This window comes from Podarcis erhardii, assembly GCF_964252035.2.
Source record: "Podarcis erhardii genome assembly, chromosome: 17".
NCBI classification, from domain to species: domain Eukaryota; kingdom Metazoa; phylum Chordata; class Lepidosauria; order Squamata; family Lacertidae; genus Podarcis; species Podarcis erhardii.
The window spans coordinates 16,584,046-16,728,224 of record NC_138515.1 but is presented as its reverse complement, the minus strand read 5'-3'; the positions used below and the strand labels follow the sequence as shown (position 1 = coordinate 16,728,224).

At 41.2% G+C, this 144,179-nt stretch overlaps 5 protein-coding genes across 7 annotated transcripts in view; 2 read left to right on the top strand and 3 right to left on the bottom strand.

The window, feature by feature from the left end:
- GLDC (glycine decarboxylase) overlaps nucleotides 1-2,483 on the top strand; it is a 35,814-nt gene extending 33,331 nt beyond the window's left edge. Inside the window, exons 24-25 of the mRNA XM_081844879.1 lie at nucleotides 665-745; nucleotides 1,597-2,483. Coding sequence (XP_081701005.1) covers nucleotides 665-745; nucleotides 1,597-1,740 — 225 coding nt within the window. The 3' untranslated portion in view covers nucleotides 1,741-2,483. The remainder of the gene's footprint in view (nucleotides 1-664; nucleotides 746-1,596) is intronic.
- Nucleotides 2,484-2,872: 389 nt separating this feature from the next.
- Nucleotides 2,873-52,017, bottom strand: UHRF2 (ubiquitin like with PHD and ring finger domains 2). The gene is made up of 16 exons (XM_081845006.1): nucleotides 51,395-52,017; nucleotides 40,962-41,204; nucleotides 35,861-36,123; nucleotides 24,281-24,499; nucleotides 21,708-21,817; nucleotides 20,134-20,320; nucleotides 19,583-19,706; nucleotides 18,610-18,717; nucleotides 17,923-18,027; nucleotides 10,567-10,673; nucleotides 9,099-9,261; nucleotides 8,474-8,611; nucleotides 7,760-7,883; nucleotides 6,243-6,421; nucleotides 5,863-5,961; nucleotides 2,873-3,929 (listed from the first exon to the last, which is right to left on the bottom strand). Exons 1-16 carry the CDS (start codon nucleotides 51,545-51,547, stop codon nucleotides 3,783-3,785), a joined length of 2,469 nt encoding a protein of 822 aa, XP_081701132.1. The 5' UTR covers nucleotides 51,548-52,017; the 3' UTR covers nucleotides 2,873-3,782.
- An 11,388-nt stretch (nucleotides 52,018-63,405) lies between these two features.
- Nucleotides 63,406-75,395, bottom strand: LOC309332439 (uncharacterized protein). The gene is made up of 9 exons (XM_081845643.1): nucleotides 75,026-75,395; nucleotides 74,884-74,934; nucleotides 74,731-74,769; nucleotides 73,213-73,330; nucleotides 71,467-71,511; nucleotides 70,181-70,281; nucleotides 68,516-68,578; nucleotides 66,943-67,116; nucleotides 63,406-63,980 (listed from the first exon to the last, which is right to left on the bottom strand). The coding sequence occupies exons 1-9, from the start codon at nucleotides 75,062-75,064 to the stop codon at nucleotides 63,957-63,959; spliced, it is 654 nt and encodes a 217-aa protein (XP_081701769.1). The 5' UTR covers nucleotides 75,065-75,395; the 3' UTR covers nucleotides 63,406-63,956.
- Nucleotides 75,396-88,382: 12,987 nt separating this feature from the next.
- BRD10 (bromodomain containing 10) lies at nucleotides 88,383-124,457 on the top strand. Of its 2 annotated transcripts, XM_081844722.1 has the most exons (8): nucleotides 88,383-89,511; nucleotides 101,283-101,483; nucleotides 108,228-109,609; nucleotides 111,766-111,842; nucleotides 114,206-114,295; nucleotides 117,900-118,015; nucleotides 118,586-118,764; nucleotides 119,964-124,457. In XM_081844722.1, the coding sequence occupies exons 1-8, from the start codon at nucleotides 88,907-88,909 to the stop codon at nucleotides 123,611-123,613; spliced, it is 6,300 nt and encodes a 2,099-aa protein (XP_081700848.1). In that variant the 5' UTR covers nucleotides 88,383-88,906; the 3' UTR covers nucleotides 123,614-124,457. The 2 variants fall into 2 exon arrangements, with proteins under 2 accessions (XP_081700848.1, XP_081700849.1); XM_081844723.1 differs by lacking the exon at nucleotides 101,283-101,483.
- A 6,992-nt stretch (nucleotides 124,458-131,449) lies between these two features.
- MLANA (melan-A) lies at nucleotides 131,450-143,113 on the bottom strand. 2 transcript variants are annotated; one of them, XM_081845730.1, is made up of 5 exons: nucleotides 143,090-143,113; nucleotides 138,698-138,792; nucleotides 134,145-134,241; nucleotides 133,102-133,206; nucleotides 131,450-132,438 (listed from the first exon to the last, which is right to left on the bottom strand). In XM_081845730.1, exons 2-5 carry the CDS (start codon nucleotides 138,769-138,771, stop codon nucleotides 132,370-132,372), a joined length of 345 nt encoding a protein of 114 aa, XP_081701856.1. In that variant the 5' UTR covers nucleotides 138,772-138,792; nucleotides 143,090-143,113; the 3' UTR covers nucleotides 131,450-132,369. The 2 variants fall into 2 exon arrangements, with proteins under 2 accessions (XP_081701856.1, XP_081701855.1); XM_081845729.1 differs by lacking the exon at nucleotides 143,090-143,113 and adding an exon at nucleotides 140,800-140,958.
- Between the last annotated feature and the right edge of the window lie 1,066 nt (nucleotides 143,114-144,179).

Below are 144,179 nucleotides of genomic sequence, written 5' to 3'. Positions count from 1 at the left end.
TCTCCACCCCCATCGTTCTACCCAGACACTGAGGTCCAGCACCGAGGGCCTTCTGGCAGTTCCCTCACTGCAAGAAGCCAAGCTACAGGGAACCAGGCAGAGGGCCTTCTCGGTAGTGGCACCCGCCCTGTGGAACGCCCTCCCACCAGATGTCAAAGAGAACAACAACTACCAGTCTTTTAGAAGACATCTGAAGGCAGCCCTGTTTAGGGAAGCTTTTAATGTTTGATGTATCACAGTATTTTAATATTCTTTTGGAAGCCGCCCAGAGTGGCTGGGAAAGCCCAGCCAGATGGGCGGGGTATAAATAATAAATATTATTATTATTATTATTATTATTATTATTATTATTATTATTATTCTAGCTGTTGTGTCTCATGGTATAGGCCCTGTACTCCTCCTACTGCAATATATTATAGGCATGTGGCTCCACTTGATTTTTAACAGCATCTGCTAGAAAACCTGATTCACTGTTCCCCATTCAGAGAACTAGTCTTGGTCACATCTTACTGAAACCAATAGGACTCATTTGTTGGTTTTTGTTGGTTATTGATTTCAGTGGAACTTAGCAGATCTTTCTCTTAGCTGAGTCTATTACTACTGTTTGAGTATTTATATTATTACTGAATTGAATTATATTATTATTTTGTATACTTTAACTTAGATGTCACCGCATACCTTGACCTGCATTGCTGCTCCTAACTGGGACCGTCCTTACTCCAGAGAAGTAGCTGTTTTTCCATTGGTAAGTAATGAGTTAACATGGGAAGCTTTCCTCATTTTCATTTGAGCAGCCAGTTTTATTAGACAGCATTACTACTGGAAAACATTAGGAACCTTGCAAGCCAACCTTAAAAAGAAAGGTACATCAGATTTGCCAAAAAGAGATGGCATAAAGGCTAGGATTAAGCTGCCTCTTCCTTCCTGTTATAGCCTTTGTAATTATCTGCCATCTCAGCTAATTTGAAAGAGGTCCTGTAAGTTAGATACAAAGGTACCTTGGAGCCAGAAAACGTTATCCTCTAACTGGAATTTGGTGGGGATAACATAAGTAGGTTAAAACAGAAATGTAAAGACCTTGAACTATTGGTTATTTATGGCTAATGTTATGATGGAACCCCGAACTTATGTGGCAGTTAGTGGATAACTACCTCACATTTTATAATGCTTAAATTATTCTGAGGGATCTTTCCATTGGTCTCAGAAAGAAATCATTCCTTACAGCAAGCAGCAGAACCCCGATCCCAAACACATTAGTTATGTTGAATTCACAAAGTGTATCCTTTGTCACTTCTGCCATTTTGAAACTTGGGGGCATCAAAGCAGTTTGAGATACTCCATGGGGCTAAAATTAACAACTGACTCAAACTCCTTTCATGAGCTGAAACGTGGAACTAATTTCACCCAACTTCTAAAACTTCAGGCTTTGAAGGATAAACCAGCCAGTGCACCACAACTCCTATAGTACCTAATGAAGCTGGCTATTGTCTCTTGTACAGGCTGCAGTATGCCCATTACTCTTTAATGTACCACAGAATATTGTCTAATTGTCGGCAATTTAAAAATTACCTACTGGATATTTTTCTCCCACTTTAGCCATTTGTAAGACCTGAAAATAAATTCTGGCCCACAATTGCTCGAATCGACGACATCTATGGAGATCAACATCTGGTTTGTACCTGCCCACCCATGGAAGTCTACGAGTCTCCTTTTGCTGAACAGAAGAGAGCATCATCTTAGGGTCAGTCTCCCCTCGCCTTACCCTGTTCCTTTTTAGGTGACCAGGCTCGACCTCCCTTGCTATGCTTCAGGAAGGATGGGCTCTTCTGCCCAGTGAACCATTTTTTTATACGGTGTATATTTTTGTAATCTCCATACTGTTGATTAAATTTCTGTGCAGCTATGTAAATATACTTTAGGTGGAAACAAACTGACTTGATGCAGTGCCTCAGTTTCCACAGCAGTTCAAGCTGAAGTGGCCTTGATTTAACACTCTTTCATCAATTCAGGACCAAGGCTGCTTTCCTGTGTTGAGGAGCGCTAAACATAGAACGGTATGTGTAAAAATAGAACCCTTTTTGTTGTTGTTAAACTGGGCCCTGATAATACTTCTGTGATAGAGAGCAATCCCAGTTTATTTTGAATAACGCCTATACTGTGGGATTCTTTTTTGGGCTCAGGCTGTTTGGTGGCTAAAATTATAGTCATTCACTTTGTATGAACTGAAAGACAGAGACCACAATATGCTGAAACAAAGGAAAGTAAGCTCCTCTGTACCTCACTTTGTATTAGATTGTGGCTATATACTTTTGTAGTTTGTATTAATTAAATTTATATATTGCTTCTGGTGTTGATAATGTCATTTAAGGAACTCGTTTTTTCTTTTTTAAACTCCCTGTGGTAGCATTCCAATAAAATCTAGAGGTTGTAATAGCTTTTGAAACCTGATTTCAAAGTCTGATTTAAAACAAGATTTTCTGAAAGTGTGTGGTATTGTTATGTGCTTTTGTGAACTATTTATAGTGTATTCTATGCTTGCATTAACTGGAAGGGGTGCTTCTACAATGCATTGTGTTCTGCCCAAGATACCAGGTGAGGCTTGGGGTAGTATATTTGTGAATCCCCCCCCCCCTTGAGATAGCATTCTGCAAAAACCCAGTGAGTTTGGCTTTGTGCCAACAAACAAAAAAATGCAGAAGGCCAATTTCTCCACAACTAAGGTCTTTAAAAAATGTTTTGTATAATATAGCTTTCTAATGCAAATTGCCCAAAGATATTAAACCCGAGACCAAACACCTTGTAAGTTTTCAAATATACATTCAGCCATCTTCCAGGAAACACTGTCTTATGGCTGCAAAATACAAACTAACACTTTATGAATCATAAAATATTTAATAAGGTATATTGGGGAAGAGGAATATACTGTATATAAAATTTCAGATCACAATATGAAGCGATTTGAGCCCTCTCCAAGCTAGCACTGCTCTCAATGCTGTGTAAGATGTATTGCCACTGATACAAGACCTACTAAAAGCATACAGTTTTACCTAATACAAAAGTGGCTTGTTTCATATGAAATAGTTTTTACACAACTAGAGTGTTTTGAATACCCTCTTTAAGTGCAAAAAACACAAATCACTTTACATTAACAGCAACAATGCATTCATATTGTTCTCAGTCATTAGTAGTCAACTTGCATAAGATACAAGAGCACAATGACGCTCACAAAAATAGACTAAAAGCCTGTTCTTGCAAAAGAAAAACAGCATAATGGCAGGAAATGCACACGCACAAAAAGATTATGCACACCACGGAATTTGATGTTCTGTAATTAAAAACTGGCTTAAGTGCTGTTTTCTTGTTTTAAAATCAAACTGCATGGACCAGGCAAACTAATATTCAGGAGGCAGTGTGTAGCTGAACTTCATCTGACGCGCTCTTAAAATTCCCCACAATTTGTTTTCCTCCATCTGAGGTAGTTACAAAAAACAATCTGAAGCATCCACTGTTGTGGCAAGTCAGAGCCAAGGCTTGTATTCCCCCTCCCTTGTTGTCATCTGTCCAAAACTACCTTCAGTGTTGAAAGTCAGCTGAGAATGTGAAGTTCTCACTACACAAAAAAGATTGCAAAATGGGAAAGAAGGTTGAGTTAGCCGCTCCACAATGTGACAGTCATATGAACTGCGCTCAAGCCAGCTGGTCCACTTTTGAATTTTCCTGGTTTCTTCTCTTTGTACAGTCTGTAAGTCATTAAGAGAAGTATACTGAGAACTGAACTCGTATCATCGTCCTTTGCTGTAACCAGGGAAGAACTGGTCAAGTAGTGTCTGCAGTATTTTGTTGGGAACCATGGTGTAGCCCTTTCCAAGGTCGTGTCGGCAAGCAGGGCAGGTGAAGACTTCAGCTCTAAAGGAGCGCTGTAAACAGCTCTATGTTACAGAATGATAAGGAATATGTTTAGGACACAACTTAAAATATGGTTCACAAAAAAATGAAATATCAGCTAAGTGCCAAAAATAGACTTTTGGGCTTTCTGTGTTTACAGAAAGCCTTTTCCTGAGATCACATCAACTGACAAAAACATAAAAGGGCTACCGGAATATGCTAAATAAATATACCAGTTATGTTATGAGGGATTGGTACTGTGCTATTTTTCTGCATAAAGGTAGTCCATTATTTTTCTAGCAGTAGTCTGTCATATGTTATAAATGAATTCTGTTTAAACATTTGCAAAATCAGTAGCACTAATGTATGTTGAGCCCTAATTTGTTGTGCAACCTGCTTCAGACAGAATAGTCGATCACAGTTTTATACAACCAAGGAGAGTATCGGAAGTATTCACCTGGAAGTTTTTAAACTAACCACAGTTCCCTGTGCCATCATACACAAAAGTGTCTTGTGCAAAGAACGATCTAGATCACAACTTTCAGTAAAACTAAACTAACTTGTACACAAATGCTGGTGAATGGCTCTACATTTGTTACAGGCAAAGCTATGTTCTCTCATGATTTTTTAAAAAGCTTACAAGTACTTTCTAAACAGCCAGGAGCTATGGCACATGGAATAACATTCCCAGGTGCCCTATCCTTGGCAGACAAAAATCTTGGCTACTATAAGCACTCAAATACCAGGTGCTCAGTAGTGGCCTTTTTGCAAATGTTTAACAATGAAATCTAGGTTAGTGAGTGGGGTCAGGATGTGGAATTGTGTGGTTTCCCCGCCTTCCCATAATGTGTGAAAATTCTCTTTCACCTGCTTTGGGGCTTAGTGTTTGCTGCATTCATCCTTTACCAGCCCTGCTTAAAATGAATCCCAGTACTCTCCTAAACTCACTTTGGCAGCCCTAATTAACAATGGAGTTTTAACATTAGTTTAGGCCAGGCATAGGCAAACTCAGCCCTCCAGATGTTTTGGGACTACAACTCCTATCATCCCTGACCACTGGTCCTATTAGCTAGGGTTCATTTACATATACAATTGTTTTATATTTGTTTTGTGAAATCACTTTGAGAAGCGAAATTGGAAGCAATTCATAAATGATGTTGGTGGTTTTGTCATTTTCCCATAGAGCTCAAAGATGAGAGAAATGTACCCTCTGTTGGATCAAAAAGGCATTTCTCTTTGTTCCTTCTAGCATTCTATAGTTTAAATGGATTTTGTGAATGTGACCCCTACCAACATTTAAAGAGTTGTTTATACGCTCTCCAAAAAACCAAGTCAAAATTATGAACATTAGGACAAATATTACAAGGCACAATTCTGCCAAAGTTATCTTGATTTCAATGGAAGAGATAAGAATGTGCTTAAATCTCTGCCCATGGGGACTCTGAAATAGATCCAGCCTATGTACGGGAAAAGTAACTGATATCCTTTACCTACTTCGTTCAGTCAAAATGAAAAATAACTCATCTCGTTTTTAGTTGCAATGTAAAACTGTGCCAGTTCAGGGGTGAGCAGACCTACTTTGTCCTACTTTCTCTAAGCTACCACTTTTCAGGGCTGCAGCTGGTGAACTTGGAAATTCCAGGTGGACATACGCTGAAAAGTGTCTCGTTCTTTAATTATAAGTATCTTAGTCCAGGAATTTGTTTTCTGTATCCCAACCCCCAACATTACTTCAGTAGCCAATATGCAGAAAAAAGTTGCTGCTACTGTTAAACAGCCGGGAGTCAGAAGTCATTGATGATCTAATGCTAATTACTCAAGGATCTACCAGTATACCCCAATCTACTTTCTGCCAACCCCTGGTCTTGTACCTCTTTCAAGGAAGGAACAGAGTGAGTTTAAAATGCTGATGACTTGCTTTCCAATAGAACCAATGGTTCCAAGATCAAGAGGAAACATCACTACGGTGCTACTTACTTTACAGACATTGTGGAGGCACTCTGTGGTCACTGGTTGGTATACCAGCTCCTGGCAGCAGACACACATAAAAGATTGTTCCAGTTTCTTCAAAAAGTTCTATGGCAAGATAAGAGAAAAATAAGTTACACAATGAAATTCTAGGCTGCGTGCATCAAGCAAATCCTTCATCTTGGTTGTTTAAAATAAATCACCTCTTCATAAAAAGGTCTTATTCCTGTAAAGTAACTCCTACATTCTACAAAGAGCAGAATGTTATGTGGTTAAACTAAGCACAAACATACCTTCTACTTCAATAAATGTGCTATACATATTGATCCCTTCTTGTCACTGCAAGAAAGGTTAAAATGCAGAATGTGAGTTACTCTAAGAAAACATACTGGTCCTTCCTTAAGAGAAGCGAGAACTTCATCCCACAGCTTCTGGTTTGGTGAATCTTCCTGAATCAACCACTGCTGTTGCTGAGTGAGCTGGAAAGCTTCTCCTTTGCCGCCGTCTCCTTTCCCTCCATCTTCCATCTTCATGACTTTGGCCACGTTTGTAGGTTCCTCAATTCCTTCTGAAAAATAATGAAAAAGCATTATAATCCTGGGGTGACTTAATGAGGAAATGATAAAAATTCTTCCCATTCAGCTGTATTCTGGAAAATGCAATGATTATACACACACACACACACACACACACACACACACTCTCTCTCTCTCTCTAAAAACATTTTAGACTGTACAATGTTCACTTTATTTTTTTCTTCAGCTTCATATTTGGCACCTACATTCTGGCAAAATATCTACCCTATTTCCCCCCTACAATGTACTTTTTCTGGGGCCAAACTCAAGCAGGTCCCATTAAGACAAAATTTGGCTGCCATGAAGCATTGTGTTAGGCAGTGAACACCAGCTGTCCCAATTTGAAGTCAATGTGTCTGAAAGACGGGGCTGCAGCAAGCAGATTTTCTTTCAGAGGCTGCGTGGTTTCATGTGGGACTGCTTTCAGGTGCACCACATAAAAACCAAAGCGAGACTACAGCACTCCCTGTCACACAAACATAGATCATAGACCCATAGGAACCCAGGTGTGCATCCTTATGATGCCAAAATGGTACCATCCACACAAAAGACGGAGGCATCTATAGGGGGGAAATCTTCAGAAAAAACTCTGAACTCCTACATAGTCCAACAAGGAATGGGCATTCTCGGAGGGAACAGAATGCTGACTGATTCTTTGAAGGCGGTGGGGAGAGAGACAGAAAACCAGCTGGAGTATTATGGAGAGGGAGTTGCTGTCTGGGAAACTAACAGTAGAACACTACAACATTTTTTCCCAGCTTCTAGCTTTTATTATTATTAGTTAGATTTATACACCACCCTTCATATCTCAGGGTGGTTCATAGACTAAAATAGAAGATAAAAACACAAGTAAATAATTAAAGCAAAACAATAACACACACACACACACCCTTGCCACAGACACATTTAAAAGGCTGTAGGATAAGCAGCCAAAGGCCTGACGGAAGAGGAACGTTTTTCCTGGCACCTAAAAATATATAATGAAGGTGCCAGGCAAACCTCCCCTGGGGAGAGCATTCCACAAATGGGGAGCCACCACAGAGAAGGCCCGTTCTCATGTTATAACCCTCTGGATCCTTTTCTGGCAAATTTATATTTCGAAAGTTGACCTGGTGTTCCATCTAGTGTTAACTTGCAGCGTGAGATATTCAGACTGATGACATGGCCACTCCTAAATGCCTTCTTTCTCTGAACAGAGCTCAACCACCACCTTGGCTCACCAATAAACTGATGCCAATGAAGTAGATGGGGGAACAAGCAATGATGCTTGGCCACTAGCCCTTACTCCTTTGAAAACAGAGAGCCTAGTAAGTTTCCTCCTGCTACCATACCATCATCAATCAGTCTTTTCTGATTTCCGTTGCTCTGTTCTGTTGGCTCCTGTTTCGTAGGTTGCTTTTTTACTTTATCCTTCTTTTCTTTACTCGCCATAGCTTCCAAATAGCCTTCCGGGTACTGCAAAAGAAGAACATCAGGTCTGAAAAGTATCTTAAACAGCATTGACATTAAAACAACAATGTCCAGAATGACATCATTTTTAAAACCAAACTAACTTAAAATTAGGACACAGAATATAAGGAGCAGGCACCTGCGCAACTGACTCACAAAAAAGATCTGTCACAAGGGCATAAGCTGGACCTTGCTTTTTGATTCCTACCCTGGGACAAAAAACAGACAGACTGACCTCTGGGCTGTAGCTAACTCTTTTGCTTTTGACTTTCATTAGGGGAATGGCAGCTGTTTACCATTTCTTTGTGAATCCAAATGTGAACAAATGATATGAACATGACTACACACTTGATCACGTGCAATATGAAATAAGGTATGGGCCTATTTCAGGCTTCTAAAACCTGTTCAATAAAGATTAGGGAGGAAAGTATAAACCATCTTGTTTTAACTAGCTGCCTTAACATCTTCAAAGTTGATCTTAATGAAGCTGGCTACCAGAGATTTTCAGGAGAGTGCGGAGTTTCTCTAACATAGATGTTGGAACAGTTATGTTTCAAAAAAAACTTTTTAGAACTACGGTAACTTGACGTTCTAACCTGTACACTCAAGCCCAATTTCTTTGACCTTTCCATTCCTTCTGAGGTCCATGGGGCAGGTTCAGCATCATCTCTTCTCAGAAGATAGCGCCAAACTAAGAATCCACATTTTCCAATTTCAGGCCAGTATTTCACCACCTAAATGATAAAAGTTCCTATCACTGTTATGTTTTATCTTCCACAGTCTGAAGGCCTGTCCAATTAAATCCCTCCACTCCCCCCATTTATTATAATAAGTTTAATAAATGTCACCTCTATGTATTCATCAGTTTTAAGATAAAATGGTATTTTCTGAAAATACAAGTTGATGCCTAGATCTGACTCTATTTCTATCATTTCTCATAATCTGCACTATCCTGTATGAGACTTCCTGAGACAGCAATGCACACCTAATGTGCATAAACAGCTTAACTGCTGTATGTGCCCTGTGGGCCAATAAGAGGACAAATTTTTCAGGAAGATTCCCTGACTCTCTGAAGAGGCTTTCCAGGGAATACAAGGAAGTGCAGAAGTTGAGGCAGGGGGACAGGAAAGCCAGTTGTGCAACCCAAGATAATTTCCCCTAAAACTCAAAATGCTTTGCTCTTGTTTAAGGCAAGAAACGTTAAAGTAGGAAAATACGCACTTTATAAATGCCATCGTATCTGTTGCCTTCTTCAGGGGCATATTTGCTGATCCTTCGGCCCTTTGAGCTGCGAACCACTCGGACTGGCTTACCAGCTCTCCACTTTTTAGACTCGGCTCCATTTTTGTCATCCAGGGGGGCATCACAATTTAGCGCCAGTGCCCTGAAAATGAAAACAACAAAAAACAAAAAACATAAGACATAATGCTTCCTCAAGTATTAAGAGAACAAGCAAATATCTTACTCAGCTATTTCAATTTAATTTTCCATGGGAGGCAGAAGATAAAGCGTTTTATTCAAGCTGAAGTTAAGAATTATTGACATAATGCTGACACAACAGGATTTCCCCCTGCATGCACCTGGAGGGTTTGGGGTGTTATATATAAGGGACACCCCAGGGCGAGGAGAACATTCCATTGCACAAGAAAAAAATCATTGTGCTGATGGAACTGCTTAATGCTACACTGAATATAATCCAAAAGCAGATACAAGTAACATATACAGACTAAGTTAAATTACCATCTAAGGCAGGGGTTGTCAATCTGGTCCCTACCGCCCACTAGTGGGTGTTTCAGGATTCTAGGTGGGCGGTAGGGGGTTCTACGGCACAAGCTGAATCCTCCTTCCATCGAGCACTGGTGGGTGGTAAGGAAATTTTACCATCAAGAAAGATGCATTAGTGGCGGTAGGTATAAAAAGGTTGGCTACCCCTGCTCTAAGGCATAAGAAAACATTCCCATGCAAACCAAATAATTTCCCATGTAAATATCATTATTATTAGTCAATGAAAATTAATTCTAGAATCTGCCTGCTCCCATCACTGCTTGCTCCCAAGTAAATATGCTTAGGATTTGATTCTGATTTGTTTTAGTATTTATATGCCACTTTGTCAACAATAAAGCTGAGCTCATAGTGGCTCACAAATGTAACTAAGAAGTAAAAAGTAACATTTAAACCAACAAAAGCTTATTAAAATAGCATACAGGCGGTGAGCATTTTGTGCATGCTCAATTGACGCATGACCATCGACACATGGGTCCTTTTTGGACCCAGAAGAGGGCAAAATGGGGGCAGAACAGAATGGGGCATAACAGGGTGGCCTTATGAGTGCTCCATCGATGCACACGAGGGCCAGAAACGCAACCCCTGCACCAAATTGGGGGTTGCCTGTATTAGTAAAGAAAAATAAAGAAGCAATTAATGCAATCCAATTTTAAAAAGATGGAGGCATCTGTCTGTCTCAAAAAACAATGGAGTGCATTTCTGGGGGTGGAGTCAAACCACTGGAAAATCACAGAGATCTAGATTAATAATAATCAAATTTCAGCAAATAAACAGGTTCACTGGAGTGTTTTCCCTATTCTAGAGGGAAAAAATTGTATGAATAGTTCATGATAACATTCAGCGCATAGTTGCGGGAGAGTCAACTTATTTTCTCCTTTTAATGTAAGAATGTGGCACAGCTTACCTGTTCATGTGTGTCAAAGTTTGATCAAATGAATGTTCTCCAATCCTTTTATTGCCGGACAGATCTCTTCCACCGCTCCCAGTGTAAGTAAATTCATCACCTCGATCCTATATGAGGAGATTAATTACTCTTTAAAATGCCAGGACTGCAAAAACTCAAATATACTAGTAAAAAATTAATTGTTTTAACAAAGTTAACAATTGCCTCACATATAAAAACAGGTCAGTGCTTGATCTGCTGATGCCACAGATTTTTAGGTCATATCTTTATCAGTACAGTGGTGCCTTGCAAGACGAAATTAATCCGTTCCGTGAGGCTCTTTGTATAGCGGTTTTTGCGTCTTGCAAAGCAAGCCCATTGACAGCTTAGCGGATTAGCGCTATTAGCAGTTTAGCGGCTTTTAGCGGATCAGCTGATAAGCGGCTTAGCGGCTTAGGAAAAGGGGGGTAAAACCCGCAGGAACTCGCAAGACATTTCGTCTTGCGAAGCAAGCCCATAGGGAAATTTGTTTTGCGAAGCGCCTCCAAAACGGAAAACCCTTTCGTCTAGCGGGTTTTCCGTCTTGCGAGGCGTTCGTCTTGCGGGGCACCACTGTATATGAGTATGGGAAGTATACATATATATTACAACACATAAGAATATTGGCTGCTATAAACAACTTTTTAGTAGCATAGATTTGAGTTTGTTTGTCTGGAAAAGAGGTTGATGAGGTACACAGATGAGGAGATTGTTCTCCATAGTGTTTTCCCCAACCCAAAGTTAAGAGTCTGTCAATGATTTTATTGTTCTAAAATGGATTCTTCAATTACGATACATTGTAAGCCAGTTTAGCACATTCATCTGTCTTCGCCAACCTGGCTCTTGCTGGGCTCGATGGGAATTATAGTACAATAAATCTGGAGGGCACTAAGTTTGCAAATGCTGCCTTCTATCATCTCCTCTCCAAAACACAAATCAACAGATCACAAGGGTCTGTTGGACTCACCCAGAATGATGTTTGGCAAGTTATTCTGACATACCCTGTTCAACTACAGTCATACCTTGGAAGCCGAACACCTTGGCACTCATACATTTTGGCTCCCGAACGCCGCAAACCCGGAAGCGAGTATTCTGGTTTACGAAAGTTCCTTGGAACCCAAATGTCTGGTGCAGCTTCCACAGCTCCTGATTGTCCACAGGAGCTTCCTGCAGCCAATCGGAAGCTGCGTCATTGTTTCCAAACGTTTTGGAAGTGGAACAGACTTGTACTCCCTCAATGGTTTGCTACCGTTCCTCAGACATTTTAAGGAATCTGTAACCACATAAGGTAATAATATCCCATTGGTGTTTCTCCACTGGGGAGGAAGACAATTTTCAGACATTCTTCCCCTGCCCCCATAGCTCTCCAATCTGCTCTCAAGGGCCCCTCAACCTTCCAGATCAGATTTTGGAGAAGGGGAAATTACTGAAAATAGTCTCCTTCCCCATTCCACTGAAGGATGCCTCCTATCAATGGAAGACCCCCTAATGGATACCACACATAAACTTGGAGGGAGGGAATCTAACCACAAGACAAATTCATTCAGCAACTGGGATGAATACAGAAGTTTGCTAAGTATTAATGGGCTAAACAAAGTTGCTATCAATTGTTCAGGGGGGGAAAAGTAATTTTTAATGTATAAAGAACATTCCCACATTCTCCTGGTAAAAGCATACACTAACAAAATACTAAGGTGTTCTCTCACCACAATACAATAACTGCAAATGAACTGGAACAAACCTACTGCAACAGAATTTCAAGTATACTCTATTAACATCACAAAAATTTTGGGAACTGAAAAGCAAAGCAAGGGAGGAAGATCTATCTTTTCCTTTTCTCTTGAGTTGTCAAGAATGTGAGCATGCAAAACAGACTATAAAAATTATTAAAGAAAGGTTGAAATGTGTTGGATAATCCAATTTTAAAACGCAGTCAGCAGCAAGAAAATAAGTCAGGCTGTGAGTGGACCTCCTGATACTTTTGTGGCCCCCAAATTGGGCTGATTTGCCCTGTGCCACCCTGGAAGCAACACATCCACCCCAAAGCAATTCCTATGTGAATATAAAGTTAAAACAGGGTTTTTAAAAGGTCAGAGGATGAGTGCACCAGCACTGTACAGGATCGCATCTTTAAGGGGACAGAACTGGAAGGAGAGGCCTGCCGGTGACAGGAAAAGCGAGACCTGGCAAGGGCACCCCTGCCATAGACCTTCTCTAGCAAAGATGCAGCCACCTGGCAGTTCTCTCATTTTCACAGTGCTGTGGCCTCCTTCTTGCTGATGCCTGTCTCTCCTTCCTGCCTGACCCTCTACCCCTCAACCTGACCTATAGAGATCAGGAGCTGATCAGGAGCTGATCCATTGCAGCAACCTACATCTTTAGTTCACATCTTATGAACTAAAAAACGATTAATGAATTATGAAGCATACATGAATGATTTATAATGTTTTATAAGCAATCGATAACAGCATTAAGGGTTATTAATTATTATTATGCTACTAGATACATCAATTTAATCCACCTCATAATGAAGATGAAGTGGAACGATAACAGATCACTAGACAAAGGTGAGAAACTTAGCTGAGGAAGGGATTTTTCAAGTGCAATCTTAGGCTTGTCTACTCAGAAGAAAGTCATCTTGAGTTCAAGGGGACTCAGTTTCTTCTTTAATATTTGTTGCATATTCATTTGTCTGTGCCACATTCATTCATTCATTCACATATGGTGTGTGTTTGTGGGTGTGTTACAGTATTCACAGGAGACCCAGCAAATTCAAGGGACTTAAGTTACCCCAATTGACATCATAATTTTTAACAGACCTATTCTAAGTATGACATAGCTGATCATCATCCATATAGATTTGGTCTTCTAAGGCGACTTTACTTATCTAAGAGTAAGTCCTACTGAACTCAACAGGACGTTTTCTGAGTAGAAACACGAAGAACACTACAAAACCCATTTATCATATTATCATAAGATAACAAAGTCTGTAAGTTTAACAGATTTCCAAGTACTTACAAATTCCTATAATAGGCCATAGTAAAGTAAGGGGCAAAGAGAGAGGATAGAAATAATATTTAAGACCAATATAGATGCAATGCTAGCATGGCCATGTACTTGTGCTTAAGGGTGGAGATGAAACCACAGAATTGACCAAGCAGCCCCTTCTCTCACATGCAAATTCCCTTTGATCTCTCTTTCCTTGGTTTAGGATTATGGGTGTTGTCTGGCTAATGTTAAGCTATCTGTGCTTGGAATCTAACTTCAGAACCTACTGCAGGTAAGGAGAACTTGTGAAGTAGGAGAAGAGGATTCCGAGAAAGGGGATTTCAACCCCTTAAACTTAGTTAATAGTGCTGGTTCTACTATAAGTCCAAGTGAAGAAGATTGTTCCACAATTATTCATCTTTAGGTTTCTATCATCTTTTCCTGAGGCACTGCCAAGATCTACTGTTCACTCAACCAAATCAGGTCACTTGTCAGATACAGAAACGATACAGGACTGCAATTCTAGCACAGAGGTTTCTGGATCACAAATATGTATTTGGCAAACCTGACCTATAGGCAGTATAGTGAAAAGGGAGGCTTAAACACTTCTATAATAAAATCTAACTGTAAGATTAAAAATATCAGTGCACAAAAGTGTACATAATTTGAGTGGTACTTTAGCGCATTGAGCTTCTGAAACACACCACTTGCTAACCCATCATCATCATCACCAAGAAAAAAGAAAAGAAAAGAAAAGTCAACAGACTCAGAAGTCATGGTATGCTACCAAGCTATGCTTATGCATCTAGCTTTGATAGGATATTAGGACCACATGCCTTGACCTTCGCAGTTCTTTCCAGTGATGATAATTTATCAGCACCAAGTATGTTCTCATGGGATTTCTTCAACCAAACGCCCTTGATATCTTATATATCACAGCAGTAAAAAGAACTGAATAAGTGTTTCACAAAGAATAGATAATGATGCTACTGAGAAGGTTCATTTCATTTTCTTTACTAATGGCTCTTAAAAACAACTCTTAACACATTGCTTACTGCTTTATCGTTCACCTGAAGCATGCTTCAGAATTCCTCCTGATGGTACAGAGCTGAAGAAGAGGTGTAAACATTACTCTGATTGTAGAAAACAGCTTATGCCTAAACAAACCATAGCTAGATTCATGAAATCAAAAAGAGACAAATATTGTTTCATCACACAGAACAGCTTGTAGCTTAATTTGTTAATATCTGCTTCCATTGGCTAGGCACTGGCCTGATTGCAGGGAACAGTAAACCATAGTTAAAAACAAACTATGTTTAATGTGAATGGGTCCCCATGGTGTTCCACCCCTTTGCTATGGTGCGGCAGACAGAATAAGCCGGTCTGGCTTGTTGTGTCGTCTGAAGGCAGGCTTGTGATTTGTCGATGGCAGAAATGGAGGAACACTGCTAATTCACATAAAATAGTTTGTTTTAAGAGATACTATGCCACAAATATCTTACTATTTACAGGTAAATATTGCTATTTATGTTTTTTAATCTGCAGCCTCCTAAACCTAATTCTCACTGAGGCGTCAAATCTGTGTCTTGTCTGAAACATTGTATGTTTCTCTGTACAAAAAACTATCCACATGTAGATGGGTACCATATCAGGTAGAAGTGATTTCTCAGATGTGCTAGTTTTCTACATGTTTTCTACAGGTTTTTGTTTTTGTACAGAGCAACTTGAAATCATGTGAAACCCATCTTGGAGTGTGAAGTGGTATGAACCAGGCATAGGTTATCATCTCTGTCAGATTAGGCCTAAAAGGAATACTCTTCTGGGTCCCAGAATATGGGCAGGATGCAGTCAGCTTGCTGAAGCCAAGCAAGTTTGGTTCTGGACAATACCTGAATGGCAGACTGCCTCAGAACCCCATGTACAAGCACCACCTTGATTTCCATCTTGGAAGTAAGGCACAATATAGATGTAATAAATAAAACAATGCTGGGAAAAACCAGGATTGCCACCAAAGGAAAAATACAATATAATAAAAACATGGATATAAATGTCAGTAAGCTTCATCTGAAACAGAATACACTCCACATGCAACCTTTTTCCTAAGTGCATGTGTCATTGTGTTACCAGATGCAACTGAGGCAAAATCACAATTTTCTCTGACTGAATTTTTGTAAAAAATAAATCCCAACATTATGAATAGCTAAACACTATATAGTAGCAAACATTAAATTAAAGTGTATGTTGTTGTGGGAGAGGAGGGTCAAAAATTAAATTTCAATGGAGTTTGAGTCTAACTATCTGTGCTTGGAATCTGCTAGTGAAATACTAAAATAATTCTAAAGTCAAAGAGACCCTCATTCTGAAGATTCTAAACAACAGCATCTGTATTTTTGGCCTGAGCATTATGGAAAGAAAGCTGAGCTGAGCTAGTATTTGCAGCTTTGATCTTCACATGTGTAGGCTCAGGAAGACATCAATGGACATCGCTTCCCAGTAGATTCTGAAGTTTTACTATTAGGAGGAGACCCTCTGGGAAACTAAATAAACCTGCTGGACCTTGACCTGAGTGTGGATAGTACAGCTGAAATGGGACCTAGCTGTGGGCAGCCTAAGGAAGGTACCATTCACCTTTGGTTGGTCTGCCCATAAAAAGCAAACCTAGAGTGAGAGAATAGGATCCACTGTTTCCAGGATCTCTTCTCATTGTTAGAAGTTTGTGAGTGAGCTGTGTTTCTTTGCACCCTGGGTGAGAACCCAGAGGCTGGGAGGGAAACTGTATCCAAAGGAAAATAAACTGATATTGAAATAAATTAGTAACTATGCATTAATATAATAAATTGTATATGTATGTAACTGTGTATTTTGGTAATATTTTGTTTTAAGTTGTCTGTTGTTGCTTCGGGTTTTTTTGTACTCTGCTTAGAGAATTTTTTTAATAGATTAAGCAATATAGTAATTAAAAAATCAGATCAAAACAAAAAATACACAAATAATTAAAACACACAATTAATGGCGGAGTTTGGATATGAATTCTGTGAGTTGTTTATGGCTGCAGCTCATATGCTAGCTGGTAAACTGTGGAAGAAATGGAATGTGAGCTTGTACCATCCAGATAAACACTGCAAAGAACTGAATAATGGAAGATAGTAATGAACTCTCTTAGCACACCAGGTCTGGAACAACAATGTACATGAAGGACTACACCAGTGAAATGGATTACTTAATGAAGGTGCTGTTTGTATGGTGGAAAAATGGCCAGCTGGAAGAATGGTTTAACGGCAAGTGAAGGACGTCGACTGGGCTTTAAAAAAGAAATGATGTGCCCATGCGAGGATGATGATCTTATGTTCAGAACCGGAGCGGGAAACTTTATTTTAAGAAACTGTATTAAATTAATTTGGTTTGATTTGTAATAATTTGGAAAATTAATAAAATAATAATTGGGGGGGATTTTCATTTCTGATGAGGCCCCCAAAATAGGTAGCTATTAGAGGTAAAACCCTCTATTTTGAAAACATGTTTATTTTATTTTTTTCAATTTACATCCCACTCTTTGTTGCAAGACGCAATGGCAGAGTGTATCAAACATATGGTGTTCAACTATCAGTGAATTTACAGTATACAGATCATTATGACTACTTTACTGAAGAAAACTGAACAAAAAGGCTGTTTTTCAGCTGCTACAAGAAGCTATACACTGTTGGCATAAGTCTAAGTAACCCATGTATTTATTTTCCATTTGGAACCACCAGCATGGCCTCTCCAGCAGATCATCTTAGGCAGTGGCATTGCCGTGCATAAACAAGTCCCAAACTGTTAAGGGCTTTTATAGGTAAAAAATGATACACTTAATCTGACTTGCTGGCAAATAGCCTTGAAATCAAGGCTGCCTATTTGATGCAGGTATAGACCTGCTCCTGCACAGAATCCTGTAGGAGAGAAGGTGGGGTGAATTTTAGATGGAGAGAAAAGGAAACAAAGGAATTAAGCAAGTCATTTGAGCACATAATTCCTAAATAACTGTTGCCAATGACTGCTTTGAGCCCTTCTTCTGTCCCCCAAGACTAGGTTAGGGGTGGGGGAGAGAGAAGGATTTGAGTGTTTCTCCTTTCATCCCCCCACCCAACCAATTCGGCTTCCAGGATGCTCACAAACTGGGTCTCTACTAACACATATATAAATGATAGACATGTCGGTTCATACACAACCAGAAATACACCTATTTTAAAATGTTTGTTGCAATATTACAAGTGCCGTTAAATATTGTCAAGTTTTCTCTAGATATGGTATTTAATAAAGAAATTAAATCAACTCTCAGTGCACATAAGCAAATCCGGATATAAAACTTACTACTTCATCTTCAAATCCTCCAGCCAGCACAAGGGAATAAGCTCCATCATTACTCCGTCCATGAATTCCACCAACATGAGGTCTATGAACACCTGCTTCACTCACCTTGGTGATAAAACAAGTGAAAGTAGTTTGAAACAAGTTCTTACAGTGATGGAACAATGTAGTTTGCATTCACCTTTTTCTCTGAACTGCGGCTTTCCATAACAGATAAGCCACTTTTCTAAATAGTTTCAAAATTTGGAAACTGCCTCCAATACAGTGTGAACCACCACTGGCTTATAGCAGACGCTTTAGATAATGGCTGATGGCATCACAAACAGTTTTAAGTATTGAAAATGCAATTGGGATGAAGTTGTATAATTTGCTTACTAGTGCAGATGACACAAGGAAAGAAGAAAGCTTAAGGTTACCAAAGTAAGAGCATGGAACCTACATCAGGAAAAGACAAAAGATAGACTGAGACTTACTGGTAGGTTTTTGGATGCTTTCTAGAAAGAGTCTTGACTCCCAATTATTTAACAATGGTAATGACAAGTCTTTTCCCACCTCTTACAGTGTTATTCTTAACATCTTTTTTCAGAAGTAGTCTGTTCCATGGCTCCAGTTGGCGGTCCTCAGGTATTTATAAAAAGAACAAAATAGACTGCACAAGCCTGATCTGCCCATCCCTGATTTATTTAATACCTGAACTCTGAACTTCCAGGTTGCTCCAACAGGAACTCCAGGTATGGGTCCATAGTGGTTAGAAGGAACAATAGTGCATTCCTTAGTACGACCAACACAAGCCATACCCTACAAACACAAGAGACAAGAAGGTGATGTATTCCAGTCTGTATATGTATTGCAGTTGAAATTGCTTTTACATACAGAACGGTTTTAAGTGTTTTTTATATTTTACAGGAAGCAATTTAAAAAATGCAACCAGCCAGCCAACCAACCACCCAAATAAATAAGTAAGTAAATAAGTAAATAAGTAAATAAGTAAATAAGTGATTTAGCAAAGTGATTGTGGAGCTTTCTGATGAGATGCCCATTTTAGCTGTGTTCAACCCTAGCCTATCACTTGAATCAAAAAGGACAATGGTGTGCATACATTATTCTGGTGTGAACAAAACCTACTTCAGTGCATTATCACTATGAAATGGGGGAAGGGGCATATTTGAAAGATCTCATGGTTATGATCTTAAAGAATAGTCAGATTCACAAGGGAATAGACAATCCTTCAGGTATCACATTTCCAAGTCATATAGGGTGATTTACAGGTCAACTGAATTATGTCCCAATACAGACTTAAAGAAAGAGGTGGCTTGAAAAACTGACATTTTCTGTTGTTTTCCCTGTTCCATGGAATGCCTTACACTCTGCCATATGTGAAGCAGCATTCATTGGTTGCTTCAGATGTCTTTTGAAGACTTACATTTTCCCAGAACCATAAGACTGGATCCTGTTTTGCATGTTGAAGTTCTCTGAATTTTTCTTTTATTGGCTTTTATGTGTTTTTATACTACTGATTTCTTGGTTTTAGGTTCTATTGTTGTTGTTTCTTAATGATATACTGCTTTTTAGACTGCATACTGTTTTAGAGATTTCTGAAATATTACGTGATTTATAAATTATTTTAAATAAATAAATGCAACTGTTTCTAAATACGCTTTACCTTGCCCCAATCTCGCTGGCTGTCTGTGTAGGCAGATGGCATCTTTGCCTTCTTTTTACTCTGCTTGAGCTTTTCCCCAGCTTTTACAACTTCATTAGAATCAATTTTACAGGAAGGACAGTACCTAAAAACAATGGAATGGTTTAAAATTAACACCACTGCCTGAAAAATAAACCAAAGGTATTTGTTTTTTGTATTATAACCAGTATATTAAAATGATGAGTGGACTAAAAAAATCCCACATCTTCATCATTGCCCCTTGTTTCGTTGCTACTCCTTTGTTCTAAAGCTGCTGCCTTTTTGAGTATTTGAAGTATGGATATAGGCTGCAATTATTCAAAAATCAGTACAGAAATAACCACAATTGTATATTCCCCAACATTTTGTCATTCCAAGGCCAAGTCACTCTCACAAGAGGTTCCTGAGCTCACCGCTCTAAAGCACAGCACGAAGTTAGCGACAAACCTACACTCTTATAAAACTGAAATTCTATTCTTCATACAATCCCACATACTGAACATTTAAAAATGAAATAGTGTTGCATTATTTACCAGTCTTCATCTTCTGGTATCTTGCTTAAAGGTGGGTTCAGACAGTATATATGGTAGGCCATATTGCACTCATCACAAAGAAGTTGCATGTGGGCATCCTGTTTCCCTCCACACAAATAACAAGAGCAAAATCGGCATTCTTTATCAGGGTCCGCTCTGCAATGCTTGCATTCTGGACCACTCTTTCCTGCAATGAAAAATGGCATAAAACGAGCTTTCCTTTCAGTGAGGGGCCTTAAAGTATATACCACAGAAAACTGATTAAAACAACAAGCTATACTTATGATCAAGTGAGTGGTGACTATAGATAGCAGTTGGGGACTGAGTTATGAACAAGTTAAACAAGAGCAACACTGCAGGAAGCGTTGAACTTCTTATGGTAGATGCATCCTCAGACAGGTAAAAGTGGGGAAGCCATTAGCCTAAGAAGCCACTAGGTCTGGACAGCTGGGTGGTCAGGTTTGATTGCCCTGCAGAAAACCAACCTGATAAGGGTTTAAGCTCTGCCACAAGACATATAAGCATGATTGTCTACCAAGTGGAGAGTACAGAGGAACTTGAGGCACCACATTAGTAAGAAGTAAGTTTTCACCACGTTAACAGTGTCCCAAAGTGTTGTGGAGGCAAAAAATAAATGCAACTTGGGTTGGCTAATTGTGATTGTCTACTCACCATATCCCCCGTATGACATCTATGTACGGGAAGACAGAAATCCTCCACTGATAAAACTGTGCAATAATGACAGCCATGCATTCTATGAATTCTCTGGAGACTGTGGCTAACTCAAATGGGGCAACTCTGAAGCAGAATAGGAAATGGTGATGCTTGGGCTTGGTAGTTAGGTGAAAGTTACTCTTGTGCATTCATTTCAATGGCTCTGTTCCAAACAGAACCAACAATGAATGCAAGCCTTGGTCTTTAATTGTTTTAAGGGACTCTAGAAAATATATATAGAGAGAGAGAGAGAGAATATATATATATATGCCTGCATGGGGTCACGAAGAGTCGGACACGACTAAACGACTAAACAACAACAGAATATATATTTGATTACTTTTGCTTTTACTGGGTCATACTATAAAGAACCTTGTACTTAATCAGATGAATCAAAGTTTCAGCTCAAGAACTACTTGCAAAATGGCAATTTTTATTTGCTACTTGTATCCCTTTTAACTACGGATGTAGATTCGGCATAGAGAGGCTCCAGTAAAAGGGAATTGGCTAACAGTTGAGTTGTTAGTAAAGGAAGTTGGCTGATTAATCAGGGTTGAATTACACTCCTGAATTGAATAAAAGCTATTTCCTCTCAATTTGATTTCAAGGTTAGCTAGGTGTGGGCATTCATCCAATAACTGAGACAGGTGTTTCTGTCTAATAAACAACAACGATAACCACAACATAAATCTATTTCCATGAATTGACACAGTCTGCATATCTACCCACATAACGATTCTGGAAACCAAGTGTTATTACTTGCACAATTTGAAAAAGCTCTTTGACAACTTTTATAAGTGACAATTTTGAAAATACTGTATAAAGAACAGAAAACTGTATAACTAGTAGAATATGCCTACTTTTGAACTCTCCATCTGCAAATGTCAGTGGATACGCTCCTGGCTTTTCAATCTTGTATATTTCCTCTATAAAAAGGAGTTTGCAATCATTTATGACATCTTCTGGACCGCTGAAAATTAAAGCATAAAAGTTTTGAGCTCAGTTTCTCCAAATCCAGTTATAGCATTGGCCAACTGAAAACAGATAACTGCTACTTCAAACCACCCATGTCAGTTGAAATTTTATAAATACACTCTGAGTTTTACTATCATTTATCATGATCTTCTATTTAGCACTATTTTCATTTGAATCACCATTTATTAAATGCTATTTATTAGAGCTTTGGCTTTATGGAGACAACAAACACCAGGGGGGAAAAAGAAAATCTCTCACTGAAGACTGTTGGAAGAACTTGAAAAGACTAAGCACTTCTTTATTATACTGAGGGTTATGTTCCAGGGATAGCGCCGAAAGCTAAAATTGCATGTAGTCAAAACACATTGGGTTCAATGGCAGGTGAAACTGCCAAAGTCTTTTCCCCTGGATGCCCACCCCCTTTTTATTTTTAATTGCCAAGCTGAATGCACACAAGTTAAATGTTCCTACGTTGTGGGCTTGTTATGTTCAAAAAGATGCTCAGCTTGTCTATTAATGCACAAATGGAAAGAGTGCGCTTAAAGACTACTGCTTTTCAGTGTCGTCAGTTTTTGTGCTTGTTCTCACTCCTCCTTCTGGTAATAGGGCAGACTCCTTGATTTTCAGTTTACTGGCATTTGTTTAAGTTTCCCCTGCCACCATTGTGAGGATGGAAAATCTGCCAAAATGTTTCATACCACAGGCTTATTGAGCCCTGCTGCAATAAGCAGAATGGGAGGGGAAGAAAAACCAAAGAAGCGATGATTTGCCTTGGCTCTGGAAACAGTCTTGTTACAGGGGAAAAGAACTGTTCAATCGTCAAGGAGAAAAGGAGGGGCATCTACGCTGGCAGCCATCCACACTGAACAGAACACTGCCGTGTTTCAAAATCCAGCAAATTCTTGTGCGATGGGGCAGTTTCTCTTTCTTGGCTGTAATTTTGTCTTGCTCATTTCAGAAGCCAAGCCTGCTTTACACTTCGAGAAGGAAGACATACTAAACAAAAAGAAAATGGCTTACATTTGAGAGGGAAACGGACAAGAGTGAAAAAGTCCTTCTGCGCACTTTCTTTGTATCCTTGTAGAGCAAGGCTGGCAATTTGAAAGCGCAACCCAGCAGACATTTTATTTGTGGTTAACTATGCTTGAAGCACAGAAAACAGACTTGAGACCGTCTAATACAACCACCCTTTATTTCTTACATCTTTGTATTTCCTCCTCATTTCATCATTTTTGAAAAAATAAAAATCTGAAATAAACTTTATTCTACACACAGATGTGCTCAAAATTAAACTGCCAAATCAAGGAACAGGTGGTAAGTACCATTAAACCTATCAAATAAAGATGACAACAAGTATTCTAAACAGAAGTCAGAAATAATAAAAATACTGAATCTAAGACAGTCAAGAGAATTATGAGTTTTTAATCCTCTGGCAGGAGATCCATATTTAGACCAATTCTCACTACAAGAAACTAATTAATTTGGCAGTTGCCATAGTTACTGTGAAAGAGCCTTCTCAAGGTCAGCAAGAAAACATCAGAGGCCAGAAGGTTGAAGATTTAAGGGCAGAAAGTTGAAATACAGGGAATGTAAGATCAGTCCCTCTTGAAAGAATATTTTTGTCAGCATTATGACAGATATGAAATTAATTTCAGTTATATTTGACTTTACAGTAAAAGGAAACACATTGTTAAGTAAAATAGACTATCTTCACACCAAAATTATGTAGGTGGGTGCTGGTATTTGGCAAAATATGATTGAATAATAGGAACAGTCTAACATTCTAGTTATTTTATCCCTATTGTTCCTGATTTTTTCCTTATTTACTAAATATTCATTATCACAGTTCTTTGATTTAACACAGAATTAACTAGAAATGGACCAAAAGCACTTAAGTGCTAATTCTAACTTCTGGGGGTACTCAAGCGTACGCAGTACTGGCACCTTTTCTTTCTAGAAAAAAAAGCAGTGGTTAAAAGTGAGACACTTACTGCAACAACTTCATGGTCAGTACAACACCTTTTTTTCTAGAAAAAAAGCACTTTTCAGAACTAAAGTGTATTCTGTTGAGTTCTCTGAAATTATTTGTTCATTGAGAGGCAGGTTACACAAAGTCCCAACTAACCCATTTTTATACACAGGGTAGAAGATGCAAGCAAGAAGATATACACCAAGCAACATTATTAAGTAAATCTGAAAAAATAAAATGCTGGGACTGGAATGGCACCTTCCAGTTCACTTTATTAGAAGTATGTTATTTTGAAATACAGTTATGCAAATATAACTGCAACCTGCAAATAAAATATTGTATTTAATCATAATAATTGCAAGTATGTGCAAATTTTAATTTTCAAAAGATCACTGCTGAAATATGGAAACATACAAATTTGCAGTATGTTTAAGATGAATCTCCATTATAAAGGTTCCTCGAAGACAAAATTAACCAATAAAATCTTACCCCAGCAAAATTTTGGCATAAACTTCTTTGTTAGTCCTTGAAATCTCTCTCAGAGAGGTTATTTCTGCATCAAACCAGAATCCCCTCTCTTCCGGACTCTCTACATTGTAGTTAACCATCACCAAATCACCCACACATAATTCATTCCACTTCAAAATAGTTCTTGCTCGTGGTCGTAGATTACGGACGGACATTTCTACGATGCCACTCTCTGGATACCTTAAAGAAATAAACAAACCAAAAATTAGGAGAGAAGCAGCCACATCACAGATTAAAGGAAATACACCAGCTACAGTTTAAGTTGGATCTAATTGTGCCATTTCATTTGCTGAAAGGTTTTGGACCCAGCAGATACCTCTGCCAATGGAAGAGGAGGAGATTCCCACTTCAAGCTTCTATGTCATCTTCAGTACTGTTCTGGAGGTACCCCCAACCCACCAGAGGAAATGGAGAGGTGGGTGCAGGCCTGGAATGGGTCCCAATTTGGCCTACCAGGCATTTACCCCAAACCATACCCATTCGCCCCATACCTAACACCTCAGGAGAGGTGTGGATGAAGACATGGCTGCTAATACACAATCAGAAGCCTTCAAGTGCATTCCCAGTTATGCACTGACAAGGCAAGAATGCTCTTGCCACCAATCAGCTGGGACTGGCTGCACTACCAAGGGGACTCCCCTTGGGAAATGCCTTGAGTTGCCTTGGGGAAATCCATGGCCAGCCAACCAACGCAGAAAGCAGAGCTTGAAGTAAGTGTTTATCAGCTGATAGGAACTCACTTCAAGCGCCCTAGAATTGGCTGTACTACTGAATTCCCCATGGGGAACTCTGAAGCCAGTCAATCCTCGAAGGGACTTGCCAAGAGTCCTGCTTAGTGCTTTGAAGCACTAACAATCAACTGATTGGTGGCACTTTGAAGCACTGTGCAGGGCTCTTTGGAAGCCCAGTACACCGACCATTTCAGGACTTCAAAGCACCCCAGTATCTGATGCCATCGTGATGCCCACTTGACAAATGTGGTGTGTGACAGTTATAGAAGATAAAGATCTGGCCCACCAAGCAGACTCAGTTCCACACCCCTAGTATAAAAGATGTGTCTCCAAAAAAACTATGTATCTATCACATTTCAAGTGGTTAAAGTAGAAGTTATTTAAAACATAAACTAGCCTCATTTCCTTAGACAGGAAGACAAGATCCAGCAATCGGAAGTGCAAAATTATATGGGGAGCACCAAGCTCTTATGACAATTTAAGAAACTGTAGCAGTAGTAATGTAAGACCAAAAGGCAGGATCAAACCTAAAAAATCACCTTCACCCACCAACCCAGCAGTGAGATTCAGCAAGGGCTTCTTGCAAAGCCTCAGTGCGGGGAGGGGAGACCTCACCCCTTACTCTCACTTGAGGGGAAGCCCTTGCAGAGCCTCACGACTCCTATCCTATTGCGGGGGTGGCAGTGCATTTTGCCTCAGGCGCCAAAACATCTAGGGCTGCCCCATGACACTGGCAATGAAGTTCACCATAAAAATCACAAACGTAAAATAGAAAGAAAAAAGAGTTCATTAGTTCTGCAAAGAAGAATTTCACTTTTTCCTGTTCTACTAGCATGGTGAAAGGTATGCAACACATCATTTACACAGTCATATCTTAAAAGTACAATAAGCCCACAACTTACATGCATTTAACTTATGCACATGGCCAAAAAATAATAAAATAATTAAAAGGGGGCATACATTTTGGGGGGGGGGAGACATGCAGTCCCGATTGCCATTGAACATAATGCGTTTCAACATGATTTTGGCTTTAGGCATGATACCAAGTATGTAACTCCCCATGTTGCAGGTTTACTATACAAATTATTATTTGTAAAGAATCCACAAAAATGCTTGTTTTAAAAACTCAAAGAAGTGCTGATCAGCATCTACAGCCACACAATAAATGAAACTAATTTACAAAGGGGGGAAATTGTGTAAACTTGGTTTGGCATATACCGCAAATCTCAGGGTGGGGTAGTGGGAGGATAGTACAAATGTAAACATTTTCAATAGTCTGAAGCCTTATTTGAAGTTAAAGAACAAGCAATATGTTTGTGTGCACCTTCCTAACCACTCCACCTCCACACACTTAGGTTAATGAATAATAGCTTGGGTTTTGGTAAACCATTATTTCTGCCATTATAGTCAATTCCACAAACTATGTTTGAACCATAGAATCATGGACTTGTATAGTTGGAAGGAACCCTGAGGATCATCGAGTCTAAACACCTGCAGTACAGGAATCATTTCTCCCTCCAAACCAGGACTGGAAAACAAACATAAAAACACAAGTCTGCAATCTTGTCTTGTAGGGCACACACAAACCATAGTTTTTGGTATGCCTGTAAGATACCCAAGCCAGGAATTTATTCATGAAGCCAAAAGTGCAAGGAAAAGGAGGCACACAAGCACAGGACTCATTTTCAATCCATGGTTTGAAGAATGAAAAATGGTACATTTTAACCAAGCCAGTAAGTTATGAAACTTCCAGGAATTGAGACTGCAGTAATTGGAGAGAATAGTATATTCATTGGAGTCTTCAGAATGAGAAATGAAGATTCAAAAATGGGAAAGCTGGAGTGATTGTACTAGAGAAGACATGGCTGGTGTGAGAGCTAGGGATTCATGAGGGTGTGTACTAGGGCACAAGTAGCTAGGTTATGTTGGCACTAGAGTTGATGAGTGTGGTATGAAGTTGGAAGGTTAATGGAAGTTGGGTGAAAGATGTGATGGCTGGTATATATGAGAACTGAAGTGATCTGAAGAGGAAAGGACCACCAGGGAGAGAGGCAAGAATAGGAACCAGTTATCAGGTCTGTGAAGTGCCACCACTACTGTTTTATGCCTGTTTTGTAGACATGATCCTCTTGCTTTACTTTAACAGAGGACATTTGACTATGAGAGTGAATCTAAGCTTTCTCACCATCAGAAAAACGAGAAAACGGCCTCGGCCCAGTATACCTGAAGGAGCATCTCCACCCCCATTGTTCTGCCCAAACGCTGAGGTCCAGCGCCGAGGGCCTTCTGGTGGTTCCTTCATTGCGAAAAGCAAAGCTACAGGGAACCAGGCAGAGGGCCTTCTCGGTAGTGGCACCCGCCTTGTGGAACGCCCTCCCATCAGATGTCAAAGCGATAAACAACTACCTGACATTCAGAAGACATCTTAAGGCAGCCCTGTTCAGGGAAGTTTTTAATGTGTGACATTTTAGTGTATTTTTGTTCTCTGTGGAAGCCACCCAGAGTGGCTAGGGAAACCCAGCCAGATGGGCGGGGTACAAATAAATTATTATTATTATTATTAAAATAAATTATGCAAAATGATGCATTTACCATTCAACTTAATTCAAGAACAAATACGGGTTTTTGTACAATTTGAAAATTTTAGTAAGGGGAAAGAGATACACAGAGATTTGCACAGCAAAAGATATAAGAGATCTAAGGAAACAGCGACTGTGGCCAGGAGCAAAAAAACATGGTCCCCCCCCCCCCGCAGATGTTGTTGGACTCCCAGCCCCACTCAGCTGCAATCAGAATGGCCAATGGTCAGGGACAACAGAAGCTGTGGTCCAGTAACATCTGTGACCCCTCCTATAGCTATGGGGAAGGACACGGAGTTGTGCAGATTACAGACCTCTAGACACCCTAGCTTCAGCCCTATTATCTCTGGTTTCTAAGAGGAATAATCTACTATATCACTCCTCTATTGTTCCAATTCTCTACAGCTCTGAAGATAGGAAATTCATTTCTTTGTCTGTTAGGAAGAGATTCAGAAAATAAAAAGCCACCTGCACACCTTCAATACAAACAGTTACACATTCAGTTCCAAATATTTCCAGAACATCTGCCTATAAACAATGGGTGATATCCAACTAAGTCACCCTCACAGTGGACCCACTGAAGTCAAATCCCTTTATTTCAATAGGTTTACTAATCCACCACTAAATGGAGCATTTTAACTATAGCAGAGCAGTGCAGCATTCACAGCTATATGATTTAAACTGTAGCAGTATAATACAGCATTGCAGTACATGAAATAGAGCAAAATCAGACAAAGAAACAAAAGGAGATTCTCATTTCATTTTCACCAAAGATGAAGCAATTTTGTTAAAAATAGAGTAAAAAATGAAGCAAGCTCATTATTTTCTAATCAGTATATTGCCCTTATATAGTTTAATCGTTACAATCTTAGCATAATCTTAAACTAACAATGCGCTTTTCAGTTACATATATATTGTAGACCTATACATATACAGTACTAGCTTTGCAATGTTAACTTAAGTAATAGCTGCAATTCACATTCTCTTGAAAATAATAGGGTCTTTCTCATTTATTTTGATAGACTGTGAGTGCACCTGATGCATTTGAAATAATAACTCGTGTCTATAATAACTTTAGTTTCTACAAGAATCAAGATTTTACTATATAAGTATCTCTAATAAAATATTAATATGGGGGGGGGATCCAACAAATGTAAGAGCAAGTCTTTAAAAAATAAAATGCTCAATAGATGATTGACTCTGTGAAAGCTTAACCCTACCAAACCTGCTTCTAATTTTAAATATTAATGCTAGCATAGCAGAACTCTCACGTGATCTTCCATCTCTATGGAAACCTTTCTTAGCAATTGGTTGCCCATGAAGAAAGACTCCCAGTTTTCCTTGACCACAGGCTGTATTTATACATTACTAGAATGTGGCTCAGATAAAAGTATTAACCCTATGTGAACATACAACAAATCTATCCTAAATTTAAGGTCTATTATAAAATCATTTCATCTTTTCCTGACCCCCTTCTAATTTACACCTAAAATAAGTACATTTAATTGATTCATGGAATCCACAACTGACTCATATTTGTTCACAGTTCACTTTATTTCCCTTTCCTCAAGCTAGACTGATCATTTTGGACCAAAATATTAAACAAGGACAGTCTTATCAAGCAAGCACAATCTGACAAGAGAAGTTTGTGCTTTGAAACAGGCTTGCATGTTCAAGCTTCCCATCTGGAAGTGCTCATACATAGGCAATAGTGTTATTCAAAGGGGGGGGGGAGAGAAATACCACCTCTAACACACAGGTTGTTGTAAGTCCCATTGAAAAGATGGTGGGTGTTGTCAGTTTTAACAATGAAGCTCATGTGTCAGAGAAGAGGAAGTCCTAATTCACAGCACACACAAATACGGTTGATTAGCAATGTCAAAGCTGAAAGTGCAAACCATTTGCCTTGTGCACCATTTCATTCAGGAAGCCCACTGCTGTGCATGAAGATCTTTCCCCAGATGGCAATGTCTCCAAATGCAAACTCTTACCAAAACACAGCCATTTAAAGATGAATAATATTTCTGCATATCTTAAAATTTGAATAACATCTAACAGATAATAAATCTTTATATCTATATTCACACACACACACACACACACACAATATAGGTTACTATCACAACCACTGCTTATTAAAAGCAAATAACTAGAAAAAAACCATTCCATGAAAGAAAATATGGCCTACCATATATATACTGCCTGAACCCACATTTACGCAAGATACCAGAAGAAGCTCCTTTGATTTATCTTACCACCTGACCTTCTAAGGGTGAGCTATATCTTTCAAGCAGGTATAGTGGCTGAAGGAGGTATGTGTTGTGTTGTGTTGTGAGCTATGTGCTATAAGAAAAGCAAAAGGACAGAGCTAGCAGAACATTACTGGCAGAGGAAGCCTTCCTCCTCCCCCCACCACAATGACAGACTCATTTCTGAGGGTGAGGGGCTATAGCTCCCTGTGGGATGACATTGCTTGCAGGAAGGCACAAGGGCACCTCCTTAACATCTGCTGAACAGGAGGCTGCTGGGTTTGCTTCATACGGGCTAGTGACTTAATGGGGATTGGCTGGGTTTCTGTTTTGTCTATGCCTATAAGAATGCTGTATCACATTCCTGGGAAGAGAAAGAGGTCATTAGGGAGAGTAGGGAGGACTCCAAGAATGCAGAATGTGACAGCTGGACTACTTACTAAGGACTTAATGGCCTAAATCAGGTACCCCCAACCTGCGGCCCTCCAGATGTTTTGGCCTACAACTCCCATGATTCCTAGCTAACAGGACCAGTGGTCAGGGATGATGGGAATCATAGTCCAAAACATCTGGAGGGCCAAAGGTTGGGGGTTCCTGGTCTAAACAGCAAACTTCAGCTCCAGCCCACTTGCATAGACTGCCAGTCCCACCCCCCAGCAGAATTCTAAGTGCTGGTTTTGATCCATAAACCACTGCATGGTTTAGGATTCTGAAACCTTATGGACTACCTTCCTTCATGTGAACCTACCCAGATGTTGAACAACATACAAGGCCCTTCTCTGTGTCCCCTCCAGATGTTGAAAGGGGAGAACCTGCCTTTACGGTGGTAGTCCTGACTGTGAAAAGCCTCACTGATACTCATCTTTCTAACATCAGGAAAATACAGTTTTATTCTCTTGGGCACTGAATGATCGGGCCTTTGGTGGCTGTAATGTTCATTGTGTGTTCAGATAGTGAGTGTTTTCTGTGGTTTCAGTGATTTCTTAATTTTTCTTTCAGATGAACACTTTTCACATTGTTTTATTAACTTTATTTTGTATATTATATTATCATTGTTTACAATTACATAAGTGATTTATTATATCTGCCTTACACCACTGAATCTGAAATTTCACTGTAGATTCTTTGAGTAATCACCACGTATATTTACACAAATGCCTCTAAGTAAAACGGCAGCCTTCATGAATGTAAAAAAAGTGATTTGATATGAATGATACCTTTCTCCCTATGTTAACAAAGTGACTATGGAATGTAGTTCCTCATTGTTGCAGTTTCCTACAAGAAGCCAGTTGCTTGCAGAAATCAAGACCATAATCCATCTACAATCACAGTAAGCTACAATGAGGGTGATAAATTAGGATATACCCTTGATTTGGTGGGAAAGCTGAAAGCTAAAACTCAGTATTGAAAAGGAACAGGTCGGTTTGCAAACTGGAAGTGTGTTGCTGTTCAACGGAAATACAGAAATTTAGATCTATACATGAAATCCAAACTATCTGTGAGACAGGGAAGAATATATGCAAAGATGGATCATCTGGAATTTCTTGGGACTTTCTTATAAAGAAATTGACACCACAAAATTCAAGGTTCTGTCAAAGTCTTCTGTACTTCTCTGGCATGTTGAAGTATAGAAAAGTAGAGCTTAGATGACTCTGAGATACTTGAACCTTAATTGCTCCACTTTCCTCTGTATCAACTTCTTCCTAAAGAGGGAGGATACAGGGAGAGTACAGACAATCTCTCTTGGGGGTTTACTGAAGGCTGAACAAGATGGTGAGGTGAAGAGAAACAGCAGCCAAAGGGTTCGTTTATATAGTCATCCAATTGTCCTTGTACTAGCTGAAAACTCTGGTTGATGGCACCAATAATTCTGATGCAGTGCATCAGTGTAGAATTTCCTGGATGCATATTCTCCAGTAGAAGATATAGAAGACGATAGTTTCCAGAGAGCAATGCCATGAATGGTATTAGATGAATAGGTAGACTGGGGTGAGATTTCAAGAAACCAAGCTGTAATTTTGGCCCCCTTGAGTCCTTCTAAGCTACCATCCTTCTAGATACTAAAACAAACTTCACTAAGGGACAGGTGCTCTGTGCTGGCCATACTCTATGGAAGCAGTGAAGTAGAGTAAGACTTGGCTTATTGGCAAACAGCAATAGTACTCACCACATCCTTTGAATCCCAATCATCATTGTAACATGTAGTGTTTGTTCCTTAGTAAAGTGAAGTGCATCAGCCTGAAACACATGAGCCAGATTTTTCTTGTCATCTGGAGTGTGATCAAGATAAAGTATTGGGTTGTCCCATTGAAAGCATTGGTACCTAGCCTTCACAAAGATAAGAAAATTGTAGACTATAATTTTCTATCCAGAAAACCTAGCTTCCCTCCATGTTGGTATGCCTCAGCAAGTGAGTTGATAGCCAAGTGGTTAAAACAAAAGAAGCTGCCCCTTCACTAAAACTGCTTTCCAAGTACTATGAAATGAACAAGAGCTTGTTTCAAGAATTTTTAGCTATTAAAAGTATAGCTAGTAACATTCACCTGAGGAAGTGCATATTTCATTCCCAGATATTGGGCCATTCTCTGCACTTATTTCATATGAAAGTGATCTTCATACAAAGAGGTAGGATTGGGATCCCCTACAACATGCTCCACTGAAGGCTCCAAGGTTCAGTCTGACAATGTTGACTATGAGCTATCAAGATGCTAGTATGACCAAGAGTTGTGGCTCATGAAAGTGAGCATGTCTGTGCCCAGAAAGATCATGGAAATATGGCCAGAAAGAGATCCTTCAACAGAGATAAGGATAGCTGTAACTATCAGCATTGCATCACAGGAACCAAAACAGCTTCTTAGTCCAGTCTCTCTATCATTCTTATGAGAAATATGGCTCTGCTTAGCAATTACAGTCGCTGCTGAAGAAATACAACCTGTGCCGTTAATGATGATTGTGCAACCCGTACAGCACATAGGCGACAATTATTCACACAATTAATATTCCTGTCCAAAAACAATTTTTCACCATTTATCGGATTTGTGAGAATAAGACAACTACTTACAAAGTGCCATGAAAACTTAGAAGCTATCTAAAATAAAGTGAACTTGCAATGTCAGATTTTACTAAGTTCTTACAACTTCTTGAATCAATTTTTGTTTTTCCTTGTTTTTTAGGTAAGTTCAAGAAGACGGTAGGTAAGCAATTACAGTTGAGCTGTGTTTATTCTGGCTTTTGACACTGCTAATGGAAAGCTGCATATTGTCCAACCCAATCCACCCTGTCTACTAGATTCTGCTAGTAACAGCACACATGCAATCACATACAAAACTTAAACCAACACTGAAGCCAGTTAAGAAGCACTTAGCACAGGAATGCTAGAAACCAAGGCTCGATCCCTAATTGTTAGGTGAAGACAATGAATCAGCATGGCGCTACTTCTTTTTCTTGGAGGCACGGGGGATCAGAGGCTGGGAAACCTAAGAGTGTTTTCAGTACCTGTTTCCGAACAACTTGGAAGCCACTTATGAGGAACACTTCAAAACTGAACCCTTCAAAACAGTGCAAAACACAGTGCAATGGAGGAGTCTGATCTGTGTCCACGGTTCCTAGCATGGAAATAGGGACCAATCTTGGTCCACAGATCCATAGGGTTATCAGCAAAAGTAGGTGCCAGCACTACCCCCCATACCCAAAGCCCTAATGAAGTACAAGCAAGACAAGCATCCCCTCAGTGCTCCTCAAAGAGGCAAATCAAGCAATATGCCAAACCAGTACAAGGACTTTCACTCTACAAGTGTGGCATTTTAAATAAGACATATGTTATGTTATGTTATGTTATGTTATGTTATGTTATGTTATGTTATGTTATGTTATGGGCTCAGTGAAAACTGAAGCAAAAGAACCCCAAGCAACAACAATAAGATACTCACCTACACTATGCTTGCATCTGCATATCAAGCCAAATCACAGTTTACAGCACTATACATGAGCAGGAATGAGCTGAAGTCTGAGATTGATTAGCTCCCCTCTTTCCACACAACCAAGATTTCACTTCCACTTTTGATTAGGAACAACTTACTACATCATCCAGATGCATAACCAAGATGAATCTTAACAATGATGGGTTAAAACAAGCCATCAGGGAGACAGGAACTTGTTCCTGCATGAGCAGATCTTACTAAACTAAGGTTTGACATTATGTGCAAAAGCAGCCCATTCAGTCTATGCAAAATGTATCATCTGAAGATGAACTTCACGGGCAAGACCTGAAAAAATAGTTTCTTAACCAGCTTAAGAAAGTGGCACCTGAATAGACCCTTTGTCCACACAAAGGGTTTATTCCGATGCTACTTCCTTAATCGATTAAGAAATATGAATTAGACTCAAGTTACACACATGCATCTTGGCCTACTCCCTTACAAAACTGAAAGTACTGTACTAAAGCCAATGTTCATTATCAAATGAAGAGCCCAGTATTTCATTTTCAATTATGAACGTACAAATAGCTGATATTGTTAGGTACCCTATAACATCTGTATTAGGTTAACTGCAGAAATATAACACTGGCCATATAAGATTAAAAACAACAGAATTGAGATCTCAACACAGGCAGGAGGTCCCCTACCAACTGCTAATACTAGAATACAGTGGTACCTCGGGTTAAGTACTTAATTCGTTCTGGAGGTCCGTACTTAACCTGAAACTGTTCTTAACCTGAAGCACCACTTTAGCTAATGGGGCCTCCCGCTGCCGCCGGAGCCCAATTTCTGTTCTTATCCTGAAGCAAAGTTCTTAACCTGAAGAACTATTTCTTGGTTAGTGGAGTGTGTAACCTGAAGCGTATGTAACCTGAAGCGTATATAACCCGAGGTACCACTGTGTTATTATATGCTTGTATTTTTACAATACTAGCAACCGTAACACATTGTAATTTTATGTTGTGAACCACCCTGAGATCTACGGATAAAGGGCAGTATACAAACTTTAATAATAACAACAACAATAATATATTAAATATTTCTTTCTCCCTCTTGACAACACAAAACATGCCTTCATGCAAAATATGTAAAAGAAACAAATTAATCATCTCACAACAATATCCTTTTATCTACAGGAGTCAGAACCTGCTCAGGCTGAAGATGTGCATTGGATTTTGACAGAAACATGACCAAGGCCACACAGTTACTGAGTCATTTTGAATCAGGATAACCAGGGATCAAGGAGTGGAAGCAAAATATGCCCACCCCTCTCTCCCTGTCATTTTCTCTCTCTCTCTCTCTCTCACACACACACACACACAAACACACACACACAGAGAGAGAGAGAGAGAGAGAGAGAGAGAGAGAGAGAGAGAGAGAACCCATTAAAACACATACTTCCAGTTGGCCAAAGGTTTCTGTGTGTATATTTAGTGACAGTTGTGGCTAAGGGATTTGGTGTTTGTCCTACTCTGGAAGATGGGTTGAGACCCATTACTATGCTCTTCACATCAATAAGCAGTTAACAGTGAGCTCATCTGTCTCTCCAAAATACTTCCTACAGGAAAAGCTAACAGGGTTTAAGTAAATAATGTACTGACAAAACTGTATTCCTATATATTTCTTCACTTATTAATAGTAAACCCATTCAGTTTTGTTTAGTAATTCCAGATAATTTTTTAAGAGTTATGCTCTGATTGTATATACAAAGTACTATAAAACACTGTTGCAAGGCTAATTTATGGATTCACATCCTGCAAAAGTCTGGGTTTCTCAAAGGAACTACAGCTAGTATTTCAGCCAAGCTCCCAAAATAAATCATGCTGCTCCCAGGAAATGCATTATATCAAACAGAAATGTTTTATGGTTTGTAAAATCCTGTTTCTTTTGAACTTGGAATGTGAACTTGTTTTCTTAAGTATTTCAATTTCTTGTGAAAATTATTAGCTTATACCAACCATATAAACGCACATGGTGTCCTCATAATAATATCAGCAGCACTTACTCATCATACTTGATATGATAAACAGTATCTTCATCAGTGTCCATATAATCTGAGTAAGATGTAGAAGGTGCATTGTCCAAATTATTTGCATTTTCTCTAGAGTGATCTTGGTTTAAGTTTCCATTAGTCCTTTTGTAATTACTGCCACTCTTTCCTTGTGCTTTTCCATTTTTATGTCCTTTTGTTGCTTGAGTTACGTTTTGTATATGAGCTTCAAACCAGGATCCAATAGTAACATCTCGGGCATCCACAAGTTCATTTATCTAAAAATAAATTTGACATTTAGTGAATGTTATGCCGAAAAAGTACAGAATTAATAATGCTGTGGATCCCCAACTACAATGCAACTGCATTAGTTAAATTCACTCTACCTTCACATTCTTAAAACTAAACAGAATATTCTACATTTTGTCAGAAAATCATTTCAACACAAATAAACTACAGATGTGAACAGAGCAGCTCTTGTTTTAAATTACTATTCTCTCCATCACATAACTATTCACAATAACTAAGGTTACAGAAGCTTTCTAACCTTTGGTTATTCCTGCTTTTTGCCTGATTTTCCTGTATTTTACTGCTTTCTTCATTTTCTTTAGACATTTCCTTCTCCACAATAATAATGAAATCCTTTAACTCTGAAAACTGTTCTTTGCTCATCTATTTACAAACCATCCTCCAATGAAATAATTCAGCTTTGCCAATGAAAAGGTGATTTTGTGCTTATTATTTTTGCATATACTCTCTCTAACAGTACACAACTTAACCTTTCCAAATTATCTCTTATGACACAATAAATGCAGTTACTCATTTGTTGTGCAGAATTCAAATGTATTGTTCCTAGGAAGCACTTCTGAGGAGGGAAAATCACATCACAGAACTCAATGTGTTGGCTCTTGGAAATGTGTTTTTTCTCCAAACCAGCAATTTTACTACAACACTTTGGGCATTGGGTTAGCAATGGTTGCAAGAAAAAGGCCACAGAAATTATCAACCAGTAACTCTGTGGTCACTGCTGATGCATAAAACAACTCCCTCCATGCCTATGCTATTTTGTGATTTATTTGTTTTTTAAATGCTTAATGTAATGCACCTACAATTCTTTAGGGCTGCGTTTCCCACTAACATGCTTTTTAAAGCTACCACCATCCCTCCTGCCCTTAACAACAAAACCCAGCACTTTATGGACTATTTCACTTATTCCTTTTTTCACTAAAAACAAAAGCCCAACATACTTTCCTTGATGGCCAAGAACTTCTCCTCTCTCCAATGAAAAAGAACACATCACCTACATTCTTTAAGATACATTTGATTTCATCTGCTAAAACACCTATACTTTCCCTAATGATGTCAATGCTCACAACCCACTGCACATTTGCATGTATTTATATCCAACTGCTTATTTACATATTTATATCCAATTATATTTATATAAAATTCAGCAAACAGAACTGAATATAGAATAGTGCCCAGCGTCACCTTAGTGCAACCAATAGGAAGTCAAAAAGCACTCTCCCAGTGCTACTCTCTGGACTTTGTCCCGTAGGTAGAGCTGTAACCGCTGTAGAACTGTAAGCACAGGAATACAGTGCCCCCAATTCCCAATTGGTTCAGGAGGACACCATGGAGGAGTGCAGATGGCGGCTTGCCTCTGCCTTGCATAAGGGAACCTGCCAAAATCAGGAGTAGCCAACACGGCTTCCTTTCAGATGTTTTGGAATACAACTACCTAGCCAGTATGCTCAATGGTCAGGGATGATGGGAGCTCAAGCAGTGCTTACCCCTTGACTAAAGTATATTTAGCTTTGGCAAATAAAATCTGCTGCAACTACAGACTGGCCAATTACAATACACCTTGTAGCACACAGTAGCATTAATTTTTTCATATTAACTGGAATGTTACATTTAGCTGTGCACATCAAACAGACTATAACTACAGTTTAAACGGCCAACCCATATCTATTTATATGATCCTTCACTACACTGAAAGCAACCAACTCTGATGACAGTTTTGCTTCACTATTCTAAAGAGGGAAATAGGAAACAGTCATTTTGAAAATTGAGTAGTCTAAACCTTGAGTTCCCATCTTGATGCTCACAGGTACCATGGCACCCTCAGACAACCATCTTGGTGCCCAGCAAGACTCCCTTCTTTTGGAAGCGAGGGACAAGAGCAACACTTTTTATTGTTTGGTTGGGGCATACCTGCTTTTCTGGGGCGGAGGGTTGCTTGATTGCTTTTTTGTCTAATTTGTTTTGGGTGTCTGCACATCACTAGTTTTTCTTCTGTGAAATGGGTTCTTTTGGTGCCCACAAAGCTTTATTAGTTTTCCAAATGAGCCTATGGGCCCATAAAGTACCCATGATTTAAGCTTAGTCTCACTTCAACAAAAGCCCTACAGAAAAAACCAGTAAGGAACAAAGTTGATGAAAGGAGAGGATTGGAGGAAAACTTGAGGGAGGCAGTACTGATAGAAAGGAGGAAGCTGACAGACAGACTGAACTATTGATCCAAGAAGACAGAGAAGGCATCAAGACCATGAAAGGTCTTAATGACTCAAACCCAGCAGAATAATACTTAACTACACATAGCTAAACTATGTTTTCATTAGCAGTCTTGTGGCTTCCTGTTAAAGCCACACTACCACCAAGAACAGAATCTCCATGTCTGTATGCTCCTGTACCATGTTCCTTCTGAGTATGGTTACAGCTGTGCCAGTGTCCAGTTTCCTAACCCCACTGTGGCAGGGACAGAAAAACAGGTAGGTGAGTGAGTTGGAATCTTAAGGGGTGGATCTAGCCCACAAGCCAGAAACTAGATCACGGAACCTCAAATTAAAGGAGAAAACAGGGCAATTTTGGCATAGCTCTCGGTGGTGAGCCATTACGTTCAACGTGTGAGCCCTGGTAAGAGGCACCTAGGAACTGAAGGATTAACAAAGCCTGAATTCCAGCTGCAGCAGTATGTAGTTCAGTATCAGCAAATTTCTATGGTAACTGAATATTAAATGAGGCATGTGAAAAGGCTTGTACATTTTCAGCCCAATCAAACCAGTACATAGACTCACTTGCAGTACAGTCTGTAAAATTGTGTAAGAAAACTCAATTTGCATGCTTCTGAAACAGAAGAGAAATGATATAACATTATCAAAAATAAGGTGCAGTCATAATATAAAAAGAATGTTACACTATAAAGCACCTTTGTTGTGTTCCACATTGCTTCCAGGAGAAACAAGAAAACAAAATAAATGCTAAATATGCTAATCCCAGGTCTTTTGGACACTTAAAAACATGTAATGTATACAACTAATGCTGTTCAGCATTAAAAAAGAAAAAAGAAAAATATTTAAAATGGACAGAATCTGAACCCAGACCAGGAACATAGTCACAAATGACTGGCAAAGCTTTTCACCCAAAAATATGACTCTGACTCTATGATTCTGTCAGTAAAGTTCACTAAATTATCACAAAAAAATCCATCAAAAATGTTAAAGAGGGGTATTAGCCTGTCAGAATAACACAGAAGTCCATGATATATATGAAGAAACAGAAACTGATATTGGTAACTCAGAAAATAAGACTGATTAAATTTCATGCAGTATTCATTGAGTCTTGGTTTACTCACCCCTTTTTCACAGCTTGCTTATGAAAATACCATATTTTTTTCGTCTATAATATGCCCCCATGTATAAGACGCCCCCTATTTTGGGGGACTCAGATTTAAGAAAATGAGGGAAGATGGCCCAGAGTATAAGACGCCCCCTAATTTTTGACATTATTTTTTAGGAAAAAACCCTAATCTTATATATGGAAAAATACAGTAAGTACTTTATATCTACTTGACACTTTGGGAGCACTTAAGGTGACATAGGGTACCATTCAAGAGTCATCCTGCACAGAGTATCCCCACTGATATTAATACATATGAATAACTTAGATTCATTAATGTCAATGAGTCTGCCCTGAGTGCTGAACACAACTCAGGATAATTTTCAGAATACACAGTAATTTTCTTACTATAATGTTGGTGGTTTCTCCTGTTTTTATTGCCTGCTCCTCATATACTGGAAAAATGAAAGAGATGCTAAATTCCTTACAGTTCAGTAGCTTACAGCTTCAATTGAAATAAAACATTTAAAAAGTAGATATTCAATTTGGAATTGACTGAATAAACACTATTTTAAGGTATCAAACATGACAATTTAACGACAAACCAAGATATACATAATATGTTTTATGTTTCTAAAAATGAAAGGAGGACTAAAAAAGGTACTGCATGTTTTTCCGTTTGCCCAAAAATTCATTTTGGGCAAAAAAACACACTAGAAAAACAAACATTTTCCATGGCTTCAAAATTCCTAGATACCAGCTTTTGCATGACATTAAGGGAAGAGGGCTCTTTCAAGTTTTATCCCATCAAATAACTTGAAAATACATTCTAGATTCAATGAATCCATTGAGTTTTAGGCTTTATTACACCTGAAATTTCGTAAAACCATTACAGTGCATTTGTGCCTACGGCAGAGGAGTTTCATGTAGATCAGTGGCAGGAAAGCTATGGAGCACATAAGGCTCATGAAGCCTTTTGAACTGTCAAACCAGCCCCTGGAAATTGGAGATAAAGGGTTCAACTCCAAAAGTGGGGAGGAAATCTTATTCCTCCAGCAAGGATACTGTTGCTCCTGGAGTCCCAGGGGCAGTGTTATCCCACCGCCAGCTATTTTCAGGGCTACAGTCTCTTTTTCACTCTCACCATTAACTTGTATGGAGTAGAGCAGTGATGGACAAACTTGGCCCTCCAGCTGTTTTGGGACTACAATCCCCATCATCCCTGACCACTGGTCCTGTTAGCTGGGGATGATGGGAGTTGTAGTCCCAAAACAGCTGGAGGGCCAAGTTTGGCCATCACTCGAGGATGATCCCTTCAAATGGCTTGGGGTGGGTGGGAATTTATCCCCCTGGAAAGAGGGGCAATTAAATTTAGAGAGAAATCCAATATACAAACCTCAAGCTTTACTTAACATTTTTTTTACTTCACAATAGTCATGAGAGTAAAATTTATATGTACAATTATACAGTCCAAAATTTACAAAAATACAAATACCTTGTATCGTCCAATGCCAGGATCAATAAGAAACGAACGTGCTGATGTAGATGGCTGATTAGATGATCCACTGTTTGCTCCTTGCTTGGCTTTGTTCTTACAGTTCACAACTCCACAGGAACTGGGATTTCCATCTTCATTCGTTGATGGAGAAGCAGGAGCATCAGATTCTGAGCGTATCAAAAGCTGAACTATATCATTCAGTCCAACATTATAATCAAATAAGGTGTGTCCATCTTCAAGCTATCCAAAACAAAATTCAGGGAGGAAAGCAATCAGATGTTAGTTCAAAAGTTTGTATCTTAAAATATAAAGAATTACATCAATATATAACCTGGAGATATAGATTGATATAAAATAAATATAAATAAATACATACTCCACACTAGCTAAATCAAACTATACTGATAATTGGATCAGGACCAGTTGATACTGAGAAGTTACAGATTGAAACAATACTATTCATTTGGTCTTTAGAACAGTATTATTACCAACTTATGAAAAGCCTAACTACTTTGAACAAAAAGCTATACATATAAATATGTCAAGATCTGCTACCTTCTGTTTCAATATCTGTTTCATGACAAATGAATGTTGTGTAATAAAAAGGATACGTTAAGAACAGAAACTCATTATACACCCCTACATCTATGACCAGAGGAATATATTAAAAGTGCTTTCATTGTTTAGTTTTATCATTCACATTTCCTAATAACATTGTAGTTTTTAAATCTAAAAAAGCAATGTTTTTCAAATTTAAACTTGATGGTTTGTATTCAACTCTATATTTTCTTCCTACAGTCCCTCGCTTTAGAGTACAATCCTGCAGATATAGATATATTTAAGTCCAGTTAAGTCTTGTTCATGGTGTAAATACCAGGTCCACTAATTCTGGCCATCACAATTGTTGGTTTGGAGGAATACACAGATAATTCCTAGAGAACATGTAACAAATTTATATGAAAAATAAAACCAGAAGTGTGACAATGTATCGCTACTAGAAGGGTTTCCCTACACAAAGACATAGGCCAGGATTCAAAGCACTTTCTGTACAAGTATAGTTCCCTTTGCCCATCTTCTTTTGCTCACCCAAACTCAGTCTCAAGTTTTTCAACTCCTTTTACAACTGTAGCTCAGAGTCTGTGGACCACCAACACATTTATTTATAAAGGTACATATATACTGCTTTCTCAAAAAAATAACAGGGTGATTTACAGCAATATAAAAGCATTAGAAACATTAAAAGTAGTACTAAACAATCATTAAAATAATGGGTTACTCAAGAAAATTGTAAACAATAGAATAGGTGTGTTGCCATAAAGTATTCAAGAGATGCCTATTATATGCACTTCCTCTTCTCTACCAAAATACCAGTTGGACCGGACTCTTTTAAATGTAACAAGAAGTTTTGTTTTGTTTTTTTTATTTTACTGGAGGAAAGAAGTGACTAAACAAAGCAAAAATATTTTCCATAGGGATCAATTAACATTAAAACAAATCAGGTTAAGAGATCTCTGAAGTTTAGGAATTTCTGCTAATCTGGCTTTTCTAGAAATTTACTAAATTAGGACACTAGGAATAGAGGCTCTGCTACAATTGGGAATCATTTTATTTTAGTTTCTCTTTCAAAGTTCTTTACTGCAATGGAGCACCATGTCAGTAAAGAAACAACAATAATTTGCATCTCTCAAAAAATTATGAAGCAACTTGTTTCCTGGGTAATAAAAGAATGTTTTCAATTAGAAAAACAACCGGGGGGGGGGGTTTAAAAATGAAGAGACAATCAGAGGATGAAATGTTACTGCAAAACATTCTAAAATACAGTGGTACCTCGGGTTACATACGCTTCAGGTTACAGACTCCGCTAACCCAGAAATAGTACCACGGGTTAAGAACTTTGCTTCAGGATGAGAACAGAAATTGTGCTCTGGAGGCGCAGCAGCAGCAGGAAGCCCCATTAGCTAAAATTGTGCTTCAGGTTAAGAACAGTTTCAGGTTAAGAACGGACCTCCGCAACAAATTAAGTACTTAACCTGAGGTACCACTGTAGTAAAAATCTAAGTGACTATAAAAGTTAGTGATCTAAAATTCAGGCCCATGAGCTTCTTTCAGGTGGTCAATTGTGAGGGGTGGGGAGGAGAGAGAGGGAGAGGGAAGGCGATAAGTGGTTTTCAATATGGTGATATATCACCAGCTAAACATCACAATATATCAATATATCACAGTATCTGCTTGCCTGCTGATGAGTGTGCAATGATTGCCAATATTGTCGTTTATCCATTTTAGACCCCCAAGTAGTAGCAGTTACCAGAACATTGTCCTGTTTGTCTCCGTATAGTTCCATCCTTATTTCCAACATTGTGGTATATTGCAATGTTTAGCTGGTAGTAACATTGTTTAGGTGGTGATATTGTGAGGTTTAGCTGCTGATAACACTGCAGTGTTTAGCTGGTGAATTAATGTTAAAAAAGCAGATATTGCCTAGCCCTTGCACACATTGTAATTTGTGATATATTGCTGTGTGTATGTGTGCGTGTGTGTGCACGTGCGTGCGTGCATGAATCTATTTCCTATGCATGTTCTGAATACTATGCATGGGAATCTGAATCCTGGGAATAAGAAACACTGAATACATTAGAACTTACTTCCAAGTTGACATAGGAATGTAATGCACAAATTACTAGCTTGCCCAAGACTACCCAGGTACCTGTGGGTTCTTAGTCTCTTGTACAGTGTCACCCATCATTGTGAATATGAAACTTTGGATTGCCTACAAACTATCCAAAGTTTCATATTCACAATGATGGGTGACACTGTACAAGAGACTAAGAACCCACAGGTCCATGTGCAGAGGACTATGTTTTTTGAACATATAATACAATCTGGTATAATACAATATCTAGTAATATTGGTGAAACAAAATAAAAACTTATGATCAGTATTAATTATAGGCATTTGTTTCAGGAGTGAGGAGGCATAACATATGTGAAGTGGGGGTGGGGGAGAAGTGGAAATAGTACAATGATTATTAGGTACAATCCTAGGGAAATTACTTGCCAAGGATTTCGCAAACATAATATTTAGTTATTGTCAGCAGTCAGAAAAATCCTAGTTAGTGGGAAGCCAGCAAAAGACCAAGATGCTTTAAGGGATTCATCTAGATTTCTGTAAATGCACCCTCCTCTTGCCTGGATGGCTGCACACCCACAGGACAAGATCCATACTGCATCAAAGAAGCCCAAATAGGCAGATGAGGAGGCAGGGGTGAGGGGTAGGCATCCTGTCCCCAGCAAAGTCTGAACTATATCTTCACTACCACCAGGGAGACAAATAAAAAAGAGGTAGCGTGTAAGTCTGGTGAACTGAGACATAAGTTACCTCCTATCTGCTGGGCCTGTGCTTCTAGAATGCCACATGTTCTAAGGTAGACAGCACCTGAACCTGAGAATTATCCAGTGAGAGAAAATAGTGTCTATACTGACTAGATAAACCCCTGCTGAGTCTGACATACTAGGGCACGGATGGGTAAATTGTGGCCCTCCATATGCTGTTGGTGTCCAATGGCCAGGGATGATCTGAGTTGGGAGTCCAACAACACCTGAAGGGCCACAGGGCCACAGGTTCCTGGATGAGGAAATGGAAAGGGTTAGGGAGGTCCAGTCCTTCCTTTAACCCCACCTCCACTTCCACAATTTAAGCTGCTGCTATGGGCACACCAAGGGAAATGCCGAACTTATGTTGCCAAACCTTTATTCAACTTAGCTGAGCAAAAAAAGTGTGTAACAAAAGCAGCCCTACCATCTTGGATCAGGCACTATAACTGGTGTTTAAAATTCGCCAGACACACCAGGCACATTTTGCACTTAGTTATCGGCCACTTGCAACCAGTATGGTGCCTGACATCTCCACCATCAGGAGGTGCATGTCTGAGGAACTTTGGGTCTTGATTGTTTTCACACACTAATACCAGATCCTGTGGAATTCTATCAGTTATATTTTATCTGCATAGTTGGAATGAATTCTGTAACCAAAATTCTTTTCCTGTGCAACCTGAGCAGGAGCAGTCACCATTACAAAAAAGAGGCTAGACTAGGCCCATATATAAGTGGACTGACCGTAGATCAAATGACTTTTCTTCTTTAAGTTCTCAAAGTTCATAGCCTAGCTCAAGGTTGTCATCTGAACTAGCCAAATGTTTAACTGAGAATCAGGCAGTCCATCATTTGAAAAATAAGACTTTAGAGCTATCTTACCCCAAAATGGCAACAAGACTTTCCATTTTGGTGACTGTAATATCAGTTTAAGGAGCCATTTGGCACCCACCTCATATATCTGAGTTTCTAACACTGAGGCATATTGTTTTGTTGTTTTTGTTTTAATTGTTTACTTTTATTTTGTATTTTATTCTGTGAACCTCCCTGAGATTTTGTGAAGAAGGGCAGTATATAAATGTAATAAATAAATAAAGCCTTGAGCCTGCACAGCAGCAGCCTCTACAAGGCTACTGAAGTCCTGGGGTCCTCCCAAAATACCCCAGACCAACTTGGCCAGATTGATCAGGGATGCTGCTGGGTCACAGGGTGGTCAACAGACCACCAGCATCTCCAGTCTATCTCTCTGACCCAACTTCGATTGCAGACTCTTTAAAGCCCGTCCAAAAACCAAGATGCTTTCTGGTAAAGGAGGACAATAGCAGTTTTACTGGTGTAGTTAATGGCACCCTGACCCACATGCAGCAGGTTCAAATACATTATGTACCAGGTTCTATACATTATGCACCAGATTTTATACTCTCGTGCAGTATATATATCAATGGCAATTCCTGGTTCTAGGTTCCTATATGACTCACATCCTTGTTTCATTCATACTTCACATTTTTTATGTGTATATCTAAACATTGTTTCAATTTTGACAACAACCACACCATTTGAGTAACACTTGAGTAACTCATGAGTCACATCCTGCTATTCCATGTAAAAAAGTAATGGTTCTCTTCCACACTAGTCCTCATTTTTAACTGCAGTGGGAACCAAGTACACAAAACAGCATATGCTCATATTCAGCCCTTGTATGTTCTCGATCCAGAAGTCTAAGTTGTAATCACACAGCATTTTATACTCTAAAACACCATGCAACCCCTTCCTTTTTTTTTAGCGCAGTGCTGAATTTGTTATGGTTTTGTATCAAGCACTGTGCTACAAAAAAATACCTGAAGCTCAATCATGGCTTCATATCCAAATTTCAAGAAACCATCTTTTCATCCCCTAAATAACATGTTGGCCCTTTAAAGAGAACCCTCTCAACACCTGTCAGCATGCTAGATGTGGAAAGATACCCCTGCAGATTCAGTCTGTAAGAAGCAAATGATCTCTCACCCAATGTGTGTGCAGAGGAAAGACTAAGTAAGAATGGTCCTCTGAAATAGTACACGTTCAAGATTACCAGGAACCGTGAGAGCAAAGGGCACTTCCAGTTCAATTAGAAGAACGAGAGGACAGAAAGGAAGATAATTCATAACAAACAGCAGCATGCCTCCCCTTCATTGACAAGTCAAATCTTTCTGAATAGTGCAGAAAAGAAACAAGTATATTAAACAAGAGAGAAATGTGCAGCCGCACAGCTATGGGAGCACAAAGATTTCCTGATCACTACAGATCAGGGGCAGCTTACAAATAAGATGGACCAATTATTATGGAGAATACAGCAGATATTCACTGGGCCCGAAGTACTTTGTAGAAAATTTTGTAGCAAAAAATTGGGGAAGCATGCTTCCTTTCCTCAACATTCCTGAAAGGAGGACAGAAATCCATTCACTTTCCATCAGCTGAACCTTAGACAAGGGTGGGAAGAGCCATCTCCCAACAGTACCTTGTTTATTTAAGAAAGGCTTGCATTTCAATTAACCAGCAATGGAGTCACCACACATATGTGGAACCCTATGCAAACTAGTAAAGTGCAGTTTTTTCACTACTCAAGTGATCTCCTAGAGCAGGGATGGGAAGCCAGCAGCACAAAAACCACATTTGGCCTTCCAACCTCAATTATGCCTACCTGCTCACTGATGCAGTCTCACCCCCTCCTACTATTGCCTGCCTCTGCTTGTTTGCCAGTGCTCAACACAACATATGCACCACCTTTGTGCATTCCAGAGAAAACTCATGTTCCTCTTCAGTCATCTGTGGAGTCTGGAAGCACTGGGAAGGGTACTGCAGCGCTCAAGAAATTCCAGTGAGAAGCAGAGGGAAAATAAGATGAACTATGTGAAGCAGGGAGGTTGCAGGTGTTACAGAGTCAAAATGCTTGCAGTAAGGGGTGGCCTAGAGCAGGGGTAGGCAACCTAAGGCCCGGGGGCTGGATGCGGCCCAATTGCCTTCTCAATACAGCCCGCAGACCATCTGGGAATCAGCGTGTTTTTACATGAGTAGAATGTGTCCTTTTATTTAAAATGCATCTCTGGGTTATTTGTGGGGCATAGGAATTCGTTCATATTTTTTTTTCAAAATATAGTCCTGCCCACCACATGGTCTGAGGGATGGTGGACCGGCCCATGGCTGAAAAAAGGTTTCTGACCCCTGGCCTAGAGAGACAGCGATAGCATGGTGAGTGGGAGGAATCCTAATTTTTTACAGTAGCATGCTCCCAGATGCAAGTGACTTAAGTCAGTGTGTCTCATCCTTGCGCACACTGCAAGCTTTAGCTACAAAGTGGTTTATAAATCTGTTGTTGTTATTAACATGTGTTTGACCCACCACCAGCATGCAATCCGAAAGATGTACCAATAAGAAAATGTAGCTCTCAGGTTAAGAGTTTGCCCATGTCTTATGAAAATATATTGAACTAAGAAAGAAAAACACTTTCCATCACCTAGAAATTCCTCCTTCCCTACATGATTTTAAGCTTTAGGATCAGTAGCACTGTCATTTGGCATATTGGCTGAGCAAGAATGCTAAAAAGCTCCAAGTTTCAAATGTGATCTTTCACACATTTCTCAAAAATCATGTTATGGCAAACCTGCAAATACCAATTTTAAGGCTCTCCAATGCCACTTGAAAGACAATTTACTTGTCTTCCGGGTTGGCGCCATCGCCGAATGGCGGACTCCCTCCGAGCTCCGGAGGGAGCCTGCTCGGCAGGGGCTGGGTCCTACCGCGCCGGCGACGCGGGGACCCCTAAAAACCATGGGCGCTGAAACCCATGGACATGGTGACTCGGCTGGCACCTTTTGAGCCCCCCCCCGACCCGCGAAGGAGCCTTTTTAAAGGCTGTGGAACGGGTGACAGGGGGGGGGTGCTTTGAGTCCTCCGCTTCCCCTGCCGAGCGAAGCCGCATGCCATTCAACGGAGAGCGCTGACTTCTTCTATTGGAAATTTGGACTTAAAAGCATAACCCGTGAGTAATCGGAACTTGGATTAAAAAAGGCGAGAAATTTTTAAAGAATTCGGAACGAGAGGGGGAGGCGTAAAAAGGAAGTCAGCCCCCCCCCCCCCGTTGTAGAGGAGCTAAAGTAAAGGACTTAACATCTAAGATTGAGCGCAACCCTATTTTGATGAAGTTATGAAATTTCGCGATGGAAAACTATAAGATTGAGCTGGAGGAGAAAAGTGGAATTTAATCAAAAAGCAACCCCCCCCCCCCCGGAACCTGGGAGCGTTTTAGTTAGAGCGCCGGGAGAAGACAAGGAGAGGTTTTGACAGCTGTCAAAGAGCTGTCAAAGCAGAAGAACAAAAATGAGAACTTTGTTACGAGGACTTTGCCGGTTATATTTGTTACAAATTGGATACAAAATGTTTAAAACAAGGAATAATAAGTTACTTTGACTGGTGGACGTGATCTGGAAGGGAACTGAGTTATTACAATCTACCTAGAGGAGCCGAGGGATATTACAAGTTGTTGGCATCGAATTTGACAGAACTTTTTATCTCCTGGGAAACTGCAGAAATGGAACACTATTTTGGCTACAGAGGTTTATACACTAAAGTAGACAATAGACTTATCTATTGAAGAATGGAAGGGACTTGGCATCATGTTTCGTTCCTGAATAACAGAGCCTCTGCAATGGAATTTAGAAGCTTTTGGAATTAGAACATTTGTGCAGGAAAACAGGAAAAGAAAGAGGAGAGAGATTAACAAGAACAACAAGAATAATAAGAATTGGACAAAGCTGGAAGTGGGAACATTTGGGACATCCAGATTTGAAAGGTTTAAGAAATAAAATTGGAGTTTTTACTCCCAAGTATATAAAAATCTGGATGGAAAAAATGGGCCTTTTTGAGATAGACTCCTTCCAAGATTGGACATTTAAAATTAAAGAAGACTGGTAAAGGACTATGGTTTAAATAAATGTGGGAGCTCCAGGAAGACATCAGATGTTGATAAATATGGGGAACGCAACCAGGAAAAGGGGGAGGGAAATTTGGAATCCAAAGGGTGTAAAATCATATTTTATTATATTATATTTTAATCTATTATGTATATTAAAAGGGGGAACGCGTGGAAGGGAATAGGTCGATCTTAGGAGATGGGAAAATATTTTTAAATTGGGCTAATGATAATAAGGTTAAAATTTGGGATAATAAATTGCTGAATTTATTTGTAAGAATTGGAATATAAGAGGGGGAGTGGAGGGGAAGTCCTGGAAAGATGTTACGCAAAATAAGATCTTAAATTTGGATGTTTTGTTTTTTTTATATTGTTATAACTGGAAACTTTTAATAAATATTATTAAAAAAAAAAGAAAGAAAGACAATTTACTTGTTTTCACTTCAGCAGTGCTATATCACTACATGCTTTATGCATCTAAGTTATTTCCAGACTAGTATCAGCAGCATTCTATAGTATCCTGCATTAGTTTTGTTATGAGGCATCCAATGTGCTCCTAACAACAACAACAACAACAATATTTATTACGGCCATAGGCCCATACAATGTGCTCCTACATTTCTTATTCATTGTTATCTGTTTGTTTTGAATCCTCTGCTGCATCTTGCACAACACTCTTTGAATCTCTGATCTCATTGGTCCTTTGAGGTCCGTTAGATCGGCCATAACATGTTCTAAAACAGAGAGGCAATTACACTCTTGTTTTACAGAATTTATGACAAACCAAATCCCAGCACAATATATTCACAGAAACACAGAGCTACCTAGCCATAGCCAGAAAACATTAAAGGTACAATGGCTAGAAAGCACAGTAACTGTAGTCTGAAAGGGCTAAGGGAAAAGAAAAACATGCAGTTATAAGAATGAATTACAACAATAAATGGCACCGTAAACACTAACCCGTTTATCACAGCAAAAGCTTTTCTGGATCACTGGCCATGAAAGTTTATGCCATAACAAAAAGGTGCCAAAAGAATAAGTAACAACTTCTCTAGAAGAGTGAGTGAAGTTGTATGACCTGATTGCATACTCAGTCTCTGTTATGCAGATGAGCTATGCTTTACAGCATTTATCCACACTGGATCCAACGAGGTAAAACGATGTACCTATACAGTATTCCAGAATGTGTTTCAACCACTTTTGCATTTCCCATCATGGTAGCCCAGGCTTGTCTACCTTTGTTAATTCGCTGTATATTTAAAGAGAGCCAGCTTCCAATGAAAGCCTTAAGTGCCTAGAGAGTAAGAGGAACTCAAGCACTTCCTCAGAACTCTCTGCCCCTACACTGACAAAAACAAACTACCAAAACAAAGGAAATGTATCACTCTAAGGATGCAGCCTGTGCCTACTTAACCGAAACAAGTCCCACTGAATTCGATGGGGCTTCCTTCCGATTAGATGATGCCTATGGAATTGAATCTCATTAACAGTTGGCACATCGGTTCCATACTTGTGGCTTTAGACTAAAGGGGGTGGGAAGCTAGTGCCCCTATACAAAAAAAGGATAGGAAGGAGGGGGTGGGGAGAAGAGGAAGTGGAAAGGGAGGGAGTGGGAGGAGAGATGGCACCGAGCATAACTTTCCTCGACCAGGTGCCACTTCCCTGGGCATAGCAGCGGAGCGGGAGCCAACGAGCGTTTCTGGAGGCTGTTGAAGCGCCGGAAGTCGTGCAGCAGAGACAACCGGCCTCATCCTTCCCCTTCCCCCGTGGTATCCCGGGCCCCCTGCGCGCACCCCTTGAGAGCAGAGACTCCGCTAGCGAAGCAGAGAGAGAGAGAGGCGGAGCCTGGCGAGCAGCGCCGTTGGAAACCGAGAGCGAGGAGGAGGAGGAGGGGATGGTGGGTGAAACTGCCGCCGCCGCCCTGCGCACAAAGGCATCCTCAGGCTGCTTCCTGCATTTACCCCCTCAGGTGTGAGGAAGATGGTAAACAATAAGCCCAGAGGAGAGGATGCAACAGCTGCTGGGGTTCAAAATAATAATAATAAGGCGAAGCACCACCCATCGCGCCTCCGCGAAGCCAGGGAAGGGGGGAGTGTCCCGCCCGGCCGCCTCACCTGCTTGCCCCGGTAGAAGAGGCGCTGCCTGTCCGGGCTCACGCGGAAGCTCTTCTCGATCTTCTCGCGCAGGCTCTCGATCTTGGTGAGGCGGCTGAGGTCGTCGATGGTCTGGGTCTGCGCCCCGTCGATGGTGCGCACCTGGATCCACATGGCGCGCCCCCAGAGGACGACGAAAGGGGGCGGGGGGCGGGAGGCGCTTTTCCCGCCGGCTCGGAGCACCGGAGAGAGAAGCGGGGGGCGGCAGAGGGGGTGGGAAGCTCCTTCCCTCAGACCCCGAGGACCACCGCCAGCCTCCTCAGCTGCCGGCCGCCGGCCTTCCTCGCTGCCTCCTTCCTCGCCCCGCCAGCCGCCCTCGCGGCCCCCTTCCTTTCTCCCTTTCCGCAGCCGCACTCGGAATGGCGGCCAAGCCCCTGTCAAGAGAGCTGCCCTGAGGGACCAGCAAAGGAAGGCTTCCCCCACCGTGTGGAACTAACGGGCGCCGGCGGCGGCGGGAGCCATGTCCTAACCCCGAGGACTGTTTACCAGGCGCCGCTGCTCTCACATGGAGGTCACGGCGCGCCAACGCGGATCTCGCGAGACGAGCGCGCGCGGACCACCAGCAACCGCCGCTTTCCAACCGCCCGCCCGCCCGCCCTCACACTCACACACACACACACACACAAAACAACCCCCCCTCCTCCTCCCGGCCTTAAAGAGACAACAACGGCAGCAGCGGAGAGGCGGGGCTTGAGACGGGCTCCGTCCGTGTTCGCGCCACTCCGAGGGCTCGCGAGGCGAGGCCACGCCCCCTTGTCGCCTTCACCTCAGAGCGCTGAGGGGCGCGGCGGTTTGGGGTCGCCTTCGCAAGCGGCGCTCGAGATTTTCCTCCTTTTGCCGTCTTTTTTTTTTCGGATTTGGGAGGGGAAAACGGCAGCCGCTTTCCGTGTTTTTGTTTGGAAGCGGGTCCCGCCGAACTGATGGGTTCGGTCAGGGCTGGTTCCCGAAGCTGAGGGAGCGGCCTCTTCTTGCCGCCCTAGGTAGACGGGACCCGGCAGCCTCCTCGTTTCTGTGAGGAGAAACACTCGAAAACGGAGCGTAGTGATTCTGCATGTTGTTGTTTTGCAGAAAATCAGTCTCACGCAGTGCCGGATTTACGTATAAGCTAAACAAGCTACAGCTTAGGGCCCCACTTTCTTGAGCCCCCCCAAAAAATTTAAAGGGGGAAAAAAACCAGGATGTACATTTCCAAAATATAAGATAAAAAGCAAATAAAATAAAACCTACATACAGCAACAGTGGCAAATAGCTTTAGATACCTATGAGGTCCATAAATTACCATATAGCATATATTCAACACAAAAAACAGCGACAATTTGTTGTTGACAAAGGACAGCTGGACATATAAAGGGGCCCCTTGCCTTCAGTAGCTTAGGGCCTCATCAAACCTAAATCGGGCCCTGGTCTCATGTGCCCAAGGCTGCACAGTTTAAAAATAATAATAATTCACTCCTCTGGTACTTAACGTTTCTGCTGTCATGACGCACAGAAGATGGATCTTGACACCACATAGCGCACCAAAACCACCACCAAATCACCTCAGTGCCTGCAAGTCTGCATCAGAATAATCATGAACCCAGCGCTTTGTGCCCATAGAGCAAAAACATACCTCCGGCTTTTTCAATAGAACCCACTGGCACATCATGTTCATGGTTTGAACTATAAAAACTATTTTATTTTTTTACTCAGTTGGGGTCACCCATGTTCCCTCAAAACCAAGCAATCCACAGCTTGAATGCATCTACACAGCCTCATCCGTATAAAATACATGGTTGGGGGCGGGGGGGGGAATTGATCCTCTGAATTTTCACATGGATCCGCAGAATCCATGTTGCATGACCTCTGCACAGTTTGCACTACAAATATCACTTTCGAAGGTGCAGCAATAGGCTCCAAGGAACACATCTCCAGGGATCCTTTGCATGTTTAAATAGGCTTACTCCCAAGCCTTGGATGTCAATGCAATGAATAAGTAATACATTTATAAGATTTTTAATAATTCATCCCACCTACATATTAATTACATGAACCCAAGGGCGTAGCCAAATCAAGTAAATCAATAAAATACTTAACTACCTGAGGTTCTGCCCGCTCCCACCAACATAAATCCTGGCTATGCCCATGCATGCACCTTGTGCTTGCCAATTCATAGATCTGTCAGTTTTTCACATTGCACCATTAATATGCCTACTAGTGTAACGCAAAATGAATGCAATTTAACCAAAGCAATTGCTATAAGTCCATTCTAGCTTCCCAGGATTGCAAAACTGGTGCATGGATACCAGTAGTCTGCAAGTTTCATTCAGGTGGTCTGTGGGTTTGCTGAAGATGGGAAATGGTTCCTCCAACACATTAAATACTCGCACTGATTTTTATTTTTATTGCTTCATTTATTTCTAATACTGTATTTTAATATTTCAATTAAAACAGTAATAAATATGTATATAAATACAATGCAATATATACACAATAAAATACAAGGTATACTAAAATAAACTACAATATATAAATAAAATGCAATATACAAAATACCATATGCAATATATAGTCAGTTGTGAGATGCAACATATTTTAGATACAGTACTCTTGTTCAGCCTCTTGCCCCAGGATAGAAACTGAGCTATTCTCACCACTGCCATGATAGTGTGCTCAGCCCACTAGTAAGCATATGCATGTATATTTTTCCCCTCTTTAGGAAGTTTAGGAGGATCAGGGATGGGAAATAACTTATGTAAAGCTAAAATGTGTTGTGAATCAAATTCTTCATTAGTTTTACTGGAACATTTCCACCAAATCCTAAATTAAGTCGAAGGTGATAGTAATCTTCCATTAGTCTCAGCTGAGAATTAGTATTACATCTGTATCAAGATTTGTTGGGAAAGCTCATTTAAAATCAGTGGAGCATTTTCAAAGCATCCAACTTGACTAGGGATTTGATATATTTTTGAAAAACTTATTTAGAAGCAGCAGAGCATTTCCTTTCAATCCTGAGTTCCAGCAAATCTACAGGTCATCTTTCCTTTCCATGGTTGGTTTTTTTTACTCTAGAGTCTTGCGGCTAGTTTCATTATTTATCAAGTCTATAACTTTTTCTTTTACATTTTAAGATTGAATAACATCAACTTATTGTTTATTACAGGCTATACTCTTATCCAGTGTGAAGCAAGGTTTAGCTTCACTAGAGCTAATAAGCTTGAAGAAAGTCAATATTCAGGAGGAAGATTGTTTTATAATTTCCCAGTTTATGGCAACCTGCCCAGCACAAGCAAGGTCTACCTAAGTAACATTACACATCTAGAAAAAGTTTTCTTGAACTGCTCTTTGACTGTAATAATAAAATATTATTATTAATAATAATAATTCCATCAGTATTTGTTAGGAACCTACCTAAAAGGGTTCTTGCAAGGATAAAATGGAGGGCAGAAAAAAGCCCTTGAGCTCCTTGGAAGGCAAGGCAGGATAGAATTGTAATAAAAAATATTTTGTGGATCTTTATGCTATACAGTGGTACCTCAGGTTAAGTACTTAATTTGTTCCGGAGGTCTGTTCTTAACCTTAAACTGTTCTTAACCTGAAGCACCACTTTAGCTAATGGGGCCTCTAGCTGCTGCTGCACTGCCGGAGCACAATTTCTGTTCTCATCCTGAAGCAAAGTTCTTAACCCGAGGTACTATTTCTGGGTTAGTGGAGTCTGTAACCTGAAGCGTATGTAACCCGAGGTACCACTGTACTGCTTTCCATATTCACACAGATACACAAAACCAGTTACTCAAAAAGGAGACACATTCCCCAGACCATCAAGCCTACACAGTAAATAGTATATAGGATAATATGAATGTTTTGGTCTAGAAAACATTACTACTGCTTAGGAATTTCCATCTTTTTTGTTTCCTAGTAGAGCAACTCCATGCATGGCAGACATTCTGCAAGCAAAGTCCAAACAATACAAGAAAACAGATGTTGCTACTCTGTAATATGATATTTCTTTCCCCCAATTACCCATCCATCCACAAAAGGTGGCAAAATGAGCCTCCGGTAAAAGTTAGTAGCAATGCACTTCAATCTGAAACCATGGGAAGAGGTCATCTGGATGGAGAGCTGGTCTGAGGTTTCCCACTACGCAAATGATGCCAAGCAGATGCAGGTAGGGCTGCAATGTTCTAAATCAGTGAGGTGCAGAAACAGGCTACATGAGGGTAAATAAACTCAGTCCAGAAGTCATGCTGTGGTGGGTGCTCTCAGTACCTAGACTAATGCCTTCAACTTGCCTTTATGGGGGGGGGGGGTGCGCGCGCGTGCGCATGTGTGTGTCCATACATATGTAGATACCTTTGACTTTTGTGTCACACTACTTGGCGTAATCTTTGGTCCTGTGTACCATGGCATGCAGCCCTCGGAAGGTATCCCATGAGGGACTGAAAAAGGTTCCCCACCTTGAACAAAGGAGAGAGCTCTTGCCCAGCGGTTGTGCTTCCATTACAAAACAGGCTAGAGATACTCACATATTGTAATACCATCCCTATATTTATTTATTTTTGGCACAAGGTGAAGACCAAATGTTTTGAACAACTTTTTCTTTTTGCATATCTGACAGAAGAAAAACGTTTCAATGCTGCTTGTATTGTTTAGCATTGTGTTTTTAATACTGTATTTTATTCTTACAGTTTTTGTGAGTTGCCCAGGAAACAGGTGACTGGGTGGCCATGCAGATGTATTAATCCATTAATAAAGAAATAAATCAGTTTTAAGGATCGTTGTAGTTCTGCAGCTACTGTAACCAAAACTATCCTTCTATAATGCTCCTCTCTCTAGAAAACCAACCTGATTCCATGAATTACGGTAGTTCATTTGCGCATGTGACCCAGTAGAGTAGAAATGCATGGGGGGGATTGAACCGCAGTAGCAGTTCCTTCTATTTATGAATGCTTCAGCTTTTATGCCTGAACATATTTGATGTGTTTAAATCCAGATTCAGTGGTATACTACTCCTTACCTAGGAGGTGTACTATATAGCTGTAATAACTTGTTGTTTAGTTGTTTAGTCGTGTCTGACTTCGTGACCCCATGGATCAAAGCACGCCAGGCACTTCTGTCTTCCAGTGCCCCCCGCAGTTTGGTCAAACTCATGCTGGTAGCTTCGAGAGCACTATCCAACCATCTCGTCCTCTGTCGTCCCCTTCCTGTGCCCTCCATCTTTCCCAACATCAGGATCTATTCCAGGGAGTCTTCTCTTCTCATGAGGTGGCCAAAGTATTGGCTGTAATAACTAGTGGTCATTTAATTTGCCAAATGACTTAAAGGTTCCATAGTTTAACTAAGATTTGCTTGAAGTACTTTTGTTTGTCTGTCCTGAATCTCAGCTTCATTCGCTGCCTCAGGTTTTAATATTCTGAGGGCAGGAGGCAAACTTCTCTCTAACTTCTTCACACCATTTTTAATGTTATACACCTCTATCATGTCCCCCTCTTACTTGGCTTCATTCTAAATGAAATATCGCCAAATGTTCTAACCTTTTTTCCATCAACAGGGGTATTTCTCCAGCCCTCTGATCATTTTGATTGTCTTTTTTGTATCTTTTCCATTTCTGCAATATACCTTTTGTGGTGGAGCAAACAAAACTTAATACAGTATTTCAAATGCGGTCTACCATAGAGTTGTGTTTATGCATTTCTGTACTGGGAGTTTTGTTTTTGGATCCCTTTCCTAATGATCCCGAACATGAAAACTGCCTCTCTCTTTTTTGCAGAAAGAGAAGTTGGCAGTGAAGATATAAATTGGTGGGTTTTGAACCTGTGCTGTTCCACAGGTCTGTGCTCAGAGATCTCTGAAGAGGCTCCATTTATTATTATTATTTTGCTGCCTGCTCCATGACGGCCCATGCAGTAGATGCTGTGTTATCCCTGTAGCTGGCAGGCTGTGTGTTGTGAATGTTCTGCAACAGGGTGAATTGCTGTAGGTGCAGTAGCTCAGACCATGTGTAGCTAACACAGGACCGTTGTCAGAATGCTGCTCCATGATGGATACGCATGCCAGTGGTATTGCCACTGATGCTGGGGAAGTGGCTGGCAGTGTTGCTGCATTCTCTGTTCTTTGTCCTATTGTGATTTTCTCCTCAACTGGCTCTATCCATGCCGAGCTGATGTGGGGGAATTGGTGTGCTGTTCTTCGATTGGCGGGAGTTGGCAGTGTTGCCATGGATGCTGGTGGAATGGCTAGTAGGATTGATGTATTCCCTGGTGTTTGTACTACAGTCCCGTCCCCCCCCGCCGCTTTTCTGCTGGGAGGGAATAGAACTTCGACTAAGCTATGCTGATATTACACAAGCATAAGCCGATTGCTGGCATGGCAGGGCTATAGGATTATGCAGCAAGTGAACTTTTGGCATAATGTAACTTCACTTAATGAAAATTCTAAAGACATGCTTGTGTGCACACCATATGATTAAAGCAACCCCTGGGAACTGTAGTTTTCCCTTTACAGAGCTACAATTCCCAGCACCCTTAACAGTTTGCAGGATTCTTTGCGGGGAGGGTGCTTTAAATGTATGGTGTGCATGCAGCCATATAAACAGACGGTGGATTTTCATTGATGTACCTTTTTAATCTTTTGAAATGAATGTAGAAACAACACATGCATGTAGTTCACAAATGCAGGATAATAATAGCAATTCTTTAAATTCCTGTGGAAGAAAAGCAATTCAGGGTTTAGAAGGCACTGAGATTCTTAGGATGTAACATCTATAAAGTGAAAGTTACACAGTGTGCAAATACTGCTCACAACACCCTGGCAACTAACACTTGTCAACTCACCAAAATATTTTGTGATATACAGGTGTTGGTGGCACATCCACCCATTATCATCCAGTTTATAAAAAGCTTCCCTACCATCCCTACCTGCTTGTCTGGCGGCAGTTTTTTCCGTTGTAGGTGTGTAGGCTAGAGTCTATTGACAAGTCAGTGGAAAATTTATTCTGGCACATTTTTATAGAGAAAACTCACACAGGGAAGGATTGTTTTCTGTTCATTCATTTGTGGTGCTGCTATTGCCCAAACCAAATCACTTTGTATGTTGCATGGAACAGAAGAACAACAGATTATCTTTCATTAGCCGTTAACATGTGTGAAGAAGTCCCATATGTCAGCTATTTGGCATAAATCTGTTATTTTGTGATAGCAAAGTTGTCTGTGTGGAATATCTATAACTAAACTGTATTAATTTTTATCTTGATGTCAAAAAGTAAAACAATTGAAGCTAATTTCATTTCCAGTTTTGAAATACAGCATTTCTAACAAGTTTTACAGTATCAGCTTCATTACGTTTCTTCAGACAGTTCCTTTAAAACATGTTTAAATGTTTTAGGGGTATTTGTGTCCTAACTGGAAATGCGAAGCTAAATTCTTTCCTTTGGCATTTTCTCTCGTATGTGTATCAAATGTGACACAATTCCTACATGGCAAATGTGAGATATTCAGGAGGAGTTTTCCAGCCCATGAGCAGGCAACAAAATATGTGTGTCTGATCATATGTGATAACCTACATATGGGTTGCTTACTATTCCCTATATTTAAGTTCACGCTGTTAGAAATACTGTGGGCTGGGCTGTATATAAGAACTGCATATACTACTTAAATATATATATACTATGTTTATATTTGAGGAGCTCAGCATACATGGCTCCCCACCCTCTCTCTTTTTAATCCTCAACAACCCTGTGAGGTAGGTTAGCCTAAGAGGTAGTCACTGCCCCAAGGTCACCCACTGAGCTTCATGGTCCAGTGGAATTTTGAACCAAACTCTCCCAGGCCTTTGTTCAACCCTCTGACCACTACAGCAAACAGTTAGATCAGTTATGAAGGTGTCAAGTGGCCCATCTGGTCCTAAACTGGTGGATACACTTCAGTAATTAGGCCTGAGGATGACAAGGGACTTGGACAAGTGCAGCCCACCACCTGCATTCTCAACCACTTAGTCTCCTGTCTTATTTTATTGAGAAGGGAAAGACTGATCAGTTCAGGAACTGATAAATTCAGGACTTCCTGGGGTGTGGTGATGTACTGGATGAGAAGGACTAAGGCAGCTGTGTATTGTCCAAGGATGTGTCCTATAGAGGAACATTGTGAAGGCTGCTACATGTCTTCCTGCTGATCTCTATGAGAACAAATGATACTACCAGCTCTGAAGTGATACTAAAGAAATATGATCATAGAACTATAAAAATACAGAATCACAGAGTTGGAAGGGACTCCAAGTTTCTAGTCCAACCCCCTACAATGCCATCCAACTTCTGCTTTAAAATCTCCAAGGAAGGAGAGTCCACCACCTCCCAAGAGAGATCATTCCACTGTTGAACAGCTCTTACTACCAGAAAGCTCTTCCTGATGTTTAGTCGGAATCTCCTTTCTTGTAACTTGAAGCCATTGAGTTGAGTCCTACCCTCCAGAGTAGAAGAAAACAAGCTTGTTCCATCTTCCATGTGACAGCCCTTGAGATATTTGAAGATGGCTATCTTATCTCCTCTCAGTCTTCTCTTATCCAGGCTAAACATACCCAGCTCCTTCAACTGTTCCTCATAAGGCTTGGTTTCCAGACTTTTGATCATCTTGATGATTGGGAAATATTCTGATATCATAGTTTATGCTTCTATGATAAAGGACTTCTGTGGTAGATGGGTTGTACCTCACAGAGACTAAAAATAATGTGTTTGACATGAGTCTCACAAACCTGATCTCACAGACTTTAAAATAAATTTTGCAGTACAGATGATGAAATTCTAGGTAGCATGCTGTCTTTTGAAAATTCTTGGAGAACAGGTGAACACTGTGAGCCTAGAGATGGGCTCATCTCTGTGAGCCTAGAGAGTCCCTGCTTCAACAGGGAGAAAGAGAGGACCCCAGATACTTCTCAACCAATCAACCTATCATTGATAGCTGAAAATTTATAGAACAAGTCATTAAGCATCCAGTCTACTTTTGACAAGGCTTTTGACTCTTTTAACCAAAGAGTGCTAATCAGTGATTCATTATCAATGTGGAGAGATTAGATAATATTGTGTCATACTTACAACCCATAAACTACTATTGAAGACCATTCTGGATGAAAAACAGTCTAGACTAGGATTTAATCCTGGGGCTAGCTGGTTAGCAACTTGCTAAACTGAATCTGTGACTTCTCCATCAACATTTGATGACTACAAAACCTACCATACCTATAGAAGGGATTCTTTGTTCACAGCAGCTATGACTAAAAGTGAATTTTATTTTTTTGAAAAGAGCAATTTATATGAGGCACATTTTAAGACATTACATTTATTTCTGTTCTTGTGTCTCTTCTTCACATCTTCTCACTAATATACCCCATTTGGTTAATTTTTATTTTACAGTATGCCCCTTTTCCATGACCTCATGTTCCCAATTTCTATTTAAATAGATTATTTTTTGTTCTCTCCTCTCATTCTTTTACTTATCCATTTTGTGTGTGTGTCACTTTCTTACTGTTTTAGGTATTTGCAAAGGCAAACTATGTCCATTCTCAGAGCTTGCAGAATCAGTAACCAGCATTCTAATATGTTTTCCTCTGCCGTTATTCACTGTGATTTTACTGAAATTGCTTTGAGAACAGAATTTGTTTCAAGACACACAAATTAACTGAATCTGATTAGGACACTGAAATGCTTAGATCTTTCACTTTGTAGTTATGGCTGCTGCTTGTGGGCTGAAGTATAGAATAATAATAAAGCAATTTAATAGGCTACGACTCTAGAATAGGTTATGAATCTGACTTTTAAAGGACATGATCCAGCCAAGTTACGTATTTTTATATCAAACTACTTTCAGTGAAAAAGGAAATGACGTGTTTTTATCTCTGCCACTGAAGTCAGTGCGACTAAAAAGTGCTTAACTTTGGCTAGCTTGTGTTCTTAAAATCATTATTGTAAAAGGTGCCATTCTGAACGGTGAAGAAATGATACTGTGTTCTCCATTGACTTGGAAGTGTCATGGGTTCAGAGGAAGCTTCACTATTTTCTAAAATCATGACTCCCTGCCCTGCACCCAGCTTCAGCTTCTATGGACGTTGCACCTTTGACCATGGACCGGACTTGGACCTCGCCTCTCAGGTAACCTACAGGACCAGCACACAGACGCTTCCTGTTGAGTCTGTCGGCTGTTGAGTCCCGAGCACACACACAACATAGAGGTGATATACGGAGCTTTAGTTTTTGCTATTTTTTGCGTTTTTGTTTGTGTGGCTTTTTCATTTTTTTGATTGTGACTTGTTCTTTGTTTTATGGGACTGACTTGTGACTGTGGCTTGTGACTTTGTTTTTGTGACTGTGTGCAACCTAGTTCAGTTACTGGTTGATTGTGTGACTGCAGAAATAGATAAACACCCCCCCCCCCATCCAAACAATGACTATCATCAGTACATGTAAGAAAAAAAGTAATTTTAATTTTTTTCATCTACAATACTGTCTTATTTATTTTATAGTACAGTACAGTGGTACCTCGGTTTCTGAACTTAATCCGTTCCGGAAGTCCATTCTTAAACCTAAACCAAGGCGCGCTTTCCTTAATGAGGCCTCCCACTGCCAGTGCCTTTCCACTGTTTGGATTCTGTTCTTAGACAGAGGTAAAGTTCTCAAATCGGGACTCTATTTCTGGTTTTGCAGAGTTTGTAAACCAAATCATTCTTCAACCGGACTGTTCTTAAACCAAGGTACCACTGTACATTGATTATTGCCTTCATTTTATGGATCAATGGTCTCATTAGATAGTAAAATTCATGTTAATTGCTGTTTTAGGGGTTGTTTTTCACCGACTGGAACGGATCCATTTTCCTTTACTTTCTATGGTTTAAGAACAGACTTCCAGAATGGATTAAGTTCATAAACCAAGGTACCACTGTATTTGTTCTTTTCAAACAATGAACACCTATCCTGAAACCTCACATCCGTTCAGACACCAGTAGTCTACCTTGATCCTTGTGATGTTTGCAGCACAACCCCCATGCAAGTTTCCCACTCTCTTCAATGAGACATACTGTCAGATCAATGTCTATAAAACTGCAGCTTTAGCATTTTTAAAGTTTTTTAGCTGGAGCCTCCTAATTCTAAAGGGAAAAGTAATGCACTTGATAGCATTTCCCTGCATTGCTCCTTTCTTTGTCCACTAGATGGCAAAAAAGAACATAATTAGCACACCAACAATTGAAAGTTCTGCTGTAGAATTTGTTTCATTTGCAAATCAAAAATGCAGGGGGGGAGGTTTCAGCTGCAGCTCACTTGAGCTCAACTTTCGCACCTCTCAGGTGGGTGCCATTGCCATTCTAAGAGAACAAGGGAGAATGTCATGGTGAGCTTCAGCACCTCTTTTTCTAGAAAAAATAGCACTGAAACAGAGTACTTTAATAGCCAACCCTGAAATGAATGTGTAAGGGTGGACTTCCAGCCCAGTGTTTTGATTTGACCTGGACTTCACAAAAAGTTATTAAATTGGAGCACCTATGGTTGTGTGCCTCTCCTCCCCCCTTGTAATATTGATTGGCAGTACTGGGTGAACCCTGGAGCTTCTAGTTATAGCTCTCCCATATTAAAAGATTTGGGTGGATGACAACTGGTTTAACATATTAAAAAGAAGCAGCAAAATATCACATTTAAATTCAACTAAACTTAGTGTTTATTTCACCCAGTCTTCTGCTACTTTAACACTGGTTCCCAAGAACCACTACAAAAGTGAAGACTTAGAAGTCTGCTGAAAGGGGTTCAATCTCAGACTTGTTCAGCATTGGGTGATGTCCAACTGAGCAGTACCCGGAATAGACCCATTGAAATCAGCACTTAAGCACATTGGTTCACTTAACCACATTGATTTAAACGGACCTACTCTGAATACAAGTAACACTATATATTACACACTGAGTGTTCATTTCCATAGAGTTATGGACTCAGAGTGTTGAGAAATAACTGACAATAAACATTGCTTTAAGATACTTTTATTGAAAATATGTACATTCAACCTTTCAATTAAGAGATCTACAACTACAATACAGATTGTATAAAAATATAAAAATAAAAACAGTTAAATTTAAGAAGGCAAAAAATCAGTAGCCAGCAAAAATTAAGACAAATCTTTCATCAAATGTTATGCAGCTTTCAAATAGCATCCAGAGAAAATTAGTGTTGCAGTCATTTCAGAGGGCCATAATGGAAGAGCTATTTCTGATCTCCTTAGGGAGGTGATTACAAAGCCTTGGGGCCATAACAAAGGCTCCTAGCTGTTACCAGATTCTATCTTGCACAGCAAAGGAAAACAATGAGGATCTTAATGAGCATAAAGAGATAAGATATACTAGTCCCATTTCTTTAAATGTATTAGAAAGTAATTAAGTGCACAGTACAACAAATTGTCATTCTACATCAAATTGAATAAATACTATACTTGGTTATTTCAAACACAGAGTTATAAAAACAGGCGGTGTAATGTGGGATCTTTCCTTCTCTTACTTGAACATATGCAGTTGCAAACTTTCATGGCTGGACAGCTTTTCTGAGCTGTTAAAATACAGAAAGAGTCATAAATACAGGTTCTGTGCATGAAGACTACTACGATACTAAATTTGAAATTCTAAACATAAATAGGGAAAACACTGGAACTTACTTCTGAGTAACCATAGCTGGAACTGGATAGCAAATTGAATAACAACAAGGCACTCATCATATGTTTATAAAATGCAACTATGAATTATGCATCTAGCATGCAGTGACACCCCCCCAAATAAAACCAACTTCCGGTGCCCTAATTTAATCCCACCCTCCTCCAATACACTATCTCCACATCTATTATGTTCTGCAATGGCAGTAAGCCATTCACTTGAAGCCAAGGACTTCATTCTCCTCACCCTTAGAGAACCTATCTAGCAGCCTGCTGTTGCCTTCCTATTTCACCTGTGAGTTTACTGCATACAGAGACTTGATGGAAGGGGTTGGTGCTAGAGTCTCCTAAGGCAGCCTTCAACTAGGTCCCCATCCACTCCATCCAGCATGGCTAATTGTCAGGGATGTTGGGAGTTATCATTTAAAATATCACAGTGCACAAGTGACAGCAGTAGGAGTGTATGAATGGAGGCAGCATAGCTGGAGTGGGGAGAATTAAACTAGAGCATTTTACATACAGGATTTGAGCCATCGGCTTCCATCATCTAAATCAAAGGCAGGGAACTAGATCTGTTATGCTATGTTACTTTTTATTCATATGCTGTGTTTCAGTCAAAAGAATGAAGGTAAGGATCTGATAGGTGAAACAGACCATTATCTTCCCTACTCCTTGTTGGGAAAATTCGACCAGTAGGAAGGGCCACTCACCTGTCAAATCCCTGACAACAGATGATGGGATGCTTTGAAGTCCCCATGAATCCTTGAGACTTCAAAGCACCACACAGGGGCTGGAGGACCTGGGCTGGGGAAAACTGCATTATGGCAAAAGTGGAACCCATGGCAGGCCCAATTAGGTCCATGGAGGTTCCCTATCCCAGACATAAAGTGACAGACTATGTCCCCTCTATGACATCAGATAGCCAGGTTGTTTCTAGAAAAAGTCAATACTGAGGAATTAGCCTTTAAAAAGTTTACACAAAGGAGAGAAGTTGGAAGTCACCAGCTGAAGGGAAAACGAAGAAACAAGGATACTCCCAGATGCAGTGGGGGGGGGGGCGCACACACACACACACACACACAATTTCACCTGCAGCGCTCCTGGCCTTCCTCAAAAAGCACAAATGTGCATTCTTCTCCAAAGGATGCACACAAGCAAGATTCTCTTCTAAACTGCTTTCCTTGGATTAATGTTGTTTGTATTAATATTATGTATTCCTCAAACAGATAAAATAACAGGGAGCTAGGGATGCAAAATTCACCCAGTCCTGGCTTTGTTGCAATCCGCACTATTTCTGATCTGCTACAGTTCAGATTCCACCAAAACCTACATTCCTACGCTATCCTCCCTGCTATCTGCTATAGCTAAAATTTGCACAACTGATTTCAATGGAAGGTAAACATGCTTGCAGACAAAAAGAACAGAAAACTGGTCATATTTGCTCGTGTGACTTCCGTTCCTGACCTCTAACAAACATGCAGATTGTGGGGATTTCTGCTCCCTTTTCTGTTTCCGATGGAATTCTCCAGCACCCCTACAGGAAGCCCACTTGATGCTTTAGCTGGGATTCCTGCATTGCAGGGAGTTGGACTAGATGACGCTTGGGTCCCTTCCAACTCTAAGATTCTATGATTCTATGGCACTTGGCTAAGAGGTTGCACAGACATTCCAGAATCAGCACCCAATGAACTATGGCAACTTTGCTGCTTGGGTGTAACTGGGCAAGAGCAGTTGGCCCATCCCAATGTTTGCACACAGTATCAGTGGGCACAGTTTATGCTGTGGGTGTGGTAAGGCAGACTCTTAGTAGTGCAGGATATCAATACAGGATATTTGCATAAGTTTGCTCACATACTCCCTCAGTTTTGCCCCATTGCTCTGCCCCGATGTCACTGCTGACATCCTTACAGCGTTGTTGCGCTTTTATTTTTATGTTGCCCCCCATGGTCCTAGCCAGGCTTCATGCGGTAGTGGTGGTGGGGAAGAACCTAAATTCTTTAAGTATTTATATTGTTTGGAGGGAAGCTGCCCCTCCCCCAGCTATGCCCATGGTTGCCCTAATGCTATTCTTCCCTCAATCCTCAGCTTTCAAAGACAGGGAGATCTGATGCCACCCCACATCATAAGCTGCCAATTATGGGGAAAGATTTGGAAATAAACTAAGATAAAGGTAAAGTTGAGGAACCCTGGACAGTTCAGTCCAGTCAAATTTGACTATGGGGTGCGGCACTCATCTCTACTTTCGAGCCAGTGTTTGTCCGCAGGCAGCTTTTCCGGGGTCATGTGGCCAGCATGACTAAACCACTTCTGGTGCAACGGGTGGTACCTATTTATCTACTCACACTGGTATGCTTTTGAACTGCTAGATTAGCAGGAGCTGGGACAGAGCAATGGGAGCTCACCCCGTCGTATGAATTCAAACTGTTGACCTTATAGCTGCAAACCCAAGAGGCTTAGTGGTATAGATCATAGCGCCACCCATGTCCCTGTCAGTCAGCACAGGTTAGTGGCTCTAGATATTATGGATGGGAGGGGGAGATCTAACTTGTACATCTGGTCTGTCGTTGCTAAGCCCTAAAAGAAGGGTGGCAATAAATTGCCAACCATTGCAACATATGACGCTACCTTGCACCAAGGCAGACACTTGGTACATCTACAATGGCTAGTAGCAGCTCTTCAAGGTGTGAGTCTTTTCCAGCCCTACCTGGCAATGCTGGGGATTGAACCTGGAAGCTTCTGCGTGCAAAGCAGATGTTCTACCACTAAGCCACAACCCCTCCCCATGGCTTCTGCCTTTCTGCTACACTTGCATGTCAAAACAGTGCAAGATCTTGGGAGTGCCTTTATGTATCAGTTTCTCACCCTGAAGCGGAATATTGATCCATCCGTCACATTTGTGTCTCTGTACTTTAGAAACAGTGTCCGACTCGCATGAATATAGTGTGTTGTATCTTCAGGGCACTTAAGCTGTACCACTTCTCCATTTTTTTCTTTATCCATGAAGAAAAGATGACATTTTAGATCATCTGCACTCAGCTATGGAAATACCAAAATATAGATTATTAAGATTATTAAAGAAAAGAAAAGGACAAATATTAGCAGCGTACCGTTATATGTTCAACTAAAACGAGTTTTTTTAAAAACACCATGTCCTGGGGAATTTTCTCAAGTACCACTCTCAATGGCACTGCAATTCCTTCCTTATACCAGAGTAAGAAGGTTCACTGTCTCCCTTGCACTTTAGATATGCATTTTGTTGCATGTGCACTCTGGAAAAACATACGCCACTGGCCAATCTGTTACCTCTGGAATTTTTTTATAGAAGCACATACATTTCTCAGCACCACTCCAACTTCCCATACAAATCGGTGATTACTGACCACTTTTTAACCAGTTTCCTAGCTTTTTGTTCAGCTAGGGCTTCACTCGAGGTTCTGTACACTTCTAGAGCCTGAGAGTACACAATTCTGCCATTTTGTCCTTACGACAGCCCTGTGAGGTAGGTTCGGTTGAAAGACTGACTGGTGCAAGATCACCTACCAAGCTTCATGGCCAAATAGGGATTTGGATCCAAGTCTCCTCAATCAACTGTTTTATATCTAAGACTTCCACACACACTAAATAGCACTTTAGCCAAATAGTTAATCCTTTCTCATGTTGACAACACATGAGTCTTCACTCACAAGCCTCCTGTGCTTCTTCCAAGCAAGACTAAAGCTGCAATCCCAAGCCCGCTTATATTTAAGTAAGCCCCATTGAAGTCAATAGGGCTTACTTCTGAGTAGTCATGGGTGCTTTCTACCCTGTGCATTTAAAGCACTCTCATGCCACCTTCTGGCGGTTCCCTCATTGCAAGAAATGAAGTTACAGGGAACCAGGCAGAGGCACCCACCCTGTGGAACACCTTCCTATCAAATGTCAAGGAAATAAACAGTTATCTGACTAGAAAGCATCTGAAAACAGCCCGGTATAGGGAAGCTTTTAATGTTAGATGTTTTATTGTGTTTTTATATATTTTCCTGGAAGCCGCCCAGAGTGCCCCAGGCTTCGGGATGCTGGCAGCTCTCTGCAAGCCGTGGAGTGGAGCGCACCCCGGGCTTCGGGCAGCTCTCGGTGAACTCCCGCACGCTCCCAAGGCTTGCGGATAGCTTCCTGAAGCCTGGAGAGCGAGAGGGGTCGGTGCACACCGACCCCTCTCGCTCTCCAGGCTTCAGCGAAAGCCTGCATTCGCCCCATAGGACGCACACACATTTCCCCTTCATTTTTGGAGGGGAAAAAGTGCGTCCTATGGGGTGAAAAATACGGTATGTACCTAGTAGGTAGATATTGATAGTGAATTGTGCTCAGTTTGGTGGGTCACAAATTGTACAGACCTGGCATAAAACATTTCTAAGTGTTCATGTTCTTCAGAAAAAAATATTGGTTGATCTTGTACCTTAGTGATATCAAACCTTTTGCCCTTAGTATGTGGCTTATTTGGCATATCGCATGAAAACACCTGCAAAGAAAAGACCTCTTAGTTTCAGAATGCTTTGGGAAAATATGGGATACCAAAATAATGACTAGATTGGACATAGTGTAGAAGAGCAAGTAACAAACAAACCAACAGATTTTTACAATGATGGCCGTTATCAACTACATATTTTGAAAATGTTGTTTGCTTTGGATTTGGACACCTCCAAAGAAATCATAATCAAATTTTGTATGATCAGGAGATCAAGGAGCAGGTTTCCATCTATGTTTGGATACAATTCAACACCATTTAGTATCAAGATGCCAGATTTAACCTTTCAAAACTGCACTGGGTTTTTGGCTTCTTAGAATTTCTGAGCAACGACAGGTACTAGGCTGCTAGTTTCACTACATATGGGAATGATAAATTCCTGGACAATACAGCTCTTTATAATCTTTTTGTACTATAATAATGCTGTTTCATGCACTGCATCATATAGATAGATAGACGATAGATAGATTTGTGCTTTGACTATTTTTATGAATGGTGCCATATTTAGTTTGGGCCTAAATCAACATCAGAGACGCGGGTGGCACTGTGGGTTAAACCACAGAGCCTAGGACTTGCCGATGAGAATGTTGGCAGTTTGAATCCCCACGACGGGGTGAGCTCCAGTTGCTCGGTCCCTGCTCCTGCCCACCTAGCAGTTCGAAAGCACGTCAAAGTGCAAGTAGATAAATAGGTACCACTCCGGCGGGAAGGTAAATGGCGTTTCTGTGTGCAGCTCTGGTTCGCCAGAAGCGGCTTAGTCATGCTGGCCACATGACCCGGAAGCTGTGCGCCGGCTCCCTCGGCCAATAAAGCGAGATGAGTGCCGCAACCCTAGAGTTGGTCACGACTGGACCTAATGGTCGGGTCCCTTTACCCTTTACCTTTAAATCAACATCATCTGGATTTGTCAGGTTTGGCCAGTGTCAGTGACCAGAAAAAGGGTGCAGCTGAAATGGCAAAAGTGTGATTGTCAGGGAACTGCCATCAGCTCAGAGGCGAGAGGCGGAAGGGCAGCTGGGTTACAGGGAGCCTCCAAAGATCGTGAGAAGCAGCACTTCCTCCGCGGAGGAGGGAAACCCCGCCTCTAGTGGGGAAGGGATGAAGGGCTCAGAGGATGTAAGAGAGAGCCAAGACACCTTGCATGAGCAAAGCGGGGGGGGGGGGAGGCAGGTCCCCCTTGTCCACACCCTCTCTGCGCAGTAGGTTTACACGCAGAGAGGGGAGGCATCAGATGGGGGTCAAGAGACTACTCTGCTGGGGAAAGTTTAAGAACCGCCCACTCTCAGATTCTGCTAGTGACTGAGCAAGACATGGAATTGAGACGTTCTGCACTGTATATGTTTTTGCACCAATAATAAAGCCTTTGAAAAGACCAGTGGGGATCTTGCCTGTTCGCTCTTGAGCAATCACGCTGGTAGGCATAACAGTGATCAATAAAGAATCACACAGCTACCATTTAAGGCCTGTGTTGGGCAAACATATTTCAAGTTAAATGCATATTTTAATCAGAACGTGCAGATTACTTTCTACCTTCTGCCTGCATTTCTGTGATGCTCAGTCCCCATCCCATCTCAGACATAAACAGACTTGGGTTACCTTCAGTTGCTTGTGGTCAATGTCTTTGGTCAGTACCAGCAATTTGTTTTGTTCATCGGACACTTGGCTAAAAGTAACTAGAAACCTGCCACGACCTGGGCCTAAAAAAAGAGGGGCATAAGATGGAATTGCTGTGCAATGTAATAGATATAACAGGATTTATGTATAAATTTATAATAGAATTTAAAATACTGGAGCTAAGGTAATTATCCATTGGAATATATATATATATATTCTGTGGTGACACAAGTGAAACAACGTAAGTTCAATGTTCCAAAAATGGTTGGGAGCACAAAGACTGAGTGCAAAACATGCTAAAGCAATGGCAAAGTCCACAGATAATGTGGTGCAGTGGTTAGAGTGTTGGACCAGGGGCTAGGATGCTCACTCGGTGACCTGGGGTCAGTGAATGCTTCTCAGCCTAGCTTACCTCACGGGGCTATTGTGGGGATTAAATGAGGAGGGGGAGAACCATATATGCCACTGGGAGCTCCTTGAAGAAAAATGTGGGATAGAAGTACAATAAATAAATAAAAATAATATTCAAAAAAAGGCAGCTTGGGACTAGGGTCTGGTGTATCACTATGTTTGGGACAAATAAAGGACTTTCCTCCAGGTCAAACTGGCAATGACACCAAGACGGTTTTTGGTTTTTATTTTGTCCCACCTTATACAGTGTATGGTTAGCTCATTGATTTTCATTGTCCCAAGCCAATTGTTTTGTTTTCCCAAACTTTCTTTTTTCTTGTTGTATATCTGGTGTCTGTTTGTGGCCTAGATTGCATGGCTTGATCTGCTGCGTTCGATGGATGTCACACAGGGCAAGGGACTTCTCATTTGATAGGCCACAGTACAAGCCTGCCAGACTAATCTTTACAGATTATTTATCTGGAAATGTCTCAGCAGAGCTGTGAGGCAACCTGCAATATACTTTGATGGCGCAATTACTGCTTTGGACATTTAATGTACTGACTAGGAGCATGGATTGGATAATGGATGTTACTCTTAAAATTAAGATGATACCTCACTTCTCAAGTGTTGCGGCTGCTTGCATCTTGCTCCCTTATTTCACTGCTTAGAAAATGGACATTTTGCTCTTAAGCCTCTATCACACATTCCTGGTATAAGAGGGGTAAATTGGCTTCACTGTAGGGGATAATTAAGGACTCATGTGGGAGGCAGCCCTGCTTTCAAAGAGTCATGGTGCACATTTTTTAATTGACCTTTAAATCAAAAACAGAATTAAACAAAAAAAACAACCTGGATCACTGTCACCCAATTCTTACCTTGAACACGGAAGTAATGGACCCAGGTAGTCATCCATCTGATATCTAAATATAATACACATCAAAGTGTTAACCGTCTAACTTGTCATCTATCATTCCACTATAATATAGCAATGAGTGGTAATATTCTCATGCCCCATCCCTCCATTGATTAGGTTACTTAGCAATGAAGTAGTAAACCTCTGGGCTCTACCATTTCAGAAAGCATGTAAAAGTTCCTATGACTAAAAGCCCCTCCTGCTGTATGGTGGCCAGGGAAGTCAAGCTTAGTCATAACAAGGAAATGGTGTGGTCCTTATAGATTAACTCAAAGGACAGATCATTCCTTTTGTATTCTTTCTCTCATAATAACTGCATTTGCTTCCTGTAATAAAATGTTCAGGATGTATTGTCATCATGATTTGCTTGTTTGTTAAAAGGGTTGCTTTGCTAAACTTGTATCCAGCTTTACATCAAATGGTCTAATGGTGGCTAACAAGAAGAATACGACATCATAGCAATAATACATTTTAAAACATAAAAACAAGGCAACTATTCAGAGAATTGCATTTGCTATTGATATTAACCATAACTAGTTTGACCCTCAGCATTTAATGTTAAGGGTTTGTTTTCAATAGTGTTCTAGGCTTAACCAGAAGAAAGTAGGGAGAGAACTCTCTGGTTTCAGGGGTGGAGAAGGCAAACCCATCCCTTTCGCTCCTGAAAGTTCTTTTGTTTGATGGGGGGGCAGTCGCAATGGCACCTCACCGGGATCGTGGCGCCGGGGGCAGTGCGCTCTCCCCGCCCACCTCTTCCTCTGCCAGTGCCTCCATTAAGAATAGAGGATGCCTGCCTGTTGTCTATCATTACTTTCCAAGTGCAAGAGTGAATCTGCCTCTTATTTATGAAATAAAGAAGTGTATAAGCAAACGTTGCAAAACAGAAAAAAATATACCAACTTGTCTCATTCTGCATCAATTTTGCGTTACTGAAATGCTTGATATTTTCAGAGGTTCATGTGCTTTTAAATTACAGTGGTGCCTCGCAAGACGAAATTAATCCGTTCCGTGAGGCTCTTCGTATAGCGGTTTTTTCGTCTTGCGAAGCAAGCCCATTGACAGCTTAGCGGATTAGCGCTATTAGCGGTTTAGCAGCTTTTAGCGGATCAGCTGATAAGCGGCTTATCAGCGGATCAGCTGATAAGCGGCTTAGCGGCTTAGGAAAAGGGGGGAAAGGGGGGGGGAAACCCGCAGGAACTCACAAGACATTTCGTCTTGCGAAGCAAGCCCATAGGGAAATTCGTTTTGCGAAGTGCCTCCAAAACGGAAAACCCTTTCGTCTAGCGGGTTTTCCGTCTTGCGAGGCGTTCGTCTTGCGGGGCACCACTGTATATTCCTCTAGTAGGGGAGCTAACATTGAAGCAACAAAAGTGGACTTTGCAAGTGCTTGCACTGTGAGCCTTGTACACAGTGATTGGAGGACCTCACAGTCGTGGCTAAAATTGTGCATATTTACCGTAATACAAACGTCAATTTTGTGTGGATATCAGTCTGAACATTTGGAGGGCTTATATTAACTTAGATGTTAATATTAACTTAGATGTTTAACTTCAGATGTCTGTACTGATTGTTATTGCATTCAGATTGTGAACTGATGTTGTTATTCGTATTATGCATGTACTATTTTTTATTTTATTGTCTTTCATCCCCTCCCCCTTTACTGTTCAACTTGCAAATAATAAAAAAAGACTGCATAGAAACAACATACCATTTTTTTGCTGGAGCCTAGAGAGAGAGATTCCATTCACATCAAACTTCACTACTTCATTGCCCTCTGTTAAGAATAAACATTCTTGTTGGCAGAGAAACTTATACTTTGTTGCTGCCTGAGAAAAACAGAAAAACCTGCCATGAAATACATATTTTCTGTCATATTGCCCAGATAGTAATAGCTGTGTCTTTACAAAGCAGTGTAACCGTAAAAGCTAGAGGGACACATTCCACAAACAGAGGCAATGTGAGGGGCTCCTTGAGTCATTTTTATGTGTAGAGACATGTTCAGCATACCACAAATCTGCTGAAGTGTGGGAGATATTTTTTTTTAATGCATAATGCAAGTTGAATGTATGATCTAGGAGCTGAATTTATAGGAACATTTCTGCATTATCTAATAAATCTAACTCCTACAATGTTTTGCCTTAGAACCTTATTCTTACAAGTCTTTTTTCAAAACAAAGTGATGTTGTGCTTTATTATCCCCATGTAATGGATGAAGACCCAATCTTCCTATTGGAGGATTGCATTTCCTTCTTTAAAAAAAACCAAACAGGCTAGTTATGTATGCCAGTGCTGGAAAGGAAGGAATATAGTTTGTAAATAACCAGATCTCTATCTATCTATATGCATAGATGCATATACACAGAGGCATTTGCCTATATCACAAACGGATTTTGCTGCAGGGAGAAAGAAGAGCCCTGTGAGATCTGTTTAAAAAGGATTGCATATACAGTCCTGTATTTGATGCTTTGATAATGATAAATAAGGATTGACAGCACTGATGTGTGTTAAACAAGTTTTGAATATTCACTGTAACATATGCGTATCTTGCTTTATAGTGTAGTGCTACTGTTTTTTCTGTCGAGATATGCATTTCCTAAGAAGGTATGGCTGCATAATGGTCACTTTAAAAACACTACCAAATGCATGACAGGCAGCTACAATTCTTGCCAAAACAGAAATGTTTTCATTATTACTAAGCTATTTGCGGGATGCTACATGATAACCTAGTAAATATTTAGTGCCATATTTGGTTTTTTTTTGTTTTTTTATAAATTTTTATTAAGGGTTTTTTTATTACAATAAAGAGAAAAAACAGCATAGCAAAAAACAAACAAAAAAGAAAAACAAACATAAAATTTAACATCATATAATAACCAACTTTTCTTCATTTTTGGACTTCCTCACGTCTCTTGCTCCTACTTTCCAAATTTATAAAACTTTAACCAGCAATTTATCACCTTATTCCCATTCTTATTGTACACTTTTCCAATATTTTGTCCCTAACTTTGAATATTTTTATCTAGGTCTTAAATATCTAATCTTACCATAATATTTATTCAAAATTTATTTTTCTCATAAAATTCACTCATTCTCACAATCTTTTCACCAAATTTTATGGTGCCCTGTTATTTTCAAATCCCTCATCCTTCTTAGCACTCATATAATTTACAGTGTTTTAGTGCCATATTTGTGCTGTGCAGAAGTGACAATTCATTCTCATTCTTACCTTCTTTCCATATCTGCAGCTTTCTTCCACTTGCTGTTCCTAAAATAAAGGAAAACAAGTAGTTCAGCAAAAAAACAAAACAAAAAAACAGAATCAGAAAATTATCAGAAAACTTTGAGGTACATAGAAGTGAGAATTTATTCTTGTATTTACGTTACTTGTCGTTCTTCGGCATCGTTTCCTCAGTTCCATCCTTGTGCTGGGCTAAAAGAAATCAAGTAACATTTATTTGCATGCATTCGCCGCTTTACAATTTCTGTGCTGTACTAAAGTGAGAATTCATCCCCCTACTTACGCTATCTGTAGGTCTCTGCCTTTGCTTTCTGCTTCTCATCTTGGTGCTGGCTGACTTCGTTGTGCGGCTTACTGGAGCAGCACAACGGATTTATTCACTTGAAATGTGACTCAGAAACAACGTGGCTCAGGGCCAGTGGAATTGTGCAAGCAAGGCATGCTGATGCCTGCTGTCTACATAAAATGTCCAGGAAAAAGAATAGCCACAAAGAAATTTCCAGAATTCACTTTCCAATAGCCTTTTCTCCCTCTCTGTACTGGCCACATGGTGTTGGTGGCCTGCCAGGAGGTTGTAGGAACTCTCCGGGAATTGACAAAGGGGCTACCATGGTGCTGAATGACCCTGGAAAGAAACTTCCCTGGGGAGAATGCTTACCTGCAGCAGCCAAGAGCAAATCAGCAACTGAGTGTTATGTACTGAAGTTCTCACCCTGGGCCAGCAGGGGGATACTGTAGATAGTTCAGGTCCACATACACAAATAAGGGATTGAAAGTGACGTTCAGTGATTGGATAGTTACAGAAAATGGTTACTGTTGCATTCCAGTGGAGCTCTATATAAGCAGGCTGGCTGAACCCTTCAGTTCAGTTCTGCTCTGGCCTGTGAATAAACAGGAGCTGTTTGAAGAATCGCTGTGTCGTCTGATATGTTCACCCACATCCTAACAGAGAGCAAGAGCATCACACCTTCGAATAACAAACTTGAGAGGTGGGAGTGAGTGCTGACAGAATTGTAGCCAAAGGAGGCACAGTAGAATCATAGCTGTCAACCTTCCCTTTTTTGGCGGGAAATTACCTTATTCCAGCGCTGTTTCCCGCTGCTTCCCGGATTGTTAGATATCCAGTAGACTGTCCCCAGGACAGGTGAGGTTGCTGATCCCTTATTTTCAAATCTGAAAGTTGACAGCTGTGAGTAGAATAGAATACAGTGGTACCTCGGGTTACATACACTTCAGGTTACAGACGCTTCAGGCTACAGACTCCGCTAACCCAGAAATATTACCTCGAGTTAAGAACTTTGCTTCAGGATGAGAACAGAAATCATGCTCCTGTGGCACAGTGGCAGCGGGAGGCCCCATTAGCTAAAGTGGTGCTTCAGGTTAAGAACAGTTTCAGGTTAAGAACAGACCTCCAGAACGAATTAAGTACGTAACCAGAGGTACCACTGTAGAATAGAATTTATTATTTATACCCCGCCCATTTGGTTGGGTTTCCCCAGCCACTCTGGGCAGCTTCCAACAGAGTATTAAAATACAGTGGTCGGTTAAACATTAAAAGCTTCCCTAAAGAGGGCTGCCTTCAGATGTCTTCTAAAAGTCTGGTAGTTGTTCTTCTCTTTGACATCTGGTGGGAGGGCGTTCCACAGGGCGGGTGCCACTACTGAAAAGTGAGAAACAAGAGGGAGGAGGCTGTTAGAGAAGCCCTTAGATTTGCAGAATCTGTTAGAGAAGCCCTTAAATTTGCAGAATTAGCAAATCTTAGAGAAGCCCTTAGATTTGCAGAATTCCAAACAATCTTTTTATTTCTAAAGAACCTAAGGGGGCATTCTCCCCATCCCCCCCAAAAAAGAAATGCACACAGTTTAATGAAGACTGAGCATGCTCAGCAACCAAGGAAGGTTGACTGGCAGTTGCAAATTAAAATAAAATGCCTCCACCTACTGAATTCAGAGAAATAGGCTCCTGCAATATTATTGAAGGGGCAAGTAGCCTCATCCACTACCCCACCAGCTTCCAAACAATGCCCATTCAATACGTCTAGAGAGTCAACACCATAGCTGTCAACTTTCAGATTTGAAAATAAGGGAACAGCATCCTCATCAGTCCCGGGGACAGTCTACGGGATATCTAACAATCCGGGAAGCAGCGGGAAACAGCACTGGAATAAGGTAATTTCCCACAAATGAATGTTTCCCGTTTGTTTGCCAATTTCCTGAAGCAGATCAGGTCACTTCCTTAGATTTGCAGGCAAGGATGTGTAAATGTTCAGCCAAGTCCTGTCTATGCTGTTCAGCTGCCTGTGTGGTGAAAGAGACTCTGGATTCCAGACACAATTGCTACCAAAAATGAATCATTTACTAGGGCTGCAAAGAAGCCACTTTTACGATATTGCTGTTGAAACAGACATACCTAAAAGAGAATGGGTGTGAGTGCCTGCGGAATTTTAAGGGAGCAGCTTATATTCGGGTATTGCCTCTTATTCCCCCCCCCCCCCCCCGAATTTTAAAAGTGTGGCTGCAGCTTATATTCGGGCCAATACGGTATTTGCCTTCCTCTCCAGCACCAGCGCATACTAGCAAAGAAGCAAATGCAGACCTCCAAAACAAATATAGCCTTGCACCTCAATGTCTCCATCCATTATATCCACAAAAACAAAACGAGCAACATTATAAGAAAATTAACTGTTAAGAAAAAGCTGGAAGAGGTGGGAAATCAGTATAGAGTACTAATCTGTGTCTGCGGTTTTCAGGAGGAGGTGAAAAATGAAGTTCTTACAGACTTTATAGTAAAATGGTTCCTTGGCACCCTCCCTATGCTGCAGCTCACAATGGATGATCTTGAATGAGGCATTGTGCTGTGGGAAGCAAACAGCAGGAAGGAGTTGCCCCACAGGATTTGGCAAAGGTCTGTATAGTAAAAGCTATGGTTTTCCCAGTAGCGATGTATGGAAGTGAAAGCTGGACCATAAAGAAGGCTGATCGCCAAAGAATTGATGCTTTTGAATTCTGGTGCTGGAGGAGACTCTTGAGAATCCCATGGACTGCAAGAAGATCAAACCTATCCATTCTTAAGGAAATCAGCCCTGAGTGCTCACTGGAAGGACAGATCCTGAAGCTGAGGCTCCAAGACTTTGGATACCTCATGAGAAGAGAAGGCTCCCTGGAAAAGACCCTGATGTTGAGAAAGATGGAGGGCACAAGGAGAAGGGGACGACAGAGGACGAGATGGTTGGACAGTGCTCTTGAAGCTACCAGCATGAGTTTGACCAAACTGCGGGAGGCAGTGGAAGACAGGAGTGCCTGGCGTGCTCTGGACCATGGGGTCACGAAGAGTCGGACATGGCTAAACGACTAAACAACAACAACAACAAGTTGTGCAAAATATATTGCATGAAAAGCAGCTACTTGTGGTGCTGTAAGACCTGTTTATTGGAACATAAACAAAAATAAGAGACTTCAAGCCCTATGCTTTGGGAGGCAAGAATTATATATTGCCATGGATTTACTTTTTGGCCGATTGTCATGCAAGGCATGACACAACTGATAGAGGTGGTCACCAGAGATGTGGTAGATCTTTTGATGGCATTAGATTACTCAAACTTCCACCAGAAGCAGCTCAACCTGGGATGGCTGAAGATGGTGAGGAAGGGGCTAGAGACTTATCAGATAATGGCTGGGACTATATCTTCCCCAATCTACTTTCTTGGAAGAGACACATGAACAGCCATGGAAGCCAACCACTTACACTTGGATGTTTTCTCTGACCCAAATCCAAGTTTCATTGAGAGAATGTTTACATTCCAGAGACATTCCAGGCTGTTGGAAGTCTCATGGAAGACAATAGTAGGGAGCACACGAAAGAAAAAATAATTGCTTTGGCAATAAAATAATCTTCCCTGAGATTATTCTTCCAAGAAACATGTTTGTTTTCCAAGTTCTGTTAAATTCTTTACATGTGCCTCTCATTAAAGGGTCACAGTTCAAGTCAATTCACTTACTTAACTTCCTCAGAATGTGAATTCCTAAGAATTTTAGTGCCCGTGGCATATTTTGATGTTAGATATTTGTGCTATGATGTTCTGCATCTCAGGGCCAATGTTAGAAAACTTAGATTCTGATCTGTGATAATGAATTGTATAACCCTAGTATTGTAAAACCCTAGCTTTGTTAAACCCTAGTTATTGACATGACTTCAAGTAGGTGTGAGATAGCGTAAGGGCTACATTATCAGAAATAAGGGTTGGCACAAAAACACACACACACAAATCTTCATAAGAATATCGTCTGAGGTCTCGTTTCTCTCAGCATTTGCAGTAATGGTTCCAATGAGAGAACAATGGCAGCTGACAGTGGACATGCCTGCCTTGACTGTTGTAAGGCTATGGTTCTGGGACTACCTCTGTTAACTCTTGGTGGCTCTCTGTGTGCACCACTTGAAGAAAGACAGTTATATAGGACTTCCTGTGGGAGGAAGATGGCAGGCTATCAACAGAGATAATTATCTGGTAACTGATTATAGCAGAGACATAATTATTGGCTATTGAATTCACTCCAGAGATAAGAATGAACAGGGAATTAACCTCTGAAAAAGCCGTTTTCCACATCAGGAGACTGAGAAGCTGTCAGCTCCTGGGGACTCTGGGGATAGCAACTTATGAGTAGAGAAATCAACATGTTGCCCCAAAGATACATACGAGCCCTGAAGGGCACAGGGTCTGCTAAAGCCTTCCTTTCTTAATTATCTCTGAGATGGTTATAAATCACAACTGAGAGACATAGCTGTCAACGTTTCCCTTTTTTAAAGGGAAATTCCCTTATTCCGAATAGGATTCCTCGCAAGAAAAGGGAAAAGTTGACAGCTATGCTGAGAGGTTTCTCCGTCTGTCAATGGAAATTTACATTTGCTGTGGGAGTTACTTTCTGGATTTAAGAAGGGAAGGGAAGTTGATCTGCTGAGGGTGGAACAAAAACCATGCTTTAATTGAGTCAAGAAAGTTTTAAATGGACAAGGGAGTTCTGCGTGCGAAGATTTTATATTTTCTTTATATTTATTTTTTCATTTTCTCAGCCAAAGTTTGCCTAGAAATCAAATTAACTTTGCCACTTCATAATTATTTTGTGGGAAGGGAATGTCTTTACTTGATAAGAGATAATGCTGTGAAGAGCTTAAGGTAGAGATGGAAGATGTAATGAGACTGAATTGTTACTAAGATCTAAAGCAGGCTTCCTCAACCTCAGCCCTCCAGATGTTTTTGGCCTACAACTCCCATGTTCCCTAGCTAGCTAGCAGGACCAGTGGTCAGGAATAATGGGAATTGTAGGCTGGAGGGCTGAGGTTGAGGAAGTCTGATTTAAAGCATTCAATATGGCAAGTATATCATTGGGCATTCCACTGACTGTTGACATCCTTCAGCAAGGTTGACGAGATAGGGAATGAAAGTGAACCAGAGATGAGTGAAATGGAAAGTGGAATCAAAGAGGACAGAGAGTCATTGGAGAAGAATATAGATAAATGATTGGCAGAACAGGAGGCTGAAAATTGGGACACGACAGGGCCAAGAACAGGGTCTTGAGAATCTCCACGAAAGTCTTCCCTCCAGGTTGATACAGAGCTTTTAACAAGCACACACTGAGTGTGGCTGTTCAAACAGCTGTGGATACACTTAAAGGAACATACTGTTATTGATTTAGGGGGACCCTCCCTAACCCTAGAAATTAATAAATGGCAGGATTTTTATTAATTGGGTTATGGATGAAAATACAAGCTGCAGAACTGTGCCAGACATGGAATCCCTGGGCTGGCTTATGCAAACCAGTCTGGCTGGTCTAGTGAAAAGCAAATCTGTAAACATGACAAAAGGGGCTGATGGACCGTCTGAGGAATCCTTTGGCCTGGAGAAGACAGATGTTGCCAAGATGAGGGTGTGTGTGTTTGATGTGACAGGAAGAGGGTTTTTAGCAAGGTGTTCTGGGAAGAAGATGGGAGAAAGACAGACTGGGATCCATCTTGGTCAGGTTGGCTGAAGGCTGGCTGGATGAGATGCCTTCGATTCCTTGGCTGCATTGCTGTGGGGGACCAGTCCCTCTTGAAATGATCATGCTGTAAGATCTGGACTCCCTGCATGTAGACTGAAAGTGTAAACAGGTGAATAAACCATATTTCTTAAAGCTACTACAGTCTCCAACGTGTCTCAGTTCTCCAAAGGAACACAGACCCTGGAACCCCATGGACTCTTGTTACCAATTGGCACAGAGTGGGAGGAAGCACTCAATTTTTGTAACAATACTTTACTTTCTGGTGAATAAGGAAAGAATGGGAGACTTTATCAAATGCTTTGCTGAAATCAGCATGCACAATGTCCATAGCATACTCACGCTCTACCAAACTAGCATTTTTTTAATAGGAGGGAAGGTTGCTCTTGCAACGCTGTCTCACAAGAGACCAGGGCCCTGCGAGATTTGACATCAAGATGGAGCTGTTCCTCCAGGCCAGCCTTTCTCAACCTGTGGGTCCCCAGATGTTGTTGAACTACAACTCCCATCACCCTTATCTAGCAAGGCCAGAGTTCAGGGATGATGGGAGTTGCAGTCCAACAACATCTGGGGACCCACAGGTTGAGAACCACTGCTCCAGGCCTTTGGCCAGGGTTCAGTCTGACTCATTTTCTCTTTGTTTAAGAACAAGCACGAAGGAGGTTTCCCAGCCCGCTCACAGGTCCTTATAATATCAGTGGAAACAGTTGGTCCTGGCGAGAATTAGCCGCTTTCAGTTTAACCTGAGGACTGCCATTTGTTTAGTTTAATTTTAATTTATTTGAATTAATTTTGGGATGCATTTTAATCAATTGCTTGTTTTTATGTAGATTGTGTTATATATATGATGTTAGCCACTCTGAGCTCAGCAGGGGAGGGGAGGATACAAATAAATTATTATTATTATTATTATTATTATTATTATTCCTGATAAACCCCAAGGAGGTTAACCTGGCACCTTCATTACACACCTTTAGGCACCAGGCATAAACGTTCCTCTTTAACCAGGCCTTTGGCTGATTGACATCCAGTGCCTTTTAAAAATGTGTGTATGGGTGTGTGGGGAGGTTATTGGGTTGTTTTTATTTTTTATTATGTATTTTGTGTTTTTATATTGTAACCACCTGGAAACCAGCAGGTATAGGGTGGTATTCAAATTTTAAAAATAAAATGAATTAACTCATGCTGGCTCACACTACTCAATGCATTATTTTCTAAATGCTCACAAGCATTTAGAAGGTATGTTTAATAACCTTTTCTATGATTTTGCCCAATACTGATGTCAGGCAGGCTGATTTATGGTTCGTCTGAATGTTTGGGTTTTGGCTATATGCAAGACAGCAGTCCGTTCATTTAGTTTTTGTTTATTCAATTTGTAAACCATCTTTCATCGCATGGATTATCACAGTTACGTTTATCCAAACTAGCAAAAACCACCAAAATAACTTGGCGGCAACAAAAACGCATATAAATAAAGTCAAATGCTGGTAAGTGACCCAAGCAACGTACAAAAACAAAAAAGCACTAAAACCAAGTATAATAAACAACCAATAAAGAAACTAAAAGAGAATAGACGGGTCTTACAGATCCTGTAAGATCCACTAGAGAAGGCCACAAATACCTGAAACCCTTCAAATCAAGGGAGATGACAATTGTAGTCTTGGGGGTTGCTATGGTGAGGCAGTTCTTGAGGTTCTAAGCTGCTTAAGGCTTCACAGGTCAAAACCAGAACTTTGAATTGATCCCAGAAACTAACTGGTAGTTCGTGGAGCCCAGCTGGCCTCTCACTGCTGGCCAGCTGTGGAAAAAGGCCAGCTTCTTTGGAAGCAAAGAGTGCAGGCAGCTATGGAACAGGCTGGGTAGACAGCTCCCTTTCTCCAGTGATAGCCTCCACTTGCTTCAGCCTCAGAGAGATTTTAACCATGAACATGCACAATTAAAAAAGGCTAAAGAATTCGAAAACAATTACGGTAAATGTTGTTTAGCTAGGCCAAGAATTCTGAAGCCCTTTTTGAAAAATACCTACCCGTTCACCGAACGCACAAGAGAAGGGGAGGGATTGTGCCAGCTTGCCAGACCTATTGAAATTAATGACTAAATTTGTTGTGCTCATTAATGTCAATGAGTCTGCTCCGAGAAAACGTTAGTTGGATACCACCCAAGATATGAATGGAGCTACTGAGTAACATTATAGGGATGGAGAAAAAAAAAACATATGGACAGATAGTGTTATTTCTAAGTTCAGACATCCCCAAATTCTGAAAACAGCTCTGCCATGCCCCCAAATAGTTGTCCTGGCACATGCTGTTAAACTGGGATGGGGGAGGAGAACCCAGTTGACCCAACCCTGGCAGCAATCCCAGATTCTAAATACTTGGACAAGCCCACTAGAATGTCCATTGTTTATAATGAACTGAAAAAAAAGTTGAAATATACATTTATAAATAAACCAGAGGCCTTTCTTCTTGGAATAACAGGTTTGGAATTGCCCAAGAAAGATGTTAAATTATTTTTGTATGCCACAGCTGTTGCTCGTATTTTGTTAGCTAAAATGTGGAAAACCCAAGAATTACCAACGATAGAAGAATGGCAGATGAAGATGATGGATTTTTCGGAGCTAGCCAACCTAACCGGAAGAGTCCGCGACCAGAAGGAGGAGTAGTATCAGGAAGAGTGGATTAAATTTAATGATTACTTAGTTAAATATGTTAAGTTAAATTAACTGAAAACAGCTTGCAGATACTTAATTGGCTTAGGGTTTTATTTATGTTAAGGGATGAATTAATATGTTTAATTTCATAATGTGAAGATCTAAGGATGTTAATGTTTAAGTTAAATTTTATAAAAACTGTGATTTGGAAAACCGTTAAAAGGATATGCAATGAAATTTAACCAAGGGGAAGCAAGGAAGTCACTTAACAATGTTAATAAGTGTAATTTTCAATAAGGCTATGATTTATGTTTGTTTGTCTTATGTGTTTGTTTGTTTGTTTGTTTGTTTGTTTGTTTGTTTATAATGTTGTGAAAACCAATTTAAAAAATTGGAAATGGAAAAAATAAAGAAGAACAAGAACAACAAGAATGTCCATTGTTTCCTGTCAAATAGCCAAGTCATGCAAAGTCTAGAACAGGCTTCCTCAAACTCGGCCCTCCAGGTGTTTTTGGCCTACAACTCCCATGATCCCTAGCTAGCAGGACCAGTGGTCAGGGATGATGGGAATTGTAGTCTCAAAACATCTGGAGGGCCAAGTTTGAGGAAGCCTGGTCTAGAAAGAGGGCCATTTCTCAGTTTGTGCGACAGAATAGCAAGGATCTCACAAATATAATGAAAAAATAAGTTTCTACACATGAGCTTCTAGTTATATAGAGTTACTGACTCACACTTGCGAGAAAGGGTCAACCTGAGCTCAAGTTGCCTTGGGCTCTCAGAAGGCTTTCAGCAGCCTCTGCCCCCACCCTTTTTTGTGCTTTCTAGAACAAGCAAAAAGTCACGGGGCCATGGCTTCCTGCAAGTGAGCTGAATCTTTTGAAAAGGAATCTCTTTGCTAATCCAAAGATTGCAAGATCCTTCTTGTAAGGAAACCAAGTTCTTTTTCTTTTTAAGTCACTAGGAACCTTTCTTCTTTGATTTACTACCGATGGATGGAGACTTGTTTGCTGTAACTTCTGGAAACTTTGTAAGGAAAATATTCACCTATTTGCCAAGCTAAATGTGATTTATTCTAGCCTAAGTATTTTTGTGGGGATTAAAAAAAAAAAAAAAGTGGGATGAGGGCAGGTGTGCTTGGAGTAATTGCCATTGTGTTTAACTTTGCTACAAGAAAGTAAGACTCTCTCTTCCGAACCTCTCTCTAACGGACCTTGCAACATAACCAGCATCCTATGAGTCAAACTAAGCAGTCAAGGGAAAGCATGGCTATGTGTTTTGGAATGAGGAAATTGAGTGGGTTGGGGAGACATTAGGTCACACATTTGTATTTTTGCAATGTCAAACATAAGTGCAACTTCAAGTCAACCTTTTGGATTTGATTATATAGGAGGTGTATTGTTAGGGGTATTCAAATTCCACACATTTAGATCAGGAATCTCCATCCTGCAGGTAAAATTAGGCCCACCTTGTGTCCTAACTTGGCCTATGAGGTTGTTTTCCCAAAAACACCCACCTATTTCAAAGTGCATGTTAATTGCTGTTATGCTTCCCTTTCTTCAGCCTTGATCTTCTGTCCTCGTTTATTTTGCTTCTCTTCAAAAGTTATCTTCTGGGGAACAAATGAGAAGTGTGTGTATATTCTGGCAGAAGCATGATTTTCTTGCAAAACTACAGATTCTTGCAAAACTACCATTTCAATCTTCTGGGACAGTGATGTAATTTTTTTTGGAAATAGCATGGTTATGCCTATGAGATAGTATCTTGTGATTAAGAGCCCTATGCAAACAGTGTGACGCAAGCAGAGTTTAATCACAGATTTAAGCAGGTTCAGTGCTCACAGTTTGGCTTGCTCGAGTTCTCTGGGCAATTTCCCTTCAACTGTAATTAATCCCACATTTAAGGTCAGCTTTTATTACTTAGATTCTAGCTAAAAGAGTGTCTTCAACTTAAAGGGTGCCATCAACATTTTGTATAGAGCTGTGTGTTTGTGTGTACATATAAGAGAGTGTGTCCTCCTGTGATACTAGCAAACAATACATCCATTATTTCAAGGAGAGTGCAACCTCACCCAGAACAAATGATAAATCACTTCCTGGATCTGACCACCACTTGCCAACAGGGTCTCTTCCTGGAATTGAGTTCAAGTTTTTTGGGCCTTATCTAGCCTCCCATTGTAATCTGAAACTGGTCTAGGACCCTCATGACCATTCTTGATTCAGATGTAACAGATAAATAGAACTGAGCATCATCAATATAATGACACCATTCTCAGAGTCTCCCAGTGACTGCCCCAATGGCTTTATATTAGCACACACTTTTGCCTTTTGCAAAGACCAACAAAGTGAGAAAGATCACCCACTTCTCCAAGTCCTCTAGCACATGGGGCAGACATAAGAGTGGTAGGTTCAAGGGCAACCATAAATACTGGCAGACCCGGAATGTCAAACATAGGGTATTCTAGATGTATAGGAAACTGTTATGGATTCCCCTTTATGGGTGCACCCAACCCTTCAGATATAGCTGATGACAACCATTATGAGATTTTGCTTCCAACTAAAGAACCCCCCCCCTTTTTACAGGCATCTTTAGTTTGTTATTCTGTCAGGCTTTAATTGTGCTGCTTTTGATTCTCACCCAATTTTAATAAGGGTTTTTTATGCCAAGCTTAGTTGTGAGCATATTTGAACATTCATAATGTTGTTGAAAACTGTGCCATCCCCTTTTTTGGTGTTTCATAGAATCATAGAGTTGGAAGAGACCACAAGGGCCATCGAGTCCAACCCCCTGCCAAGCAGGAAACACCATCAGAGCACTCCTGACATATGGTTGTCAAGCCTCTGCTTAGACCTCCAAAGAAGTAGACTCCACCACACTCCTTGGCAGCAAATTCCACTGTCAAACAGCTAAGTGTTTACCATTCTCCACTTCCTTTGGGAGGAGGGGCAGGGTAGAAAAATTTTAAAATAAATATTGATTTGAGGTTTTACTGAATTAAAGAATTTGGATAAACAAATAAAAGTTGTGGAGCAGTTAACATACAATATTATGTATTGTTACATGTAGCAAAGCTAGGGTGGAGTGTGTGCTGATACACTTATATGAAGGGAGTTTTATGATTCTATGCAGCCCAGGGCATCTCTTCAGCAGGAGCTCACTGGAACTCAGTTCCGGCACCTCTCAGGCGGGCAACACTGCCATTCTAAGTGAACGAGGGAGGTGTTCATGGTGAGTACCAGCACCTCCTTTTCTAGAAAAACAGCTGCTGTTCGAACCTAGCAGTTTGAAAGTACGTCAAAGTGCAAGTAGATAAATAGGTACCACTCCGGCGGGAAGGTAAACGCCGTTTCCATGTGCTGCTCTGGTTCGCCAGAAGCGGTTTAGTCATGCTGGCCACATGACCCGGAAAAACTAACTGTGGACAAACGTCGGCTTCCTCGGCCAGTAAAGCGAGATGAGCGCCGCAACCCCAGAGTTGGTCACGACTAATGGTCAGGGGTCCCTTTACCCTTTACCTTTAAAAAGGTAAAGGACCCTTGACCGTTAAGTCCAGTCACGAACGACTCTGGGGTTGCGGCGCTCAACGGTCAGGGGTCCTTTACCTTTTTAAAGGTAAAGGGTAAAGGGACCCCTGACCATTAGTCGTGACCAACTCTGGGGTTGCGGCGCTCATCTTGCTTTATGGCAGAGAGAGCCGGCATACAGCTTCCGGGTCATGGGGCCAGCATGACTAAGCCGCTTCTGGCGAACCAGAGCAGCGCACGGAAACGCCGTATACCTTCCCGCTGGAGTGGTATCTATTTATCTACTTGCACTTTGACGTGCTTTCAAACTGCTAGGTTGGCAGGAGCAGGGACTGAGCAATGGTAGCTCCCCCCGTCGTGGGGATTCGAACCACCGACCTTCTGATCGGTAAGTCCTAGGTTCTGTGGCTTAACCCACACCTTTCTACCTCTAAATTAATAAACATATTCAGCTAAACATTAAATCTGATATGGACTACACTGATACATCTTTCACTTCCCGGCATAAATACGGTAACTCTTCCACTGCCACCACAATCCTAATAATAATAATAATAATAATAATAATAATAATAATAATAATAATAATTTATTTGTACCCCACCCCTCTGGGCGGCTTCCATAAAAACCAAAAATACACTAAAATATCACAGATTAAAAACTTCCCTGAACAGGGCTGCCTTAAGATGTCTTCTGAATGTCAGGTAGTTATTTATCGCTTTGACATCTGATGGGAGGGCGTTCCACAGGGCAGGCGCCACCACCGAGAAGGCCCTAATAACGTCTACTCTGAAGACATCCTACCGGTATCAATCGGGTTTTCTACCAAGAAAGTCTTGAAACATGAGTGAATAATCTGCTGCTGCGTGGCAAAGCTGCACAAAGCTGCGACCACCACCTACTGGACAAGGAGCTAATCGCGCTCCCAAAAACGACACACTTCTGCACATTCCTCAAAACCTTCCCGCAAACGCAACGTGACTCTGCCCCACATTTTCCCCCATCGCAAGACTGCAATGGATGCCCCAAACCCCCCAAATCCCAAGTCGACGAACTTTGATGACAAATGCCGCTCCCTCCCACCCACCCAACCATTGAAGACGGCACACCTCCGAAATTGCAGAGAGGCTATTGGAACTCAACCCCAAAAACAACCAGCCGCATGCAACCCCTGACGAAGAGATCTTTGTTGCATTTTCCACCTGAACTTTAATACAGTACACGTATGACGAGCCCAGCCGCTTCTCCGTGAGCTCCCTTTAAATGACCCTGAGCGGACATGCGCAGTGCTACTCTACCGCCTTCCTGCCCGCCCCCTCCCTCCCCACCGTCGCTCCTTGATGACGAAGCCCCGCAGCTGGCGTCCAAAACAAAACGCGCAGCCTGGATCCGCCACGCATGCGCAGTTTCCTCAAGAGGCCACTCTTTTTCCCTTTCCCCCACCCTTTCTGCCTCTTGTCTGTGGCGGGGGGGAGGGGACAGCTCAGGTCTGGCAGCCGCAGCAGCAGCAGCAGCAGCAGCCGCCCCCCCCCCTCCTTGCTCCCGCTTAACTGACAGCGCGACCGGCTTCGGCCGCGTCCCTCAGCGAACGCCGCGCGCGCTCGAGCGCCGTGAGGGGAAGCAGCAGGCCTCGCCTCCGCCGGCTTCTAGCGGAAGGGGGCAGCCCGGCCGCAGGTCCCGCACGCCGGGCAAGAGGGGGGCGGTGTCGGCGGCTTCCCCGGCCGCCTTCCTTCTTCTTCTTCTCCTCCTCCTCCTCTCCGGGGTCCGAGGCCGGGGAGCGCGGCTGCTGCTGCCGCCACCTGCCGCCACAGGTGGGCAGCCCTGTATATACCCCGCCGTGAGGGGCTTCATGCCGGCCACGGAGTAGCGGCGGCGGCCGGCCTAAGCGAAGAGAAGCGGGGAGCCCGTCGGATGCCCGGCGTCGGCAGCCTCGGCGTCAGGGCCGGCGGCGGCGGCGGGGCATGAACCTGGCGCAGCCCGAGGGCCAAGAGGAGGAGGAGGAGGAAGGCGGCGGCGAGGAGGAGGAAGAAGAGGAGGAGGAAGGCGGCATGGAGCCTCCGGAGGACGCGGCTGCAGCGGACCCGGCGCCGGTTGGGTGCCCGCTCCAAGAAGCGGCCGGAGGAGAAGGGGCCGGCGGCTGGGAGCAGAGCCTGAGCCCGGAGCTGCAGCAGGCGCGCCGGATCCTGAGCGAGTTCCTGCTGGAAAAGCACCGGCCCCTGACAGCTCCTTTCCTGAGACCTTTCGGAGGAGGAGGAGGAAGCCAGCAGGAGGCTGAAGGGGGGCTGCAAAGTGGATCGGCCGGCCCCACCTCCTCCTCCTCCTCCTCCTCTTCTTCTTCCCAGGATCCGTCCAGCCAAGATCCTCCGCCGCCGCTCTCTGGGATGTGGTTGCTGAAGATGGAAGAGAAGTTTTCCTCCGGCCAGTACAAAGGGATCGCGGATTTCGTGGCCGATTTCCGGCTGATGCTAGAGACGTGCTACCGGCTGCACGGGGTGGATCACTGGCTCTCCAAGCAGGCCCAGAAGTTGGAGATGATGCTGGAGCAGAAGCTGGCGCTGCTGTCTCGGTAAGGTGTGATGGTGATGGGCAGAGCTTCTTCCTGCTGGGTTGTTGTCATTAGCTTCACTCCTTAGGAACTCAGCCTTCTCCCCATTTTATCCTCACAGCAACCCCGTGAGGTAGGCTAGTGTTGGGAGTACTTTAGCCACTGAGGGAGGGTTTGAACCCAAGTCTCTCAAATCCTAGCCCACCACTCTAGCCACTGACTGTATACCACACTGACTCTTAAGGAACGTCAAAAAGGAAAACGTAGAGTTGTCCTTCTTGTGAAATGTTATGTATTGCCACAATTCCCGTAGAAATCTATCCTTTAATGTATTACCTATATTTCTGTGGCTACAGTCCTAAGGACGTTTAGTAGGAAGTAAGTACCATTGCACTCGGTGGGCTTCCTTAGCAGTTAACATGTTTAAGATGGTGCTGCAAATCTTTGGCACAAACTCATTCGAGGTGATAATCCACTTGTAGTGCAGACTTGGGGATGAATGCTTAGTAGTAACTTCTATTGGATTCAGTGAGATTGCTCCAGGGCTAGTATGTATAGGATCATGCCTAACAATGTGCACAGTTACCTGGAAGTAAGTTCCATTGGAATAAAGAGAAACTTCATGGTAAACATGTATGTGTTTGGTTGTTAACATGTGGTATTGAAAGCATTTGTTTTCATTTTTAGCAGCATGTTACCTTTTTTGTAGCATGTGTACTTGGAGTAAATGACAATAATACTTCCGAAGAGACAATATCTGTTAATTGTTTTAATTTCTAAAAAGGGAGGTTATAGGATTTAGGTTTCTTTAAACCCAATTCCCTGAGTCTGTATGTGGGGGACCTGTTGTCCTGACATTGAAAACTGGATTTAGGGTCTGAATTTAACCATTAAAATGAAATCCTAGTCCTGATGAGGTAATGACTTGGGTTTTGTGGATGTTAGCATTAGGCTGAATACATAATGCACACTTATCTCAGAGTACGTCCCACTGAAAACAATGACACATGCTTCTGAGGAAACATGCTTAGGATGTAGCGAAAATTTGTTTATGTGGCTTTAAAAATATAGCAACAGACTATGAATGAATTGAGAATGTTCATCGGCTTAGGAATGTAGAACAAGAGCTCAGAAGCTACACCTGAGTAAAAGGGTATGATTGATTGTGTGTGTGGTGGGGTCATAATGGAAGACAAAATGTTCTTGAAGTTCATTACAACAATGTTTAACTACTAAAATTTTAATTTACTTCCTTTTATGTTAAGAAAGCAATTTTTTTATTATTAACTCCTTCCCTTTAAAATTAGCTTATTGCTATAAGAAGGGTGGGGGTGATGCTTGCTGCTGACAAAAGTGAAATCTTTGAAGGTAAAATATGCAGTGATGCAAATAATTAGGAGATTGTGGCCTGGCTTGCACATAGCACTAAACCATGGTTTGTTTAATCTGTATTAATTTACAAAGCTCTAAATAACATAGGTTTAGGGTACCTTAGGGATCGCAATGAACCCTTATACCACAGCTAAACTCTAAGGTGAGGCACACTGAGCAGCAACAAGAAATCAAGCCTTTAGTGCCATTGTCACAGTTCTGTGGAATATCCTGCCAATACAGCTTCAGCAGGTGTATTCTGTTTCAACCTTTAAACTCCTTCTGAAAACCTTTCATTTCCACCAGGCTTAGGCAGGCAACTCTGAAGACATCTTTCCATAATAGTTATGGGATTGTCTCTGATTTCATTTTTTAAATGTGGCTTTTATTGTATCATTTTATATATGGCTACTGTAAACCATTTTATGGATATTGGTATATACAAATATTCTAAATAAACAAACAAACAAACAATCATTCAATCCAGGAGTTGCCCCACAGACAATCAAATAATGTCCTGTTTCTCCATAGTTTGTTTTGCTTTCTAGTTGCTCTTGCCTTGTGGTTTTTTTTAGCCTTGTGTGGATCTGGAGTGGAGTGATCAAATAAACCATGGTTAAGGAAGGATGCTGGATCCACATGTAGCACCAAACAAACTATGATTCATTAGCAGATGGCAAACTACAGCTTCAGATTGTGGTTTGATGGCAGTAAACAAACTACAGTTTATCTGCTGGGCAGTTTCACACCTAACACTAAGCTTTGTATTGATAAACCATAGTTTAATAAACTATGGCTTAGTGTTAGGGGCAAACTATGCCAATGTAGGAGAAGAGGTAACTACAACTGAAAAATGTAACATTGTTCAGGTGTAAATATTTGGGTATGTTAGTTTATAATTGCACATAGTTTTTTTGTGTAGGACATTATCAATTGTAGGTTCTCTTGCAATCCTTATATGATTCCCCTGCACACCTCCAGCTACTCTGAAACTCTCCATACCTGAGCAGGGTATGAGTAGAAATAACCTGCTAACCCCCACATTGGCTCAATTTTCTATGGGAAGAGCCTCTTTTCTCTGTATCAAACTTGATAACTGTGACCAAAGGGCCAAAGGTTTGCTTTTACATCCACAACCTGCCTGTCGTGATGTTGCTGAGAAGGGTTGGCTCAAATAAATTCTTCTCATAATTGTGCTCTTTTTTCCTTCTGAAACTTTGGGAAACTGCATCATGAATGTGTCTTTAAATAAGCAGACACACCCTCTTAAAATTCTTGGGCGTAGACCAGGCATAGGCAAACTCAGCCCTCCAGATGTTTTGGGACTACAGTTCCCATCATCTCTGACCACTGTTCCTGCTGGGTTCATGGGAGTTGTAGTCCCAAAACATCTGGAGGGCCAAGTTTGCCTATGCCTAGACCTCCAGCACAGAACTGGTGAAGTTGGAGAAAGTTGAACTGACAGCATTTTATAGGATAGCTGGACGTTGGTCAGTTTGGCTCTTTGGAATTGTGGTGGCTGCTCGAAATTACTATGCATGTTTGATTACTTGTTGAGTTGGTTGGATGGAGGTATCACAACACACAATATATTTCTAGCATGATCCCACTAACCCACATTTACAGTATTGCAGGAGTATTTGTTCACCATATCCAGTCTGGAGGCCACAGGTATCAAATAATGCCGCTTTTTTTCTGGACAGATTTGAGTACACCAATTGCGCTTGTTTGTTTCACGTAGATTGCACAAATACATAATTTTGCTCTTATTAACTCTGGATTCTACAGTCAAGCAGTCAAGCAGTATATAAATTATGTTAAATAAAATAAAATTCCAGTTCCGCCAGCACAAAAAGCTAGGTACTGTATATACATTTAGGCTGTGAGTGTTTTCCTTGTCACGACAAGAATAGTGCTGCCCTCTGGGAACCGCAATAGTGATCAGCATTTCTCCCACCTTTGAAGCTACTGAAGGTGGGGTGGGGGACTGTGACCCCCAACTTCACAACCACTGTTTCCTTCTCCAATGGGGCTTCCTTCACCACTGCTGGGTGGTAATGCTCTGAGTGCTGCCATTCAGTATCAGCCAAACTGGCACACTCTCCACTTGCTTTCCCTGCATAAATTTTGCGTGTGTGATGTGGTAGTGGGGTTTCAGTTGCTGGGAAGTGGAAATCCCTTGTAAAAAACCAGAATCTACTTCAAATCAGTGTTTTTGCACAATGAGAGAATCGGCAAGCACCAGTTCTCTTATTTTTACTGTGTAAGCTATGGAGGCTAATATAAGCTTTAATTTTTGGATGATTGGTGGGGGGGAACCCATGTAAAAATCATGCTAATTCAAGAGGGTCCATTTTAATTATGTGGGATCCTACATTACCAAAACCCAGGATATGGAGAAGCAAAATTTGCTTTCAGCTTGTGTGCTTTCTGTGTTTTGGGGTGTGTGTGTATTTTGTCTCTTTTATTAAAGAGGTGTTTTTTGTTTGTTTTTGTTTTGCAATTCTTGGAGGTCTAAGAGGTACCTCTCTTAATCAAACAGTTTTTAAGTGCAACCCAGGATTTCCCCTTCTTTGCTGTTGCAACCTCACACAGGACCCAAAAAACCAACCCTCAACGAAATGAGGATGGGGAGAGGCAGTACTAGTAGGTGGATGAATTTGGGAAGATAAGAAAGAATTTACAGAACCACAACCCACATCTAGCCTGTTCCCAACCCCTGGTTGGTTACAGGGCACAGATTAGCTTGTGTTCATGCTGCAGCTGGTGCTGCTTCGTGGAGTTGGGCAGTGGGATAGCAGCAATAAGTTAAAAGGACCCCTGGACAGCTAAGTCAAAGGCAACTATGGAGTTGCAGCGCTCATCTTGCAGTGCCGTTTACCTTCCCGCCTCAGCGGTACCTATTTATCTGCTTTTGAACTGCTAGGTTGGCAAGAGCTGGGACAGAGCAATGGGAGCTCACCCTGTCGTGGGGATTCAAACCACCGACCTTCTGATTGGCAAGCCCAAGAGGCTCAGTAGTTTAGACCACAGTGCCACCTTCGTCCCTAGCAAGCAATTACCCCAAGGCAGGGCTGCTTACAACCTGGCTTCCGGCAGACTTATGAGGAAAAGGATGATAACCATTTCTTGTATGCTTGAGGGAAACCTGGACTGTGGAGAGCAAAGTACTGTACAATCTAAATCAATTCACTTTAGATCTTTGGCTACAGTTCTAATAATTCTAAACTTTGATGTCATGATGTCAAGTAAACTTAATTTACTGTTTGTTTAACAAGAATATTAGGTTCTATTAAATTAATTTAAGGAAGCTTATCCTGAATATTGGGTTCTAGCCTACTATTTCATTTTATCCTTCTTGACTGTACTGTCTCTGCCAAGCTAAGTCCGAATGGCAACTCACTTTCATCGGTTCTATGTAAGAGCCCAAAAACCAGTGGCAAGAGCTCTGGGAATATCAGATGTAGGCTAAGCTTCTTGTATTGAAACCAGTACAGTAGTCGTACCTTGGAAGTTGAACAGAATCCGTTCTGGAACTCCGTTCGACTTTCAAAACGTTTGGAAACTGAAGTGCAGCTTCTGATTGGCTGCAGGAAGCTCCTGCAGCCAATAGGAATCCATGTTGGACGTTTGGCTTCCAAAAATAGTTTGCAAACCGGAACAGTCACTTCTGGGTTTGCGGCGTTTGGGAGCCAAAACGTTCGAGAACTAAGCTGTTCGAAAACCAAGGTACGACTGTCCTTTGATTGTGGTAAAATGCATAATTTAAGAAACAAAGGAAAGACACTTCCTTGGGTCCCTTAATGATCAAGCATACCATGCTTGATACCATCACACTTTTGCCAAAGGGATGGCTCGCATCCTGGCTCAGAACTGAAATTGATTCAAGCAGACAACTCCTTCAAAGTTGAGCCCTACCAAGCATCCATAACTCAGATTGTGCATTGGAGTATATTGTGTCTCACCTCTGTATCCCTCTTCTACAACTGCAGTGATGTTGTTGATGAATAAAGCATGTTATTCAGCATACAAGCTTGTTCAAATTGAAGGGCTCAGAATGTAAAGCAAGAATCTGTACAGGATGCACAGAATTTTTAGTTAAAGTTTATTTTTTTGTTCAAGTCCAAGACACTAATCACTGTTGAACAAAACCTCACTAAATATGATTTTAAGGCTTTAGGGAACTGTGGGCAAAGAGCTTCTGAAATTATGAAATACAGTGTTACTTTAGTTTATGAACTTAATCCGTTCTGGAAGTCCATTCTTAAACCGAAACTGTTCTTAAACCGAGGTGCACTTTCCCTAATGAGGCCTCCTGCCGCCGGTACCCTTCCACCGTTAGAATTCCATTCTTAGACCGAGGTAAACTTTTCAAACCGGGACACTACTTCCGGTTTTGCAGAGTTCGTAAACCAAATCGTTTGTAAACAGGACTGTTCTTAAACCGAGGTACCACTGTAAATAACAGCTCCATCCTTGAGGTTGTCTGACTTGGCACAGAGAAGCTTCTTCACTAGAATAATTTACAGATTTAGGCAAAAGCTCTTTATATACTGTAACTGAGCTCTCCCAGGCTCCATTCTCTTAACTTTGTTTTTATCTTATTGTGATTCCAAAAAGTTTGCTCCATGCAAAGGGCTCATTGCGAAATACAAATTAAATGTATCTAATTTGCATTTTAACACAAGGTTTGGGTGGGAAAACAAGCAATTGTATTTAAAATTAGCTGTATGCCCATTTCTTGTTTATACTACAGTGCAATAGTAAAAAAAAAAATCAATTTGCATTTAACACTATTTTAAACAATTTTTAACAGGCAGCAAATAAGAGAATTTAATACCTAGTGAGAAAGAAATTAATTACCTACTTGTCCAGTTTTAATTTTAAGTTGTTTGAATTAATTGTGGGGTGTATCTTAATTTATTGATCGCTTGTTTTTATGCATTGTATTACTTGTATGATGTTAGCTGCTCTGAGCCTGGCTTTGGCTGGGGAGGGCGTGATATAAATAAATTATTGTTGTTATTATTATTATTATTATTCCTGGATGCTTTGCTCAAAAGATGATAGATTTATTTTACATATAAGACAACTGAGTGAAAAGTTTCCCTTTGCCTTTCTCTATTGAGGATGGTTAAAGTTTCTTGATAAAGTTTCATGATAAACGCTAACACAAGTTTGACTTGCCAGAAGGCAGATTAAAAAACAACAACAGTGTAAGAAGAGCCCTGCTGGATTAGACTAAAAGTTTCATCTAGTCCAGCATTTCCTTCCCATAGTAGTCAGCCACATGCCTTTGTGAGGCCCACAAGGATGTCCTGAGTTCAACAGCACTCTTCCTACTTGTGATTCCCAGCAAATGGTATATGGAGACATACTGCCTCTGACAGTGGAAATAGAACGTAAAACAAATTCATGGAGGACAAGGCTATCAAGAGCTAACTAGCCAAATGGCTAATTCTCTCTTAAAAAGCCAACAAGTTGGTTTCCGTCACTATATCTTGTGGGAAAGCCATAGTGACGTAATGAATACCATATTTTTCGCCCTATAGGACGCACTTTTCCCCCTCCAAAATTGAAGGGGAAATGTGTGTGCGTCCTATGGGGCGAATGCAGGCTTTCGCTGAAGCCTGGAGAGCGAGAGGGGTCGGTGCCCCACGGAGGCTAGAGAGGCTGTCCCTGAAGGCAGAAGAGGGAGACGGAGCGCTCTGTCTCCCTCTTCTAGCTTGGGGATGGCTGCACAAACCTGGGGGGGAAATAAAAAAATTTTCCTTGATTTCCCCCCCAAAAAACTAGATGCGTCCTATGGGCCGGTGCGTCCTATAGGGCGAAAAATACGGTAGTTAGTTCTCTGCCAATAGTTATAAGCACCATAACAGATTGCTTGGTACAGGGGGTGTAGAAATATAAACTATGAATGTAAACTCAATAAATAAGGTTCAATCCAAACCATGTTTTCTCAGAAACAGCTTCATTCAATTTAAATGTTCTTAGGATTGTAGCCTGGTTTATCTCTTTAATGAGTACCCCAAATATAATGTTTTCATTATAGTGTTGTTAAAAGAGAAAAGTGGGAATTAACCATACATTTGTTTGCAGTAAATTATCTTGTGCAAACTGTAAAAATGTGTAATAACTGCACAGATAACAATGTTCTGTAATGATATTTTGATATATGTGTGTAAAACATTACATGGAAATATTTATAACTTCAGTTAATGTTTAATAATAATCAAATCAGACACTCATAATATTCTTGGGGGAGGGTATTAAAGCTTGAAAAACAGACAAAGGAAAAACAATATACAGAGGTCAACATCAAATATCAAGCATTTTTTAACATGAAAACTAAAAGAAAGAAAAGAAAAAAGAAGAAAGGAAAAGAAACTTCCAACTCTCTGTCTCTCAGCTTTAAAAACATTTGCAAAACTCCTGCTCCCTAATAACATCCAACTCTTCTATCTTCCATAAACCAACCTTATTTTCGTTCTTCAAACCCAGATATCATGAGCTCATTATCTTTTTGGCTCAAAAAAATCCATAAGCGGTTTCCAGTCATTAATAAATGTCAACAAAGATTTTGCTCTAATTAAACACATCAACTTTGCCAGCTCAGCCAAATCCATTAATTTCTATAACAATTATTCTATAGTAGGTAATAATGTGCTTATAATAATCTCCACTGTGATCATATATTGCAATAATCTTCTATATTCATTTTCTAGTTGTATATACTGTACATTAGTCCCAGCAGGAAGAGCTTTGGAGGTGCAGATCTTTCCAACAATAAGTTACCCATACTTTGTATATAAGATTCATTTTTTCTTTTTTTTAAAAAAGCGCAAATAGGGCAATAGTGTCCCCCAAAAGAGATATAATGGTCTGTGGTCATAACAAGTTAAACCTGAACAGGCATGCAATAAATAGATCAGAGAGAGTTTTTCTGTGTTACTGAATAAGAAAAAGAAAAAGAGATAAATAATTTTCATAAGGGGGATCAGGAGAGAGAAGATAAGAGAATCTCCCACCTTGGGGGAAAAAATTAAAATCTAGGAAGAAGGGGTTGTATTCAACATTAGGCATACCCAGAGCTGACCCATTTAAATTAAGAGATGTGATTGACATGTCTATTTCAATTGATTTAATCCAATTAAAATTTAGTTTGGAAACACCCCTAGGTTCAAAACTAAAGGAAGATAAAATGTTATAAAGCTTCATTAAAGTCTGCAGTCCCATGCACACTTGCAACTTGCTAAGACTAAAATGGCTAATAAACTATATAGTGTCAGGTCTAAGGGTGATTAGATAAATAAGGGGGAAATTGTTCTTTTTATTGGGCGGGGGTATTCATCATTTCCCACACAACTGTAGTATTCTGGAAATCCCTAAGATAAGCTTTCTAATATGACTGTCTACCTATTCTGTATTTCCTCTTCTGTATTTCTACAGATGACTGATAAAGATTTCAAGTCTACAGATGACTTGTATGTCCCCTTATTTGTGCCAGGGAGTAAGCCACCCTGAACAGAAGGGGACTTTGAGTAGACATTCATAAGATGGTCGTATAAGTGAGCGTTATTTTAATACGTTGGGCACTATTTGATCAGTGCCCTCTTTGATAGCATATTCCATGCATTCCATGAAAAGCAGAAAGAGATGGTTATTCACAGGGTTGGTGGAATCCAGGTTTGTGGAATGGAAACTTCTGATTTTTAAGCATCAAGGCTTTGAACTCTTAGTGGTGTTATCTTGGCTTATCAGACCACTACTAGAAACAAACTAATAAAATGGACTAAACACTGCCTGCGGCAACTGGCTGAACACCTCACCCTACCTCTTTCTGCTTCAGAAGAGACGTTGCAGCAGGGTCCAGCAGACAATGCTGGGCGAGCATGTCTGTGTGCATGCAAACACACCCATGTACACAAAGGGAAAATTGGAGGAACAAACACATGCATTTACAAGATGGTGCTTCATAGAGGTGGCAGTGGAGGAAGTATGGGCATTGCAGATCTTCATGCTCTAACTTAGATTACATGCAGTAGCCTTGGTCCTTTTTACGTATTGCTGACCGACACATACACCCACCATACCTGGCCGCAGAGCATTGTAGCTCTGCCCATACCTAAGAGGTGTCCCTATCTTATGCATTTTTCTAAAGTGTTTCACTTGGAATCCTCTTCCAGGAGCATCTGGTTTACCAGAATTTTACTGGATGTATGGATGATGTCAGCTCAGAAAGTAATAGCTGTCTCATACAAAAAAGAATACCACTTCAGGCTAACAGGATAAGAGAAGGACATCCCACTTTCTAATCTACTTTCAGTGACTTATTATGATTATGATGATTTTATTTATACCCCGTCCATCTGGCTGGGCTTCCCCAGCCACTCTGGGCGGCTTCCAAAAAATATTAAAATACTGTAATACATCAAACATTAAAAGCTTCCCTAAACAGGGCTGCCTTCAGATGTCTTCTAAAAGTCTGGTAGTAGTTGTTCTCTTTGACAGCTGGTGGGAGGGCGTTCCACAGGGAGGGCACCACTACCCAAAAGGCCCTCTGCCTGGTTCCCTGTAACTTGGCTTCTCGCAGTGAGGGAACCGCCAGAAGGCCCTTGGTGCTGGACCTCATGGACATGGACATGACAAAACTATAAATAGCTTCCGTAGGAAAGAACTCCATAATTCTGTAGGAAAGAACTCCATCACTCATTATTTCTGAAAAAATGTACAAAATGTTCATTAGTTTTAGAGGAAATAATAACACTTTGCTAAACTACGCAAGTGACAACCATTGCATTAATCCATAAGAAAGGAACCATATTCACCTAAGGACAATTTGGATTCATATAGAATAATATCCATATTCAACTTAGTTGTTGTAACAACAAGAATTTTATTCTTTGTGAAATTTGGCTGGGTTATCCCAGCCACTCTGTGTGCGGCTTCCATCACACACAAAAACACACAACATCAAATATTAAAAACAATACAAAAGTTCTGGCATTGAAAATAGGAATGGTGTTTATTTACGGGGTTCATGTTGTATTCCTAATTAAAATTAATATATCATTATCAAAGAGGCCATAATAAAGGAAGGCATTTTGCAGGCAGAAGCCTGATTTAAATGTCACAGCCAAACCATTACTTGGCCAGTGTGAGAGCCAGTGTGGTGTAGTGGTTAAGAGAGGTAGACTCATAATCTGGTGAACCGGGTTCGCATCTCCGCTCCTCCACATACAGCTGCTGGGTGACCTTGGGCTAGTCACACTTCTTTGAAGTCTCAGCCCCACTCACCTCACAGAGTGTTTGTTGTGGGGGAGGAAGGGAAAGGAGAATGTTAGCCGCTTTGAGACTCCTTCGGGTAGTGATAAAGCGGGATATCAAATCCGAACTCTTCTTCTTCTTGGCCATCATGAATGAAATTTGGATTTGTTTTCTTTCTGCTCCCTTCATGTACTTAACAATTCCATACCTCCCTATAGATTTGGATACAGATAGGTAGCCGTGTTGGTCTGCCATAGTCAAAACAAAACAAATTCCTTCCAGTAGCACCTTAAAGACCAACTAAGTCAGTTCTTGGTATGAGCTTTCGTGTGCATGCACACGAAAGCTCATACCAAGAACTGACTTAGTTGGTCTTTAAGGTGCTACTGGAAGGAATTTGTTTTGTATAGATTTGGATGTTATGGTGAAGTATGGTGTATCCAGATCATAAGGACCACAGTTAACAGCAAACCAAAGTTTGCTTCCAAACGTGTGAACCAGAAACCATGGTTTGAAGTGGCAGTATTACAATGGATGAACAAATGGTCTGACTTGAATGAAGTTTCTTTAAATCATTCTGACTGGTGTATAAGCTTGAACAAACAAACAAAAAAAGTGCTGTTGTGTTGTGTAAACCAGGACGTTAAGTTGAATGGTAAGCAAATGTGGGTTCCCATGGGGAGCTCACAGCTGTTTTGTTCCTCTGTGGTTCTTTTCACTCTCATGCTGTTCTGAACGTGCTTTGGCCTAGCATGTCAACTGAACCTGTGCTACTAAAATATGGAAAATATTACCTTAGCAGGATTGCATTGTGTTTCAGAGTATTTTGTGTATTTTTTTGTATACACTTGTCCAAAAAGGATGAATGGAAACTGATTTGAGAGAATCTGATTACTTCCTCAAAGAACATTGTTCTATTGTAAAGAGAGAATCTACTTTCAAATTTCAAATGATGGCACTAAATCCAGATTATTCTTCTTCTTTTTAAGTAACAAGCATCCTCTACTATGAAGAAAACATGCAGCCATACTACTTGGAAGAGTCACCTTATTTATTTTACTTGGCCCTTTTCTATAAGTTTTAAAAGTGTAGCTACTGGATTACTGGTGGTCAGGAAAAATATTCTTGTGCATTGATTTGATTTTTCTTTCAAGGCATTTGAGAGAGAAGACAGCAATAGGAGTAACATCTAAAGGGTTCTGTGGGCTGGAAGATGAGAAGGGAACAGCTTGTACTTCAACAAGGCGGCGTTCAACACCACGCAGTTTAGCAGGCTTGACCACAGGCGTGTTTGAATCCGTAATGGTTCAGGTTCTGAGACAGGAAGAGCAACTGAGAGCAAAAGAAGAAAAGAGGTAAAAGGCAAAAGTGGATTGTTTTTAGCTGTTCTTTCCTCCCCAACCTCAAACCCCCCCCCAATTTTGCTACTTTGGGAGATCAAACATACCAATCACTTCCCCATCATTTCTGCCTCAAAATTGACTTCTCAGCCTAGGTGTTCAGTGTAACTGAACATCACATTTAGGTAGTCAAGCATTTGAAAATGTGACTTATGAATTAAGTATATTAACAGTCTAGAATAAGAAGAATCACATGGTTCTGTTCTTTATTCTATGTCTTCTCCTTCATATGTTACCTTGCATTTCATTGTCACATTTCTGTAGTTATGTAATGTATTTGTCATTTTGTGTCTGTTAAAACTATATTTTAGAGCAAAGCACTTCATATTGCAGGGAGAGTATTTACCTTCTCAGTTTCATTAGAATTTTATCATTATTTATCCAGGTATCAGAACACAATCAAATAATACTTAATTTGCTTTTCTTAATATGGTGAATGGATATCCATGGATAATATTGGTATGTGGGGGAAATTGTATATATTTTGGGAAGGTGGAGAAGGAAAGAGAGACTGAAGGCGAAGTTACTGATAAGACAGACTGTCTTGCTTTGCTTCCGCAATTAAATAACATCAATTATTATGAAGGCCTCTTCTCCTAATTCCACTTCTTTCAAAAGATGAGCTTCACTGCCCTGTTACAGTTCTCATTTGTTCTAATTCTTCATAGTTGGAAAATGCTGTGACTTAATGGCAAATGTTTACTCCTTTCTCATAAATTGTTTTCTTTTTTAATACAAATTTCATTTGAATTTGTATATAATAATACTAAAACATCCTGCCACGTGATTGGCATGCAGAAGGGGAAGCAGGAGAAAGGTTTTTAGCAAGGTAAATGTGATAGTGGCCTGGCTGTAACACCAGTTTTCTGTGTTGTCATTGAATCATGCATCAAGTGTGGAGCATGGCAGTCTGACAACCCTGTATCCCAGAAATACACACCTGACTAAAAAAGATACTTCTGACACATTTTCTCCAAGTCATGGTAACTCAACCCAACATCCTGAAAGCTGAGTATATGCATTAGCTTGAAACTAAATGATGTTAGATTTTTTAACAAAACCATGTCTTGATTTTTATTGTTCATCATGGAATAGTACAAAGACACACACAGAGTGAAAAATACATTAATTCTGTCAACACAAATCATCCCCCCCCCCGCCCAATATATACAGATTGACATTTTTGCTGAAACCCAACTGGTCAAATATTGAGATTAAATTAAATACTCTGCTTTGCTTAGATTATTGATCTTGACAGTTTGGTGGTGATGCATAATTTGGGTGCTTGGATGTGGTACAAGCAATTATTCATTGTGTGGACTTACCTATGTTTGTAGTAAGAATTGTAAATGTGATGGTGATTGGACTGTTGTTGCACTGAAGCAGGTGGATGCCTATTGCAATTTTGAGGCATGTGATTCTTGGCTGGAATTGCAGCCACATATGGAGAATTCAGGTTTTACAAGGGAGGCACATTTCACAAGGCATTATCATGTCAGGACAGAACTTGTCAAATGCATTTGCACATTGCTTTAGTTCTCAAACACTCATTCCCTCCCCACACATAAAAATGTATTTTAACATCTCAGCGATAATTATTTTACAGTAAAGTTGAGTATGGTATGCCAAAAGGAGTACCTGGGAAAGTGTGCTATGTTGTCTTTAGTGCTATGTGGAAGAGCAACAAATAATTTCTAAGGGATGGCTTGTTAGACTTCTGTTTTGTTTTATTGAAGATTAAAGGTGTTTACTCTTTAGCATGTTGTGGGGGAACAAGTGATCATGTGTCAACTAACCATTTGAACTGCTAAAAGCCTTAATATTTTGTTTAAACATCCCATAAATATTGGTATGTGAAATTAAGATTCGAACTTGAGAAAAGTCTATATGTATCAGCTTTGTTCTACCTTGCATTTTAGTTTCTGTGTTATTAATAAGTCCCCTTATCTGTATTATACTGGTAAGAATTCAGGCACATCAGTCGCATGCCATGAGGCCTAAACTTTCTCTTCTTGCTGATGGGTGGGTATGTGTTTGGCAGTGATGTTCTTGCAGTATTTTAGAGGGTTACAAGATGGATTCAATTTTTGCTGTAAATGGCTTTTTTTTAAAGGGAGTGGTGTTTGGTATTCATTATGAGTCCTTTTCTATCTTGATAATAGTCTATATATTTGTAAGTTAATTTGGTTCTTTTAGCGACTTGTTGAAAAGAAACATCGTCACTGCATTCAGTTGGGCGCATTGTCGGTGTAGCTCTGATGTTTGAGGTCTAAAATACCTTAGTATTAGTCTTTCTGTTTCTTGCTACATGTTCAACTGTGGACAGTTCACATGATCATCCTTTGGCTGCTGGCACAGAAGGCTCTATGCGTCAAAGGATTCACTGGGGGCACACAGAAATGGAACATCAACTTTCAAAAGACGTTTGGAATTCACTCTTCAGGCATTTAAAAGCAAACCCTTGTATAGCAGTGTGTGAATGGGTCATGTGATGCCAAATTAGGATGAAAAGTAGGCTGAGGTCCAAAGGACTCTGCAGAGAGCTCTTGAAACACACACAAACTTTGCCGCTCTAAATTTCCATGTTACCTGACAAGTCGCTCACAAAACATTTGGCAGAAACCTCTGACGCAACCCAAAGAGCCGCAGTCGGGGTAGGGGTGGAGTGGGGAGGCAACGCGGACATGTCTGTGACCTATTCTAAGTGAATTTGTTTAGCAACAGAGTGTCAATCTTTTTTAAAAAAATAAATAAAAAGTATTTCAAAATTGCTTTTTCCCCTTCAACGCTGTGATTTATTTGGGCATGATTGGGCTTTTTGGTAGCGTTTTCTAACATGGAAAGTTTTCCATGTTCTGATTTTACATGCTTCACTTCCACTTAGTAAGTATGCATAGTTAACCATAGTTTAATGTTCTAGCATTATGGGAATGAGTCTGTTTGAATCTCAGGTTTGGGCTCCCTTTTCTTCCTGTCATATAAGGAATGAGATTGGAAGCATTTAAACTGCAGTTTCATCATTTTAAAACTATTTGCTCTTGACACCTTTCACTAAAACATAGATTAAACCAGGCATAGGCAAACTCCGGCCCTCCAGATGTTTGGGACTACAATCCCCATCATTCCTAGCTAACAAGACCAAATGATGGGAATTGTAGTCCCAAACATCTGGAGGGCCGGAGTTTGCCTACGCCTGGATTAAATGAACCACAGTTTGTCATTAGCCACGTTTAGATCTTAGCAAGCCTTTTGGCTGTGCATGTGGCTTCTTCATGTGAGTGAATAAGCCAGGAAGTTTTCAGTAAGAATAGTTTCAAGTTTTGTACAAACTGGGAAACTGTGATTACCAGCCTTGGAGCAGGCAGTGATCTTAAGCCTACTTCATAGCATGGCTTCATGTCCTGACTTAGTTTCCCTGTTTGACCCTAGCAGAGTATCGTTAATTAAAGAGTTCTAGTTTGTTTACTGCCCCTGCAAAAGAGGAAGACGAGAGGCTGCATTTGTGCCCACAAGGCTTGCTCATATCTTGGCTTATAATGATAATCAGAACTAGGCCATTGTCTGACATAAAAACAAGCTCCAGTTTGTTGTACCAGGAAGCATCCACTTACCATTGACCTCAGTGGAACTGACGTCTGAGTAGGCATGTATAGTATTGTGCTGTTAATATGGTTCAGACACTCTGTTTAAACAAATTCAAAGTTGTATTTCCTTGAAATACCTGTAACCCTTTGAAAAAATGACAATAGCATGTGATCTGCTTATTTAAATCTTAACGAATAGAGAAGCCAGTGAGAATTTTATATATTAATTCCAGCACATCAAAAGAGCTTTGAAAGAGATATATGTATGCTTCCTAGAGATAGTCACTTGAAGAAATACAAATAATGCCAGTCGGTCATATTAAGAAACTGATTGGACATTAGCTTGGAATCGGATCTATTAAAGCTTTTTTTATTTGTTTGCTTTAACATGTTTCACAGCTGTGAAAGCAGCTTTATTTTCCTATAACATACTCAACCAGCTATTTAGATAGTACCCCGAAGGAGGAAATATTTATATTCCATTTACTGAAAATAGTAAATGTTTATAGTGTAATATCTGGTTACAAATGAAATTAAAAACAAATCTGAAATATATAAGTGAATACAGTTATGGGGAAAGTGAATGAACATTAAAGTTCTATGATCATAAAAAATATGTATTTTGAGTTTAAGATGTGACCAAGTCAGAGTTAAAGCACTATTACTTTCTATTATTTGTAGTTAGAGACTCTTAAGAATGCTGTATTCAGCCTAGCTTATTGATCTGGATATTTTTCTAAACGAGAGCAAAGTAAGATACTGAAATCCAAGTTGTCATGAAATTCTATCTTTAATCAAGATACAATCGTACATCATAAAATGAAATTAAAAACTTTTTTTAAAAAAAATCAAGCTGAAATTGGCAAAATGTAACTCTGGTTGCAAAGCACAGCATTCCTATTCTTTTCCTCATTGCAGCCTGCTGAAAAGCTGCTCCTGATAGTCAAGGGCCCCATTGGAATGGCATGCAGTGTGACACCAGTGGCTGTAGCAGGAAGCGAGAAGTGGGGAGCAAACACTTTGGATTAGCGGAAGTGCTTTCCTGTTGTGCAAAGCATCATTAGCTACAAGCATATCTTTCTAGTTTATGGCATGGTGTGTGTGTGGAGGAACAGTTATGCACACTCCTACTTGGAAGCAAGTCGTATCAACTTGAGTGGGAGTTACTCCTGAGCACGCGAGGCAATTAACAATGCTGTGTGTTCTAACAATTAATTAATATTTCTTTATTGGACAGCAAGAATTGACTTGCCATATAAGCATTTTTCTCTCTTTGTCTCTACCCGCAGGCTAATGGGCCCATGGCTCCTGCCTGTAGATATTGTAGAGTATAATTTAGGATCATAGACAGCTGCTTTATACCAGACCAGACTTATTGTCGGTCTAGCCCGGTATTATCCACCCCGAGTGGCAGCAGCTCTCCAGGGTCTCATTGTGTGCATGTTGTGGCCAGTGGCGGAATTGAAATGGCGGCTCTGGCAAGTCCAGGTTTCAGACCTGGCAATCCACTCAGCGCCGCTGTGGCAGCCAGGCACAGCACTTCACTTCCTGTGGAAGTAGACTGCCAATCAGAATTTAGCAAGTGCGCTATGCACAAGTTATAGCCCCCATTTCCTTTCCTTCTCCTAGGCTGGATGAGGCAGAGTTAAATGCAGTATAGATTTGAAGAGAAATAGCCATTTTTTATAACACCATGCTCTGTAAACGTTTTGGCATAATTCTCTCTAATGGAAAACTGTGATGGTGAGCACTGCCAAACTTGCAGGGACACTGAGGAATAATCTGCCTGATCCGAGGAGCTCTGATGTTAGCAGAAATACAAAAAAGCTCTTTAAAAAAAACAACCAGGGGCACAGTGGTTGGCATCCATACGTCTCAGGAGACAATGGAGGAGTGTGCCTTTGGGGGTGAAGTCAACTCTACAGCTGTAGAGACCAATACAGGAGAGACATGTTTTGTTGCAAGTGGGGCAGATGAAGATGTCTGGCTGTGCTGCTTTAGATGCAGCATGGTATTTCTTCTCTGTGTGCTCCTTCCAGCCGCCATTACTCATCTGGTCACTGCTATGGATGCGCAACCTGATTGCTTGTCTCCAGACACTGCAGTCATCTGCAAGGGATTCCCACACAGTGGAGTTGATTTGCCAGCCTTCATGTCATGTTTGCAGACATCTTTGTAATGCAGAGCTGGTCTGCCAACGTGCCTGTTGCCTGAAGGCAGCTCCCCATAGAGTACATCTTTGGGAATCCTGCTATCTTCTATTCTGTGGACATGACCAAGCCAGTGTAAACGTCGCTTGAGACAGGAATGCAAGCATGCAGGGATTGTGGGCTTGGGAGAGCACATATTTATTTGAGACTCTGCTCTGCCATGTGATGCCCAAAATCTTCCTGATGCAGTGCATGTAGAAGGCTTTGAGGCATTGTTCCTGGTGGTTGTTAGTTGCCCATGACTCCCTTCCATAAAACAGCATGCTCAACACGCACGCCTGGTAGACCTTCATCTTGGTATTGGATGTTAGCATCACATTCTCCAATACCCTTTAGGAGAGGTGAGCCATAGACACATCCAAATATCCCAACAAGAATTATCATACTTAATAGCCATGGAGTGCTTTGTCAAACAGAAAATACAGAAAGAGGTGAGGCTGAATGATGTTCCTGGAGGGAAAGATTGACTGAAACCCTGAGCCATCAGCACTACTGTTAGGAGAAGGAATACACCACAACATTTTGTTGTAGGTTCCACTTCTTCTTTCTTATTGGTTAATGGTGTGCATGTGGAAGAACTGAAAGGGGAAAAGTCTTCTGCTGCATTTCCATTTTCTGTAGAACTAGGTATGACATGTAGAACTTCTATAACAAATATATGAAATATCAAAACAGCTGAATCTGATTAGGATTTTAAACATGTTAATTGATGAAACAGGGCCACATAAGTGCCAGTCTCTATCATTTCAATAGTATCTGGATTTCAGCTCTGTGGTGTTACCCAAAGTCAGTAAAAATCTTTATTTCTGCAAGTATGCTTTCTTTATTGCTTTTAGATAGACATTTTATTTTTATTTTTTTCTTGCTGCCTTTAATACTAAACCTGACTTGTTTTGCTTTCTTAGGCTTCGAGAGCAAGAAAGAAAAGAGGCAGAAGAAGCTAGCCAAAAAGAAATTGAAGAATGGGAGAAGTCTCTTCTATCTCAAGCATCACCTACTCGGATGGAAAACATGTGGGAAATCCCAGCTATTGGTCATTTCCTTTGTTTAGCACAGCATATTTTAAATTTGCCTGAAATAGTCTTTTATGAGCTAGAACGCTGCCTTCTGATGCCTCAGTGTAGCGCTTTTTTGTCTAAAATAATGACTTCTTTGTTAAGTCCTCCTCATCGGAGATCTACCTTGCATCGAAGGCCAACTCTTCCTTACAGGACTTGGGAAGCAGCACTTAAGCAGAAAGTACAGCAGTGGTATACAGCTGTGGGGCAAACGGACAACCCTGACAGTTGCGCAGAGAAACTTGGTCTTTGTCCTCAGTTTTTTAAAGTCCTTGGGGAAATTAATCCTTTGGAGGAGAAACCGTTTCATGAGCTCCTGTTTTGTCAAAAAGTATGGCTGCTGAAAGGCCTCTGTGACTTTGTGTATGAGACCCAGAAAGATGTGCAAGATGCAGTACTTGGGCAGCCTATCCACGAGTGCAGGGAGGTGATACTGGGTTACGATTACTTAGAGCATGCCTATGTTCACTTCCCACAGTTCTGTGGTGCAGATGTACGGATTTACAAGCAGAAGCCTTTTCATGCCCCTGAGTTTCCAGCTCCTCCCATTAAGGTGAGAAGAGTACCGCGGATTAAACTGGAGAAAGTGAAATGTGAATATGTCTCCAAAAGCAACGGCGAAGTTAGACTTAGCGCTAAAGAAGAGCTGTCTTGCACAAGGGCAGAATCTGGAAACAATATCGGCTTAGCAAAGATGCACTTGGACTGTTTGGATGTGGCCCCAGAAAGTGACACAAATTCCAACTGTGAAGAGAAAATTCGTAGGGACTGTGTCTTTACAATAGATTGCTATAAAGAAAATCGAGATAAAGCCATTGTTCCAGGAGATGTTGTTAACTTTGGGGGGCCCCTCAGCCCAGGAGAAATCAGGGTTGTGGAAAATGGGGAGAAATGTGGTGAAACCGAGACTACCCCATTAAAGGAGAACACTCTTAAAACTTGCCAGATGCATGTGAATGGGAATCACAGTGACAATCCAGACATGAATTGCCACAAAGTTGCAAAAGAAGCTACATCCGAGAATTCTGTAGAAAACAAAACGCTACAGTTTACTAAAGTGCGAGCAAAGAAAAAGAAAAAGAAGAAAAAGAAATTGAAAGATATTTTGAATGAAAGCCTTCAGAGAAAGCGTGAGATTCACCTCCACTCATTGAAATCGTATAAACCTGAGATCCAGAATAAGTTGCTCATGATGAAAAAGAAAGCCAAACACAAGAAGCACAAATCGGGTAAGGTGGTTTGAGCAAATGCCCTTATTTCGGTCTTTTGCATTCAGAGCTGCGGAAAAATTTTAAGTGTCTTTGTACTTAAAACATTTGATTTGGGCTCGTTTAAAAAAATGATTCCGGTACTTAGGAATTTACATTGCTTTTTCCAGCCCTGTTTTAGTAGCCTATGGTAAAAAATACCTGACTGCTCACAGAAGATGGAATGAAAATTCCAGATTACAAAAGAAATATTACAGGTGCTTCAACTGGCAGTCAGTCATTGGGGAGTTATTTAGCATGAAGCTACATAGGCATCAATATAGTTTTCCTCATAGGGCAAATACTAGCGCAGTTTACATTAGTAAATTGAATTGGGTTGGGGAGTGAGGAGGAGTTATGTGTCTTTCATTGATCCAGTTTGCCACCCCACCCTGTGGCTTTGAATTGAAAAAAAAATAGGGGATTATGGGAGCTCCACAATCCAGTTGCAAAGTAACATTTATTAAGACCAAACAAAATGTCACAAAATTGTGGCAAGTTTTCACGTTCTGTTATTCAGGCAAGATCCACAATGTGTGGGTGTGGGGAGGAGCAGGAAAAGTCACCACTCATTATCCACCCTGGTTGGGATTAAAGAAGAAAGAGCAATTAATTTGGGTGTGGACAGTGGGAGAAGGAGCAATGAATAAGTTTAAAAAAGAGCCTTTTAGTGTGTGAGAGAGAGAAGGGGGGAGGAGAAGGGACAGAGCAGCAGAAATAATTTGCAACAATTTTCATATGCGGACATTGTAATAAAAGGTTGTTTAAAAATATAAATAATGTTTAGAAAGTGTGTTCTCCCCACCCCACCCCCACCCCACAAACACCAGAACATCAGGATCATCCACCCAGTGCAATTGGCAATAGGTTGAAAACAGAAATACTATACTCTTTTTTTCATACAATGCATAATCACAATTAAAGTATGCATTACCATATAATGGGGTGATGGTTGCTAACTTACATGGCTGAAAAATAATTAGACAAATGAGTAGATGTTAGACGTATCTTAAGTTGATTAGCCATGATGCTAAATTGTTCCCAAATATTAAGAGACAATATATCTCTGAAAAATCAAGTGCTATGGATAAAAACAGGTATGACTGTTACCCTTACACCCTGCTCCTGTGTTTTCCTGGAAGCATTTGGCTAGTCACTGCTATTTACAAAATTCTTCTTTCAATAATTCTTCTATTTTTCTATGATCCCTGAGGAGTTGAGGTTAGCATCCCTTCTCTCTGGAGTTGTCCCAAGAGAGAGACAATTCTGTACACCTATCTTTTGCCAGGTGGAACAATAAATAGGTAACAATGGGAGTGATATTGCCTATCATAGGGATTATTGAACATCTCTTACAATAGATGCATGCTTGTTAGTATCATTAACATGAAGCCCAAACTCTATGTTGCTACCCTGTTGTACACAACTCCAGAGGGGATAGCTTTCATGAATATAAAGTATTTTGTTAAATAGGTGAGATAGGGGGTGTATTCTCTGTTTTTAGTGGTCCCTACACAGCTGTATGGCTGGTTGACTTCCTTCAATACTTATTTGCTCTATGCAAAGCACATTGATGACTCAAAGTAAGTGATTGGCTTTAGGGCTAAGAAGGATTTCTGCTCTTATCAGTTGTGCAAATGCAGAGGACTGTGGATGTTTGTCTTTTTGAAAGCTTTAGGCGTTGACTCCTGGCAAGTGAGCTGACAAGCTTTTTGCAGGTAGAGAGCAGTATAGGTTGTTAAGGTGCAATTGTAATGTACGTATAAGATTTTGGAAAATTTTGTTTTTTAAGCGTATTTTCAGAGTCGACAGACTCAACGGTCAGGCCTTTGTATATATAGTTCTCATGGGAATATGAATATAGAGAGCCTATTGTAAGAGGCAGGTATAGTTTTGATATGGGAGGAGTCACAATATGGAATTTGAGCAGAAGGATTACTAAAAAGTATTAAAATAACTTCTTGTATGTCTAATATTATGCAAATGTTACTACTCAAATACACCTTCCTGAAGAAAGACTTATCACAGTTTGTTGGTTGTTACACAGTCTTTGTTGCCATTTAATTTTCAAGACTTTATGTAATTTGGATATATGGATCTTGATATCGACAAATTCAATCTTTTTCTCTCCCTTTAAGGAAAGAAATCAATATCTAAAAAAGCAGTTACAAAGAAGAGGAAATCTGTTACGAAGCCTGCTGTTCCAGAATTTCAGGTAAGTGGTTCTTGTTTCTTTAATTAGTTTTGCACTGTTTTAATTCTTGTACTTCATTTAATTCTTGTACTTCATGTAGTAGAAGGCAGAAAGCCAAGAAAAAGCATTTTGTTTTTCTCTACTGGGACAGATGAACTGAATTAAGCTGACTGTATATTCAGCTATGTATATTTTAGTTGATACTGATAGTAAAACATACTAGGATTTGTACTAGAATTACAACAGCTAGAATCCAAAAGGGCTGTGCTGTGTGCAGTTTCATGCAAAATAACTAGGGCTTTTATGGGGTGTCTTCCCACCAGATCTATTCATCCCATGAAAAGCCACGCATGAAAAGTCAGGGTTGCCTGACCTTCAGAACAGTAGGCAAATGCAACATGTAGTGCTGCTTTTTGGAATCAGGGGGAGTGGGGAATGTGTTGTTTATGGATCATAGATGAATAGACAAATAGCTTAGAAGGGAATTAATTCACTTGTGATGAATAAGCACTAATATTTAAAGTAAAAATTTATTTTCCCAATTGTTTTTTTTGGAAATGCCAATTGATACTGACAGTCACTATAAATGTTAGGATTTTTAAAAAGAAAATTATGTCAGTGTTTTCAGTTTTAACAACTCCTGGAACCAATAGATTGGACAATTCCCTCTTGTGTGTGGCGCTGTTTTAGCTACATAGGATCCACACTGGGAGAATGAGTTCACTATTGTTCTATGGGAAATTCCTCTCCTATGTTGACAAAATTACTAGATTATGAGTCTCATCAGTGGAGCCCTGCACAAGAGCTTCCACTTGTGCAGCAGGACTTTCACCCTCTCCTTCCACACTAGGTCCTCCATACTCCCCAGAACTGGCTCTGTGCAGGTTGGGAGCACTCCCGGCACATTTTGCAGAGGAAGAGAGGGGATTATTCTGTCTGGCAAATATAAATGCTTACCTTTATGGAATGATCACCATAGTGTGATGTTTGTATCCTATTAGGTTCAGTCAAAAAGGGTGGGAGGGGGACAGAAAAAGTTGCCACTTTTTTTTTTTACCTGGCTTCTAGGTCTTTAATGGGGTTGCCAACATTTACTGGCTACTGCTGTTTCCCTGCCTGCAACAACCAGTTCACTGGGTAACATTAGCTATGTTGGTTCCCATACCCTATGTTGGTTCCCATACCCTAAATTCACCCTGGTTTATTTCTGCAGGTTGCATGGTTGTTAAAGGTGCAGGAAGAGGCCTAACTAAGATTCTTCTGGCCAAATGGCAATCCTAGTCTTCAAAAGTTGCAATTGAAAAATATAAATTCAGCAGATAAAGCATGCACAGTTGCTCCTGAATCTCTCCCTTGCTTTTTCTCCCTGAATGTTACAAACTATTAAAGGCTAAAGCCTGACCTTTGAGTACTTTCATCTCTACCTTTCATCTCCTTTCCCACCACAAGTCCTTTTCTGTCCCTCACACAGCCACATTCTGTAATTTTCCAACAGACCCTCCATGCCGGTCATTCACTCTCAACTCCACACTACATTCCATTCTCACAGCATGTTTATACTGAGCATATGTGCTAGACACCCTTATTAAATTCAGTTTATTAACATTGGCTATCAAAATGCCTTTTTAATAAAAAAAAGTCATGGGTAATGGGACATGCCGGACGTTCCCCTTGACCTAACACAACAAACCATTTCCCAAAAGACTCAATACAGATGGGGAAATATTTCTCCCAAAACCACAACAGCAAAGTTTATGGAAGAAAGATGAACTAGCCAAAACTCATTCTTCCCAAATTTGGCATGGACCATCCTCAAAGCTATGTCTCCTACACCTACAGGTTTCAAATCAACCCATTGACTATTTTCTAACTTCGGATGCCATAGAACCAACTGTTGCTCATTATAATAGTGGAAAGTGATTTGGTAGAACACCTTTAACATAGAGTAGTCCTAAAATACATACATAATTTTATTTGTATGCCACTTTTTCATAGTTCAAACCATGCTCGAGGTGGCTTATAACATGAAGAAAATACATAATTCAACACATAACAAAAGTAGCCATAAACAATAAATAAAATATCAAAAAATATACAGCCAGATTGAACAAATTCCATATACATAATAAAGATAAAAAATTAATAGTAACAGCAACAGCTCCCATAAGTAATACCCCAGCCCAAGAAAATCTTTAGCAGCCTCAGCTGTTGTAGCTAGAGTCAGTCAAGGCTCCCTCCCAGGCCAGGTGGAAAAAGACCTGCAAGGCAGGGAGCAGGTCAGACCCATTGACTTCTGAATAAATATGTATCAAATTTTACTGAACATATTATATATTTTAAAACTCCCTGCTTGATTATGTTATCTTTTCCCCCTCTTATTTCAGCTTATTTGCACTAATCTCGATGAACTCAGGGAATTAATTAGAAAAATTGAGAATGAACTCAAAGATGTGGAGAATGTTAAAAAGAAATCGGTATGTCTACTTTTTTCTTTTTTAAAAATGCAACATGTTTGGATGGATTATCACTTACAGGTGTTTTTAATTTGTGCCTTCTCCAGGTGAATCATGGAAAACTTTTTAAAAGTTTCCACTGTGGCCTCTTACCAGCTATTAGGAAGAACAATAGTGTTTGAGCAATACTGTAGGGCTTTTTAGTCAAATAAAAGTTGGCTTGTGGCTAGCTCTGTACACCAGTGGTTCCCGAATAGCCAAGTGTTGCAGACCCCCTGTTTTTCAAAAGCCAAGCCATGAACTCCCCACTTTTGAAAAATATATATCTCTATGGTAGCTTTTGTTGTGTGAATGGTACCATGGACACCCCCACACCCCTGTTGGTCATTGAGAACCACTGCTGTAGACAAAGAGCTGTATCCAATAAAGTTGCCCATTCGTGCAAGGACTTCTGTTTGCACAACGGAACTTTCCCTCCTTCTTGGTGCCCCAGGTAAAAGTTCCTGCACAAACAGGACAACTTCATTGGACATAACCAATAAGGTGTTCCTCTTCTTTACTCTCACTGCTGTTTTATGAAGTGCTGCCCTTTATCTAATCAGTTGAATTTAGGTTGTTACGTATCACGTTCATATGATGCGTAGCACACTGTTCTAGTTTTGCTTCCCACCCTGAATGTAAGAGAAAACCATGTGTGAGCCTATATTTCATCTCATATTGTATTAGAGTGAAAGTAAACTTCGTCATGCTCCATGGCTCTAGGGATATGTGGATATAACTTGTATTCTGCTCAGTGAATACTGAGATAACCAACTGGGATATCATCCAACTGAATTACAAGAATTTTGAAAGAATTGTTAGAATGATAAGACGTTGAAAGGTTGATTCCAAAGGTATGCAACTATTCATGGTTGTAAATGGCTTTTAGAATTGCCAATCATGCAGTCAGGCTCCTGCAACTTTTTCAGTAGTTACAGGTTCAGAGAAATGTTCCTGCTGCTATTTAACGGTAAAGTGGAAGAGATCTGTTGAATGGGGCAAAGGTGTGTATCTGAGGCAAAACTGCTGCCCCAACTTGCTTGTTTCATAGATATTAACTTGCTCCTGTGTACTGTATATGTATATTTGTATATGTGTCATGGAGTTGCATGGGTTGGAACTTGAAGAATAAACAATTTAACTAGACAGTGGAACTTACTGAAGAGTAGTTGATACATCTTTCTGTACTTTTGTTTTCTGGTAGAATGTAGATTAACAGGTTAATCGTATGCATGTTTACTCAAAAATATGACTTCATTGAGTTTTATGGTACTTGCTTCCAAGTAAGTGTGCATAGAATAGCATTTCAGGTGTAAAGTCCAGCAGTCTTTTTCCTAAGCACTTTAGAATCCATATGTACAACTTCTGCCTGCTTTGTGTTTACAATATGATAGAAATTGCAGGCAAGCTCACTCTAGTTAAATATTAATCTACAATAGTTCTATATTGTATTTGTTTTCCATCCCTAATCTTTCATCCAAGCTGCAGTCTATGTTTTTCTTACCTTGCATTTCTGACATCTCAGTTCACAATACTTTTGCTCTAAACACTGCTTTAAAACACACACACACCCCTACCTTTCAATTCAATTATGTCACCATTAGGCTTTTGCAGGAACAAGTTGATATTCAGAACTTAAAAGCAGGACAGTCTCATTTGGGCTCAAATCCTGTATCTGTTGAACCAAATGGATTTATGATTGTGCTGTTAAACACACATGAGCATTTAAACCTAAATTTAGGGTCCTGTCATGTGTCATTGCCACACCCAGGTCTGTGTTGATTTGTTTTTATTAATAAATTTGCTTCAAAATATTTGCTCTCCTTTCAGAGGCTTCATACGCAGTATTAAATTCCATACTCCGTCTGCTTTTTAAATCTATTATCATTAGGGCTGGGCGATATCATCCTATGCCCTTTTAAAATGTGGGGGTTGGGTTGTTTTTATTTTGAATATATATTTTGTGGTTTTATATTTTGATTTTGTTCTGTGAACTAACCTGAGAACTCTGGGTATAGAGTGGTATATAAATTCAAATGATAATAGTAGTAATAGTAATAGTAATAATAATTACTATTCGAGAGCCAGTGTGGTGTAGTGGTTAAGAGTGGTAGTCTCGTACCGCTCTTAGGGTAGTGGTAAAGCGGGATATCAAATCCAAACTCTAATAATAATAATAATAATAGTAGTAGTAGTAGTAGTAATAATAATAATAATAATAATAATAATAATAATAATAATAATAAGTCATCTTTTCAGCATCACAATGTGTATCACCAGTGGTATCACAGTGTTGAAAAGCTGCATCAGACCCGCAAGGTGCCAGGGTGAAACTGCCTCAGCTTCCTTGGCAGGAGTTGCGGCAGTTTCACCCTGGTTGTTCGCAGGGCCAATGCAGCTTATTCCTCCCTCCGAGCACCAGGTGCTGGCAGCAGAGGGAGTCAGGTGGAGGCGAACTCCACCCCCAGTATACTGCCAATTGAAGGCACCATCACACTCTGGCCCTCAAACCGGTCCTGGGTGATGTATCAATACATCACCCAGGCCTAAGTTCCATATTTTTATGTTCACCTTCAGATTTTCTGGACCATTCTCTTAGATTTCACTGCATACTCCAAAAGGAATTCAAAGGGCTCCCTGTAACTGCTGATTGGCAGTTAAAGCGACCTCTTTTGAACTTTTGACAAGTGTCAATGGCCTGCCATGGCTAGGCGAAGATTTGGGAATCTGCTAAGAAAGAGGTATGGAGAACAGCAGAGGTAGGTCACAGATATGTTGAGCATATAATTCATTTAAATTTCAACATATCTGCTTGGTTCAAATTTGTAAGGGAGCCTACGTGGGTCAGTTCACTACTGAGCGACAAGATGGCTAACAAGTAGTGGCAGCAGGTCAGTTGACGTTTCAGTTCAACATCTGATATTAGTCTTGAGCTGTAATCAAACTGCAATCCGCTGTAATCCGAAGTACTTTCAGAATAATGGCACAGTCCTGTGCATGGCAACCCAGACGTATACTCCATTCATCTTCTTTTGTATAGAATTACAGCCTAAATCATCAGATCTGTAGGTAACTTTGCCCTAGGAATGAGCGGCTGTTTAAAGTTACAGGAAAAATGGGCATTTCTTAGTTGATTTCTTCGCAATCTAAATAAAGATGTTTTCACCTTAGCTTTCTATTCATGACATTTTGAAATATGTATTTTTGCTTAAAAGGACATATCTGCTAGCTCCTGCAGTTTTACACTTGCAAATATGTTTTTGGGAGTAGTCCAGTGCCACTCAATGGAAAAGTTATTTGGGGGGGGCATAAAATTTCACAGTAATTTACCTACGAGTTACTTTTCTCCTGTTGTGGTTTCCAGTGGGAGCCGTTTTTAATTTAGGTATTTATTTGTATATCCTCTCAATGCTGGTCACATCATAAAACAGATTAAAAGAATAAAACAGAAACCTCTGGTCTTACCATTGTGAAAATAAATTGGAAGAAAGTCTGTTGATATATTGTTGTACTATGAAAAGATTGTACTGTGTATCTTTATCACATCCAAACGCACTACAATAATGTCCTATTTTTATGTATACAGGGAAGGTGGTATCACCGAAAGCAAGCTGTAAAAGAACTACACTGTACTCTGCTGCGACTGCTCAATGAATTGCTACCATGGGAACCAAAACTAATGAAGGCTTTTCAAAGAAACAGGTAATTAGCTGTTTTAAATAACGTGAAATGTAAGGACTCTGCACCAGTTATCTTGTTTTGCGATTGCTCTCGTGGTACAGACAAGAAGCCTGACATTTTAAGGTACTTCCCAGCTCAGACAGTGATGGGTCTAGGTAATTATGTCACCAGATCTGTGTCTCTAGCCAGAATTATCTAGTTTGTTTTCCCCCCCAATGATTTTGTTATTGCAAATTCATTAAAGAAAAAAGAAAAAGAGACTGAGAGAAAACAAAGAAGGGAAGAAGCACAAAAAGAAAACCCCATCAGCTCACATGAATGATACGTTTAAACATCAATAAACATCTTAATTTACACATATAGATCAATGTGCCACCCATATATTTATACAAGCAAAGTATGCTCAAATGTAGCAGTGACATTAGGGTCATCAGACCATTGTGTAATAAATGGTGGATATTTATCTTTCCAGGCTTGAAGTAACTCGCTTAATGACCATTTAGGCTGTGTAAGATCCTTTATTGTCCTGCCATCACCATACAGCAGGAATATCATGTCAAAGTCGTTCTTTCTTGTGATGTTTTGTTGAAGGTCTCGGTTAAAAAAGGATTATGATGACTTCAAAAAGCAACCAGATCATGATAAATTTACAAGAGAACAGTGGACTAATGAGGATGGTGAAGTAAATACTGGCATGGAGGTTTCCACTAAAGCAACGAGTGAGTCCCCTGAGCACAATGAACTTCTGAAAAGGGATTATACAGATACAGGTAAGTCCTTTGCTAGTCATTGTGAGTACCTAGGCACATACAGCAGTCCTTGCATATGGTTCTTATTTTAGTCAGCTAGAGAGTTTGAGTGGTACAACACAGGGCACTTCAGCCCAGTTCCCACCATAAAATTTGTGGGGTGCTTATTTGTTAGGGGGCAAAACTCAGCAATTTATCTAGCTTTAGGGTCTCGTGAGGATTTGAGTAGGATTGAGCACAGCTATGCTCACTCATTCCTGTGAACAGTTGCTGCTGCCTCCTTTCCCCTGAAACCCAACAACTTACATTTGGGGAAGAAGAAAACAGAGAAGATATTCCCAGTAGAAGAAGCCATGGCCCTGGGAACACCTGCTGTCTTCCCTTTTCCTTCCTCCAAAGGTGTGTTCTTTGGTTTGGGGAAAAGGGAAATTAGCAGAGGCAGGGGTTTTTGAGTACCTTTTAAGTCTTTTGCAAGTGTTCAATGGGCACACTTGCAAAAGCTCAGCCTATTTCAGGGTAAATGGTGGGATGTTCATGAGTCGCCACTATTTTTGATTAAAAGACTTTCCAACTTAAGCAGTGTGGTCTTTTACTAAAGAAGCTTTACTATCAGTTAAAACGTAGGTATCTGAATTTAACATCTTGGAAAACATTCACAATTTTAGTTTGTAATGACATACATACACACACACATATATATACATACACCCCCCCCCCGAGAAACTGCTTCCAACACATATACAAACATAATAAAACATCAACCATTAATAGTAACAGTGTGATCCAATCTAAAAAGTCACAATAACTTTAAAATAAACAACTTGTATCAAATAAAGCAATATTCAACAATCCATTAAAACCTAATAGTAAACAGTAAAAATAACATCAGCAAATAGTAATTAAACAGTATTGACTTCCTAATGAGGTCTTATGCCAGTACAGAAAATGTTATAAAATGTAATTGGATATAGATTAAGTTACTGTCTTCTGAAACTGTGTAATTAGCAAGTTCTTGATAGATAAAGAAAGAAAGAAAGAAAGAAAGAAAGAAAGAAAGAAAGAAAGAAAGAAAGAAAGAATATTCTCAGAACCTCCTCCTATTGGTTGGAAGGGTGGTGTAAATATATTTTACATTGACAGAGCCCCCACCAACAATAAAGTTCTAGAAACATTTTAATTTAGCTTTTTAAAACTTCCCTTTTGCTTTCTTCTCTCTCTAGAGGACATGAAACTGTCAGAAATGGAACTTGCTGCGGGAAAATCCAGACTGTTAAGGAAAGAACTGGCTTGCAAAGAAATACAGAAGATGGTGCCTAAATCTTTTAAACGCCAGTCCAAGCAAAACAGTTACCTAGATGATAGCACAAGAGAGTTTTCACCAAGGAAAAAGCTGAAATTAAGCACAGGTGATACCACAGTCTATGGTATGGAAAATGACTTGTCAATTGATGGTGGCTTGAATAAAGCTAAACAAACAGAATCCTCATCTTCAGAATCATTGGACACGACAGACTCGCCACCATCAATATCAAGCTTAATAAAAGGGACCAAACCCATCCAGGCCTTGCTTGCTAAGAATATTGGGAACAAAGTGACCTTAACAAGTCAGCTTCCACCTGCTCAAGGTAGAAGCATTTCTACGTCTGAAAAACTGATTATGTCAACTATAGGTTCTTCCCCAGTCAAACCAGTGTTGCCCTGCCAGGCCAGTTCCAAGAGTCCATTACAAGTGTTATACAAAATACCTGATGGCCACTGCATGCCAATAGACTTGCATAACAATTCACTGAAAATTCAGGTGCAGCCTGTGGCCGATTGTAAACCAGGAGAAAAAACCACAGGAGAGAAACTCATGCAGCAGGTCCTTATTTTGCCTAAAAATTTCCTTATCCACCACAGAGAGGGTAAGAGCGTCGCAAAAGAAATTCCGCCGTTGCCGCAGAAGGCAAACGAACAACACCGTCTTTCTCTTCCGCAGTCAACAGCTGTCAACACTACTTTAGCTCCTGCCTTTCCAGCTTCGGTTATAAATGCTGCTACTGCGTTTCTCCCCGGCACAAATTTTAAAAAGAATACTACACATTTGCCGCAAGGAGCTAATGCAGCAAAGGGTCTTTTGGCGTTGCCCTCTGTATCAGCCACAGGCAACGTGTTGGCGTCAGTGGTGAAAATGAGCCAAAGTGAGACTACTAAAACTAAGACTGTTGTTTCAGGTACCTCATTCCCTGTCACTTCATCTACAGTTCAGGCGCTGACAACAACACTACCACCAAGTGTTTCTTCTTGCACCAGCGGTTCCTCCCCAAGACTAGCATCCCCGCAGAAAAGTGACGCCGACGAATCTAAACAGGAGCTGAAAACAGTCTGCATCAGAGATTCGCAATCCATCCTTGTTAGGACGCGAGGTGGGAACACAGGAATTGTTAAGGTGCAGACAAATTCAGACCAGATTTCCCCTAGTAACTTAACTCCGGGTTCCATTTTCACATACGCACCTCAGCTTCAGGCATTTTTAGTGCCAAAATCCACACAGTTGTCAACCTCTACCTTTTCAGCTGCGACAACAGTCGTATCTAATATCCCAGCACTCATCCAGTCCTCTCCCACAACTTCTGTTTCCATTCCAGCTGTTCCCAGTGGTGTAAATCAGGGAATAGGGAAAAACATGATGTTTGCGTTTGGGCAACCAACGAACAGTGCTACGGTGGGTCATGGAATGCAAAAAACTGTACATGTGTCCTCTCCCACTTTCTTATCTCCAATGTCATCATCTAATATCGCCATGCCGGCACATCCTAACAGCTCTGGTAATGCAAATAGCATTTCGCCAGGTAATAGTGGGCAGAATGCCATATGCACTACCCAGGCTTCTTTTATTAATCAACAAGCTGATGTAAATAGTATGAACTCTCCTGTTACACAGCCTGAGGCCACACCTATAAGCAGTGGGAGTGTTGTGAGTGGCACTCAAATTCAAAAACTTATGTTGGTCACAAATCCCCCCCTTCTTCCCGCTTGCGGAACTGCAGGAGTCAACCTCGTCCCTGCTCCAACATCCACTGGCATTACCGCACAGAAACTGGTTTTCATTAATAGACCACTTGCCAATATTCAGTCAAATACCGGTTTGACTGCAGAGCCCTTTAAACAGACCTTCTCTCCTTCGATGGGAAAAGCATTTGTTAAAAGCACAGAGCAGCCTCAGTTAGTCCTGATTCCATCTACCGTGGGAGCATCACTTAAAGTTAATACATCGCCAACGGTTTCTCAAATAAAAGATGTGAAAATAGGACTTAATATTGGCCAGGCCATCATAAATAGCACAGCTAATGCACCGAGTGTTCCACCAATTAACATTATGCAATCGGCAGCTCCCAAAGATGCGGAAGAGAAAAGTAGCCAGGGTGTAATTTTGCCATTGTCAAATGATGGTTTGGTTCCTCTGTGTTCAAGCTTGGCAAAGAGTGTTGCACCAGTCGAAGAGTCTCTGAGTCTTACAACAAGAGCAATTTCTACAGTAACAACAACAACATGTTTAGATGCTGCTTCTGCGGCACTGAGTGGAACCACTTCTGGAACGTGCTCTACTGCCTTGGCTGGTGGAACAGATACTTCAACAAAAGTCACACCCGTTTTAACTACTCGACTGCGTACCTCTAATGTTGGAAATACTGTAGCTATATCTACTGTGAAAACGGGACACCTTGCTTCATCAGTACTAATTTCAACGACTCCACCAGCTCATCCAAGCTTATCATCTACTTTTCAATTGCCAGGTACAGTTGCCTTGCCCAGACCTGTGAATAGTGCCCCCAAAATGATACCAACAGCCCCTCAATTGCCAGCAGTTTCCCCTGTTGTACAGTGTATGCCCCTTTCAAAAGGTCAACAGTCCACACTCGTTCAGTTTCAGTCACCCAGAATTCCAGCTGCAGTGCCAACAAATGGAAGTGCTCCCAAACCTCAAACTGTATTGGCCCCCAATCCACCAAATACAGGTAAAATTGTTAGCTTTTCTAACTTAGTTTCCCTACCTTGTCAGCCACTGCCTCCTAATTTTGTAAAGCCCGCCCCTGCTTTCACTTCTGCTCCTACTGCCATCACCACTCAGACTGTTCCAGCTTCACCATCTATAGCTGGCAATGTAGGAGGACAGCTGAACGAGTCTTGTGTTCAACAAAAAATAATTATTAACACGTGTACACCTTTGGCACCTGGAACTCAGATAATGATCAGTGGCACTCGGTTCATTGTTCCACCTCAGGGTCTCGGAGCCGGCAGCCACGTCCTTCTCATCTCTACAAATCCAAAACTTGGCCCTCTTTTAACTGTTAATAATGGCCATGGGCTTCAAGGTGTATCCCATCCTTCTCCTTCTCCCCAGAAGACTACACAAGTGTTGAGCAATGCATTAAGCTGGCAGCCGTCAAAACAGCCTTTGAAAAGCTCTACCAAAATCGTGAACGCTCTTGGGACTGCGAACCCCCTGCCAATTGTACATGCAGCGCCACAAGTTGCAAACAGCACCGCAAAACCAAGCGCCCCATCTTTTGCAGCAACATTGGCTGCGCCTTTGGTAACCACCCGGCCTGGCGGTCTAGCTAAAACGTCTTTGGTTTGTGCCACTCACACTGCTAACTCACAGTTGCAAAGCAGTACACCTGTATTACATCTAGACACATCTATAAAAAAACTGATGGTCAGCCCAGAAGGAGCCATTCTGAATGCTATAAAGACTCCAACATCGAAATCTTCCTCTCTACCATCATCCTTCTCTCCTGACATCGTTTCCACAACCAGGAGTCCTGCTGTTGTCTTCCCTAATTTTCTGAAACCCAACATAGGCGTGCCTAACACAGCTGCATCTTAAATGTAAAGTAAACGAGCCCTTAAAATGTTGGGGCATTCTTTTGTGTATGAAGTTAATTTATAATTGTTTAAGAAATTCTTCTGATATTTGAAACATACCAGACATGAGGCTGATGTACATGAACCCATGGCATGTGATGGCTACTTTTGAGCCTGTGGAAGCCGCCAGGCAAAGAACTGAGCTGTTGTGCATGTTCTTGGGAACTCACAGGCTGAATAGATTCAGATTCTGCTCATCAGATGTGTCGGCTGCTAGTTTGCCATTAAATTGGGAGCTGCCACATGCTCAAATTTTAAAACGCCTACCATCTACCCAAGGGTTTATGGCCATAGTTGATTTTCTAAAAATTACTTCATATTAGATTGCAGCTGCTTACAATTTTATTTTTAAATGGTGAGGAACCTCATCATTAAAATACTTTTCAGACTTATACTTTCAAAGGGTTTTTATTAAAGTGGTCAGATAAGACCGTCTGTTAAGGTGTGTTGTAGAAAGCAACGTTTAATTTTTGGTTAGCACATTTACAGGGATATGTTTCTTCTTCAAATTTAGACTTTTCCATCTTAATTATAAACACAGTACACTTTTTAAGAAAAATTACTTGGTTCTCTCTTTTTTTAAAGCATATTTATGCATTGTAAAAATGCAATCTATGGTGTAAAATTGTACATATCCCTGACTCCCTAACAGTATGTACTAAACTATGTGTAAAAAGAACTACTCTGTCTTATTTATGTTTTGTTTACATAATGTATAGTTTTTTAAGTATTTTAGTAATTTTGGACAAGTGTACTGTTTAGCAATAATGCAGAAAAATCTGCATGTAATAAACAAAGTTGCCGTATTTCTTTGATAATGTATCAGTTTCATCTGGAGAAGAAATACTTGAGAGCACAGGGTTATGTCATGTATGGGCATTAAGAAATTATTATGTTGGGATTAACAGAAAGGTTGTGGTCCTAAGATCAGATACTTAGACATAAATTCCATTAAAACTAATGGGATTTTTTGCCAAGTAAAAGTGCCCAAGTTTGTGGTTTCCCAGCTTTTGATTTCTTTCTCTTGCTCTTTTGTGCATCATTTGAACCTCCCTCCCCCCCCCCCCCCCCCGCTTATACAGTTATGGACATTTGAGCTTGTTCTATTTTCACCATTGCGACAGAGGGTGAAAATATTCCTTTTTCCATTATCAGGAAGAAAAAAAGAAAGATTGCCAGATTTGATTGCAGATGTGTTCGTTGTGTCAAAGGCATCGAGGGGTTAAATGTTAATGAATACTTCAGCTTTTATATAAGTGACTACAAAGAGAAACTAAGAAAAGGTTTTCTAGCAAATATGGTGGATGGGGTGGGCTACAGATGCTGCAAGCTGGAAGAATTGGGGAATTGAATCTTATGTGAGAAATTGCTGAAATTCTGAATGCTCCTTCCTGGTAACAGATAAGCCTGGGACAAGGGCTGCACTTGTTAGAAGGACGGAAGATGAGTAAAGAACTGGATTGCCTGTTTAAGAAACTGAACTTAAAGTTGAATTAAGCAGCAAGCTCAGGAACTGTTCTCTACATAAAACAGTTTGAAATGTGACCTTTCAAAACTGAACCTATCGGAAAGGTAGAAATCTAAGTCATGCTTATTCACACTTTGCTTAATTTAGTTGGGCAGGATTTTATATTTGCAGGACTAGGCTGTCTTTAGCCAAGTCTAACTGGGAGTATCAGCCAGAACTGGCCTAAACATTCTTCCTCCAGGTGTCCTTATTTTACCTCGAACTTCACAGTAGGCAAATAGCAATAGCCAGGTTTTCCTCTTTTTTTGTCTAGTGATAGCACTAGAGTTATCATAGAGATTCATGTTGTGGTAGGTGACTGTCACTAAACAAATGTTTTTTGTTGAACAAAATTAAAGATTACGAATTGTAGAGAATGTTTAGGATTTGATAATGTTTTGTCTCCGTAACAATTTCTGTAATATAGATCTTTGAAAATGCTAACATTTAGAGCCTGTCTCCCCTTCACTCAAACCGCTAGGACTTCTAAGCCATTTGTAGAAGAGTCTTTTAAATGTACATCAAACTCTGCTTCGGGCTACATCTAACATACCTTGGGGGGGGGGTGTTGGGTGTGTGTGCGGGTATATTCTGCAACATATTACTGACACAATAATACTTTCACTTGTTTGCTCTGTGCTGCTTGCCCAATGTTACCAAATCATTGCTGTCTACTGCTGGCTCCAGCACAACAAAAGTGGGGGAAAACCCCCCACTGCAGAACATTTATGAGATTTCAGCATATGGTTACCAGACGTCCCCATTTCCCAGGGACAGTCGCCGGATTTTCAAATCGGTCCCCGGACAAAATCTGTCCCCGGGCAAAACCTCTTTCTGGAATGTCCTCGGATTTCATTTAATGTCCCCAGATTTATATTTTAAGTGTTGTAGATTTATTAGAAGGAAATGAATGTTGCGTGATTGGTTCAATGGCACAAGACGACACATATGGGGACTTCTGGCGAGGTAAAATGGTGGGCGCCACGGCAGTGAGCAGCTCCTGAAGCCAGCCAGAGCCAACTGCGCTATCAGGCTGACTGAGCTGCTGAGGCTGCCACTGCTGAGTCCCCCGCGACCCGAATCGAACTGGGGGCAAGAGCCCCCAGCCACTCAGTTGACTGCCCAGCGGCGCTCTGGGGCCAGGAAAGCCCCAGAGCTGACGCAGGGAGAAGGAGGAGAGGAGAAGAAGGAAGAGAAAGAGGAAGGAGAAAAAAGAGGGGAGCCCCGACCTTGCCGCACAGCTGCTGCCGCCACCGCTGAGAAGGAGAGGTAGGAGAGCACCGGGAGGGCAGGGACACGTGGCCAAGCCCAGGCCCAACCCGAGCCTACTCCACAGCGGCTAGCGCTCCAAGAGAGCATGCTGGGGCCCAGAGGAAGGCCACGCGACAGAAGAGACCACAGAAGAGAAGATACTACTTTTTAAAAAAATAATAATAACTTTTTCTCTTTTTTTTTAAAAAAAGTGTCCCCAGATTCTTTGGGGGGGGGGAATGGTAACCTTATTTCAGCAGGAAGTTACAGGATGTGCACTGACTGGAACTGAAGCAATATGACTGCCCAAAATGTTGCAGGCACAAACAGTATTAAAAGCAGGATTGTCCATAACTTCCACAATAGCATAATTGGCATAAATCATGAATGCACAATGGAAAGATTCGTTATTGCTTGATATGGAGGGGCATGGTTGTTGAAATTATTGGAGGCAAAGTTGTTTGATTAGAGAAAAACCATTGCTGACATTATGTAATAATAATAGAGAACCTCTTTTGGACTTTTTGTGTGAAAAAGAGAATGAATGAATTTGAGACACTTGGGTCTGAAGAATGGAAAAAATATTACTTAACAGAAAGTAGAATGGTTGGGTGTCAATTTAGAGTGAATGTTTTGAATAATTTATCTACTAACAGACGGAAAATCGGAAGTCCTTTTTATTTGTCTTTCTTTTCTTCATTTCTTTCCTCCCCCCCCTTTTTTTCTCTTTCTTTTTTCCATTTGGTGTCCTCTGCTCTGGTCCATTATTGAAGGTGATAGATGGTTGGTGGAAGGACCCTGAGTGAGAGGCAGGGAAGGGAAGACCTCCCAGGACGAGAGACTGGGGGAAGAAAGGAAAGCTCCCAGGTGGGACCTGGGAAGGCCCACCACTTTCTGTGGGTGACAAGGATTAAGAGCTACCTTTGAGAGACGACTCCACATTTTCTTTTTCCTTGCTCTTTGTTTTTATTGAGATTAGTTTATTTTATCTTATTATGAAAAATAAAATCTCATGAGGAAAAGTGAACGCACAATTAATGGCATTCAATTAACTCAGAATAGATGCACTGAACTAGGAACATGGCTAAATTTGATTCATTAATTTGAATAGATATACTCTTGAGTAAAAGTGAGTTGAATGCCACCTATAAAAATTATGTTTGTAAGTGCCCTTGCTGTCAGCTCTCAACTCGCTACTCCTTGGTTCTTGGAAGTGCCTCTTACTTTGCCTTGATCTTTTGAGTACCTTAATGGTATGGAATTGATGCTTTTGAATTATGGTGCTGGAGGAGACTCTTGAGAGTCCCATGGACTGCAAGAAGATCAAACCTCTCTATTTTGAAGGAAATCATCCCTGAGTGCTCACTGGAAGGACAGATCCTGAAGCTGAGGCTCCAAGACTTTGGCCACCTCATGAGAAGAGAAGACTCCCTGGAAAAGACCCTGATGTTGGGATAGATTGAGGGCACAAGGAGAAGGGGACGACAGACGACGAGATGGTTGGACAGTGTTCTTGAAGCTATGAACATGAGTTTGACCAAGCAGTGGAAGACAGGAGTGCCTGGCATGTTGTGGTCCATGGGGTCACGAAGAGTCAGACGCGACTAAACATCTAAACAACAAGAATGGTATGGAAGGGAGGTTGTGTAAGAGGGATACTGCAAACATACTCATGGATATTCGTACCTTCCCTGAAAGTCAATACTGTCCCCTAGCTGCAAAACTGGAGGTCCACAACCAGAGAAATGTGCTGCACCAAAGTATGTTGGCGCTCCATTCTTTCCACGAGTTGCTGTTTGGTCAGTGAAATTGTCTATTGGGAAAAACCCTTACCTTTCACGTCCTGGTTTACAGTCCTTGTTCTTGTCTGCTACTTTGGCTATCTTCACTCTTTGTTTGCAATGAAACAGAATGTTATAGTAGACATGGTAACTTCGTGATGCCACACGGTAATGATGCTGACGGCAAACAAAGCCTTCCCATTACCCCACCAGCATTTCCAACATTAGAGGTACACAGTTGGTTTACTGCCAAGAAATTTAGGCTGACACTCAAAGAGTGGATTGGGTTTTGCTGCGGTCAAAATGTTCATGGAGCACATTATCTTTCACCCCATTTAAGTGCAACACAAGTATTAACTGCACATTAGCTACTCTTAGCTGCTCCTGGTAATGGCTGAGACCAATTACCACTATTAATTTTATCATGTGTGTGCTACAATTTGCTTGATTAATGTCTTCTACCTGATTTCACATTTAGTATCATCTCTGTTGGGCTAGACAGTTCCTTTAGAAAAAAGCAAAAGCAAATGTGGACTGTTCAAACGGAGTCCAGTATCTGCAAAGATTTCCCGCTGCGTTGATAATAATAAATACAATATAATTCACTCACAAATGTATCCTGATGACCAATAATTCTCATGTTATAGTTACAATCAGATTAATTGAATTTGTAAAAATCGTTTTGGACCCTTTCCCCTTTGCTGGTACTTATCCCAAACAACCGTGTTGGCATGCTCAACAGTTGCAAAAATCAAATTGGGAAAATGTATTCGGAATTAACAAGTTCAACAGTTGCAAAAAATCAAATTGAGAAAATGTATTCGGAATTAATGTTTGGTTTATTTGTATACAAAGCTGAAGAGAACTCCAGCTCCAGGAAGTGCATTGGCCACTGGAGGTACATTTAGAAGTCTAAGGCAGGCATGGCTAAACTTGGCCCTCCAGCTGTTTTGGGACTACATTTCCCATCACCCCTGCCCACTTGTCCTGTTAGCTAGGGATGATGGGAGTTGTAGTCCCAAAACAGCTAGAGGGTCGAGTTTGGCCATGCCTGGTCTAAGGAACTGCCTTGGGTGTTAGAAACTCAATTTCACTCATCCCCCCAAAAAGCAGACAAAACACCCCCCCCAAAAAAGTGGGTGCTGAGATAAGTCTCCCAGGGTGCCATGGAGCCCAGGCACTGTCTATATGCCCAGTGCCTACACTATAATGGGCTTGGTACTGGAAGCAAATGCTGAAACAATTGTTTGGATAAGTCTTATTTAGACTGCAACCTCAGTGCTGTGGGATAGGTAGTTTAACACGTTTTCTTATGCACACTTTCCTTGGTGTAAGCCTCTCCAAGCAGCTATTGGCTTTGGAGCAATGCTGGCACACAGATACAACACAGGCAAGTCCAGTGCTTTTTTTCTATAAAAAAATGTTTAGGGGTACTCTATTATTATTATTATTATTATTATTATTATTATTATTATTATTATTATTATTATTATTTATTTATTATTAATACCCCGCCCATCTGGCTAGGTTTCCCCAGCCACTCTGGGCAGCTTCCAACAGAATATTAAAATACAATAGTCTTTTAAACATTAAAAGCTTCCCTAAACAGGGCTGCCTTCAGATGTCTTCTAAAAGTCTGGTAGTTTTCTCTTTGACATCTGGTGGGAGGGTGTTCCACGGGGTGGGTGCCACTACCGAGAAGGCCCTCTGCCTGGTTCCCTGTAGCTTGGCTTCTCGCAGTGAGGGAACTGCCAGAAGGCCCTTGATACTGGACCTCAGTGTCCGGGCAGAACGATGGGGGTGGAGACACTCCTTCAGGTATAGTGAACCAAGGCCGTTTAGGGCTTTAAAGGTCAGCATCAACACTTTGAATTGTGCTCGGAAACGTACTAGGAGCCAGTGTAGGTCTTTCAAGACCGGTGTTATGTGGTCTTGGCGGCCATTCCCAGTCACCAGCCTGGCTGCCGCGTTCTGGATTAGTTGTAGTTTCCGGGTCACCTTCAAAGGTAGCCCCACGTAGAACGCATTGCAGTAATCCAAGCGGGAGATAACCAGAGCATGCACCACTCTGGCGAGGCAGTCTGCGGGCAGGTAGGGTCTCGGTCTGCGTACCAGATGGAGCTGGTAAACAGCTGCCCTGGACACAGAATTGACCTGTGCCTCCATGGACAGCTGTGAGTCCAAAATGACTCCCAGGCTGTGCACCTGGTCCTTCAGGGGCACAGTTACCCCATTCAGGACCAAGGAGTCCTACTCGTATTGAATACGAGTTTCCTACTCGTATTGAAATACTGCCCCTCAATGAGGCCAAACTTCGATTCACAACATGTTTAGGGGTATGCGTACCCCTGTGCCCCCCAAAAAAGCACTGGGAACGTCCATTCTCCCGCAGGTCATTGCTTCTGGGAGAGTCTGAATTTGCGGAAATGGGAAAAACAGTTAACCTGGTCCCAGAGTAATGGCCCCAGTCCATAATCTCCATGGTAACTATAAAGAGAAAAAAGATGTAGGTAAAACTTGCCATGGAATCTTCCATATCACAACAGGGCTATGTACGCATGAAATGCAGCAAGGCTGTTGCTGTTCACCCCAGAGAGGAGACAGGGATGTCTTCACCCACATATATTGCTTGCTAGATTTTCCTGCCCCTGCAACCCATCCCCTGAATGTGGAAATATTCCCTTAAGTTACTCCACCCAGGATTTCCCCCTGAAATGGCTTGGCACCAGCTTTTCTTTCTCCCCATAGAGTCCCGATGTACAGTGGTACCTCAGGTTACATACACTTCAGGTTACATACGCTTCAGGTTACAGACTCCGCTAACCCAGAAATAGTGCTTCAGGTTAAGAACTTTGCTTCAGGATGAGAACATAAATCGTGCTGCGGCGGTGCGGCAGCAGCGGGAGGCCCCATTAGCTAAAGTGGTGCTTCAGGTTAAGAACAGTTTCAGGTTAAGAACGGACCTCCGGAATGAATTAAGTACTTAACCCGAGGTACCACTGTAATCTTGGCGGGAGAGAAAACAACAAGGGAGAAATGGTTTGGCATCAAAAAGCAAAGGTGGATTTCAGGACTCTTCAGAATCTCCCCTCCCGCACCACACACCAGAAATCATTGTGTTGTTGTTTGAATTAAGTGGGATCTCAGATGGGCTATTCCACCTTCACGCCTAGTTTGCCTTGTAGAAATAGCTCCTGAGACGATGGAGGAGGCTTCTGAGAGGCCAACTTGTTCGCTGAGAAAATGAAGCATAAGAAGCTAAAAGGGGCTTTATTAATTGGCAAGCTACATAATGAGAAGCATTAAAGAGATAAAATCATTTATTCTTTTAGTAACTCTCAAAAAGAACAAAAGAGTAATAGAATCCATGTGTGAGGGTTATTATCAGTGCTTTTTTCTGGGGATACGCATACCCCTAAACATTTTGTGAATCTTCGTAAGGTAAAGGTAAAGGGACCCCTGACCATTAGGTCCAGTCGTGACCGACTCTGGGGTTGCGGTGCTAATCTCGCTTTATTGGCCGAGGGAGCCGGCGTACAGCTTTCGGGTCATGTGGCCAGCATGACTAAGCCGCTGCTGGTGAACCAGAGAAGCGCATGGAAACGGCGTTTACCTATTTATCTACTTGCACTTTGACATGCTTTCGAACTGCTAGGTGGGCAGGAGCAGGGACTGAGCAATGGGAGCTCACCCCGTCACGGGGATTCGAACTGCCGACCTTCTGATCAGCAAGTCCTAGGCTCTGTGGTTTAACCCACAGCGCCACCCACGTCTCTGTGAATCTTCGTACTTTTGTCCATTTACTGTATTTATTCTTCCCGATTTGAACTATAAGACAGTGATTTTCTTGAGTCAAAATGAAAGTACCCCTAAACTTTTTTTTTTTAAAAAAAGCACTGGTTCAGGAAGGCTGGTTCTTGCTCTTCATTATTTATTATGCTTGGTATAGCTCCTGGAATAAAGTATATCACAGCATCTCTTACACTGAATGACTCCAGGCAACTGGAATGAAGGTACAAAGGCATCAGCATTCCAGGTATCTCATACAGCTGCATTTTCTTAAGCAATAATGGCTTCTAGAAACATTTGCAATAGCATGCATTATTTTTCAAGAGGTGTAGCTAAAAATCAAAGATGGTGCGTGTAATCGTTCAAGCACTGGATTTAATGGTTCCTGCTTCATGGGGCATATGGCGGTGGCAAAAGGGTGGCAGATATTTTGTCATAGGCCGGTGGGGCATCAGGCACCTGTGAAAATGGAAACCAGGAAAGGGAAAATAATAATAATATAATAATTTATTACTTATACCCCACCCACCTGGCTGGGTCTCCCCAGCCACTCTGGGCGGCTTCCAACAGGAGATTAAAAATACATGAAAACATCAGTCATTAAAAAACTTCCCTAAACAGGGCTGCCTTCAGATGTCTTCTAAAAGTCAGATAGTTGTTTATTCCTTTGACATCTGATGGGAAGGCATCCCACAGGGCAGGAGCCACTACCGAGAAGGCCCTCTGCCTGGTTCCCTGTAACTTCTCTCAGTGAGGGAACTGCCAGAAGGCCCTCGGCGCTGGACCTCAGTGTCCAGGCCGAACGATGGGGGTGGAGATGCTCCTTCAGGTATACTGGGCCGAGGCCGTTTAGGGCTTTAAAGGTCAACCACCAACACTTTGAATTGTGTTCGGAAACCTACTGTTATTCATATGCTAAGTTGTAACCTCAGAACAACCCTGTGAGGTAGGCTAGGCTAAGATGCAATGACTGGTCCAAGGTCACCCCATGAGCAACGTGGGATTTGAACCCCAGTCTCTCAGGTCCTAGTCTAAAGCTCTAACCACTCCACTGGCCCTCTCACTGCACTCTCTGGTGGTCACAGAAAGGGTTTCCAAATGTTAAGAAAAGGATAATCTTACCACATGGCTTCTGTTGCTGTTGTATTCCTGCAAGGGCAATTTGGAGCCCAACAAACCACTTTTGCCTTCCGAGATCCTTCCAGTGGCCCCTCCAAAATTCTTACTCTGTGGCACACAGGGAGAAAAGGGCAGAGAAACGAGACATTTGAATGCAAGGAAAATTAGAAGGTCCATAATATTTTTAAAAAACCAGTAATGAGAATTAAGTCTAAGAGTATTTTGCACATGAGGCCTAAATCTGTTTGTGGCTTACATCATCTGTCTGTAATGTCAATGTGCTTTCAGTTTCTTTTTTATCAGCATTTAACATTCACATGTGGTCTCGCACAAAATTTGCTCTTTAAGTCCCTGTGAAAGTGGGGTCCTACTTGCTCTCACCCTACAGTGCATGTGTGGTTCTTAACATGCTATAGTCTTGCAATACATCCCTCCACTGTGAGCCAGTGTAGTGTAGTGGTTAAGAGCGGTGGACTCGTAATCTGGTGAACTGGGTTCGCTTCCCCGCTCCTCCACATGCAGCTGCTGGGTGACCTTCGGGCAGTCACACTTCTCTGAAGTCTCTTAGCCCCACTCACCTCACAGAGTGTTTGTTGTGGGGGAGGAAGGGAAACGAGAATGTTAGCTGCTTTGAGATTCCTTCGGGTAGTGATAAAGCGGGATAGCAAATCCAAACAACTCCTTCTCCTGCATAAACCTTTGGCAACCCTCTGCGGACTGCGTCTGATGGGGGTCTCCCAAACATCTGGAGGGTAATCAGTCTGGCAAAGGCTGTCATAGGCTATTGTGCACATTGAGTACACCCAAGGCTTAACTTACGACAGGGCTAGTATCTGCTCCCTATGTTTAGGTTTAACTCTAGATCATAGGAAGTACAGTACCATACAAATGTACCTAAGAGCAGGGGCAGAGTGTATTTGCCTCACCAGTACTGAGTAACCATGAAGTGTACTTGCACATCAGAGTTTAGGGGGAAAGACTACTGGACTGTGGATCCCGGGCAGAACTGAGATGCAGAATTTTTTAATTTTAATTTTTATCCTTACCAGAAGGCTTCTATAACCATTGCGCTTTTTGTAATACCAACAGCCAATAATCAGCAAAGCTGTAAGAATCACAACGAGAATTCCAATGCCTGCAGCCCTGTTTGGAAAAGAAGAAGAGACCATACAAAACACATATGGGAACAAGGAAGATTTTACTATGTCCTGTCCGAAGCACAGTTTTAAAGGGCCAGGCAAACCAGTAGGCTTCGTAGGGAATGCGATAAGCATGTTGAATCAACTCTATGAAACTGCATATTCAGTACAGAATTTGTGCAAAAAAACACACAGGCAGCCAGGAACAAATAAATAAAGATGGGCTTTTGATTATGGGCTGCAATACAACTGGCACACTGCATGATGAGGCTTCCATATGAATAGATTTTGATATGGAATTATCTCCTTGTTACGACACTGACACAATAGATTTAGAGGGGATGAAAGGGCTGAGTTCAAAAATATTTCAGTACCAGCTGAAGGTGAAGGTGGAAATGGCATGCACATAACTGCATCTCACCCAAGAGACAACCTCTCACACAGCGGAGGGGACAGGTACGTCCCCCTGAGGGTGATGGGACGTAAAAGTGAATGTGCAAATGATTATTTGTTTATTTGTGGTGTTTATAGTCCACCTCTCACCTGAAAGTCCCAGGGTGGAAAATACATAAATACGTTGAAATTGAACAATGGCAATAAAATGGGAACAATGAAAATAAGAAATAAGGCAGGAGAGGCAGTGCAAACAAACTTATCAAAACTCAATGCGCCTCTACCAAAGGTCTGAAGCAAGATGCCCCTCAGAGAAATTATTCCAAAGGCACAAAGGACCCCTGGACGGTTGAGTCCAGTCAAAGGTGACTATGGGGTTGCGGTGCTCATCTCACTTTCAGGCCGAGGGAGCCGGCGTTTGTCCACAGCCAGCTTTCCAGGTCATGTGGCCAGGTTGACTAAACCGATTCTGGTGCAATAGAACACCATGATGGAAACCAGAGCACACGGAAACACCGTTTACCTTCCCGCCGGAGCAGTACCTATTTATCTACTTGCACTGGCATGCTTTCAAACTGCTAGGTTGGCAGGAGCTGGGACAGAGCAACGGGAGCTCACCTCGTTGCGGGGATTCGAACCACCGACCTTCTGATCGGCAAGCCCAAGAGCCTCAGTGGTTTAGACCACAGCGCCACCTGCGTCCCTTGCAAATAAAGACCTCCCATGGATACCCTCAATGTAAACCTCACTGGGTTCAATAATATGGCATCTTTATGTCAAAAGTCCCATTAAGCTTGGGATATTCAACTCAGGAATGTAGGAAGGTGCCTTAAATTGAGTCAGACCCTTGTTCCATTCAGCTTGATATTATCTACCTGGACTAGCAGAGGCTTTCTGGGGCTCCAAGCAGGATTCTTTCCCAGGCCTCCCTAGAAATGCCAGGGATTGAATCGGGGAACTACTGCATGCAAAACGGATGCTCGACCACTAAGCTACAGCTCTTCCCAATTGCATATATTCCCCAAAGCATATCTGCAAAGCAAACTAAGCCAATTCCATTTCCGACGGGATTATTGTCAGGAGTGCGTGCAGGAGCCGGGCCCTGTGACCAATAGGACTCTGCAGGACTGGGGCCTTCCTAAGTTTGTTCTGAAGAGGCAAGGTGCGGCCTCACAGGTGAGGCCGACTGGTAACTCACAGCACCTGGTGGCAAGAGCTGGGAAGGGATATAAGGTCAGCATTTTCCCTTCGGCTCTTTGCCACAGCAACATGTTCCCTGCCTTGTTACGTTTGACTTCGTGACTCCGTGCTTCTTGATCCTTGGACCCTTGACTTCGTGACTCCTTGCTTCTTGATTTTAATTGTTTTAATGTTGTATTTTAATCTTGTTTTTAAGATGTATTCATTCAAGTCATTTTTATTATTGGTTGTTAGCCACCCTGAGCCCGGCCTTGGCTGGGGAGGGCGAAGTATAAATAAAATTATTATTATTATTATTATTATTATTATTATTATTATTGATCCTCAGACCCCTGACTTTGTGACTCCTTGCTCCTTGATCCTCAGACCCTTGACTTTGTGACTCCTTGCTTCCTGACCCTTGGACTCTTGGCTTTCTGACTCCTGGCTTCTGGACTCCCGTTCCTGCTCCAATTCCACCATCTTGCCCCTGGTCCCAACATCTCCAGCTGGGACTTCGAACGCCTGTGAACCGGACCATGACAATTATTTTCACAGCTATTGCATGAGGCGTTGTGGATGCCCCCTTCATATGTGAGCATGACCGCTTCACATGTAAGCCCAACCCCATCGTCTCAATTCCAGCACTCCTATGAACTCAAGTTCCTGGTGACACCTGAAAAACCATTACAGTATAGCATAAAGTAGCAGAGAGTGGGAGTATAAATAAGCAAAGTATGTTTTCTTTCTTTCTTGAATAAGGCTGAAGAGAAAGGGCGATGAGAGTCTCTGTGCTGCAAGTGAAGCAACGAGAGCTGAAGAAATCAACAAGATGTCATAGAATCATCAACCTGTAGAGTTGGGATGAGGGTCATCTGGTCCAAGCCCCCACAATGCAGGAATATTTTGCCCAACGTGGGGCTCAAACCCACAACCCTAAAATTCAGCATCCCATGGTCTACCAACTTAGCTATGCCAGGCTCTCAAATCAACCTTGGGCAACCCTAGGTGGGCTGGGTCTGATGGGTCTGACGCCAACCAGAACGAAAGACACAGAGGAAGATACCGGAGGCCTCAGAGGAATGTGGGAAACGGTCAATTTGTGCAGAGAGCTGTTTCCTAACACAGACATCTGAGTCACAGGAAATCCCAGAACACAGACTGTTGACAACTTTGCGTTCAGCAGATAACAAGGCAACAGCGTTCTGATCAAATCTCTGTAGAGCATCACCTACGACTCCCCGCTAACCCAGATCGGCTACATTGGACCTTACCCCCCTCAATCAAGTGATTGTGTAAGTACGAATGTAATGCAATTAGCATTATGAGCATAATTAGTCTTGTCAACCTGTTACTGAGCATTTCAGTAAAAGGTGAATTAATTACTGTGTTGTCTTATCAACTCCCATCTCTCTAAGATTCTTGCTCTGTTGACCAGGGCCTTGATCGCCTGCTAGCAGGAGGTATTTTAAGAGATAATGTTGCAGTCACTGGCGTCTTTAAAGGTAAAGGGGCCCCTGACCATTAGGTCCAGTCGCGGACGACTCTGGGGTTGCGCCGCTCATCTCGCTCTAAAGGCCAAGAGAGCCAGCGTTTGTCTGCAGACAGCTTCCGGGTCATGTGGTCGGCATAACTAAGCCGCTTCTGAGCAGCGCACGGAAACGCCGTTTACCTTCCCGCCGGAGTGGTATCTATTTATCTACTTGCACTTTGACGTGCTTTCGAACTGCTAGGTGGGCAGGAGCTGGGACTGAGCAACGGGAGCTCACCCCGTTGCGGGGATTTGAACCGTTGACCTTCTGATCAGCAAGCCCTAGGCTCTGTGGTTTAGACCACAGTGCCACCCGCGTCCCTGAGACTGGCCTCTTTAGGTCTACATATTCATATGTAGGTCCTGGCTTTTGCAGTGCTTACTGGCACTCAGTCCTCACAGTTTTGTGACAGTCTATTTAACTACTGTTGTTAGAAGGGCGGGGTATGATTTGGCTTAAATTACTGGGGAAAGTCAGGTTTTGGTTTTCATTAGAAGCCCCCAAGCTTCCCCACCCCAGTAATTTGAGCCCTGGGCCAGGCTGCTATTGCCTTTTATGGGGTGTAGCTTAGACTGTGCCATTCTCAGGTTACCCCTGGTCTACTGCATAAACTGTGAAGAACTGAAGTCAGGGTGAACAATCTTCAAAAGCCTGGATAAATTAGCGATTGGATGCAGCGAACCAGCACATCAGAAACCTAACAAGAACAACACATTCATGCAGAAACACCCTTAGGACAACCACAGTTGGGGATAGTGGTTATAAATATTCTCCATTCATTCCACAAAGTATTAAAGTGTACATTAAAAGCAAAAGGGAAAAAAGGCACTTTACATTGGTGAGTCGACTCCCATCTCCCTCCCACCCCAAAACCTTCTCCCCCTGGCTCCATTTTCAGTCTTGTTTGTGGCCAGTTCCCCCCTCTGACAGCAGTAGAGCTGTGGCTGCAGCAGCTGCAGCAGCTCAGCTCTTTGTTCTTTTTCAAATAAAATCACTACTCTAGAAATGTTAATCTGAAGCCCAGAGGAAGCATCCAGGGATGCCTCCCTGAAAAGGCTTTTTTCAGGCCCTGTCCACAGAGAAGGGCTTTCTCCTTCCCCCCGCCAAGAGACTGGCCAGCACCCAATAGCACAGGGCCAAGAAGAAGGAAGCTTCGTACATGGGCAGAGGCTCAGCATATAGGGTGGGAGGGGGAGTAAAACAGGCACACACCCCAGGAAAGGGGTTATAAATGGATGAGCTGAGAGCTTGACCCTGAACTCAGATGGAGAAACCCATTCTCCCTTTTGCGACTAAAATTGCATATTTGGAATGGCACTGAAATAGTTTGTCAATAAGTCCGATAGCTCCGCTTACTCTTCCGCTGAAAGAGAGGTGGATCCCTTTCCTCGAGCAAAGCTGCCATCTAGGTAGTGCTGTCCCCTGGGCATCTTGTTTGGTTCAGATCACACCTACAAAATGGACAAAGGGGTGACCATTTTCATCGTATCATTGATAATCTTGACAGAAACACAGCCTCACTTGTTGACAGGACAGTTTCTTAAGAAAGAAAACAGCTTACTGGCAATGTTCCCCAAATATGCATAGCTACTCAGCTGAAGTCTTGGTTGGGGAACCATCTAGGGGAACCATAGGCAAACTTGGCCCTCCAGATGTTTTGGGACTACAACTTCCATGATTCCCAGCTAACAGGACCAGTGGTCAGGGATGATGGGAACTGTAGTCCCAAAACATCTGGAGGGCCGAGTTTGCCTATACCTGATCAAGGCTTCAGAAAGGTTTTCATTTTTATGTTTTTTAAATTTTTATTTTATTGTCTTTTCTAGTTTGCTTTAGATATCGTCTCAATCCTTCGAAAGAGAAAAAAGGATGCTAGGAAAATGATTATACATTGATTCGTTAAAGGCAAATGTTTGCACTGACCACTAAAAGGAAATCTCAATGACTGAATGAGCCGGTGATTATTAAAGTATTTTAATAAAGTTCTGCATGTGAAAAGTCTAAGTGAAATAAATAGTCTCATCGACATTTCCCCACACATTCACTTATTTGCTTCCATGCCCTCTGGGCGCGGGGGGGGGGGGCATTTCAGACTGGTGTAATCTGCAGAATATCTATACAGTGGTACCTCGAGTTACAGACGCTTCAGGTTACAGACTCCGCTAACCCAGAAATAGTACCTCGGGTTAAGAACTTTGCTTCAGGATGAGAACAGAAATCATGTGGTGGCAGCGGGAGGCCCCACTAGCTAAAGTGGTGCTTCAGGTTAAGAACAGTTTCAGGTTAAGAACGGACCTCCAGAACGAATTAAGTTCTTAACTCAAGGTACTACTGTATACATAGCAGGTTAAGAGCACATGCATTTTGTAGTGTATGGTAGGCGAAAGGCTTTGCATTCAGAATCATCCTATATTTAGTCTCTTGCATCCTCGATTAAAAGGTAGAACAAAGAACAAGTTATGTGAACTATGCTGTCTGAGCCTCTGAAGACCTGCTGTCAATCAGAGCTGACAATTCAGGGCTAGCTGGTCAAAGATTCTGGTAATGGAGCAAAGAGACAGAAAGTGGACTGCAGGGCAGGTCTGACTTTGAAATTGTACCCTTGAAAGCTATCAAATTTAAACATGGTGTGCTAAAAACAAAATCCACACTTTTAATTCATAAAAGAAAGGGGGAAACGTTTTAAATAATAAAAAGTGGGCAGAGTGTTCTTACTGCTAGATAGCATTGATTGTTTAATGGCGCCAGATCACTGATTGCAGGAGGGAGCTGGGTCAGTTATTACGCCAAAACGTAATAAACCTATTTAAAAAATGAAATAAACTTCCAGTCCCTGAACCACTGTTTGAAGAACAGAGAGAGATTCCAGGATTTAGAATTCGTTGACCCTTGATTTTGAAAAAGACACACTGGAGCATTGTGTAACTTTAAAAAAAATCAAAAACTTAATAGGTTTTGCTATTAGGATGTGAATGAACACAACTCTGCAGAGGCCGTAGACCAACGTTGTCTTAACTTTATATTGCCCCGTGCTTTTCCTAATGTCACAATCTGATGGATTTATCTGCTTGTCATTTGTGTAAATACCCAAGGAAAATTAAGCAGCCATATCAAATCAAACTGAATGGCTTCATCCAGAAAAGCACACAGATAAACATTTTGGCCCACAGCTATGCTACTTAAATCTCATTAAATGAAAGGAGATTGAAACAGCCTATCAAGTGCAGGATTGCAATCTCTGATTTCAGCAGTGCACAGAATAGTAAATTGTGCTGTGAACTAAAATTACAGAGCTACCACAGTCAGGTAAGGGTAAAGGTCCCACATGCTAAAGGTCCCACAATTTAAGAAACTTATTTCTTAACCAAATATATTTTTTCCCCAAGAGATAAGAAAACTGGTAAAACTGAAATTTAATACAACATGAAAATCTTGTGCAAGAAATAAACAAGGCTTACCTTTCTTACAGACTCTGGCTGAGTGCTAAGGCATAACCAGATTTCCTTCCTCCTCTATCTCTTTTTTACTTTTTTAAATTTCCTCCTTAGGACTACTGAGCTCTCATGACCATCACGAGTCTGAATTCCTGGCGGTGCAGCTTCTTGATCGCTTTAATTAGCGTGAAAGGCTAAGACCAAAGAAATGGTTTCTGTTCTTTCCATTTCTACCCAAACCCCTCCCAGAGGGAAGCCACATTCAGTTCAGTGGGACTTGCTCCCTAGCTAAGTGTGTCTAGGATTGCAGCCTTATGCAAACAATAAAGAGTAGCTGTTCAGTTATTGTGTGCAGCAATCCAGACCTCTCTTCTTGAAGCACTGCAGGGGGCAGAAGCAAATGCTTAATACAAGTACAGTGGATGCTCGGGTTGTGAACGTGATCTGTGTGGGATGCACGTTCGCGACCTGCAGCAGCGCATCTGCGCACGCATGGGTTGCGCTTCGGCGCTTCGGCGCATGCGCTAAGTGCGATTTAGTGCTTCTGCGCATGTGTGACCCCCGAAACCTAGAAGTAACCCGTTCCAGTACTTCCGAATTTCGGCGGGTCTGTAACCCGAAAAAACACAACTTGAAGCGTCTGTAACCTGAGGTATGACTGTACAGTGGTACCTCGGGCTAAGAACTTAATACGTTCTGGAGGTCTGTTCTTAACCTGAAACTGTTCTTAACCTGAGGTACCACTTTAGCTATAGGGGCCTCCTGCTGCCGCCGCTGCGCCACCACCACCTGATTTCTGTTCGCATCCTGAAGCAAAGTTCTTAACCCGAGGTACTATTTCTGGGTTAGCGGAGGCTGTAACCTGAAGCGTCTGTAACCCGAGGTACCATTGTGCAAAGGACAGCTGCAGATATGATCATCTCAGCTCAAACTGCACTAATAATCAGGTGGCCTGATGGGCCTCTGAAGTTCTGCGGATGCCAATGAGACAGTCCTATATAAGCTCCATCATTTTTTACATCAAAGAGGGTGCTTGCAGCAAGGTCTCTGCTCTTTAAAATATGGCGAGCTTAAATTGGAAAGAGACTTCCCTGCAAGCTAGCTAAGGGCTCAGCCGGCAATCTTGTAAAACAAATGTAAAGATTTTTTTAAAAAATAAAGATTTACACAAAAGCTACATATAGAAATATAGAACCAATAAGAAGGTTCGGGGGACTAGATGGGTTCATCTGAATTAACTGCCCATACAGCAGTAGTGATGTATGGAAGTGAGAGCTGGACCATATAGAAGGCTGATCGCCGAAGAATGGATGCTTTTGAATTATGGTGCTGGAGGAGACTCTTGAGAGTCCCATGGACTGCAAGAAGATCAAACCTATCCATTCTTAAGGAAATCAGCCCTGAGTGCTCACTGGAAGGACAGATCCTGAAGCTAAGGCTCCAATTCTTTGGCCACCTCATGAGAAGAGAAGACTCCCTGGAAAAGACCCTGATGTTGGGAAAAATGGAGGGCACAAGGAGAAGGGGACAACAGAGTATGAGATGGTTGGACAGTGTTCTCGAAGCTACCAACATGAGTTTGACCAAGCTGAGGGAGGCAGTGGAAGACAGGAGTGCCTGGCATGCTGTGGTCCATGGGGTCATGAAGAGTCGGACATGACTAAATGACTAAACAACAGCAGCAGCATTGAACATGAACTGGTAGCAGGCAATAAATAAAGGGTCTAATTAGGGCTGTGTATATATGCTAGGGGGACGTGGGTCTAAACCACAGAGCCTAGGGCTTGCCAATCAAAAGGTCAGCGGTTCGAATCCCCGCGATGGGGTGAGCTCCTGTTGCTCAGTCCCTGCTCCTGCCAACCTAGCAGTTCGAAAGCACGTCAAAGTGCAAGTAGATATAGGTACCGCTCCGACGGGAAGGTAAATGGCGTTTCCGTGCACTGCTCTGATTCGCCAGAAGCGGCTTAGTCATGCTGGCCACATGACCTGGAACCTGTCTGCGGACAAAACGCCAGCTCCCTCGGCCACCAAAGCGAGATGAGTGCCGCAACCCCAAAGTCGTCTGTGACTGGACTTAACGGTCAGGGGTCCCTTTACCTTTATAGATGCTAGGAGAGGATAAATTTATTGATTAATATCCTTCCTTCCTCAGGTCTGTGAGTTCAGCAGAGTGCATCTCTTAAGATGGCGTCTGAGCAATGGACCTACCTACTAGGCACAGGTTTTCTGCCTGTATTTTTCACTGTCCTGTCCAGCTTTAATAAATTCAATGGGGGTGGGGCACAATACTTGAGTAAAAGAGTATAATACTCACCACCTGGTTTTCTATAAATGTTTCCAGCATGTGCCTTTGTATGTGTGTGTGTAAGCGTGTAAATATTTGCTTCAGGCCACCACAACAGTTGCATGTAATACCATCAAAATTAGCACCTTTTCCATGCTACTTTATTCTACATTGCACAAATGGAAAATAGCCCATGGAAGCAGGATAGAAAGAGCCATGGGGGGGGGGGGAATAGCATGAGACCCAAAGTCAATGAGAGGCTTTTTTGTACTCCTTGTGGCTAAAAACAAACCAGGTATACTTTCTTCCCTCTCAGAAAAGAATTCATCAATAACTGCTTGCAGAGAGCGGGGATCACATAAAGGGGTTCTTTGTCATTGCCAGCAGCCAGGCAGTCACAAATCACCCATGTGATGATATTGCCAGTGCATTTGTGCTTTGCCATGGGCTGATCTTGCATTCAGATGACTCAAGATTCCAGATGTCAAAGGTCTATTATTCTCGAGAGCGATGAAGAGATCCCTGTCCATGTTAGCGAATCCCTTCGGAGCAGGCAGTTGCAGAAAAAGTAATATTAATATCCGAGCAGTTTATAAGGTGAAAACATGGGCTTGATCCTGGTCTTGGTTTTGCTGTTGGGGGAGGGTCTTTATTAGTCTGCTTGTATAAATTCCAAATTTGCTATACTAACCGCCCCCTCCACATTTTAACTCGTATGCAGCTGGCAGCAGACCTCTGTTTACAGATCTATTTCTTTTTTAGAATCCATTTTTGTTGTTGTCTGGTAGCACCCAGCAGAAGAATTTCTGCCAGTACCATGCTACTCCTAAGTGCTGAGCGAGGTCAATCATTGTCTTGACCCGGAAAAGCGAGCTGGTTTGGAAGCCCTGCTTGCGGCAAATGATGGCCAAGATGACCCTGGGAGCAGCTGTAGCATGGAGCTCATCTGCATTTCACATTATTGGAATATTATTGGATATTTAGCTATGCCCCAGGAATAGCTAAAGGGGGAGGTGATGGTTAATACCAGCGACCTGTCTTCCCAGGTGACATAGCCTACCTGGGTCTATAATGGTTGTGTGTATCTTCACTTGGGTGCCGACAAGCCATCTTCTCGCTA

Bases quoted from the DNA above. Each gene is read 5' to 3' on its own strand.
- LOC309332439 (XM_081845643.1), bottom strand. From the start codon at position 75,064: ATGAGAAGCAGAAAGCAAAGGCAGAGACCTACAGATAGC. The intron at 74,770-74,883 runs GTAAATACAAGA...CCTTTATTTTAG, and splicing joins GCCGAAGAACGACAAGTAAC to GAACAGCAAGTGGAAGAAAG. The intron at 67,117-68,515 runs GTACAAGATCAA...GTATTTCCATAG, and splicing joins AAAGGTTTGATATCACTAAG to CTGAGTGCAGATGATCTAAA.
- MLANA (XM_081845730.1), bottom strand. From the start codon at position 138,771: ATGCCCAGGGGACAGCACTACCTAGATGGCAGCTTTGCTCGAGGAAAG. The intron at 134,242-138,697 runs GTAAGCGGAGCT...TTTTCCAAACAG, and splicing joins ACCTCTCTTTCAGCGGAAGA to GGCTGCAGGCATTGGAATTC. The intron at 132,439-133,101 runs GTAAGATTATCC...CCATTTTCACAG, and splicing joins ACAGCAACAGAAGCCATGTG to GTGCCTGATGCCCCACCGGC.
- UHRF2 (XM_081845006.1), bottom strand. From the start codon at position 51,547: ATGTGGATCCAGGTGCGCACCATCGACGGGGCGCAGACCCAGACCATC. The intron at 20,321-21,707 runs GTAGGCATATTC...TTTTCATTGCAG, and splicing joins TGCAGATGGAGAGTTCAAAA to GAAAGAGTGGTCCAGAATGC. The intron at 8,612-9,098 runs GTGCGTATTTTC...TTTATCATTTAG, and splicing joins GATACGATGGCATTTATAAA to GTGGTGAAATACTGGCCTGA.
- BRD10 (XM_081844722.1), top strand. From the start codon at position 88,907: ATGAACCTGGCGCAGCCCGAGGGCCAAGAGGAGGAGGAGGAGGAAGGC. The intron at 111,843-114,205 runs GTAAGTGGTTCT...CTCTTATTTCAG, and splicing joins CTGCTGTTCCAGAATTTCAG to CTTATTTGCACTAATCTCGA. The intron at 114,296-117,899 runs GTATGTCTACTT...TTATGTATACAG, and splicing joins AGAATGTTAAAAAGAAATCG to GGAAGGTGGTATCACCGAAA.